General features: G+C 37.4%; 1 protein-coding gene across 2 annotated transcripts; it reads right to left on the bottom strand.

The window, feature by feature from the left end:
- Positions 1 to 34,592: 34,592 nt before the first annotated feature.
- Positions 34,593 to 133,524, bottom strand: LOC145282558 (uncharacterized). 2 transcript variants are annotated; one of them, XM_080134483.1, is made up of 13 exons: positions 133,481 to 133,522; positions 124,863 to 124,929; positions 109,993 to 110,071; positions 100,497 to 100,985; positions 85,681 to 85,940; positions 83,032 to 83,125; positions 77,410 to 77,487; positions 71,946 to 72,029; positions 69,297 to 69,428; positions 50,976 to 51,139; positions 50,251 to 50,302; positions 47,056 to 47,136; positions 34,593 to 36,546 (listed from the first exon to the last, which is right to left on the bottom strand). In XM_080134483.1, exons 2-13 carry the CDS (start codon positions 124,913 to 124,915, stop codon positions 36,418 to 36,420), a joined length of 1,695 nt encoding a protein of 564 aa, XP_079990609.1. In that variant the 5' UTR covers positions 124,916 to 124,929; positions 133,481 to 133,522; the 3' UTR covers positions 34,593 to 36,417. The 2 variants fall into 2 exon arrangements, with proteins under 2 accessions (XP_079990609.1, XP_079995020.1); XM_080138894.1 differs by lacking the exon at positions 109,993 to 110,071 and having other exon boundaries at positions 133,481 to 133,524.
- Between the last annotated feature and the right edge of the window lie 10,655 nt (positions 133,525 to 144,179).

Genomic DNA, 144,179 nt, shown 5'->3' with positions numbered 1-144,179 from the left:
CACTGGGCAAAAGCTACCAGAAAACAATGTTTTTTTTTTACACTTAATACTAGCCGTGTTTTTCCCAAATTTTGAATGCATACTATTCACAATGAATTGTAGATAACATTTATCATGGTTAAAATAATATGAGCAAGTTTGTGCAGTGGCAGAAAGGGTACCTCCCACTGATGAAGGAAAGGTGGCTAGTAAGGATAAACAGGGCACCAGCAACCTCATTAGCTTGCCAGGAAGGTGTCCCTCACAAGCCCAGAGACATTTAGGTTTTAGGCACCTGTTTTGCCTCTTGGCGGCTTGTTTAGGAAACCACTACTGAAACTAATATTAATAGCCAAATCCAATTGGATACCTGGAGTATACAACCGTTAACAAACATGAGGATAATCTGGGTAAGGATCCAGAGTACACAGATCATGCTTGGGGTGAAAAATTGTGTTTTATTGTCTGTAAACAACAGCCAACCCATTCAACAAAACAGTTGCTCATACCACTGGGCAAAAGCTACCAGAAAACAATGTTTTTTTTTTACACTTAATACTAGCCGTGTTTTTCCCAAATTTTGAATGCATACTATTCACAATGAATTGTAGATAACATTTATCATGGTTAAAATAATATGAGCAAGTTTGTGCAGTGGCAGAAAGGGTACCTCCCACTGATGAAGGAAAGGTGGCTAGTAAGGATAAACAGGGCACCAGCAACCTCATTAGCTTGCCAGGAAGGTGTCCCTCACAAGCCCAGAGACATTTTGGTTTTAGGCACCTGTTTTGCCTCTTGGCGGCTTGTTTAGGAAACCACTACTGAAACTAATATTAATAGCCAAATCCAATTGGATACCTGGAGTATACAACCGTTAATAAACATGAGGATAATCTGGGTAAGGATCCAGATACACAGATCATGCTTGGGGTGAAAAATTGTGTTTTATTGTCTGTAAACAACAGACAACCCAATCAACAAAACAGTTGCTCATGCCACTGGGCAAAAGCTACCAGAAAACAATTTTTTTTTTTTACACTTAATACTAGCCGTGTTTTTCCCAAATTTTGAATGCATACTATTCACAATGAATTGTAGATAACATTTATCATGGTTAAAATAATATGAGCAAGTTTGTGCAGTGGCAGAAAGGGTACCTCCCACTGATGAAGGACAGGTGGCTAGTAAGGATAAACGGGGCACCAGCAACCTCATTAGCTTGCCAGGAAGGTGTCACTCACAAGCCCAAAGACATTTGGGTTTTAGGCACCTGTTTTGCGTCTTGGCGGCTTGTTTAGGAAACCACTACTGAAACTAATATTAATAGCCAAATCCACTTGGATACCTGGAGTATACAACCGTTAACAAACATGAGGATAATCTGGGTAAGGATCCAGAGTACACAGATCATGCTTGGGGTGAAAAATTGTGTTTTATTGTCTGTAAACAACAGACAACCCATTCAACAAAACAGTTGCTCATACCACTGGGCAAAAGCTACCAGAAAACAATGTTTTTTTTTTACACTTAATACTAGCCGTGTTTTTCCCAAATTTTGAATGCATACTATTCACAATGAATTGTAGATAACACTTATCATGGTTAAAATAATATGAGCAAGTTTGTGCAGTGGCAGAAAGGGTACCTCCCACTGATTAAGGACAGGTGGCTAGTAAGGATAAACGGGGCACCAGAAACCTCATTAGCTTGCCAGGTAGGTGTCCCTCACAAGCCCAGAGACATTATGGTTTTAGGCACCTGTTTTGCCTCTTGGCGGCTTGTTTAGGAAACCACTACAGAAACTAATATTAATAGCCAAATCCAATTGGATACCTGGAGTATACAACCGTTAATAAACATGAGGATAATCTGGGTAAGGATCCAGAGTACACAGATCATGCTTGGGGTGAAAAATTGTGTTTTATTGTCTGTAAACAACAGACAACCCATTCAAGAAAACAGTTGCTCATACCACTGGGCAAAAGCTACCAGAAAACAATGTTTTTTTTTCACACTTAATACTAGCCGTGTTTTTCCCAAATTTTGAATGCATACTATTCACAATGAATTGTAGATAACATTTATCATGGTTAAAATAATATGAGCAAGTTTGTGCAGTGGCAGAAAGGGTACCTCCCACTGATTAAGGACAGGTGGCTAGTAAGGATAAACGGGGCACCAGCAACCTCATTAGCTTGCCAGGAAGGTGTCCCTCACAAGCCCAGAGACATTATGGTTTTAGGCACCTGTTTTGCCTCTTGGCGGCTTGTTTAGGAAACCACTACTGAAACTAATATTAATAGCCAAATCCAATTGGATACCTGGAGTATACAACTGTTAATAAACATGAGGATAATTTGGGTAAGGATCCAGAGTACACAGATCATGCTTGGGGTGAAAAATTGTGTTTTATTGTCTGTAAACAACAGACAACCCATTCAACAAAACAGTTGCTCATTCCACTGGGCAAAAGCTACCAGAAAACAATGTTTTTTTTATTCTTAATACTAGCCGTGTTTACCCAAATTTTGAATGCATACTATTCACAATGAATTGTAGATAACATTTATCATGGTTAAAATAATATGAGCAAGTTTGTGCAGTGGCAGAAAGGGTACCTCCCACTGATTAAGGACAGGTGGCTAGTAAGGATAAACGGGGCACCAGCAACCTCATTAGCTTGCCAGGAAGGTGTCCCTCACAAGCCCAGAGACATTATGGTTTTAGGCACCTGTTTTGCCTCTTGGCGGCTTGTTTAGGAAACCACTACTGAAACTAATATTAATAGCCAAATCCAATTGGATACCTGGAGTATACAACCGTTAATAAACATGAGGATAATCTGGGTAAGGATCCAGAGTACACAGATCATGCTTGGGGTGAAAAATTGTGTTTTATTGTCTGTAAACAACAGACAACCCATTCAACAAAACAGTTGCTCATACCACTGGGCAAAAGCTACCAGAAAACAATGTTTTTTTTTTTACACTTAATACTAGCCGTGTTTTTCCCAAATTTTGAATGCATACTATTCACAATGAATTGTAGATAACATTTATCATGGTTAAAATAATATGAGCAAGTTTGTGCAGTGGCAGAAAGGGTACCTCCCACTGATTAAGGACAGGTGGCTAGTAAGGATAAATGGGGCACCAGCAACCTCTTTAGCTTGCCAGGAAGGTGTCCCTCACAAGCCCAGAGACATTATGGTTTTAGGCACCTGTTTTGCCTCTTGGCGGCTTGTTTAGGAAACCACTACTGAAACTAATATTAATAGCCAAATCCAATTGGATACCTGGAGTATACAACCGTTAATAAACATGAGGATAATCTGGGTAAGGATCCAGAGTACACAGATCATGCTTGGGGTGAAAAATTGTGTTTTATTGTCTGTAAACAACAGACAACCCATTCAACAAAACAGTTGCTCATTCCACTGGGCAAAAGCTACCAGAAAACAATGTTTTTTTTTACACTTAATACTAGCCGTGTTTTTCCCAAATTTTGAATGCATACTATTCACAATGAATTGTAGATAACATTTATCATGGTTAAAATAATATGAGCAAGTTTGTGCAGTGGCAGAAAGGGTACCTCCCACTGATTAAGGACAGGTGGCTAGTAAGGATAAACAGGGCACCAGCAACCTCATTAGCTTGCCAGGAAGGTGTCACTCACAAGCCCAAAGATATTTGGGTTTTAGGCACCTGTTTTGCCTCTTGGCGGCTTGTTTAGGAAACCACTACTGAAACTAATATTAATAGCCAAATCCAATTGGATACCTGGAGTATACAACCGTTAATAAACATGAGGATAATCTGGGTAAGGATCCAGAGTACACAGATCATGCTTGGGGTGAAAAATTGTGTTTTATTGTCTGTAAACAACAGACAACCCATTCAACAAAACAGTTGCTCATTCCACTGGGCAAAAGCTACCAGAAAACAATGTTTTTTTTATTCTTAATACTAGCCGTGTTTACCCAAATTTTGAATGCATACTATTCACAATGAATTGTAGATAACATTTATCATGGTTAAAATAATATGAGCAAGTTTGTGCAGTGGCAGAAAGGGTACCTCCCACTGATTAAGGACAGGTGGCTAGTAAGGATAAACAGGGCACCAGCAACCTCATTAGCTTGCCAGGAAGGTGTCACTCACAAGCCCAAAGATATTTGGGTTTTAGGCACCTGTTTTGCCTCTTGGCGACTTGTTTAGGAAACCACTACTGAAACTAATATTAATAGCCAAATCCAATTGGATACCTGGAGTATACAACCGTTAATAAACATGAGGATAATCTGGGTAAGGATCCAGAGTACACAGATCATGCTTGGGGTGAAAAATTGTGTTTTATTGTCTGTAAACAACAGACAACCCATTCAACAAAACAGTTGCTCATACCACTGGGCAAAAGCTACCAGAAAACAATGTTTTTTTTTACACTTAATACTAGCCGTGTTTTTCCCAAATTTTGAATGCATACTATTCACAATGAATTGTAGATAACATTTATCATGGTTAAAATAATATGAGCAAGTTTGTGCAGTGGCAGAAAGGGTACCTCCCACTGATTAAGGACAGGTGGCTAGTAAGGATAAACGGGGCACCAGCAACCTCATTAGCTTGCCAGGAAGGTGTCCCTCACAAGCCCAGAGACATTATGGTTTTAGGCACCTGTTTTGCCTCTTGGCGGCTTGTTTAGGAAACCACTACTGAAACTAATATTAATAGCCAAATCCAATTGGATACCTGGAGTATACAACCGTTAATAAACATGAGGATAATCTGGGTAAGGATCCAGAGTACACAGATCATGCTTGGGGTGAAAAATTGTGTTTTATTGTCTGTAAACAACAGACAACCCATTCAACAAAACAGTTGCTCATACCACTGGGCAAAAGCTACCAGAAAACAATGTTTTTTTTTTACACTTAATACTAGCCGTGTTTTTCCCAAATTTTGAATGCATACTATTCACAATGAATTGTAGATAACATTTATCATGGTTAAAATAATATGAGCAAGTTTGTGCAGTGGCAGAAAGGGTACCTCCCACTGATTAAGGACAGGTGGCTAGTAAGGATAAATGGGGCACCAGCAACCTCTTTAGCTTGCCAGGAAGGTGTCCCTCACAAGCCCAGAGACATTATGGTTTTAGGCACCTGTTTTGCCTCTTGGCGGCTTGTTTAGGAAACCACTACTGAAACTAATATTAATAGCCAAATCCAATTGGATACCTGGAGTATACAACCGTTAATAAACATGAGGATAATCTGGGTAAGGATCCAGAGTACACAGATCATGCTTGGGGTGAAAAATTGTGTTTTATTGTCTGTAAACAACAGACAACCCATTCAAGAAAACAGTTGCTCATTCCACTGGGCAAAAGCTACCAAAAAACAATGTTTTTTTTATTCTTAATACTAGCCGTGTTTACCCAAATTTTGAATGCATACTATTCACAATGAATTGTAGATAACATTTATCATGGTTAAAATAATATGAGCAAGTTTGTGCAGTGGCAGAAAGGGTACCTCCCACTGAAGAAGGAAAGGTGGCTAGTAAGGATAAACAGGGCACCAGCAACCTCATTAGCTTGCCAGGAAGGTGTCCCTCACAAGCCCAGAGACATTATGGTTTTAGGCACCTGTTTTGCCTCTTGGCGGCTTGTTTAGGAAACCACTACTGAAACTAATATTAATAGCCAAATCCAATTGGATACCTGGAGTATACAACCGTTAATAAACATGAGGATAATCTGGGTAAGGATCCAGAGTACACAGATCATGCTTGGGGTGAAAAATTGTGTTTTATTGTCTGTAAACAACAGACAACCCATTCAAGAAAACAGTTGCTCATTCCACTGGGCAAAAGCTACCAAAAAACAATGTTTTTTTTATTCTTAATACTAGCCGTGTTTACCCAAATTTTGAATGCATACTATTCACAATGAATTGTAGATAACATTTATCATGGTTAAAATAATATGAGCAAGTTTGTGCAGTGGCAGAAAGGGTACCTCCCACTGATGAAGGAAAGGTGGCTAGTAAGGATAAACAGGGCACCAGCAACCTCATTAGCTTGCCAGGAAGGTGTCCCTCACAAGCCCAGAGACATTTAGGTTTTAGGCACCTGTTTTGCCTCTTGGCGGCTTGTTTAGGAAACCACTACTGAAACTAATATTAATAGCCAAATCCAATTGGATACCTGGAGTATACAACCTTTAACAAACATGAGGATAATCTGGGTAAGGATCCAGAGTACACAGATCATGCTTGGGGTGAAAAATTGTGTTTTATTGTCTGTAAACAACAGACAACCCATTCAACAAAACAGTTGCTCATTCCACTGGGCAAAAGCTACCAGAAAACAATGTTTTTTTTATTCTTAATACTAGCCGTGTTTACCCAAATTTTGAATGCATACTATTCACAATGAATTGTAGATAACATTTATCATGGTTAAAATAATATGAGCAAGTTTGTGCAGTGGCAGAAAGGGTACCTCCCACTGATGAAGGAAAGGTGGCTAGTAAGGATAAACAGGGCACCAGCAACCTCATTAGCTTGCCAGGAAGGTGTCCCTCACAAGCCCAGAGACATTATGGTTTTAGGCACCTGTTTTGCCTCTTGGCGGCTTGTTTAGGAAACCACTACTGAAACTAATATTAATAGCCAAATCCAATTGGATACCTGGAGTATACAACCGTTAATAAACATGAGGATAATCTGGGTAAGGATCCAGAGTACACAGATCATGCTTGGGGTGAAAAATTGTGTTTTATTGTCTGTAAACAACAGACAACCCATTCAACAAAACAGTTGCTCATTCCACTGGGCAAAAGCTACCAAAAAACAATGTTTTTTTTATTCTTAATACTAGCCGTGTTTACCCAAATTTTGAATGCATACTATTCACAATGAATTGTAGATAACATTTATCATGGTTAAAATAATATGAGCAAGTTTGTGCAGTGGCAGAAAGGGTACCTCCCACTGATGAAGGAAAGGTGGCTAGTAAGGATAAACAGGGCACCAGCAACCTCATTAGCTTGCCAGGAAGGTGTCCCTCACAAGCCCAGAGACATTTAGGTTTTAGGCACCTGTTTTGCCTCTTGGCGGCTTGTTTAGGAAACCACTACTGAAACTAATATTAATAGCCAAATCCAATTGGATACCTGGAGTATACAACCTTTAACAAACATGAGGATAATCTGGGTAAGGATCCAGAGTACACAGATCATGCTTGGGGTGAAAAATTGTGTTTTATTGTCTGTAAACAACAGACAACCCATTCAACAAAACAGTTGCTCATTCCACTGGGCAAAAGCTACCAGAAAACAATGTTTTTTTTATTCTTAATACTAGCCGTGTTTACCCAAATTTTGAATGCATACTATTCACAATGAATTGTAGATAACATTTATCATGGTTAAAATAATATGAGCAAGTTTGTGCAGTGGCAGAAAGGGTACCTCCCACTGATGAAGGAAAGGTGGCTAGTAAGGATAAACAGGGCACCAGCAACCTCATTAGCTTGCCAGGAAGGTGTCCCTCACAAGCCCAGAGACATTTAGGTTTTAGGCACCTGTTTTGCCTCTTGGCGGCTTGTTTAGGAAACCACTACTGAAACTAATATTAATAGCCAAATCCAATTGGATACCTGGAGTATACAACCGTTAATAAACATGAGGATAATCTGGGTAAGGATCCAGAGTACACAGATCATGCTTGGGGTGAAAAATTGTGTTTTATTGTCTGTAAACAACAGACAACCCATTCAACAAAACAGTTGCTCATACCACTGGGCAAAAGCTACCAGAAAACAATGTTTTTTTTTTACACTTAATACTAGCCGTGTTTTTCCCAAATTTTGAATGCATACTATTCACAATGAATTGTAGATAACATTTATCATGGTTAAAATAATATGAGCAAGTTTGTGCAGTGGCAGAAAGGGTACCTCCCACTGATTAAGGACAGGTGGCTAGTAAGGATAAACGGGGCACCAGCAACCTCATTAGCTTGCCAGGAAGGTGTCCCTCACAAGCCCAGAGACATTATGGTTTTAGGCACCTGTTTTGCCTCTTGGCGGCTTGTTTAGGAAACCACTACTGAAACTAATATTAATAGCCAAATCCAATTGGATACCTGGAGTATACAACCGTTAATAAACATGAGGATAATCTGGGTAAGGATCCAGAGTACACAGATCATGCTTGGGGTGAAAAATTGTGTTTTATTGTCTGTAAACAACAGACAACCCATTCAACAAAACAGTTGCTCATACCACTGGGCAAAAGCTACCAGAAAACAATGTTTTTTTTTACACTTAATACTAGCCGTGTTTTTCCCAAATTTTGAATGCATACTATTCACAATGAATTGTAGATAACATTTATCATGGTTAAAATAATATGAGCAAGTTTGTGCAGTGGCAGAAAGGGTACCTCCCACTGATTAAGGACAGGTGGCTAGTAAGGATAAATGGGGCACCAGCAACCTCTTTAGCTTGCCAGGAAGGTGTCCCTCACAAGCCCAGAGACATTATGGTTTTAGGCACCTGTTTTGCCTCTTGGCGGCTTGTTTAGGAAACCACTACTGAAACTAATATTAATAGCCAAATCCAATTGGATACCTGGAGTATACAACCGTTAATAAACATGAGGATAATCTGGGTAAGGATCCAGAGTACACAGATCATGCTTGGGGTGAAAAATTGTGTTTTATTGTCTGTAAACAACAGACAACCCATTCAACAAAACAGTTGCTCATTCCACTGGGCAAAAGCTACCAGAAAACAATGTTTTTTTTTTACACTTAATACTAGCCGTGTTTTTCCCAAATTTTGAATGCATACTATTCACAATGAATTGTAGATAACATTTATCATGGTTAAAATAATATGAGCAAGTTTGTGCAGTGGCAGAAAGGGTACCTCCCACTGATTAAGGACAGGTGGCTAGTAAGGATAAACAGGGCACCAGCAACCTCATTAGCTTGCCAGGAAGGTGTCACTCACAAGCCCAAAGATATTTGGGTTTTAGGCACCTGTTTTGCCTCTTGGCGGCTTGTTTAGGAAACCACTACTGAAACTAATATTAATAGCCAAATCCAATTGGATACCTGGAGTATACAACCGTTAATAAACATGAGGATAATCTGGGTAAGGATCCAGAGTACACAGATCATGCTTGGGGTGAAAAATTGTGTTTTATTGTCTGTAAACAACAGACAACCCATTCAACAAAACAGTTGCTCATTCCACTGGGCAAAAGCTACCAGAAAACAATGTTTTTTTTATTCTTAATACTAGCCGTGTTTACCCAAATTTTGAATGCATACTATTCACAATGAATTGTAGATAACATTTATCATGGTTAAAATAATATGAGCAAGTTTGTGCAGTGGCAGAAAGGGTACCTCCCACTGATTAAGGACAGGTGGCTAGTAAGGATAAATGGGGCACCAGCAACCTCTTTAGCTTGCCAGGAAGGTGTCCCTCACAAGCCCAGAGACATTATGGTTTTAGGCACCTGTTTTGCCTCTTGGCGGCTTGTTTAGGAAACCACTACTGAAACTAATATTAATAGCCAAATCCAATTGGATACCTGGAGTATACAACCGTTAATAAACATGAGGATAATCTGGGTAAGGATCCAGAGTACACAGATCATGCTTGGGGTGAAAAATTGTGTTTTATTGTCTGTAAACAACAGACAACCCATTCAAGAAAACAGTTGCTCATTCCACTGGGCAAAAGCTACCAAAAAACAATGTTTTTTTTATTCTTAATACTAGCCGTGTTTACCCAAATTTTGAATGCATACTATTCACAATGAATTGTAGATAACATTTATCATGGTTAAAATAATATGAGCAAGTTTGTGCAGTGGCAGAAAGGGTACCTCCCACTGATGAAGGAAAGGTGGCTAGTAAGGATAAACAGGGCACCAGCAACCTCATTAGCTTGCCAGGAAGGTGTCCCTCACAAGCCCAGAGACATTTAGGTTTTAGGCACCTGTTTTGCCTCTTGGCGGCTTGTTTAGGAAACCACTACTGAAACTAATATTAATAGCCAAATCCAATTGGATACCTGGAGTATACAACCGTTAACAAACATGAGGATAATCTGGGTAAGGATCCAGAGTACACAGATCATGCTTGGGGTGAAAAATTGTGTTTTATTGTCTGTAAACAACAGACAACCCATTCAACAAAACAGTTGCTCATACCACTGGGCAAAAGCTACCAGAAAACAATGTTTTTTTTTTTACACTTAATACTAGCCGTGTTTTTCCCAAATTTTGAATGCATACTATTCACAATGAATTGTAGATAACATTTATCATGGTTAAAATAATATGAGCAAGTTTGTGCAGTGGCAGAAAGGGTACCTCCCACTGATGAAGGAAAGGTGGCTAGTAAGGATAAACAGGGCACCAGCAACCTCATTAGCTTGCCAGGAAGGTGTCCCTCACAAGCCCAGAGACATTTAGGTTTTAGGCACCTGTTTTGCCTCTTGGCGGCTTGTTTAGGAAACCACTACTGAAACTAATATTAATAGCCAAATCCAATTGGATACCTGGAGTATACAACCGTTAATAAACATGAGGATAATCTGGGTAAGGATCCAGAGTACACAGATCATGCTTGGGGTGAAAAATTGTGTTTTATTGTCTGTAAACAACAGACAACCCATTCAACAAAACAGTTGCTCATACCACTGGGCAAAAGCTACCAGAAAACAATGTTTTTTTTTTACACTTAATACTAGCCGTGTTTTTCCCAAATTTTGAATGCATACTATTCACAATGAATTGTAGATAACATTTATCATGGTTAAAATAATATGAGCAAGTTTGTGCAGTGGCAGAAAGGGTACCTCCCACTGATTAAGGACAGGTGGCTAGTAAGGATAAACAGGGCACCAGCAACCTCTTTAGCTTGCCAGGAAGGTGTCCCTCACAAGCCCAGAGACATTTAGATTTTAGGCACCTGTTTTGCCTCTTGGCGGCTTGTTTAGGAAACCACTACTGAAACTAATATTAATAGCCAAATCCAATTGGATACCTGGAGTATACAACCGTTAACAAACATGAGGATAATCTGGGTAAGGATCCAGAGTACACAGATCATGCTTGGGGTGAAAAATTGTGTTTTATTGTCTGTAAACAACAGCCAACCCATTCAACAAAACAGTTGCTCATACCACTGGGCAAAAGCTTCCAGAAAACAATGTTTTTTTTTTACACTTAATACTAGCCGTGTTTTTCCCAAATTTTGAATGCATACTATTCACAATGAATTGTAGATAACATTTATCATGGTTAAAATAATATGAGCAAGTTTGTGCAGTGGCAGAAAGGGTACCTCCCACTGATGAAGGAAAGGTGGCTAGTAAGGATAAACAGGGCACCAGCAACCTCATTAGCTTGCCAGGAAGGTGTCCCTCACAAGCCCAGAGACATTTTGGTTTTAGGCACCTGTTTTGCCTCTTGGCGGCTTGTTTAGGAAACCACTACTGAAACTAATATTAATAGCCAAATCCAATTGGATACCTGGAGTATACAACCGTTAATAAACATGAGGATAATCTGGGTAAGAATCCAAATACACAGATCATGCTTGGGGTGAAAAATTGTGTTTTATTGTCTGTAAACAACAGACAACCCAATCAACAAAACAGTTGCTCATGCCACTGGGCAAAAGCTACCAGAAAACAATGTTTTTTTTTTTACACTTAATACTAGCCGTGTTTTTCCCAAATTTTGAATGCATACTATTCACAATGAATTGTAGATAACATTTATCATGGTTAAAATAATATGAGCAAGTTTGTGCAGTGGCAGAAAGGGTACCTCCCACTGATGAAGGAAAGGTGGCTAGTAAGGATAAACGGGGCACCAGCAACCTCATTAGCTTGCCAGGAAGGTGTCACTCACAAGCCCAAAGACATTTGGGTTTTAGGCACCTGTTTTGCCTCTTGGCGGCTTGTTTAGGAAACCACTACTGAAACTAATATTAATAGCCAAATCCAATTGGATACCTGGAGTATACAACCGTTAATAAACATGAGGATAATCTGGGTAAGGATCCAGAGTACACAGATCATGCTTGGGGTGAAAAATTGTGTTTTATTGTCTGTAAACAACAGACAACCCATTCAACAAAACAGTTGCTCATACCACTGGGCAAAAGCTACCAGAAAACAATGTTTTTTTTTTACACTTAATACTAGCCGTGTTTTTCCCAAATTTTGAATGCATACTATTCACAATGAATTGTAGATAACATTTATCATGGTTAAAATAATATGAGCAAGTTTGTGCAGTGGCAGAAAGGGTACCTCCCACTGATTAAGGACAGGTGGCTAGTAAGGATAAACGGGGCACCAGCAACCTCATTAGCTTGCCAGGAAGGTGTCCCTCACAAGCCCAGAGACATTATGGTTTTAGGCACCTGTTTTGCCTCTTGGCGGCTTGTTTAGGAAACCACTACTGAAACTAATATTAATAGCCAAATCCAATTGGATACCTGGAGTATACAACCGTTAACAAACATGAGGATAATCTGGGTAAGGATCCAGAGTACACAGATCATGCTTGGGGTGAAAAATTGTGTTTTATTGTCTGTAAACAACAGCCAACCCATTCAACAAAACAGTTGCTCATACCACTGGGCAAAAGCTTCCAGAAAACAATGTTTTTTTTTTACACTTAATACTAGCCGTGTTTTTCCCAAATTTTGAATGCATACTATTCACAATGAATTGTAGATAACATTTATCATGGTTAAAATAATATGAGCAAGTTTGTGCAGTGGCAGAAAGGGTACCTCCCACTGATGAAGGAAAGGTGGCTAGTAAGGATAAACAGGGCACCAGCAACCTCATTAGCTTGCCAGGAAGGTGTCCCTCACAAGCCCAGAGACATTATGGTTTTAGGCACCTGTTTTGCCTCTTGGCGGCTTGTTTAGGAAACCACTACTGAAACTAATATTAATAGCCAAATCCAATTGGATACCTGGAGTATACAACCGTTAACAAACATGAGGATAATCTGGGTAAGGATCCAGAGTACACAGATCATGCTTGGGGTGAAAAATTGTGTTTTATTGTCTGTAAACAACAGCCAACCCATTCAACAAAACAGTTGCTCATACCACTGGGCAAAAGCTTCCAGAAAACAATGTTTTTTTTTTACACTTAATACTAGCCGTGTTTTTCCCAAATTTTGAATGCATACTATTCACAATGAATTGTAGATAACATTTATCATGGTTAAAATAATATGAGCAAGTTTGTGCAGTGGCAGAAAGGGTACCTCCCACTGATGAAGGAAAGGTGGCTAGTAAGGATAAACAGGGCACCAGCAACCTCATTAGCTTGCCAGGAAGGTGTCCCTCACAAGCCCAGAGACATTTTGGTTTTAGGCACCTGTTTTGCCTCTTGGCGGCTTGTTTAGGAAACCACTACTGAAACTAATATTAATAGCCAAATCCAATTGGATACCTGGAGTATACAACCGTTAATAAACATGAGGATAATCTGGGTAAGGATCCAGATACACAGATCATGCTTGGGGTGAAAAATTGTGTTTTATTGTCTGTAAACAACAGACAACCCAATCAACAAAACAGTTGCTCATGCCACTGGGCAAAAGCTACCAGAAAACAATGTTTTTTTTTTTACACTTAATACTAGCCGTGTTTTTCCCAAATTTTGAATGCATACTATTCACAATGAATTGTAGATAACATTTATCATGGTTAAAATAATATGAGCAAGTTTGTGCAGTGGCAGAAAGGGTACCTCCCACTGATGAAGGAAAGGTGGCTAGTAAGGATAAACGGGGCACCAGCAACCTCATTAGCTTGCCAGGAAGGTGTCACTCACAAGCCCAAAGACATTTGGGTTTTAGGCACCTGTTTTGCCTCTTGGCGGCTTGTTTAGGAAACCACTACTGAAACTAATATTAATAGCCAAATCCAATTGGATACCTGGAGTATACAACCGTTAATAAACATGAGGATAATCTGGGTAAGGATCCAGAGTACACAGATCATGCTTGGGGTGAAAAATTGTGTTTTATTGTCTGTAAACAACAGACAACCCATTCAACAAAACAGTTGCTCATACCACTGGGCAAAAGCTACCAGAAAACAATGTTTTTTTTTTACACTTAATACTAGCCGTGTTTTTCCCAAATTTTGAATGCATACTATTCACAATGAATTGTAGATAACATTTATCATGGTTAAAATAATATGAGCAAGTTTGTGCAGTGGCAGAAAGGGTACCTCCCACTGATTAAGGACAGGTGGCTAGTAAGGATAAACGGGGCACCAGCAACCTCATTAGCTTGCCAGGAAGGTGTCCCTCACAAGCCCAGAGACATTATGGTTTTAGGCACCTGTTTTGCCTCTTGGCGGCTTGTTTAGGAAACCACTACTGAAACTAATATTAATAGCCAAATCCAATTGGATACCTGGAGTATACAACCGTTAATAAACATGAGGATAATCTGGGTAAGGATCCAGAGTACACAGATCATGCTTGGGGTGAAAAATTGTGTTTTATTGTCTGTAAACAACAGACAACCCATTCAAGAAAACAGTTGCTCATTCCACTGGGCAAAAGCTACCAAAAAACAATGTTTTTTTTATTCTTAATACTAGCCGTGTTTACCCAAATTTTGAATGCATACTATTCACAATGAATTGTAGATAACATTTATCATGGTTAAAATAATATGAGCAAGTTTGTGCAGTGGCAGAAAGGGTACCTCCCACTGATGAAGGAAAGGTGGCTAGTAAGGATAAACAGGGCACCAGCAACCTCATTAGCTTGCCAGGAAGGTGTCCCTCACAAGCCCAGAGACATTTAGGTTTTAGGCACCTGTTTTGCCTCTTGGCGGCTTGTTTAGGAAACCACTACTGAAACTAATATTAATAGCCAAATCCAATTGGATACCTGGAGTATACAACCGTTAACAAACATGAGGATAATCTGGGTAAGGATCCAGAGTACACAGATCATGCTTGGGGTGAAAAATTGTGTTTTATTGTCTGTAAACAACAGACAACCCATTCAACAAAACAGTTGCTCATACCACTGGGCAAAAGCTACCAGAAAACAATGTTTTTTTTTTACACTTAATACTAGCCGTGTTTTTCCCAAATTTTGAATGCATACTATTCACAATGAATTGTAGATAACATTTATCATGGTTAAAATAATATGAGCAAGTTTGTGCAGTGGCAGAAAGGGTACCTCCCACTGATGAAGGAAAGGTGGCTAGTAAGGATAAACAGGGCACCAGCAACCTCATTAGCTTGCCAGGAAGGTGTCCCTCACAAGCCCAGAGACATTTAGGTTTTAGGCACCTGTTTTGCCTCTTGGCGGCTTGTTTAGGAAACCACTACTGAAACTAATATTAATAGCCAAATCCAATTGGATACCTGGAGTATACAACCGTTAATAAACATGAGGATAATCTGGGTAAGGATCCAGAGTACACAGATCATGCTTGGGGTGAAAAATTGTGTTTTATTGTCTGTAAACAACAGACAACCCATTCAACAAAACAGTTGCTCATACCACTGGGCAAAAGCTACCAGAAAACAATGTTTTTTTTTTACACTTAATACTAGCCGTGTTTTTCCCAAATTTTGAATGCATACTATTCACAATGAATTGTAGATAACATTTATCATGGTTAAAATAATATGAGCAAGTTTGTGCAGTGGCAGAAAGGGTACCTCCCACTGATTAAGGACAGGTGGCTAGTAAGGATAAACGGGGCACCAGCAACCTCTTTAGCTTGCCAGGAAGGTGTCCCTCACAAGCCCAGAGACATTATGGTTTTAGGCACCTGTTTTGCCTCTTGGCGGCTTGTTTAGGAAACCACTACTGAAACTAATATTAATAGCCAAATCCAATTGGATACCTGGAGTATACAACCGTTAATAAACATGAGGATAATCTGGGTAAGGATCCAGAGTACACAGATCATGCTTGGGGTGAAAAATTGTGTTTTATTGTCTGTAAACAACAGACAACCCATTCAAGAAAACAGTTGCTCATTCCACTGGGCAAAAGCTACCAAAAAACAATGTTTTTTTTATTCTTAATACTAGCCGTGTTTACCCAAATTTTGAATGCATACTATTCACAATGAATTGTAGATAACATTTATCATGGTTAAAATAATATGAGCAAGTTTGTGCAGTGGCAGAAAGGGTACCTCCCACTGATTAAGGACAGGTGGCTAGTAAGGATAAACGGGGCACCAGCAACCTCATTAGCTTGCCAGGAAGGTGTCCCTCACAAGCCCAGAGACATTATGGTTTTAGGCACCTGTTTTGCCTCTTGGCGGCTTGTTTAGGAAACCACTACTGAAACTAATATTAATAGCCAAATCCAATTGGATACCTGGAGTATACAACCGTTAATAAACATGAGGATAATCTGGGTAAGGATCCAGAGTACACAGATCATGCTTGGGGTGAAAAATTGTGTTTTATTGTCTGTAAACAACAGACAACCCATTCAAGAAAACAGTTGCTCATTCCACTGGGCAAAAGCTACCAAAAAACAATGTTTTTTTTATTCTTAATACTAGCCGTGTTTACCCAAATTTTGAATGCATACTATTCACAATGAATTGTAGATAACATTTATCATGGTTAAAATAATATGAGCAAGTTTGTGCAGTGGCAGAAAGGGTACCTCCCACTGATGAAGGAAAGGTGGCTAGTAAGGATAAACAGGGCACCAGCAACCTCATTAGCTTGCCAGGAAGGTGTCCCTCACAAGCCCAGAGACATTTAGGTTTTAGGCACCTGTTTTGCCTCTTGGCGGCTTGTTTAGGAAACCACTACTGAAACTAATATTAATAGCCAAATCCAATTGGATACCTGGAGTATACAACCGTTAACAAACATGAGGATAATCTGGGTAAGGATCCAGAGTACACAGATCATGCTTGGGGTGAAAAATTGTGTTTTATTGTCTGTAAACAACAGACAACCCATTCAACAAAACAGTTGCTCATACCACTGGGCAAAAGCTACCAGAAAACAATGTTTTTTTTTTTACACTTAATACTAGCCGTGTTTTTCCCAAATTTTGAATGCATACTATTCACAATGAATTGTAGATAACATTTATCATGGTTAAAATAATATGAGCAAGTTTGTGTAGTGGCAGAAAGGGTACCTCCCACTGATGAAGGAAAGGTGGCTAGTAAGGATAAACAGGGCACGAGCAACCTCATTAGCTTGCCAGGAAGGTGTCCCTCACAAGCCCAGAGACATTTAGATTTTAGGCACCTGTTTTGCCTCTTGGCGGCTTGTTTAGGAAACCACTACTGAAACTAATATTAATAGCCAAATCCAATTGGATACCTGGAGTATACAACCGTTAACAAACATGAGGATAATCTGGGTAAGGATCCAGAGTACACAGATCATGCTTGGGGTGAAAAATTGTGTTTTATTGTCTGTAAACAACAGACAACCCATTCAACAAAACAGTTGCTCATTCCACTGGGCAAAAGCTACCAGAAAACAATGTTTTTTTTATTCTTAATACTAGCCGTGTTTTTCCCAAATTTTGAATGCATACTATTCACAATGAATTGTAGATAACATTTATCATGGTTAAAATAATATGAGCAAGTTTGTGCAGTGGCAGAAAGGGTACCTCCCACTGATGAAGGAAAGGTGGCTAGTAAGGATAAACAGGGCACCAGCAACCTCATTAGCTTGCCAGGAAGGTGTCACTCACAAGCCCAAAGACATTTGGGTTTTAGGCACCTGTTTTGCCTCTTGGCGGCTTGTTTAGGAAACCACTACTGAAACTAATATTAATAGCCAAATCCAATTGGATACCTGGAGTATACAACCGTTAATAAACATGAGGATAATCTGGGTAAGGATCCAGAGTACACAGATCATGCTTGGGGTGAAAAATTGTGTTTTATTGTCTGTAAACAACAGACAACCCATTCAACAAAACAGTTGCTCATACCACTGGGCAAAAGCTACCAGAAAACAATGTTTTTTTTTTACACTTAATACTAGCCGTGTTTTTCCCAAATTTTGAATGCATACTATTCACAATGAATTGTAGATAACATTCATCATGGTTAAAATAATATGAGCAAGTTTGTGCAGTGGCAGAAAGGGTACCTCCCACTGATTAAGGACAGGTGGCTAGTAAGGATAAACGGGGCACCAGCAACCTCATTAGCTTGCCAGGAAGGTGTCCCTCACAAGCCCAGAGACATTATGGTTTTAGGCACCTGTTTTGCCTCTTGGCGGCTTGTTTAGGAAACCACTACTGAAACTAATATTAATAGCCAAATCCAATTGGATACCTGGAGTATACAACCGTTAATAAACATGAGGATAATCTGGGTAAGGATCCAGAGTACACAGATCATGCTTGGGGTGAAAAATTGTGTTTTATTGTCTGTAAACAACAGACAACCCATTCAACAAAACAGTTGCTCATACCACTGGGCAAAAGCTACCAGAAAACAATGTTTTTTTTTTTACACTTAATACTAGCCGTGTTTTTCCCAAATTTTGAATGCATACTATTCACAATGAATTGTAGATAACATTTATCATGGTTAAAATAATATGAGCAAGTTTGTGCAGTGGCAGAAAGGGTACCTCCCACTGATGAAGGACAGGTAGCTAGTAAGGATAAACGGGGCACCAGCAACCTCATTAGCTTGCCAGGAAGGTGTCCCTCACAAGCCCAGAGACATTTAGGTTTTGGGCACCTGTTTTGCCTCTTGGCGGCTTGTTTAGGAAACCACTACTGAAACTAATATTAATAGCCAAATCCAATTGGATACCTGGAGTATACAACCATTAATAAACATGAGGATAATCTGGGTAAGGATCCAGAGTCCAGAGATCATGCTTGGGGTGAAAAATTGTGTTTTATTGTCTGTAAACAACAGACAACCCATTCAAGAAAACAGTTGATCATTCCACTGGGCAAAAGCAACCAGAAAACAATGTTTTTTTTTTACACTTAATACTAGCCGTGTTTTTCCCAAATTCTGAATGCATACTATTCACAATGAATTGTAGATAACATTTATCATGGTTTAAATAATATGAGCAAGTTTGTGCAGTGGCAGAAAGGGCACCTCCTACTGATGAAGGACGGGTGGCTAGTATGGATAAACGGGGCACCAGCAACCTCATTAGCTTGCCAGGCATGTGTCCCTCACAAGCCCAGAGACATTCAGGTTTTGGGCACCTGTTTTGCCTCTTGGTGGCTTGTTTAGGAAACCACTACTGAAACTAATATTAATAGCCAAATCCAATTGGATACCTGGAGTATACAACTGTTAATAAACATGAGGATAATCTGGGTAAGGATCCAGAGTACACAGATCATGCTTGGGGTGAAAAATTGTGTTTTATTGTCTGTAAACAACAGACAACCCATTCAACAAAACAGTTGCTCATTCCACTGGGCAAAAGCTACCAGAAAACAATGTTTTTTTGTTACACTTAATACTAGCCGTGTTTTTCCCAAATTTTGAATGCATACTATTTACAATAAATTGTAGATAACATTTATCATGGTTATAATAACATGAGCAAGTTAATTCAGTGGCAGAAAGGGTACCTCCCACTGATTAAGGACAGGTGGCTAGTAAGGATAAACGGGGCACAAGCAACCTCATAAGCTTGCCAGGAAGGTGTCTCTTACAAGCCCAGAGACATTTGGGTTTTAGGCACCTGTTTTGCCTCTTGATGGCTTGTTTAGGAAACCACTACTGAAACTAATATTAATAGCCAAATCCAATTGGATACCTGGAGTATACAACCGTTAATAAACATGAGGATAATCTGGGTAAGGATCCAGAGTACACAGATCATGCTTGGGGTGAAAAATTGTGTTTTATTGTCTAAACAACAGCCAACCCATTCAACAAAACAGTTGCTCATACCACTGGGCAAAAGCTACCAGAAAACAATGTTTTTTTTTTACACTTAATACTAGCCGTGTTTTTCCCAAATTTTGAATGCATACTATTCACAATGAATTGTAGATAACATTTATCATGGTTAAAATAATATGAGCAAGTTTGTGCAGTGGCAGAAAGGGTACCTCCCACTGATGAAGGAAAGGTGGCTAGTAAGGATAAACAGGGCACCAGCAACCTCATTAGCTTGCCAGGAAGGTGTCCCTCACAAGCCCAGAGACATTTTGGTTTAAGGCACCTGTTTTGCCTCTTGGCGGCTTGTTTAGGAAACCACTACTGAAACTAATATTAATAGCCAAATCCAATTGGATACCTGGAGTATACAACCGTTAATAAACATGAGGATAATCTGGGTAAGGATCCAGATACACAGATCATGCTTGGGGTGAAAAATTGTGTTTTATTTTCTGTAAACAACAGACAACCCAATCAACAAAACAGTTGCTCATGCCACTGGGCAAAAGCTACCAGAAAACAATGTTTTTTTTTTTACACTTAATACTAGCCGTGTTTTTCCCAAATTTTGAATGCATACTATTCACAATGAATTGTAGATAACATTTATCATGGTTAAAATAATATGAGCAAGTTTGTGCAGTGGCAGAAAGGGTACCTCCCACTGATGAAGGAAAGGTGGCTAGTAAGGATAAACGGGGCACCAGCAACCTCATTAGCTTGCCAGGAAGGTGTCACTCACAAGCCCAAAGACATTTGGGTTTTAGGCACCTGTTTTGCCTCTTGGCGGCTTGTTTAGGAAACCACTACTGAAACTAATATTAATAGCCAAATCCAATTGGATACCTGGAGTATACAACCGTTAATAAACATGAGGATAATCTGGGTAAGGATCCAGAGTACACAGATCATGCTTGGGGTGAAAAATTGTGTTTTATTGTCTGTAAACAACAGACAACCCATTCAACAAAACAGTTGCTCATACCACTGGGCAAAAGCTACCAGAAAACAATGTTTTTTTTTACACTTAATACTAGCCGTGTTTTTCCCAAATTTTGAATGCATACTATTCACAATGAATTGTAGATAACATTTATCATGGTTAAAATAATATGAGCAAGTTTGTGCAGTGGCAGAAAGGGTACCTCCCACTGATTAAGGACAGGTGGCTAGTAAGGATAAACGGGGCACCAGCAACCTCATTAGCATGCCAGGAAGGTGTCCCTCACAAGCCCAGAGACATTATGGTTTTAGGCACCTGTTTTGCCTCTTGGCGGCTTGTTTAGGAAACCACTACTGAAACTAATATTAATAGCCAAATCCAATTGGATACCTGGAGTATACAACCGTTAATAAACATGAGGATAATCTGGGTAAGGATCCAGAGTACACAGATCATGCTTGGGGTGAAAAATTGTGTTTTATTGTCTGTAAACAACAGACAACCCATTCAACAAAACAGTTGCTCATACCACTGGGCAAAAGCTACCAGAAAACAATGTTTTTTTTTTACACTTAATACTAGCCGTGTTTTTCCCAAATTTTGAATGCATACTATTCACAATGAATTGTAGATAACATTTATCATGGTTAAAATAATATGAGCAAGTTTGTGCAGTGGCAGAAAGGGTACCTCCCACTGATTAAGGACAGGTGGCTAGTAAGGATAAATGGGGCACCAGCAACCTCTTTAGCTTGCCAGGAAGGTGTCCCTCACAAGCCCAGAGACATTATGGTTTTAGGCACCTGTTTTGCCTCTTGGCGGCTTGTTTAGGAAACCACTACTGAAACTAATATTAATAGCCAAATCCAATTGGATACCTGGAGTATACAACCGTTAATAAACATGAGGATAATCTGGGTAAGGATCCAGAGTACACAGATCATGCTTGGGGTGAAAAATTGTGTTTTATTGTCTGTAAACAACAGACAACCCATTCAAGAAAACAGTTGCTCATTCCACTGGGCAAAAGCTACCAAAAAACAATGTTTTTTTTATTCTTAATACTAGCCGTGTTTACCCAAATTTTGAATGCATACTATTCACAATGAATTGTAGATAACATTTATCATGGTTAAAATAATATGAGCAAGTTTGTGCAGTGGCAGAAAGGGTACCTCCCACTGATGAAGGAAAGGTGGCTAGTAAGGATAAATGGGGCACCAGCAACCTCATTAGCTTGCCAGGAAGGTGTCCCTCACAAGCCCAGAGACATTTAGGTTTTAGGCACCTGTTTTGCCTCTTGGCGGCTTGTTTAGGAAACCACTACTGAAACTAATATTAATAGCCAAATCCAATTGGATACCTGGAGTATACAACCGTTAACAAACATGAGGATAATCTGGGTAAGGATCCAGAGTACACAGATCATGCTTGGGGTGAAAAATTGTGTTTTATTGTCTGTAAACAACAGACAACCCATTCAACAAAACAGTTGCTCATACCACTGGGCAAAAGCTACCAGAAAACAATGTTTTTTTTTTACACTTAATACTAGCCGTGTTTTTCCCAAATTTTGAATGCATACTATTCACAATGAATTGTAGATAACATTTATCATGGTTAAAATAATATGAGCAAGTTTGTGCAGTGGCAGAAAGGGTACCTCCCACTGATGAAGGAAAGGTGGCTAGTAAGGATAAACAGGGCACCAGCAACCTCATTAGCTTGCCAGGAAGGTGTCCCTCACAAGCCCAGAGACATTTAGGTTTTAGGCACCTGTTTTGCCTCTTGGCGGCTTGTTTAGGAAACCACTACTGAAACTAATATTAATAGCCAAATCCAATTGGATACCTGGAGTATACAACCGTTAATAAACATGAGGATAATCTGGGTAAGGATCCAGAGTACACAGATCATGCTTGGGGTGAAAAATTGTGTTTTATTGTCTGTAAACAACAGACAACCCATTCAACAAAACAGTTGCTCATACCACTGGGCAAAAGCTACCAGAAAACAATGTTTTTTTTATTCTTAATAGTAGCCGTGTTTACCCAAATTTTGAATGCATACTATTCACAATGAATTGTAGATAACATTTATTATGGTTAAAATAATATGAGCAAGTTTGTGCAGTGGCAGAAAGGGTACCTCCCACTGATGAAGGAAAGGTGGCTAGTAAGGATAAACAGGGCACCAGCAACCTCATTAGCTTGCTAGGAAGGTGTCCCTCACAAGCCCAGAGACATTTAGGTTTTAGGCACCTGTTTTGCCTCTTGGCGGCTTGTTTAGGAAACCACTACTGAAACTAATATTAATAGCCAAATCCAATTGGATACCTGGAGTATACAACCGTTAACAAACATGAGGATAATCTGGGTAAGGATCCAGAGTACACAGATCATGCTTGGGGTGAAAAATTGTGTTTTATTGTCTGTAAACAACAGCCAACCCATTCAACAAAACAGTTGCTCATACCACTGGGCAAAAGCTACCAGAAAACAATGTTTTTTTTTTACACTTAATACTAGCCGTGTTTTTCCCAAATTTTGAATGCATACTATTCACAATGAATTGTAGATAACATTTATCATGGTTAAAATAATATGAGCAAGTTTGTGCAGTGGCAGAAAGGGTACCTCCCACTGATGAAGGAAAGGTGGCTAGTAAGGATAAACAGGGCACCAGCAACCTCATTAGCTTGCCAGGAAGGTGTCCCTCACAAGCCCAGAGACATTTTGGTTTTAGGCACCTGTTTTGCCTCTTGGCGGCTTGTTTAGGAAACCACTACTGAAACTAATATTAATAGCCAAATCCAATTGGATACCTGGAGTATACAACCGTTAATAAACATGAGGATAATCTGGGTAAGGATCCAGATACACAGATCATGCTTGGGGTGAAAAATTGTGTTTTATTGTCTGTAAACAACAGACAACCCAATCAACAAAACAGTTGCTCATGCCACTGGGCAAAAGCTACCAGAAAACAATGTTTTTTTTTTTACACTTAATACTAGCCGTGTTTTTCCCAAATTTTGAATGCATACTATTCACAATGAATTGTAGATAACATTTATCATGGTTAAAATAATATGAGCAAGTTTGTGCAGTGGCAGAAAGGGTACCTCCCACTGATGAAGGAAAGGTGGCTAGTAAGGATAAACGGGGCACCAGCAACCTCATTAGCTTGCCAGGAAGGTGTCACTCACAAGCCCAAAGACATTTGGGTTTTAGGCACCTGTTTTGCCTCTTGGCGGCTTGTTTAGGAAACCACTACTGAAACTAATATTAATAGCCAAATCCAATTGGATACCTGGAGTATACAACCGTTAATAAACATGAGGATAATCTGGGTAAGGATCCAGAGTACACAGATCATGCTTGGGGTGAAAAATTGTGTTTTATTGTCTGTAAACAACAGACAACCCATTCAACAAAACAGTTGCTCATACCACTGGGCAAAAGCTACCAGAAAACAATGTTTTTTTTTTACACTTAATACTAGCCGTGTTTTTCCCAAATTTTGAATGCATACTATTCACAATGAATTGTAGATAACATTTATCATGGTTAAAATAATATGAGCAAGTTTGTGCAGTGGCAGAAAGGGTACCTCCCACTGATGAAGGAAAGGTGGCTAGTAAGGATAAACAGGGCACCAGCAACCTCATTAGCTTGCCAGGAAGGTGTCCCTCACAAGCCCAGAGACATTTAGGTTTTAGGCACCTGTTTTGCCTCTTGGCGGCTTGTTTAGGAAACCACTACTGAAACTAATATTAATAGCCAAATCCAATTGGATACCTGGAGTATACAACCGTTAATAAACATGAGGATAATCTGGGTAAGGATCCAGAGTACACAGATCATGCTTGGGGTGAAAAATTGTGTTTTATTGTCTGTAAACAACAGCCAACCCATTCAACAAAACAGTTGCTCATACCACTGGGCAAAAGCTACCAGAAAACAATGTTTTTTTTTTACACTTAATACTAGCCGTGTTTTTCCCAAATTTTGAATGCATACTATTCACAATGAATTGTAGATAACATTTATCATGGTTAAAATAATATGAGCAAGTTTGTGCAGTGGCAGAAAGGGTACCTCCCACTGATTAAGGACAGGTGGCTAGTAAGGATAAATGGGGCACCAGCAACCTCTTTAGCTTGCCAGGAAGGTGTCCCTCACAAGCCCAGAGACATTATGGTTTTAGGCACCTGTTTTGCCTCTTGGCGGCTTGTTTAGGAAACCACTACTGAAACTAATATTAATAGCCAAATCCAATTGGATACCTGGAGTATACAACCGTTAATAAACATGAGGATAATCTGGGTAAGGATCCAGAGTACACAGATCATGCTTGGGGTGAAAAATTGTGTTTTATTGTCTGTAAACAACAGACAACCTATTCAAGAAAACAGTTGCTCATTCCACTGGGCAAAAGCTACCAAAAAACAATGTTTTTTTTATTCTTAATACTAGCCGTGTTTACCCAAATTTTGAATGCATACTATTCACAATGAATTGTAGATAACATTTATCATGGTTAAAATAATATGAGCAAGTTTGTGCAGTGGCAGAAAGGGTACCTCCCACTGATGAAGGAAAGGTGGCTAGTAAGGATAAACAGGGTACCAGCAACCTCATTAGCTTGCCAGGAAGGTGTCCCTCACAAGCCCAGAGACATTTAGGTTTTAGGCACCTGTTTTGCCTCTTGGCGGCTTGTTTAGGAAACCACTACTGAAACTAATATTAATAGCCAAATCCAATTGGATACCTGGAGTATACAACCGTTAACAAACATGAGGATAATCTGGGTAAGGATCCAGAGTACACAGATCATGCTTGGGGTGAAAAATTGTGTTTTATTGTCTGTAAACAACAGACAACCCATTCAACAAAACAGTTGCTCATACCACTGGGCAAAAGCTACCAGAAAACAATGTTTTTTTTTTACACTTAATACTAGCCGTGTTTTTCCCAAATTTTGAATGCATACTATTCACAATGAATTGTAGATAACATTTATCATGGTTAAAATAATATGAGCAAGTTTGTGCAGTGGCAGAAAGGGTACCTCCCACTGATTAAGGACAGGTGGCTAGTAAGGATAAACAGGGCACCAGCAACCTCATTAGCTTGTTAGGAAGGTGTCACTCACAAGCCCAAAGATATTTGGGTTTTAGGCACCTGTTTTGCCTCTTGGCGACTTGTTTAGGAAACCACTACTGAAACTAATATTAATAGCCAAATCCAATTGGATACCTGGAGTATACAACCGTTAATAAACATGAGGATAATCTGGGTAAGGATCCAGAGTACACAGATCATGCTTGGGGTGAAAAATTGTGTTTTATTGTCTGTAAACAACAGACAACCCATTCAACAAAACAGTTGCTCATTCCACTGGGCAAAAGCTACCAGAAAACAATGTTTTTTTTATTCTTAATACTAGCCGTGTTTACCCAAATTTTGAATGCATACTATTCACAATGAATTGTAGATAACATTTATCATGGTTAAAATAATATGAGCAAGTTTGTGCAGTGGCAGAAAGGGTACCTCCCACTGATGAAGGAAAGGTGGCTAGTAAGGATAAACAGGGCACCAGCAACCTCATTAGCTTGCCAGGAAGGTGTCCCTCACAAACCCAGAGACATTATGGTTTTAGGCACCTGTTTTGCCTCTTGGCGGCTTGTTTAGGAAACCACTACTGAAACTAATATTAATAGCCAAATCCAATTGGATACCTGGAGTATACAACCGTTAATAAACATGAGGATAATCTGGGTAAGGATCCAGAGTACACAGATCATGCTTGGGGTGAAAAATTGTGTTTTATTGTCTGTAAACAACAGACAACCCATTCAAGAAAACAGTTGCTCATTCCACTGGGCAAAAGCTACCAAAAAACAATGTTTTTTTTATTCTTAATACTAGCCGTGTTTACCCAAATTTTGAATGCATACTATTCACAATGAATTGTAGATAACATTTATCATGGTTAAAATAATATGAGCAAGTTTGTGCAGTGGCAGAAAGGGTACCTCCCACTGATGAAGGAAAGGTGGCTAGTAAGGATAAACAGGGTACCAGCAACCTCATTAGCTTGCCAGGAAGGTGTCCCTCACAAGCCCAGAGACATTTAGGTTTTAGGCACCTGTTTTGCCTCTTGGCGGCTTGTTTAGGAAACCACTACTGAAACTAATATTAATAGCCAAATCCAATTGGATACCTGGAGTATACAACCGTTAACAAACATGAGGATAATCTGGGTAAGGATCCAGAGTACACAGATCATGCTTGGGGTGAAAAATTGTGTTTTATTGTCTGTAAACAACAGACAACCCATTCAACAAAACAGTTGCTCATACCACTGGGCAAAAGCTACCAGAAAACAATGTTTTTTTTTTACACTTAATACTAGCCGTGTTTTTCCCAAATTTTGAATGCATACTATTCACAATGAATTGTAGATAACATTTATCATGGTTAAAATAATATGAGCAAGTTTGTGCAGTGGCAGAAAGGGTACCTCCCACTGATTAAGGACAGGTGGCTAGTAAGGATAAACAGGGCACCAGCAACCTCATTAGCTTGTTAGGAAGGTGTCACTCACAAGCCCAAAGATATTTGGGTTTTAGGCACCTGTTTTGCCTCTTGGCGACTTGTTTAGGAAACCACTACTGAAACTAATATTAATAGCCAAATCCAATTGGATACCTGGAGTATACAACCGTTAATAAACATGAGGATAATCTGGGTAAGGATCCAGAGTACACAGATCATGCTTGGGGTGAAAAATTGTGTTTTATTGTCTGTAAACAACAGACAACCCATTCAACAAAACAGTTGCTCATTCCACTGGGCAAAAGCTACCAGAAAACAATGTTTTTTTTATTCTTAATACTAGCCGTGTTTACCCAAATTTTGAATGCATACTATTCACAATGAATTGTAGATAACATTTATCATGGTTAAAATAATATGAGCAAGTTTGTGCAGTGGCAGAAAGGGTACCTCCCACTGATGAAGGAAAGGTGGCTAGTAAGGATAAACAGGGCACCAGCAACCTCATTAGCTTGCCAGGAAGGTGTCCCTCACAAGCCCAGAGACATTTGGGTTTTAGGCACCTGTTTTGCCTCTTGGCGGCTTGTTTAGGAAACCACTACTGAAACTAATATTAATAGCCACATCCACTTGGATACCTGGAGTATACAACCGTTAATAAACATGAGGATAATCTGGGTAAGGATCCAGAGTACACAGATCATGCTTGGGGTGAAAAATTGTGTTTTATTGTCTGTAAACAACAGACAACCCATTCAACAAAACAGTTGCTCATTCCACTGGGCAAAAGCTACCAGAAAACAATGTTTTTTTTATTCTTAATACTAGCCGTGTTTACCCAAATTTTGAATGCATAAAAAAATATGAGCAAGTTTGTGCAGTGGCAGAAAGGGTACCTCCCACTGATGAAGGAAAGGTGGCTAGTAAGGATAAACAGGGCACCAGCAACCTCATTAGCTTGCCAGGAAGGTGTCCCTCACAAGCCCAGAGACATTTAGGTTTTAGGCACCTGTTTTGCCTCTTGGCGGCTTGTTTAGGAAACCACTACTGAAACTAATATTAATAGCCAAATCCAATTGGATACCTGGAGTATACAACCGTTAATAAACATGAGGATAATCTGGGTAAGGATCCAGAGTACACAGATCATGCTTGGGGTGAAAAATTGTGTTTTATTGTCTGTAAACAACAGACAACCCATTCAACAAAACAGTTGCTCATACCACTGGGCAAAAGCTACCAGAAAACAATGTTTTTTTTTTACACTTAATACTAGCCGTGTTTTTCCCAAATTTTGAATGCATACTATTCACAATGAATTGTAGATAACATTTATCATGGTTAAAATAATATGAGCAAGTTTGTGCAGTGGCAGAAAGGGTACCTCCCACTGATTAAGGACAGGTGGCTAGTAAGGATAAACAGGGCACCAGCAACCTCTTTAGCTTGCCAGGAAGGTGTCCCTCACAAGCCCAGAAACATTTAGATTTTAGGCACCTGTTTTGCCTCTTGGCGGCTTGTTTAGGAAACCACTACTGAAACTAATATTAATAGCCAAATCCAATTGGATACCTGGAGTATACAACCGTTAACAAACATGAGGATAATCTGGGTAAGGATCCAGAGTACACAGATCATGCTTGGGGTGAAAAATTGTGTTTTATTGTCTGTAAACAACAGACAACCCATTCAACAAAACAGTTGCTCATTCCACTGGGCAAAAGCTACCAGAAAACAATGTTTTTTTTATTCTTAATAGTAGCCGTGTTTACCCAAATTTGGAATGCATACTATTCACAATGAATTGTAGATAACATTTATCATGGTTAAAATAATATGAGCAAGTTTGTGCAGTGGCAGAAAGGGTACCTCCCACTGATGAAGGAAAGGTGGCTAGTAAGGATAAACAGGGCACCAGCAACCTCATTAGCTTGCCAGGAAGGTGTCCCTCACAAGCCCAGAGACATTTAGGTTTTAGGCACCTGTTTTGCCTCTTGGCGGCTTGTTTAGGAAACCACTACTGAAACTAATATTAATAGCCAAATCCAATTGGATACCTGGAGTATACAACCGTTAATAAACATGAGGATAATCTGGGTAAGGATCCAGAGTACACAGATCATGCTTGGGGTGAAAAATTGTGTTTTATTGTCTGTAAACAACAGACAACCCATTCAACAAAACAGTTGCTCATTCCACTGGGCAAAAGCTACCAGAAAACAATGTTTTTTTTTTACACTTAATACTAGCCGTGTTTTTCCCAAATTTTGAATGCATACTATTCACAATGAATTGTAGATAACATTTATCATGGTTAAAATAATATGAGCAAGTTTGTGCAGTGGCAGAAAGGGTACCTCCCACTGATTAAGGACAGGTGGCTAGTAAGGATAAACGGGGCACCAGCAACCTCATTAGCTTGTTAGGAAGGTGTCACTCACAAGCCCAAAGATATTTGGGTTTTAGGCACCTGTTTTGCCTCTTGGCGACTTGTTTAGGAAACCACTACTGAAACTAATATTAATAGCCAAATCCAATTGGATACCTGGAGTATACAACCGTTAACAAACATGAGGATAATCTGGGTAAGGATCCAGAGTACACAGATCATGCTTGGGGTGAAAAATTGTGTTTTATTGTCTGTAAACAACAGACAACCCATTCAACAAAACAGTTGCTCATACCACTGGGCAAAAGCTACCAGAAAACAATGTTTTTTTTTTACACTTAATACTAGCCGTGTTTTTCCCAAATTTTGAATGCATACTATTCACAATGAATTGTAGATAACATTTATCATGGTTAAAATAATATGAGCAAGTTTGTGCAGTGGCAGAAAGGGTACCTCCCACTGATTAAGGACAGGTGGCTAGTAAGGATAAACAGGGCACCAGCAACCTCTTTAGCTTGCCAGGAAGGTGTCCCTCACAAGCCCAGAAACATTTAGATTTTAGGCACCTGTTTTGCCTCTTGGCGGCTTGTTTAGGAAACCACTACTGAAACTAATATTAATAGCCAAATCCAATTGGATACCTGGAGTATACAACCGTTAACAAACATGAGGATAATCTGGGTAAGGATCCAGAGTACACAGATCATGCTTGGGGTGAAAAATTGTGTTTTATTGTCTGTAAACAACAGACAACCCATTCAACAAAACAGTTGCTCATTCCACTGGGCAAAAGCTACCAGAAAACAATGTTTTTTTTATTCTTAATAGTAGCCGTGTTTACCCAAATTTGGAATGCATACTATTCACAATGAATTGTAGATAACATTTATCATGGTTAAAATAATATGAGCAAGTTTGTGCAGTGGCAGAAAGGGTACCTCCCACTGATGAAGGAAAGGTGGCTAGTAAGGATAAACAGGGCACCAGCAACCTCATTAGCTTGCCAGGAAGGTGTCCCTCACAAGCCCAGAGACATTTAGGTTTTAGGCACCTGTTTTGCCTCTTGGCGGCTTGTTTAGGAAACCACTACTGAAACTAATATTAATAGCCAAATCCACTTGGATACCTGGAGTATACAACCGTTAATAAACATGAGGATAATCTGGGTAAGGATCCAGAGTACACAGATCATGCTTGGGGTGAAAAATTGTGTTTTATTGTCTGTAAACAACAGACAACCCATTCAACAAAACAGTTGCTCATTCCACTGGGCAAAAGCTACCAGAAAACAATGTTTTTTTTATTCTTAATACTAGCCGTGTTTACCCAAATTTTGAATGCATAAAAAAATATGAGCATGTTTGTGCAGTGGCAGAAAGGGTACCTCCCACTGATGAAGGACAGGTGGCTAGTAAGGATAAACGGGGCACCAGCAACCTCATTAGCTTGCCAGGAAGGTGTCCCTCACAAGCCCAGAGACATTTGGGTTTTAGGCACCTGTTTTGCCTCTTGGCGGCTTGTTTAGGAAACCACTACTGAAACTAATATTAATAGCCAAATCCAATTGGATACCTGGAGTATACAACCGTTAATAAACATGAGGATAATCTGGGTAAGGATCCAGAGTACACATATCATTCTTGGGGTGAAAAATTGTGTTTTATTGTCTGTAAACAACAGACAACCCATTCAACAAAACAGTTGCTCATGCCACTGGGCAAAAGCTACCAGAAAACAATGTTTTTTTTTTATACTTAATACTAGCCGTGTTTTTCCCAAATTTTGAATGCATACTATTCACAATGAATTGTAGATAACATTTATCATGGTTAAAATAATATGAGCAAGTTTGTGCAGTGGCAGAAAGGGTACCTCCCCTGATGAAGGACAGGTGGCTAGTAAGGATAAACGGGGCACCAGCAACTTCATTAGCTTGCCAGGATGGTGTCCCTCACAAGCCAAGAGACATTTAGGTTTTAGGCACCTGTTTTGCCTCTTGGCGGCTTGTTTAGGAAACCACTACTGAAACTAATATTAATAGCCAAATCCAATTGGATACCTGGAGTATACAACTGTTAATAAACATGAGGATAATCTGGGTAAGGATCCAGAGTACACAGATCATGCTTGGGGTGAAAAATTGTGTTTTATTGTCTGTAAACAACAGACAACCCATTCAACAAAACAGTTGCTCATTCCACTGGGCAAAAGCTACCAGAAAACAATGTTTTTTTTTTACACTAAATACTAGCCGTGTTTTTCCCAAATTTTGAATGCATACTATTCACAATGAATTGTAGATAACATTTATCATGGTTAAAATAATATGAGCAAGTTTGTGCAGTGGCAGAAAGGGTACCCCCAACTGATGAAGGACGGGTGGCTAGTAGGGATAAACGGGGCACCAGCAACCTCATTAGCTTGCCAGGAAGGTGTCCCTCACAAGCCCAGAGACATTTAGGTTTTAGGCACCTGTTTTGCCTCTTGGCGGCTTGTTTAGGAAACCACTAGTGAAACTAATATTAATAGCCAAATCCAATTGGATACCTGGAGTATACAACCGTTAATAAACATGAGGATAATCTGGGTAAGGATCCAGAGTACACAGATCATGCTTGGGGTGAAAAATTGTGTTTTATTGTCTGTAAACAACAGACAACCCATTCAACAAAACAGTTGATCATTCCACTGGGCAAAAGCTACCAGAAAACAATGTTTTTTTTATTCTTAATACTAGCCGTGTTTACCCAAATTTTGAATGCATACTATTCACAATGAATTGTAGATAACATTTATCATGGTTAAAATAATATGAGCAAGTTTGTGCAGTGGCAGAAAGGGTACCTCCCACTGATGAAGGACAGGTAGCTAGTAAGGATAAACGGGGCACCAGCAACCTCATTAGCTTGCCAGGAAGGTGTCCCTCACAAGCCCAGAGACATTTAGGTTTTGGGCACCTGTTTTGCCTCTTGGCGGCTTGTTTAGGAAACCACTACTGAAACTAATATTAATAGCCAAATCCAATTGGATACCTGGAGTATACAACCATTAATAAACATGAGGATAATCTGGGTAAGGATCCAGAGTCCAGAGATCATGCTTGGGGTGAAAAATTGTGTTTTATTGTCTGTAAACAACAGACAACCCATTCAAGAAAACAGTTGATCATTCCACTGGGCAAAAGCAACCAGAAAACAATGTTTTTTTTTTACACTTAATACTAGCCGTGTTTTTCCCAAATTCTGAATGCATACTATTCACAATGAATTGTAGATAACATTTATCATGGTTTAAATAATATGAGCAAGTTTGTGCAGTGGCAGAAAGGGCACCTCCTACTGATGAAGGACGGGTGGCTAGTATGGATAAACGGGGCACCAGCAACCTCATTAGCTTGCCAGGCATGTGTCCCTCACAAGCCCAGAGACATTCAGGTTTTGGGCACCTGTTTTGCCTCTTGGTGGCTTGTTTAGGAAACCACTACTGAAACTAATATTAATAGCCAAATCCAATTGGATACCTGGAGTATACAACTGTTAATAAACATGAGGATAATCTGGGTAAGGATCCAGAGTACACAGATCATGCTTGGGGTGAAAAATTGTGTTTTATTGTCTGTAAACAACAGACAACCCATTCAACAAAACAGTTGATCATTCCACTGGGCAAAAGCTACCAGAAAACAATGTTTTTTTGTTACACTTAATACTAGCCGTGTTTTTCCCAAATTTTGAATGCATACTATTTACAATAAATTGTAGATAACATTTATCATGGTTATAATAACATGAGCAAGTTAATTCAGTGGCAGAAAGGGTACCTCCCACTGATTAAGGACAGGTGGCTAGTAAGGATAAACGGGGCACAAGCAACCTCATTAGCTTGCCAGGAAGGTGTCTCTTACAAGCCCAGAGACATTTGGGTTTTAGGCACCTGTTTTGCCTCTTGATGGCTTGTTTAGGAAACTACTACTGAAACTAATATTAATAGCCAAATCTAATTGGATACCTGGAGTATACAACCGTTAATAAACATGAGGATAATCTGGGTAAGGATCCAGAGTACACAGATCATGCTTGGTGTGAACAATTGTGTTTTATTGTCTGTAAACAGACAACCCATTCAACAAAATAGTTGATCATTCCACTGGGCATAAGCTACCATTGTTGTCAGTGATAATGGCCCATGCTTCACCAGATCAGAATTTGCGGAGTTCATGAAACGGAATGGTATCAGACACAAATTTGTCAGTCCACATCAGGCATCAAATGGTCTAGCCGAATGCTCAGTTGGGCTGGTTAAAAATGGTATTAAAAAAAATGTCGGGAGGAACTCTGGAAACAAAGATATCCAGCTTTCTGCTGACATACCGAACAACGCCTCACACAACTACGGGATCTACCCCGGCAGAGTTGTTAATGAAGCGAAGATTGCGCACCAATCTGGATCGTATGAAGCCCGCCACCTCAAGTGTTGTATATAACAACCAAGAATGTCAAAAGCTTCACCATGACAAATCTGCCCAGATGCATTCATTTAATGAAGACAAAGCAGTATTTGCACAGAACTTTGGTTCCGGATCCATGTGGTTGGCTGGTCATATTCTGGAAAGAGTATTCTAGCCAGTATTATGGAACAAGGTGAAGCGATGTTATTGCTTTTCTGTCATATTTGGTAGAACAGGGCTTCAGTACAGCTGCTTTTCTTCTTTCCAAGGAAAGGAACAGCCTTAGAATTACCGAACGTGGGGATCTACATCTTTGTGAGTTCCAACCAGATATCCCTATACCATGTACCTACACCAAGTACACCCATCCTATTAGCAGCAATTGTTTGTGTATTTGGGTAATTAAGTAAAATTGTTCATTAAATTAATTATTTTTGAAAACTATGTATTTAATGCAGTTAAAAAAAAAAAAATAAAAAAAACAAAAAACTGGTCACGTTTGTATGGGGGGGTAATTGAAGAGCAATAACTGTTTTTGAAAAATATATTTTGTGTTTAATATCGTTATTTAAATTTGAAAAAAATATGCTGTTCTGTGTTTATTGAATGTAACTAAACCAAATAAAATGGTTAGAAAAATTGTTTTTGAAAAAAAAATTCTTGTTTAATATTGTTTTAAATCAAAAAAAAAGTTGCATGTTTAAATTAAAGGTAATTGTGAAGATAAGCAAAAAAAATTGTGAAAAGCAAATTTTGTGTTCAATATTTTTCTTCAATTTGAAAAAAAATCTGCATCTAATTATCAAGGGTAATTGTGAAGATCAAATAAAATGTTTACAAAGTCAACGTTGTGTACTATAATATATATTTTCTTTATGCACTTTGAAAAAAAAAAAAAAAAGAAAAAAAAAAGCTTACGTGTTTATGGGGTAGAGAGTGTTAGGAGTCTATTCTAGAAGCCAACAGAAAAAGTTTGGGGAGACCCTGGTCTAGGTTAAAAGTTCCATTCATACTACAGGTGATATTATGGTCACGGCTGACAGAACAAAAACAATCTGAATTAAAGACTTCAGTTCGAAATTCAAAGTCCGAAAAGTTACAGTGTCTGAAATGTTAAAATAATCAAAATGTAAACCAAAGGAGTCAATAACATTAAGAAAATGTAAAGAAAAACCCATCTTAAACCACTACCCCTCTCCTCTTTCAATGTCAAATGTACATTTTTTGCCATAAAATGTTAACATGTCAGTAGATATGTTTAAAATAGGTTTAAGATGAGAATCCAAATACGAAAGTTTTTATAAAGTAGCAATATATACAAGTCAACTTTTCAAGAAAATGTATAAAAAACTTGACTAATAAATAAAAAATCCTGATTAATATTGGAAAACAAATTATTTTACAAAATTCTTTAGTAATGAACGTTTTAATTTAGCTGTAACGACTAAGGATCATTTAATAACAGAAGAGTTGACTTTAATATAAAATAGCAATATACACAAGAGTCAATATTTTTAAAAAATGTAAAAAATCTTAAACCAATACCCCTCTCAAGATCAAATTTACATTCTTTGCTATAAAAAAAAAAAAAAAACGTATACATATTTTTTTATTTGTTTTACATAATAGTTAATGTTATGTAGGCTTATGGACTAAGCTTTTGCATAAGAAATATTGCCTGAAGGGGTCTAGTAACTGGCTGACTGAAACCTGCTCCTGAATGTGTAGTGACATTAATGCCTATGTAAAGCAAATAAAAAGTATATATATCTTGCCCTATTTTGGTATTGAGCAATTATATTAACCTTGTTAAAATTTCATTGGTTCTCTGGAAAACATTAACCTGGAATTATATATGTCAGTAAAATAGGCTTAAGGTGAAAATCCAAATATGAAAAGAGTTTTTATAAAATAGCAATTCAGGAGTCAACTTTTCAAAAAAATGTACAAAAAGTTGACTAATAAAAAATCCATTCTGATTAATATTGGGAAAAAAAGAAATGCTATTTTACAAAAATTCTTTAGTAATGATTGTTTTAATTTAGTTGCAACAACTAAGGATCACGTAGTAACAGGGAAAAAATAATACATGCTGATTGATGAAAATGGCTTAAAACCAAAGTGATGTGGAAGCTGCTTCCAAAACAGTTGATGAAGGGTCCATCTCTCCATCTATCATTTTTAGCAGATTGCATACACCCGGAATATTTTTTATTTTGTGTTCTTGTTGATGTAATACCTATATAAAAAATAAAAAATTATAAGCAGATTTTGATATTTGTGTATTAGATATGAAAACAAAATGTGCTTGTTTATAATAATGAACACTGAAAATCAAGATTGAACTTCAACTAAAAGAAATGGTATCTACTTGTTTATTACTTCGAAATTACTAACATATCCAAAAATCATGAAAAATTTAAAAATTAGTAAAAATTGTGAGTTTTAAACAGATTCCAAACTAAATCTAATCTACATACTCAATATGGAACAGATATCATATTCCAAAACACGTACATTAATTATCTTCGGTGCTTAGTTATATTCTTAAAATCACATACACTGATCAATTGTTATGTAATCGACAATAAACATATGTACATTTTTTGGAATATGACCTGAGTGCCAACTGGGCTAGTTTCTGTTGGGGGAGGGGGGATCCATTTTTTTCCTAGATTTTTAATGTTATCTGGAAAGGACATGGTAATAGTGGGTAAAAAAAAAAAAAAGCATAATCATGTTGCTTTTAAAAGTGCACTGAAGGTCTCCAGGGATAACCAATAACCAACCCTATTTTGAGCAGGGGTGGAGGGAGTTGTGTCTGTTTTACGGTTGCAAATCAACCCCTTAAGATTGATATTCCATAAGTTTGGAATACCTGCAGAATCATCTACTGGAAATGACATTTCATTTGTAGCAAATTTGATATTTTTTGTTAGTTGATAAAAATTATTCTTAGAGTAAAACTTTTATTCAAAGTAATTTATTTTCGTTATTCATGTAAGATTTTTAAATACAATATTAATGTTTCCTTTGTACATCCAGGATATTTTATATATTTAATAACCTAGCTCTCCAACAAGGCAACATAAGGTGTTTGACTATCCTCCATTACACTACATAGCTGTTTTTTCCTCACTATGAATCTAGTTAAGAGGTGGGAGGTATTTTCTTGTATACTGGGAGAATATACATTATGTGTCTAAACTTATGCATAGTCAAGTGGTATAAAAGGTTTTGATGAATGTATATACGTTCAGGTGCGAGTGTGTGTGTGTGTGTGTGTGTGTGTGTGTGTGTGTGTGTGTGTGTGTGTGTGTGTGTGTGTATCAGTCTGATCCCCATCTGGCATCGATTGAAATGAATGGCTCTCGTCTAAGGGAGGCCCCAGGATTTGATAAGTGTAGCAGAAGTAGCAATAACTAAAATGAGGGGAAAAAGAGCTTACCTCGGGTAAGTCTGTTGTGTCACCAGTTGAGGGGAAAAAGAGAATTCCAAGATGGCGTCCGGGGGTTTTTATTAGCATTTACCCCATACAACTCTCGGAAAATCACGTTTCTGTCTCATGTGATTATGCAAATGGATAATTCCCGGCCACTATAAAAGCAGGAGGCTAGAGACGAGTCGGCAGTGTCCTGCAAACTGTGTGTGTGGGTGTTTCTGGCGATTGGAGTGTGTCTTCTTTTACCACGGTTATCACGGACAGGAATTCCCTCTCTTCTGGAGTTGGGCGATATTGACTATTTTGAAGTTGTACTGTTGCTGACAGAAGATTTATTTATTTATTTATTTTTTTGCCTACTACATTTTTGTTTCAATAAGCTCCTGGGTTTGACCTTTACACCTGATCTTAAATGGAACACATACCTCAGGTCTGTGGCCAAGGTCGCTGGGAAAATGGTGGGATCCTTCAGACAGAACATTTATTTATTTATTTTTTTTTTGCCTACTACATTTGTTTCAAGCTATTTCGGCCCGAATATGGCAAAGGTGCGGATAAGCAGTGATATTATCAAGCCGTTCTCTGGCGAGGGAGACGTTGTAGCGTGGCTGAAAAAAGTGAGACTTGTAGCACAACTTCAGCAGGTGGATGACGTAGCGAGTCCGCTACCTTTATACCTGGAAGGCGATGCGCTGGCCCTCTACATGGAAATGGAGGACGATCAAAAGAAAATAGACCAGATTGAGGCTCGATTAAAGGAGGCATTTACTGATGACGCGTTTGCAGCATATAGAAAAATAACTATGGTTAGATGGGCTGGTGAACGTGTGGATGTGTACGCCAACAAGATCAGGCAGTTGGTTGGATTGGCCGGATTCACAGGAGAAAGCTCAGAGAGACTCACAAAATTAATTTTTGTCACTGGATTCCCTGACACCATCTCAATTGCTCTTCAACAGGTGCCGAACATCAAAGCCCTGACCATGGGGGAGCTAATATCGAGAGCGAGAATTTTGACGACTGGCGAACAAAATCAGGATGTGGTTGCAGCCACACGCTCACCCAACAACAGGGCCCAGAATAATCCTGTTAACGTGACCTGTTTCAAATGCAATGTTAATGGCCACCTTGCAAGGGACTGTCGAAAACGTGGAACACGGTGTTACCGTTGCGGTGAGAGTGGACACTGGGGTCGGAACTGCTCGGGAAACGAGCAAGGGGAGGACGCATAAGCGTCAGTCTCCTTCCCAACCAAGATGTGAACACGACGCTCCCGGTGATAAGCATCCATGTTGACGGGACGCGATGTTTGGCGCTTATTGATACAGGATGCTCCAGGACAATTTTACATGCAGACCGGTGCCGGTCTTGGAGAAAAACAAACGTAAATGTCAACACAATTAGTGGAATGTCCCATGCGTGCTGCGGTGTTGGAACGGTCTCTGTATCCACTGATGAAGGTGTGTCTGCCAGAGTCGATGTGTTGGTGGTGCATGGCAAGCCACTGGGATTTGACTTGCTTCTAGGGATCGACGCCATAAAAGCTCTAGGAGGTGTCGTTGTCAAGCCTACAGGATCAGTGCGGCTGGGCGCCAGAAAAAGTATTAAATGCGCAGCCATTTCTATCGATGAACCAGATTTCACTGCTACCTTTGACCATCAAAACCGAACGTGGACCGCATCGTGGAAATGGTCTGTGGACCACCCCCCTAAAAGGCTGCATAATCGAGTGTCAGAGTACCCAGTGCCAGCAGAAATTCGTGAAGAATACACGCAGGAGTTCCACACCTGGATAGATAATGGTTGGCTCGTGCCATACCCAGAGGATAAATTGGGACCCCCCAAAGGTCTAATTCCCCTGATGGCTGTGATACAGCAGAACAAAGCCAAAGTGCGCCCGGTAATGGACTACCGGGAGCTAAATCATTACGTAGACGCATTTACGGCCAACGCAGATGTTTGTGCGGCTAAGCTGCGTGAGTGGAGACAAAAAGGTGCTAACGTGTCTCTACTGGACCTCAGAAGAGCATACCTACAAGTCCGGGTCCATGAGACACTGGCCATACCAGACTGGAAATCGATGGGAAAAAATACTGTCTGACCCGTCTGGGGTTTGGTTTGAATGTGGCTCCCTTGATAATGAGAGCAATTGTCAGCGAAGTACTATCTCAGGAAGAAGTTATAAGCCGCGCAGCATCTGCTTACATTGATGACATTTTTGTCAATGAAGACGTGGTGCCCGCGACCCGTGTGAGAGAACACCTCGCGCAGTTCGGGTTGGAGTGCAAGAACCCGGAGCAGTTGAAGGACGGTGCACGGGTGCTGGGATTGGCAGTCAGGATGGAACGCAATGAACTGCGGTGGAAGCGAGGAAATGCAATTCCGGAGGCTCCCAGTATTGTTACGCGACGAACAATCTTTTCCCTGTGTGGTCGACTTGTCGGGCACTTTCCGGTGTGCGGTTGGCTTCGTGTGGCTTGCGGAATACTCAGAAGGAGAGTAAGTTCGGTAACGAAGGGCTGGGATGATGAAGCAAGGGACGCCGTACTACATCGTATGATGTTCGAAACCTTAAAATCTGCACAGCAGAATGATCCGGCACAGGGAAATTGGTGTGTGGATGGCAAAGAGCTGAATGTATGGGTCGATGCTAGCTCCCTAGCAATTGGGGCAGCCTTGGAGATGTGTAAAACTGTGCTGGAAGATGCATGTTGGCTGCGACCTGAAGATGACTCTCAACATATCAACTTGGCTGAACTGGATGCCGTATTGAAAGGCATCAATTTGGCTCTCCAGTGGCAGAGCAAGGTGCTACACATAAAGACAGATTCTGTTTGCTTATACCATTGGGTCTCGGACACGCTAACTGGAAAGGCGCGAGTACGCACCAAAGCAGCAAGCGAGATGCTTATTAGGAGGCGATTAAGCACTCTTAAAGAGCTCGTGAAAGAGTACGGGCTGACAGTGGATGTGACGCTGGTTCCATCAGCACGAAACATTGCTGACCGACTGACACGAGTGCCACAGCGGTGGTTTGAGGCAATGAAAAAGAAAAACGGTCTTGACCCAGTGATAGGCGCGGTCCACACAGACGAGCTGGATGAGAGTCAAATCATGGCTATTCACAAAGATAGTGGACATCCGGGGGTGCGACGCACTACCTACTTTGTCAGGAGAAGATGTCCAACCACGACAAAAGCAACTGTCAGAACGGTCATACAGAAATGCGAGGAATGTCAGTCCATTGACCCAGCGCCAGTCAGGTGGGAAAAGGGAAAGCTGGAAGTTAACGAGAATTGGCAGAGAATTGGAATGGATATCACGCATTATGGCACCTTCTATTTTTTAACTTTAACAGACTGTGGTCCATCGCGTTTCTCCATTTGGAGGAAATTGGCAAGGCAGGACTCGGCAAGCGTGATTCATCAGTTGGAGGCAGTGTTCCTCGAGCGTGGGGCGCCGCATGAACTCCTTTTAGACAATGACACAGCTTTCTGCAGCAATATGTTCCAAGCATTTGCATGTAAATGGGGAGTTCACTTGCGATTCCGTTGTGCATACGCTCCAGCCTGGAATGGCATAGCGGAGCGATGTCATCATACAGTGAAACGAATAGCGGCTAGAATGTGTTGTCCCATACAGGAGGCTGTCTACTGGTATAACATCACACCAAGAGACGACACATCTCCCTCCACTGCGCCTGCCAACAGGATTTATCAATACGAAGTTCGAGTAAAGGAGACCAATCTCGCAACTGCGTCCCCAGGTCCCAAGAACAGCTTTTACCAGGTTGGAGATCGCGTATGGGTCAGAAGACCGCAAAATCGATGTACCACGAGGTTCGGCAAGGGTGAGGTGACCAAGGTGATCAGCCCTCAGTCGATTTTGGTGGACGGTGTGCCTCGTCACGTGAAGGATTTGCCCCTCGCCATTATGTTGTTACATCGGAGGAAGAGGGAGACTCAGACAGTATGATGTCTTCTGAAAAGACAGAGTATGATGCAGGACGACGAAGAGGATTTTGAGCCATATAATGTACATACTGAAGAAGCGGAGGAAGGACCACCCGTCTTGCCTCTACGAAGGAGTACCCGACAGAAACGAATACTGCCCCCCTGCCCTGATTGTGAAACACCGCCTATGGAGCAGACTGGTGGCAATAATGGCGATGAGGAGGATGGCAGGGAGGAAGTGCTGCCTCCGGTTCTTCGGAGAAGTACCAGACAGAGACGACTGCCCCCCTGCCCCATTTGTGATCATGAGATCAGGAGGGAGTGTAGCAGAAGTAGCAATAACTAAAATGAGGGGAAAAAGAGCTTACCTCGGGTACGTCTGTTGTGTCAACAGTTGGGGGGAAAAAGAGAATTCCAAGATGGCGTCCGGGGGGTTTTATTAGCATTTACCCCATACAACTCTCGGAAAATCACGTTTCTGTCTCATGTGATTATGCAAATGGATAATTCCCGGCCACTATAAAAGCAGGAGGCTAGAGACGAGTCGGCAGTGTCCTGCAAACTGTGTGTGTGGGTGTTTCTGGCGATTGGAGTGTGTCTTCTTTTACCACGGTTATCACGGACAGGAATTCCCTCTCTTCTGGAGTTGGGCGATATTGACTATTTTGAAGTTGTACTGTTGCTGACAGAAGATTTATTTATTTATTTATTTTTTTGCCTACTACATTTTTGTTTCAATAAGCTCCTGGGTTTGACCTTTACACCTGATCTTAAATGGAACACATACCTCAGGTCTGTGGCCAAGGTCGCTGGGAAAATGGTGGGATCCTTCTACCGCTCCAGAAGATATCTCACTAATGATGCAATTCTCTATATAAAAGCCAAGTATGTCCATGGATGGAGTACTGCTGCCATATCTGGGCAGGAGCTGCTAAAAACAGCCTATCCTGCCTTGACGGAGTACAAAATAGATTTTGTGGCTTGGTGGGGGATGCCCTTTTCTCTTCCCTGCAACCTCTCTCTCACAGAAGAGACGTTGCAAGCCTGTCTTTTATCGTTATTTCCATGGCAAGTGCTCATCTGAGCTCCATTCTCTGGTCCCCCTGCCAATCTTTCACAAAAAAAAAAAAAAAAAAAAAAAAAAAAACACCCGACTAGCTGAAACCACTGTCAAAAATTTTCCCCACTCTCTATCCGTGCCTAAATCAAAATGTAGATCCCATGAACAAAGCTTCTTTCTTAGAACTGCACGCCTGTGGAACTCTCTGCCGCTTGCCTGTTTCCCTCCCGACTTCAACTTGGATGTTGTCAAGTCCAACACAAGCAAATTCCTGATGAACCGCCCCCTTAAGTAATGACACTTAATCAAATCTCTAATACTAACTATTACTACGATACTATCCCATTGATTACTGTACACACAATAACCCTTATCCCCAAGTGGCTTCTGGGCCTTGATAAGTGATGACCTCCATGTAAAAAAAAAAAAAGACTGGCATTTGTGTCTAGTTTTTCCATTTATGTTGGATTGATGTGTGTATAACACTTCTAACAGTGTTAATATATTAACAGATACAGTTTAACGCGTAACATTTACAACAGAAAGGGAAAAATAACGATTCTCTGGGATTATAACATTGGTTCAATTGGAGAAACATACCTGATCCATCTTTGATCTGGTTTGACAGATCCTTGGACAAGCTAGAAAGATTCTTCACAATGAATCATCAAATCTAGAGTTGTCTTTTCAGCTACTTTATTTACTGATGTTTCCCCATTGGAAGCTGCAATATTGGTCCGAGACCAATGCATTCTGATCCCTTTTACTGAGAGCAATCACTGTCCATGGCCAATCGTTCTTCCACTCTTACCTCAGATTATCCACTCACTAGGGGTCTATCCTTGGACCTCTATTGTTCCTGATATTCATAAATGACCTCCTGACAAAATTGCCTCTGAGATGGGTATATATGCTGATGACACCACACTATAACAGGCATGACAGGAAGCCGAATGAACACATTTCTAAAGAAATGGCAGAAACACTAGAGGAAGACCTCCAATCTGTATTGGAATGGGGACAAAAATGGTTGGTCATGTTCAATGCCACCAAGACTAAACTAGTTTCATTCAATAATTACAAGAAACCCTCTCTACTACCTATAGCAATGGCCAACGACTATCTGAGAGTACATCTTTCAAACTCCTTGGCCTAACGTTCACAGGAAACATGAGTTGGAACAATTACATTGAAGGCATTGCCAGGGCCGCTGCAAGAAAGGTGGGATCTCTCTACTGTGCTAGACAACTACTAACACTAGAAAGTGTCCTGTACCTCTATAAGGCCACCATTCGCCCATGTATGGAGTATTGCTGTCACATTCGGGCTGGTGCATCTGCTACTAGTCTTTCGCTCCTTGACAAGGTTCAAAAGAGTCGCAAATCTGATAGGCCCTGAACTGGCATCTAAGCTTCAGCCTCTGTCCCATTGACGAAATGTTGCATCCCTCTGCCTGTTTTACAAGTATTTTAATGGTGAATGCTCTGACGAACTGCAAGCACTCGTGCCCCCACAACGTGAGCACACTCGACAAACCCGACAGGCTGCTAAATCCCACCCCCACACAGAGATCCCTAGATGTAAAAGATCTTTCTACTCCAATAGTTTCTTCCCCAGAACCGCTAGACTTTGGAATTCCATTCCAGGTCCCTGCTTCCCCAACAGTACTGACGTGCAGAAGTTCAAGTGTAACATGAACCGACATCTTGCTGCCCAAATCCCTACATAGTGCCCCAGTAGTTGTTGCCCCTGATAGTAGCCCCCTACACCAAAGTGGCAATTTGCCTTATTTGGGGTCAAAATGTAATTAAAAAAAAAAATTAAAATTCTTGACTAATCAAATCATGTCTTTTTCAAACTACCTAAAATCTATGCCATGCTACGTAAGACTAGAGGTCAAACTATTTTTAAATTATTGCAAGTGTTCTAACAGTTTTCTATTAAAACAAATTTTATCTGTAAATATTTTTGTTATAATGTTCTATTTTTACAAATATTAACTATCATAATCGTTGACTAGCACATCTTTCAACATTCACCCATTCTATATATATCAAATAGTGGCTTTCATGTGTGTACAACTCCTATAGCCCACACCACTGGACTGATCATAAAAAATGGCATGATGATGGTCCCCCACTTTCTGTTCTCCTGCACAACAGCCATGAAGGGAATTAGACCTTTTAGTTCATTCTCAGGATTTGGCAGCAGCCAACCATTATCAATCCACATCTGCAGTTCGCGATTATATTCCTCACGAATTGGTGTTGGAGTTGGGTACTCTGCAAGTCTTTCTCCACGTAAGTGGAGGTTGATCACCATCCATTTCCACGATGTGGTCCACTTCCAAGTGTTCTGTTCATACTCTGGAGAAGTCAGGCTTGGTGATGGTGATAGCAGCAAAATTGGTCTAGCTGAAATGATGGGAAGGTCACCTCTTTACTAGACACAGCTACTCCTCAGTCGCTTGATTGCATCTAGCCCAAGCAATAAATCAAATCCCAGTAAGTATCCATCCACAACTAAGACTTTTATGCTAATGCTCTGCATTACACCAAGGTTCACTTGCACCATTCCTATTCCACAGCAGCTAAGTGTGCTTCCATCTGCTGTGAGCACCGGAGTCACTTTCCTCGTCCATTCCTTGCAACATGACTTGTGAAATAATGACTGCATGCAGTGTCCACTAGAGCTGTACGCAGTAGTCCATTGATGTGAACAGTGATAAACGGCAATATACCATTTACACCAGTTTAGGCGGGGGGGGGGGGAGATTGGTGCTGAATTCTTGTCTCCTTGTTCATTTCCTGGACAAAATTGGGCAATGTGCTCTCATTGCTTACCTTAGTAACACAGGATAGGTTGTTGAGGCTTGATACTAACATTTCTTCCTATTGCACTATCCAGTAGGCAATCGCTTGCTCTATGATGGAGTCCATTACATTTGTAACACCGCCGTGAAGTGTTCATCTCCTTAGGTGTAATTTGTGTTGACTGTGCAGCTAATGCAGCTTGCTGTGGAACTTCCGTGCAGTTCTTTAAAAATGGCACAAGCGCGTGCCAGCAGGTGTGAGATCTAGGTTTTTCATCTAGGAGGATGCTAATAACAAGTCTTATGCATGTTCAGGCAATCCAGCAATAAATGCACATTGAAGGCATTGATCCGATATGCTGCCCAACAGGACCGCGACCCTGCATAGTTCTGCCAAAAATATGTTGACTGTTTCATCTAGTTGGAGGTGGTTTGCTGCAAACTGCTTCCATACAGCGAAAGGATCCAAAAGCAAATGCTGTGTACAGTGTTTTCTTTATACACTCAAAATCGGCTTGTTTTTCATCACAATTGCTGGTACACAGCATATATGCCGCCTGATAAGTGCATCGGAATGACGCACTTGATGCACTTCACCCCCTCTCAGCTGACATTAGCTTTCTCCAACCACTCCACTACTGACTGTCTGGGTTTACTGCCATTGAATACAGGTATGAGCTTCAGGTTGAAGGCCGTGATCGCTTGTCCCTACACGAGGAAGAGAATGCCAGAAAAAAAAGAAATGGTTTCACAACTGACGGCACAGTCCTTAAATTTGTCCACACATTTCTGAACACCACTGCCGAACCAACACATCACACCATGAACAAATACCGTTGAATTGACACATTCCCTAACAGGACTGAACCATCTCGCCGAATTGATACACCACAATACAAAAATACACTAACGCGAGACGTTATCAAAGCAGCATGGTTCAAAATCGCCCCAATCACTTATTGGCTTGTTCTTTTCATAGCCATTTGGCGAAACTAAAATCGTCACTTTGGGGTAAGATGGGTATAGTTCATTAGTGGACTTGATTTGTAATCAAAAGGTCCTGGTTCACTCGTCATCGCAGGTAGGCCTGACTTCTACACTTGTGCGCATGCTTGGCACATTTTAGAGTTAGTTAAAAACATTTTTAAGCACTTTAAGTAATAGTTTCTCTTATAACATCTACTTACTGAAAGGGTGCCTGCAAAGGAGGTACCCGAGTGTACAGCAAAGTCCCACATGAAGTGCAGGTATCTTTGCTAGTTTATGATAAATGCAACTTACCACTACAGCAAATTTAGTTTTAAAAGTAATGCTTGGCAGGTAAGGATTAATGTTGAACAGAACTATTGCATGAAAGAGGCCAGTTTCCATTTTGTCAGGAAATACAAATTTCCACAACATTGCCATTCATACGTAGCAGCATAACAAGCAGTGCATGTTTACAAATGAGAAAAATATTTTTTTGAATTAAAATGCTTTACCTCTCGAGTGGCATTAATGAGAGTTCCAAGCAAATCCACAATTTTGTTTTGTTGTAAGATCTTCTCTTTTTGTTCTTGGATCTTAAAATAAAGTTTAATTTCAGATTTTAAAATAAATTGAGACAAAATTACAAGAAAAAGTTTCAAACCTAAGTTTTATAAAACTAGTACATAAAATACAGGTTCTTTGTAGTGAAATTTAAAATATTGTATTTCAAGTGAAACCAATAGTATCTACTGAATTGTCAGGTCTCCCTGAAAATATAAAAAAAAATTACAAAAATAAGGTAGAACATTATGAAAAGTTTGACAATTAGCGAAAATTAAGGTTTGCTAAATTGGCCAAAGATTTCAGTTTTCAGAAAAGATTTATCTCCCTTCTGTTACCAACGTAATAGATGCACTGTGACTAGAGCTGCTTTCAGGACTACCTGCAACCACTGTAAAAGAGTAATAAAAAATGTGAGAGAGCTATATGCTCAGTCTGTTAAATCTAAAGTTGCTGAGCAGCAGCTTGGCAAATAGCAAACAGGATCCTGAACAGAAGCGTGCATTCTATCCCAACCATCATCAATGGACCTGAGGTCATCTCGTCAGCATCAGACAAGGCCAAGAACTTTGCAGCTAATTCTACCCTACATGACGATGGTCATCAACTCCCCATATTTTCTCTTATAACAAACTACACGCTATGCAACATACAAATATCTGTGCATGAGACCGCTAAGCTAATCAAGAACCTTGATTCCAGTAAAGCAACTGGCCCTGACGACATTCCAATTATAGTGCTGAAAAAACTTCAACCAGAACTTGCCCCCATACTTAAAAAAACTAAGCGTTGCCTTAAAGAGAAGTGCTTCCCAACACCCTGGAAAACCTCATCAGTATGCCCAGTATTTAAGAATTCAGGTAATAAGTCGTCCCCCTTTCAGTACAGACCAGTAAGTCTGTGTGTCATAAGTTGCTGGAATCCATATTAAATAGGGAAGTAGTCAACCAACTCAACAGAAATAATCTTAGTGACATACAATATGGTTTCCGTTCTGCATAGGATTAGTGAATCTCTTGACAAAGGCTTCCTCTCTAGGGCAATTGCTCTTGACATATCAAAAGCCTTCAATAAAGTATGGCATAAGGGCCTACTTCTTATGAAGACTTCCAGCTACGGTATAACTGGAAATGTTTTCTTAATCATTAAATCATTTCTCTCTGATAGGCTCATAAGAGTAGTGATTGATGGGCAGAAATCAGAGGCCCTCAGTATTAATGCTGGTGTCCCTCAGGGGGGTCCATCCTAGGGCCAACTCTTTCTGATCTACATCAATGATCTTCCAAAACACATAAATCATTCGTTGACATCTACGCTGATGACAACCATCTATGGCAACACATCAAAGGCCATAAATGGCAAAGTTCTGATTCTCTCTCCTGATCTCAAGCGCATGGTACAGTGGGGGGGGGGGGGAAGAGTTAGCTGGTTACTTTTAATGCATCTAAAACCAAGCTATCTTTACATCATCAACGCTCTGATCCCAATCTGGCATCAATTGAAATGGATGGCTCTCGACTAGAGGAAGCTCCATGCTTTGATAAGCTTCTGGGTTTGACCTTTACTTCTGACCTGAAACGGAACACTTACATCAAGTCTATTGCCAAGGTCGCTGGAAAGATGGTGGGATCCTTCTACCATGGCAGAAGATATCTCACTGCTGATGCAATTTTCTACTTATTGCAAAGCCAAGTATGTCCAAGGATGGAGTACTGTTGCCATATCTGGGAAGGAGCTGCTAAAAACAGCCTATCCTGCCTTGACAGCACAAAATAGGCTTCGTGGCTTAGTGGGGGATGCCCTTTTTTCTTCCCTGCAACCTCTCTCCCACAGGAGAGACGTTGCGAGCCGGTCTTTGTTTTATCGTTACTTCCATGGCAGGTGCTCGTCTGAACTCTAATCCCCGGTCCGCCCTCGCTGATCTTTCATAAAAAACACCCATCTAGCTGAAACCAATATCAAAAATTTTCCCCACTCTTTATCTGTGCCAAGACCAAAATGTAGATTCCATGAACAAAGCTTTCTTAGAAGTGCACACCTGTGGAACTGTTCCATCTGCCTGTTTCCCACCTGACTACAACTTGGATGTCTTCAAATCCAACAAACAAATTCTTGATGAACCACCCCCTGAAGTTGACACCTTATCAAATCTCAACATTAGCATACTGTACACGCAATAGCCCTTATCCCCGAGTGGCTTCAGGGCCTTGATAAGTGGCGACCACCTTGTAAAAAAAAAAATATTGAATTCTTGTTTCTTTTGAAAAACTCAATTTTCGCTAATTGTCTTCGAAAACTTTTCATTAATTTTCTACCTTATTTTTTGGTAATTTTTGGATATGTTCATTACTGTGACAAGGTAGTTCAGTAGATACCATCGGTTTGAAATCACTAATATGTATCAGGTTGAAAATATTCAAAAGATAATCATTGAAGTCCAACAAGTGTCGTTGATAATGCTCAATCAAAGCAAATTTATAATTTTTATTTTATTTTCTTTAAATGTAGTTAAATCTTCCTACAATGTGCAAACCATTTCAATCATTGATTTTATCAGCCAAGAAAAAATTTTAAAAGTTGAAAACGAATTAAGAGAAGGAAATATTTTGCATGTCTAACATGCAGCATGGTTTAAAGATCTTTAAACCATGCAACACGTTAAGTTATAGTCAGCTAACATACTTCCTAATTTCTGGCACTACTGGAAGCGGTGACCAGGCAAATCAGTTCCTTCACTTGTTCTTCAGTATTTCTATCATGAAGTGATAGATTGAAATAAAATAGACATGGAAAAGTATAAAAATTAAAATTATACAGATAAAATTAACACAATTAGTCTTATAAAATCAAAAATTTATTTCATGAACATTTATAAAATTTAAAATAAAAACTTTAAATTTTGTTATCAAAAGTGCAAATAATAATTTGTTACTTTTATCTGTATAATTTTGTAAATTTTTATTGCATACTTTTCAATAATGTCCTATTTTATTTCAATAAATCGCTTTGCAATAGAAATACTGAAGAACACTGAAGGAACTGATTTGCTTTGTCACCACTTCCAGTAGCACTACACCAGAAGTTAAAAAGTATGTTGGCTAACTATAACTAAACCCTAAACTACAAAAAGAAACAATTGCACTTACCTCCATTCTTAATTCCTGGATATCGAAATAGTGACTAGAATTGTTATAGTCTCTGAGAAAAAAAAAAAAAAAATTATCCCTATAAAATTAGCAATTTGGAAATCAAAAAAGAAAAAATTAACATTGATGTTTTTAAAAAGGTCTTAATTTGTTAAATTTTAGAAAAATTTAAAGTGCAATGTTACAATTTGGTTGGACGACACTAGTATTTTCAAAGGCACTTCAGGAAAAAAAAACAATTACATACTTATGTTGAAATTAGTATAAATTCCAAATTTTACAAAATATTGTCCAGTAGAAGACATGCTACAACTAATTTTCAGAAAAAGCATGCAGTATTATCAAGATAAAACAAGATGGCTGATTTGAAAGCCGTTTTCTCCTCCTGATTTCCAACTTCTAAAGGGTTAATTTGAAAAACTTTACTGATAATTATTTTTCTTCTGGACCATTATTGGACAATCAGGTTTTTCTCTGAAATGCATTTTTTTCATTGCAAATTTATACCCAAAACTGTTTTGGACTTTTTTTCCTAAACATTTGTATACAGAGGTATACATATTTGATATTTATTGTTGAATAATAAAATTTAATGTGATGAAATTATTTGATTTTAACCCGATATATTTTTAATTAAAAAATAGTCAAGTCTTCAATATTTCGTATAAATGCTTTCAGCATTATAAATGAAAGCAGTTTTTATTATAATTAAAAAAAGTAAATACCGTGAGTTTTGAGGTTGCAACTTTTGACAAGTGTGAGAGCAAATATCTCGTTCAAAGTGAGCAATTTTGTTGAGAGACCGTCTGAGTTCATTATGCAGTGTTTTATTTGCTAACAACAAATGATTACGGTCAGAATTGATTTCCTTGATTTCATCATAAAGAGTCTGGAAAGAAAACAGTGAAAAAGAAATCTTGTAAAAATTAAAGGTTCTTTGTAAGTATGAAACCGTTTATTATATATGTATGTGTGTTATTTGTTTTTGCGATACATTTTGAATGAATCCAATTATTTACAAAACTGCATTTGTAACTAAATGCAAGTTGGGAATAATTTTCCCTTTAATCAACTTGGTACCCCCCACCCCACACGGGGAGCGGCATAGTTTTTTTTTTTTTAAATATAATTATTCACTGACACGTGTTCTGTGGTCTACGACTCAGAGTTGCTGAATCTTGTGAGATTTGAAATCAGGACCCTGCAGTAATGAGCCTAAACCCTTTATCCACGTGTCCATCTTACTCGACTGTCTGGATGAACCGTGATTTATTTAGATGTTATGTTTTTGCGATACGTTTTAAGTGAATTCAATTTACGAAAGTGCATTTGTACCTAAATGCGAGTTGAGAATAATTTTCCCTTATATATATATATATATGCGTGCATATATTTGTTTAAAAAAATTCCTTTTTTTTTTTTTTTTTACATGGAGTTCACCACTTATCAAGGCCCAATGGCCACTCAGGGATAAGGGTTATTGTGTGTACAGTAATCAAAGGGATAGTGTAGCAATAGTATTGGAGAATTGGTAAGGTGTCATTACTTAAGGGAGGAGCGGTTCATCAGGAATTTGTTTGTGTTGGACTTGAAGACATCCAGGTCGAAGTCGGGAGGGAAACAGGCAAGCGGAACAGAGTTCCACAGGCATGCAGTTCTAAGAAAGAAGCTTTGTTCATGGTATCTACGTTTTGATTTAGGCACAGATAGGGAGTGGGGAAAATTATTGACGGTGGTTTCAACTAGTCTGGTGTTTTTTGAGAAAGATTAGCGAGGGGGGACCAGAGAATGGAGCTCAGACGAGCACCTGCCATGGAAATAACGATAGAACAATAACAGGCTCGCTACGTCTCTTCTGTGGGAAAGAGGTTGTAGGGTAGAGAAAAGGGCATTCCCCACCAAGCCACGGAGTCTATTTTGTACTCCGTCAAGGCAGGATAGGCTGTTTTTTGCAGCCCCCGCCCAGATGTGGCAGCAGTACTCCATCTTTGGACGTACTTGGCTCTTATATAGATAGAGAATTGCATCATTAGTGAGATATCTTCTGGAGCGGTAGAAGGATCCCACCATTTTCCCCAGCGACCTTGGCCACAGACTTGATGTATGTGTTCCATTTAAGATCAGGTGTAAAGGTCAAACCCAGGAGCTTATCAAATCCTGGGGCCTCCCTTAGACGAGAGCCATCCATTTCAATTGATGCCAGATGGGGATCAGAGCGTTTATGATGTAGAGATAGGAGCTTGGTCTTAGATGCATTAAAGGTAACCAGCCACCTCTTTCCCCACTGTACCACGCGCTCAAGATCAGAGGAGAGAGAATCAGAGAGAACATCATTTACGGCCTTTGATGTGTTGCCATAGATCATGTCATCAGCATAGATGTCAACGAAAGATTTTAGTATGTGTTTTGGGAGATCATTGATGTAGATCAAGAAGAGAGCTGGGCCCAGTATGGACCCCTGAGGGACACCAGCATTAATACTGTGGGCCTCTGATTTCTGCCCATCAACAACTACTCTTATGAGCCTATCTGAGAGAAATGACTTAATGATAGAGAAAACATTTCCAGTTATACCATAGCTGGAAATCTTGTGTAGTAGGCCTTTATGCCAAACCTCATCAAAGGCCTTTGATATGTCGAGAGCAATTGCCCTAAAAATGAAGCCTTTGGTGAGAGATTCGCTAATCCTATTGGATATAACCATTAGCATATCTGCTGTAGATCTAGCAGAGCAGAAACCATATTGCGTGTTGCTAAGAAGGTTATTTCTGCTGAGGTGGTTGACTACTTCTCTATTGTGGATTCCTGCAACTTACTCATGACACAGACTTATTGGTTTGTGCTGAGAGGGGGATGAATTATCACCTGAATTCTTAAATACAGGGCATACTGATGAGGTTTTCCAGGGTGTTGGAAAGCACTTCTCCTCAAGGCAACGCTTAAACAGTTTTGTGAGTATGGGGGCAAGTTCTGGTTGTAATATTTTTAACACTATAATTGGAATACCGTCGGGACCAGTTCCTTTACTGGAGTCAAGGTTCTTGATTAGTTTGGCAACCTCACGCACAGATATTTGTATGTTGCATAGCGTGTTGTCTGTTATAGGAGGGAATATGGGGAGTTGATGGCCTTCGTCACACAGCGTAGAATTTGCTGCAAAGTTTTTGGCAAATAGTTTGGCCTTGTCGGATGCTATCAAGATGACCTCTGGTCCATTGATAATGGTTGGGATAGAGCACGCTTCTGTTCAGGATCCTATTTGCTATTTGCCAGAACTGGTGGGAACCAAGCCACTGCTCAGCTACTTTGGACTTAATGGATTGCGCATATAGTTCTCTTGCATTTTTTATTACTCTTTTACAGTGGTTGCTGGCGGTTCTGAAAGCAGCTTTAGTTTCAGTGCATCTATTACATTGGTAGTTATGGAAAAGTGATTTCTGTGTGCGATGGCAGCAGCACATTTGGGGGAGAACCATGGCTGGCTGTTAGGTTTTTGTTGGAATTTTTTGGATGGTATGAATTGGCCTATGCCTACAAGTAACCATTCGGTCAGATCTGATACTATAGGACACATCCTTTTTAAACATGGAATGGAGAGGGAGATCAGATATGAATGTACGGAAGCTATCCCAGTCCGCCATATAGTATCAGTATACAGTACGGTGGAGAGGTACGTCTGTAGATTTATTATATTTCATTTTTATCTTAACTGATACGACGCAGTGGTCAGAGGATCCCAGAGGAGATAGAATAGAACATGAGCATAGCTCAGGGGAAGTGGATAGAAAAAGGTCTAGGAGGCTTGCGAACTGACCGGTACTATCGGGCACACAGGTGGGCTCGCGGACAATCTGAGTGAGGTCATAGGTAATGGCAAAACCATGACAGAACCTCCCCTCCTCAGTCTTATTTGAGTGGGTCAGCCATTCCACATTATGGACATTGAAGTCACCGCAAATGTGAATGTTAGCCGAGGGATGAGCAGACAGGATGTGGTCAATTTTTTCTGATATACTCTTAAAGACAGTAACTCCACTGTTGTGGGGGTGATAGAGGGCAAATATAAATGCGGTGGTGTAAGCAAGTGCAACCCGGAAGCACATAAAGTAGATTGGGGTCTTCTCTGGAGATATCCCTGCCACATGGGAAGCCATCTTTAATGTAGGCACATATTCCATGTGCATGGCGATCTTGGGGGTCAGATTACCAGATTACCAAATTCCTGTCAGTTTTTGGTTTACAGAAATGAAACTTAATATGTAGGGTATTCAAACCCAAGCGAAACTTTATATTTGGGTTTTAGCTAGAGGAGAAAAATCGGTACAAAAGTTTAAAAATAAAAAAAAAAATTTTAAGAAATGGAATTTGCCGAGTCGAACAACAGCATAACAAATATGCATGTGTAACGTAATAAGTATTGGTTCATATTTTAATTTTTAGCCTTGCAGCAAATAGGTCTTCATAGATCAGGCATTAACGTCAGAGGAAAAAGTAAATTGTAAGCTTAACGTTTTGGTTCTTAGTGGTGGTGACCATGTCAGTTTTTATTTTTAATTTTAAACCATGACTATATATTGGGTCCAATATAATACAAAATCTGCATTAACCAAAATATACTTGAGCATATTTTATGACCAGGCAATGCTGAGTGGTCTGCTAGTAAGATATATCTATCTATATATATATATATAACTACTTAATTTACTCATAAAATTAATATACCAAAGTATAGATTTATGTGTAAACTTTAAGTATTTACTTCAAAAGTGCTCAATACGTAGGTAGAGCTAGTTAGTAATTTATAAAATTACTACGTCGATTAAGCTACACTGAATATTCCACGTTTCATCCACTCTAGCTTAATCGCCATAGTAATTTTATAAATTACTATATATATATATATATATATATATATATGCATTATTTTTGGTGTAGTTTTAAATGACTTATTTCATCTCAGATGTTAACTCTTTATGGCTTCTAATTACTAACCAAAATAGCTGCCGTTGATTGTAAGATTGACTATTATGAGCAAATCTACAACAGTGTAGTAAATAATGAGCAATCAACAATCCTCCCACTATCCAACAATCAGGAGGTTGTTTGCTTAGCAACCGAGAAGGCTAATGATATAACAATGATATAAATGTGGGAGTGCCTCAGAGGTCTATCTTTGGCCCTCTATTATTCCTAATATTCATAAATAACCACCCTGACAAAATTGTCAGTGAGATGGGTATATATGCTGATGACACCACGCTCTATAACAGACATGATAGGAAAAGGCTGACTGGGAAGCCATCAGGGATCTCAGACGCCCCATGGCGAAATATCTTCACTTCCTGCTGAACAGTGTGAAAATGAGACCACTGAATGGTTCAAAGCAGCAATTTAAGCACATGTTCCCACGTGGAAGTTTTATAGCAAGCTCCACTCTCCTCAATGGTTTACTTCTACTTGCACAGCTGCCATCGTGCAAAGACTGCATGCGTACTGAAGATTTAATCGACATAAGTCCAGTTCAAACAGACAGAAGTATATAGAAGCTAGAAATAACTAAGAAAGAAATAGCGACAGCTAAGAGAGAATTTACTGAAACTACTAAAAAACGCATTGAAGCACAGAAATTAGGAACTCGTGACTTCTGGAAAATCTACAACAGCATAGTAAATAATGGGCAATCAACAATTCTTCCACTATCCAACAATCATGAGGTTGTTTGCTCAGCAACTGAGAAGGCTAACATGCTTGCCAGTCGGTTTGCCTCCAACTCCACACTGGACCCTCTCAACCACCCCTTACTTGACTTTCCTATGCGGACAGATGCCACGCTAGACGATCTGAAAATCACCCCTTCTCAGGTGCATGCTATCATAAAAAACGAGATATTATAAAAAGGCTGACTGAGAAGCCATCAGGGATCTCAGACACCCCATGGCGAAATAACTTTTCACTTCCTGCTGAACAGTGAAAATGAGACCACTGAATGGTTCAAAACAGCAATTGAAGCACATGTTCCCATGCAGAAACATCAAGCCTGTTGCGGTGCAAAATAGGAAAAATGAATTGAACTGAGAGAAAAAAAACGAACAATGCATTAAATTGAATTAAACGAACAGGAATTTATTTTGTGAAGAAACAAATGAAAGAAAAGGGTACAGCATGTGTTTAGTTTAGCGTGCGTCTCTCACTGTTAGCTGGTGAGAGGGAAAGTCTATTGTAGAGAGAGTAAAAAAGAGTGAGAAAGTCAATCCAGGCCATGGAGATAGAAAGCGTGCAAGGTGTACGTACTGTCTGTTGACTCTTGCCCCACACAGTAGGTGGCGTGAGGCATGCGCGCCCCGAAAAGGAGGCGGCTGGTCCGTCGACAGCTTAGATCGGAAGGCGACTCGAAAAAAGGCAAGAAACAGCTTGTCTCTTGCTTTTATAGGTGTTTCTGGTGGTCTTTTGTGCATGTGTGGATTTCCTTCAAAGGGGAAGTGACGTTGCCCACATGTGTGTACATATGCGCATATGTGTGCGTACATGATCATGTGTGTATGCACATGAATGTGGGTGTATGTACGTGAATATATCTACGTGTGTATGTGCGCATGTATGTTTGTGCGTGTGTATGTGTATGACAAGGAAAATGGCTTGAGATGTGAACGCGTGTTTTTGTGCGAGACTAGAAAGGCTCGTACAAGCCCCACTCTCCCCAATGGTTTACTTCCACATGTGCAGCTGCCATCGTGCAAAGGCAGCACGCGTATCACAGATTTAACCGACATAAATCCAGTTCAAACAGACAGAAGTATATAGAAACCAGAAAATATATAAGAAATAGCGACAGCTAAGAGAGAATTTACTGAAACCACCCAAACACACATCAAAGCTCAGAAATTAGGAACCCGTGACTTCTGGAAAATCTACACAGTGTAGTAAATAATGGGCAATCAACAATTCCCCCACTATCCAACAATCATGAAGTTGTTTGCTCAGCAACCGCGAAGGCTAACATGCTTGCCAGTCGGTTTTCCTCCAACTCCACACTAGACCCTGCTAACCACCCTCTCCCAGACTTTCCTTTGCAGACAGATGCCACACTTGAAGATCTGAAAATCACCCCTTCTCAGGTGCATGCCATTATAAAAAAAATCTTGACACTGCAAAAGCATGTGGACCCGATCTCATCCCGGCTGTGCTATTAAAAAAAGTGCTCCGCCGAAGTAGCTCCAATCCTCTCCAAACTTTACAACAAATGCCTTAATGAATCTTTCTTTCCTGCCTGCTGGAAAACTGCTTCTGTGGTACCAGTTTTCAAGAATTCTGGCGAAAGAACTGACCCAGCCAATTACCGCCCCATTAGCCTCCTCCCACTTTTTGCCAAAATATTTGAGTCCATAATTAACCAAGCTCTAATCCAACTTACAGATGCTAAACTTCTGACCGACCAACAATATGGATTTAGACAAGCCCGTTCCACAGCAGACATTCTAACTGTAATCTCCGAGCGTATATACCATTCACTTGACAAAGGAGGGTAAAGCGGTAGTTCTAGATATATCTAAGGCTTTTGACAGGGTATGGCACGAAGATCTTCTCAGGAAAATCAGATCATACGGTATCACTGGAAGAATACTTAACATAATTAAATCCTTAGAAAAATCTAGGTTGTCCTCGATTGCCGTACATTTATACAATACGATATAAATGCGGGAGTGCCTCAGGGGTCTATCCTTGGGCCTCTATTCCTAATATTCATTAATGACCTCCCTGACAAAATTGTCTATGGAGATGGGTATATATGCTGATGACACCACGCTCTGTAACAGACAACAGGAAAACAAATGAGCACATATCCAAAGAAATGGCAGAAACACTAGAGAATGACCTCCAATCTGTAGTGGAATGGGAACAAAAAGTGGATGGTCACATTCAATGCTGCCAAGACTAAACTTGTTTCCTTCAATAACTACAAGAAACCATCTCTACTACCAATAGCAATGGCCAAAGACTATCTGAAAGCACATTTTTTAAACTCCTCGGCCTAACGTTCACAGGAAACAGGAGTTTCCACAATTACATTGAGAGCATTACCAGGATCGCTGCAAAAAAGGTAGGTTTTCTCTATCGTGCTAGAAAGCTACTAACGTCCGAAAGTATCCTGTACCTCTAAAAAGCCACCATTCGCCCATGTATGGAGTATTGTCATATTTGGGCTGGTGCATCTGCTACTAGTCCCACTCCGAGACAAGGTTCAAAAGAGTCGCCAACCTAATAGGTCCTGAACCGTCATCTAAGCTTCAACCTGTCCCATCGATGAAATGTAGCATCCGTCTGCCTGTTCTACAAGTACTTTAATGGTGAATGCTCCGACGAACTGCAAGCACTTGCACCTCCTCAACATAAATACCCCCGACAAACCCAACAAGCAGCAAAATCCCACCCCTTCAGTTGAGAACCCTAAATCTCAAGAGCCTTCTACTCCAGTAGTTTCTTCCTCGGAATTCCCTTCTGGGTTCCTGCTTCCAACTGTACTGACATGCAGAAGTTAAAGTGTAACGTAAACCAACATCTTGCTGTCCAACTCCTCACATAGTACCCCCATAGCTTATGTCCCTGATAGTAGCCCTTACATCAAAGTGGCAATGTGCCTTGTTTGGAGTGAAAATGTAATTTAAAAATTAAAAAAAATGGAAAATATGAGTATAAAAAAAAAGTCCTTACATGTTTATTTTGAGCTACTTTTTTTTTTTTTAATAGAGCTATTTGGTTATCAGAATATATAATTAAAGGAATCCCAACCAGTCTGGCATTATCAACTTGGTTCAACTTGCAATTTGATATTTTTGGTCTTTTTTTTTTTTTAAATTAAAAAACAATTTTTTAAAAAGTTTTTTTTAAGGTTTAAAAAAGAAAATAAGCTTTCTAAATGTATAATTTGTGTGCATTTGTTAAATTCGCCATTAAAAATAGTTTTGCTTTGAATAACCGAAAATGTGAAATATGATTCATTTTGGTTCATGTGTATGAGCAGTATCTCCCTATTTTTATTTTTGTCTTTTTACAATGTTTTCAGCAGATTATTATCGAATGAAAACTGATCTACCAAATTATCAAATAAAAGCGTAAAATCAATATGTTCAGTTTCTAGTGAAGTTAAGAAATAAAAACGTCTTAAACTGGAAAGTTTAATGAAATGTTTCAATGTAGAAAAAAAAGGCATGAAATGTAGTTGAAAATAAAAATCAAATATTTTCAAAATTTGTGAACAACGTCAGTTTTAGCAAAAGTATTTTGATATTTAAATAGGTGGGCAAAAAATACTTGATACTTTTCCGAAGGTCACGTTTTCTGTTAGTGACATCACTTGTTTTAAATAAAGTTTTAGTGTAATTCTTGTAAAGTTTCACATCCTTCATTTACATAAGTTTATATATTTAAAAATGTTATGCCTTAGATTTTGAACATCAAATTACTTTTAAGAGCCAACAATTATGAACCACTAACTGTAAATATGTGTCAAACGCTTTCAAAAAACCTCCCTGAATCCTAGGTAAGAGTACCAATCCTCTGCCTAAGACCTTTATGTAACGTAAAATCAGGGACAAATAGGAAAGGAACAGGTTGGCCTGGCACTGCCTATTTCTGAAAGAGAGACTCATCTCCAAGACAGGTTGCTGAAAACAATTTAATTTCAACACACATTGAGTTCTGAACAGTTCAATGGAACCACTTTGTTAGATATGAATAGTTTCAGTTCTTGGTAAGGACAGTTTCCGGTGAAGACAACACCTCAAAGTCTGGGTTTCCGTAAAGAAAAACGAAGGACAAAAATTTACTCAAATTTGTTAGTTTGTAACAGAAATAATCGCCTCAGAACTCCACTGATCTTTGCACTCAATAACACCACCTGGTAGTTTGCTACACACCATATGCCAAGTGGTCTCCTGTCACCTTTATGCCAGCAAATGCCAACCGATTTGCATACGGTCAAATTCACCTTTCACCAATACTTGCAGCTATGAGATCGTGCTTCCCATAAGACAGACTCACCATAATGGCAGTGTTTCTTCCTTTGGATCAATTACTGCCCTGCACGCCAAACACAAATGAGCCCTCTTACGTAGAGAGCCAACGTTCAAAATTTGTCTTACTTTCATGTCCACACTTTAGACTTAACAACGCTATGTCCAAGTGGTAAACTCCCACTAGACAAAATTCCTCAGTGAGCTACAGATAAGCATAAAAAATAAACCCTCAATGAAAAATGCACAGGATTTATCTACCATAAAAAATAAATTGGTCAACTATCCTAAAACACTAGAATCATCTTGAAATGGTGAATTATTTTACATTAAATTATGCAAAACCAACCCCCCAACCTAAATTCGAAAAGTGTTTCTGTTTCTATTAATTCTTAAGGATGTTCACATAATTTCCCTTAGCCTTCTCATCAATGCAAAGTCAGAGTGGCAACCACCCCATAAGTGCACAGACTTAAAACTACAATCATCTTTCGAGGGGGGGGGGAAATGCACAGGATTTCTCTTCCATAGAAAAAGTTAACTGCCCTAAAATGCTAGAATGGCTCAAAATAGGCAGTCATTTTATATTCAATTGTAAAGTAATTTTTGTTTATCTTTATCAAAGCTTTTCAAGGCGTTCACACGGAATTGCTTACATAGAGTTACATATTTTGGAGAACTGATCAGATGGAAGAGGGGAGGGAGGATAACAGAGGATATTAATCCGCAATACTAAAGAAATATTGCATAAAGTTCATCTTTGAACAGTCATAGATTTAGATTTCAGTTTTTGTACATAAAATGTATTACAATTCAACTGAGTTTTAACTTCTTTTAATTGATATATGCCATTTTTAAGGAATTGTCACATTCATATGCACATTTACCGCAGATTATTTGAAAACCATTAATTTCTGGAGATTTTCAATAGCATATTCTGATTCCTTGCACAAAAATACACTTATATAGCAAATTTCATTGCTTTATCTTTTGTTTTAACAGATAACATTTTTACTGAAAATGTAATGTAAAAAATGTTAAATGTATATGGTCTTAAAGGGAAAGTATCCAAACGTGTGAGGCACAAAAATAGTCATAAGTTCCTTACTCTTAATCGGATTTAAAAAATTTAAACATTCTTGGCTCATCAGACTATGTATGCCATTATTGAAATATCTTAAGCCATTCAAATTTTTTCATGTGTATTGCTATTATTATTACAGGTTAGATGTTCATACGGTTTTACTAAATATGTACGACCAAATTATTCCCGATCATTGTATGACTGATTGCTCCTACTGTTTGTCATAGAAACGCATAAAGTTGCTTAATCAGCCACAGCCGAATTAGACAATTTAGTTGTTCTAAATTTTGATCGTACATAAGGGGTTTACTAAAATTGTATGACTAAATTGTATGATTATTTGCTCCTGCTGCTGTTAAAGCAACTCTTACAGATGAGCTACTGTATTTGTTTGCGCAAAATATTGTAAAAATCTGTTTTATTAATAAAATAAAATTACTCAAATTTCAATCAAGGTTATTTTTGGCAAATATATTTAGATTCATATAATCGTATTTCCAATTTTTTTTTTCAATATTACGGTGATTTAATATTAATATTACGGGTGGTGGTTGTTACTATTATTGATGTTTAGCAATAATTAACTATTAAATATATACAAAATAGTTTCATTTTGGCAAAACCTCAAAAGATGTCAAAAATAAACTCAAATTTTTATGAACTTGAAAGAAAAAACAAAAACCAAAAAACCCTTGTTATAAAAAAATAACATTTACTATTTAAATTTAAAAAGTAATCAAATATTTTTCTTTTAACTTAGGGGAATTTTAAATGCAAGTAAAAAAAAAAAAAAAAAACTAGCAGTAGTCGATAATATAACTAAGAAATGTTTGAGAAAACTTTAATAAATGATTTTTTTTGGTTTGTTCAACCTGCAAAAGGTGTTTATTCCGAAAGCTGTTCTTAACATAGGGAGGTTGGGGGGGGGGGCAATAATTTCGAAAGGCATTTTCTTATTTTCAACCTCCCCATGACTTTCGGAATAAACATCCTTTGCAGATTGGACAATGGTGCATATTGAATTTTTTTTTTTTGAGAAATAAATCTGAGTCGCATTATAAAACTGAACTTTACGCAAGTGTCTGTATCTGTGTGTCTGTATGTGTACATTTCCCTACACAATAACTTTGTCAATTTTAAGTCTACAGACTCGAAATTTGATATACAGGGTACTGAGATTTGGGAAAATATTTGATCAGTTTTCGGTCAGAAATTTGGCTGTTAAGGGGTCAAAGTTTAACAATTTGACTTGAGAACTATTAAACTCCTCCGACAATTTTGGGTCTAAACACTTTATATATAGGTTCTTTGAACATGGATCTAACTTAATAACTTGATTTGAGCCCCAAACAAACATTAAGGGGGTCATAATAGGGGTGAAAGTTAAAAAAATTTTGACCTCTGCAGTCTACCAAATTACTCAGACAATTTCTGGTCTAAACATTTGAAATTTTACATAAAGGGTATTCATAGATAGGGCAAGCTTTTTAATTGTTTTGGGTCGAAAATTTGAGCTACCAATATATAAATGTATGTATGTTTGCATGTCTGCCTAAAACTTTCGACAGAGGCGATGGATTTTCACAAGATCAGTATTGTTTTGAAACTCGAACTGTTCTGATGACAAATACTGAAAAATTGGCTAAAAACATTAATTTCTTCGCTCAACTGGGCACTTTTCTACAGGAAGGGGTCGTTTTTTTCACCGATATTTTCGAAAGTCATCCCCTCTTTTCGATTGTCTAGCTTTAATTTAAAGCTACATCACTTCCGGTTTGACAGTGGTCGTAACAGCAAGACGTCAGGTTTTTTCCAGTTCTTTTCCTCCTTCACGGTACGGGTTAGAGCCTGCCTTCCTACTACCACTTTTTTTTTTCTTTTGCTCAACATACACCTCCAAACACCCGGGCAACACCGGGCTGAAATGCTCATTTTTAAAAAAATAGTTATTTACTTGCCACCTCATGAGAGCAGTTAGACACTGATATTTTAAATGTGGGGAAAACTAGTTCCTCCAAAAGGGGCACATGGGATTTGGAGACATTGTTTCAGTCTTCAGAGATTCTACTTGTTACATTGCTATTGTGTTGCAAAATTCAAATTTTTAAAAAGGTCACTTTGTAAAATTTAATTTCAGAAGGAAAAAAAAAAAAAAAAAAAAAAAAAAAAAAAACTTGGTTGAAAGTTGTGACCGACTAAATTTGTTTGGTTTTTATTTCAATCAATAATAAAGAAATAAAATTGTTTATTTTACAAAGATTAAAAAAAAAGTGGATTACTGGGTAGAAAAAGTTTCAATCTAAGAAATTGCCAAAAATAATCGAGACTGTGACGAAGTCGTATTATTGTCTATTTTAATAACATTTTTGCACTGACGGACTTCGATCACTCATATAAGAGAATATACTTAATCAAAATTGTGAGTTTTAGTAAATATCTTTTTAGGTATGGGCTTGAAGATATTTGCCACAAATAACCTTTTGAAACTTCTGAATTAGTTTTGTTTATTACAAGATTGTTTTATGATATTTTATGCTAACTGACCTAGTCGATTGTCATGTTAGAGTTTCTTTAATCAGCAGCAGTGGCAATTTAGTCGTACAATGATCGTACAACATTTTTTAGTCATACATATTTAGTAAAACCTGACATTTATAAGTTATGAAAGAACATTATGATTATTGGTATGAAAATTAGATTATGTTACAAGGACAAATATTTATAAGTTTTTGAATGTAGAATACATAAACAGATATTGAAACCTAGATATAAACAATAAATTTGGCCAGAAGTTATCCGTTAGGTCTTTGTGTAGTCGAATGACGTAAGCACAAAGGATTAGTTTTGATTTACAAACAAGTTAGTTGGAAAGAGGGGAGTTCCAGAGGAGACAGTCCAAATGGTACGTAAAAGTTAGAAGAGTTAGTCTTGTATGATGCTAGGAAGCAGTGTATTCCAAGATAGCCAAAATGTGAACAGAATGTTAAATTTTTTAATTTTAAATTTTTAGGTTTTAAAATTTTAAATTCATTTTGACTTTAATATTAAAGGCACTTAATTATTAATTGAAATTAGATTTTTAATTTAATATAATTTAATTTTGAAGTTAAAATCATCACCATCCGATAAAGGGGTTGGGGGGGGGGGTCGCAAAATGAGAGTTTTGCGTGAACTCGTGATGTATATATTTCCACTTCCGGTTATAAAATAGATGATATTGGCTGAAGAGAACTTGACATGTGTATCTAAAACGGTCCTAATCTAATCTTGTCTCATCTAAACTTTCAGTAACAAAGAAATTATATATATATATATATATATATATACACACACACACACACACACACCACAAAGTGCCTTCAATAAGTTTCCAAACTTTTTATATGGGCATTTTTATTGACAGTACACCTGGCACTAGTCCCCGTCAAAGCAATCTCCTCTGGCTACAAAGCACTTGTACCGTTCCAACAACTTCTGGAAAGCCCCATGAAAGTCCTCTTGTGCAAGCGTGTCAATGACTCATCACTGCCTCTTTCATCTCAATTGTCTCATAACAGCTTCTAAGATTTTCCTTGAGCTTAGGAAATAACCAAAAGTCAAAGAGCAAGGTCTGGACTATAAAGGTGAGGAACTTTCTGGATGCCTGTGCCTTTCTGATCTTCTGAGCACCCTTGGGACAAACTACAAATCAGCATGTTAGTTCCTTGTGAATAATAGTGTACAGATCTCACACTGACATCAAACTACACTTATTGTCTATAGACACACGATCCTGATCCATGAAATTATTTGGCCAATCAACTCTGTGACGACTTCCCACACCTTTCATCCTTCAGACTCCCTATCTTTCTTGAAGAATGCTTAGGAATTTATGCAAGATCGTCCAAAAGCAGTCTGAAGCATTCCATACGTTTCTGTGATATTGTGAGAAATTTTCCATGTACAACCGCTATATTGTTTTTGGCTGCCTACATGCTTTGTAAGCCGGTCTGTCATTGGTTTAATTTGAATGCACCAAATCTTGTCTTGGCGCCAATTTGTATTCATGTATTATTTTTTACAGTCTGAGAATGAACACAGGAACCAGCAGACTCACAACAGCGGCGCTCTGTCTAGAGTGCCAGGATTTTACCTTCTTGGACACCAAACAGTGGGTGAACAAAGGACATTTCTCTAAATACAGAGACAACTTAATGCTGAACTTATTCAACCCAATGAGAATATTCTGTGTTCGGTATGATATTTGATTATAGGAATTTATTCCGATTTCTTCCAGAGACCACGAGGTCCCAAAATATGACATTAGGTGCCAACATTCACACCGTGTTCACCATGTACAACATGGATCATTCTAAAAGGAAACCTGAACTAACATTTGTGGGAGTTGAAAACTCTCGCCCTTTAACTCAGAAGAGCGACCTAGCTACGTCACTTCCTGTTTCTCATATTTCACCCTCTTTTCCGCTGAACGCTCGACCAGTCAAGATGTGACAAACACCGCTCCAGTGGAGCCATGAGCCACCACCGCGTTCCTGACTAGCCAGTCAACCGCAAGTAACGTTACTCATCTTCCTATCACTCTTTCCTGTATATTTATGCAATAAAATTGCATTTGTTTCGTTGATATATAACGGCGTATTTTCGTCTTCATTATGCGACCTTTTGTCTTTTCAATTCCTCTACCATTAAATACATCCACCATTTCACAACATGGGGACGGGATCGTCTAACACTGCAGACGGTCCTGTCCCGAACAGATTGGTGACCCTGACGTGATCTTTTTCAAAATGGCGACTTAACGAACATTCTCATAAAAGCTTAACAATCAACGTTCCGAAAACATTTTAAACACGCTCTGTCGTAAATGTAATATGCCGTTATATTGTTAAATAATCAGCGAAATATACTCAAAAAAGAAAGAAAAATCAAAACAAAAAAAAACACAAAAAACTTTTTCGTTGCATTTTCAATTTTATGTCTAAACACACGTGCGTCAATTATCTATCGTCCGCCATCTTTTTTTCTTACTACTCGTGGACAGATAAATCTAAACAAATCACCTTTAAAAAATAAATCTTTTTTCGTCGCAGCCTAAATAATAATAAAAAGAACGATAAGTTTTATCTACATTCACGCACTTAAAAAAATAGACATTATTTTCTTCATTTTTTATAACGAAGCGTATTTTTGAACAACGAGGTCTTAAAATTTCGACGATACCAACGGACTACTATTTTCACGAACATTTCGATTTTTCTTGCAAACGATGCACATTTCTGTTATAATCCGATCGAGAAAATAATTTTAATGACGTCCTGAATATAACGCGCTCCCTGAAATATTCTTAGACGTTCTTTTCGCGTCATTTAACTCAAACTTTTTTATTCTGTTCTCCGTCATAATCGAAGCAAAATATGACCTCGAGAACCTGAAAGGTCAAATTTTCCTTTTGCCTTCATTCTTAATAATCAGTTTGTTCAACAAAACTTTTCCGAGGACCAGTTCTTGTTTACCTCAGCCGAGAAACACTTTGCACAAAGAGACACGATTACGCACATGTAACGAGCACCTGAAACGAACGAACGTCACATAGCACAGACGTAACTCCAGCAACATGCATCCACTTCTACAACGAACGAAAATTACTTCCTTATTTGAACGAGGTTCCTAACAACTTCATTAGCAATTTCAACGTGTTTTCCACGTATTTTCAACGCCAGATTTTATATATGAATTTTGCTGTGGACGACGAAGTCTCAAAACATTCCGTCACACGCGTTTTACCTACGTATCAACACTTTAAACCTTCACTTGATCGAAATATTTTTTTTGCCATGTGCTAATATAAAAAAAATATTTCAGCTTTCAATTTCATCATGGAGAATGTGTGGCAACAAGCTCACTGCAAAACTCAAATAGCAATTCTCACGCTATTTCAACTCCAGTTTTCCACAATTATGGAAAGGAAAAAGCGACAAGCCTCTCCAGCGTCATGTTACGCGCATCAAGCCTCTCCACGGCATATCAACCCTTTCCAGCAACACCTCACAGGATATCAACCTTTTTTAGCAACAAACGCGACAACCAACACAAAAATGTTCAAACACTGTACACTCTTGGATTTCACAACGATTCACCTCACCTCACCGAAGTTCTCCAGCTAACATGAGCAAGTTGCATCATGCACACTGATACACTCATCCTGGACGTTCAGACCATACCGACCCACTGAGTATACCCGAGTACCTGAACAACGTTGACACCACTCTCTACAGATGGACAAATTTCCTCGCAGACCCACTTGTGACCAACGCGAACCAACTTCAACCCATCGTGCTGACCCTTGCGCACGCTTCATAGACTGTGGCAATACAGTCTATGACCGCAACACTTGCACTCAAACTCATAACGTCATTCCTGTGACCATTCCACAGTTATACAAGTTTGCACACGTTTTTTCCTGATATCCTTTAACATCGCAACTATCTTTACATCCTTCTACTTAATAAATAAAAAAATCTCGTTCTCTATACAGTGGACACACACGCAAACATATATGCATGCTTTTTCTCCAATTTTCTTTTCTCTGGCTTCCAGCTAACAAGGAAGGGAGTATTGTGGGAGTTGAAAACTCTCGCCCTTTAACTCAGAAGAGCGACCTAGCTATGTCACTTCCTGTTTCTCATATTTCACCCTCTTTTCCGCTGAATGCTCGACCAGTCAAGATGTGACAAACACTGCTCCGGTGGAGCCATGAGCCACCACCGCGTTCCTGACTAGCCAGTCAACCGCAAGTAACGTTACTCATCTTCCTATCACTCTTTCCTGTATATTTATGCAATAAAATTGCATTTGTTTCGTTGATATATAACGGCATATTTTCGTCTTCATTATGCGACCTTCTGTCTTTTCAATTCCTCTACCATTAAATACATCCACCATTACACAACATGGGGACGGGATCGTCTAACACTGCAGACCGTCCTATCCCCAACATTCCCACAGGAATCAAACTAAAGGCTCCATGCATATGGATAGCAAATTCAGCCACTGTTTTGCAAAGGACTTACCGTGACCAAAGAATGTTCATTTCATATACATTGTGAATAAAATTTGTTTTAAAGGTATGGCTTTGTTTGTGGAATTTCATTTGCTATCTGCAGGGAGGAAATTGGGCATGTGGGAAAAATTTCTTACAATATTTTTCCAAGTTTAAAAACAATTTTATTGGATATTGTTTTTAAAGTGTCATGTCTAGATGTCATGAATGAATTTAAAAAATACAATCAGGCTTTAGTAGAGTAGTCCAATTCCTGCTGTAGCTGTCCTTTTTGACTCCAAAACAAATTGGTCAGTCATCTCATACGAAATAACAATAACACTATTTTTTTTTTTAAGAGTCTACAATTTTAAATGCCTATAGGAAAAATATCTAGAAACTTATTGAAGGCATCTAGTAATTGTTTTTATTTTCACACATCTTTAAACAAGTATATTTTTGAATTCAACTCACGATCTGTCAAAAGAACACATTAATTCAAAAATACACATTAAGAATCACCTAATCTAAGCCGATATATCAGATCACTTTTATAAGAGAAAAAAAAAACAACAAAAAAAAACAGCTTATTATTACAAAAGTTACTAGGATTTTTAGCCCATAAAAAAGAGGAAGTTATACCTCAGTGCTTCATACCAAATTGATTAACTATGGTTAATTTGTGTTTATTTTTGCATTAATACTAATCCTGTATTGAATGATACTATAATACTTAGTTCATTGCACCTTATAAAGGTGCATAAAATTTTAACCAGATCAGTCCAATAGTTTTGAAAAAAAAAAAAAAAAAAAAAAAAAAAATGGAACAGATGCACAAACCAAGAAAAAGCAGGTTACTTCCTCTTCCACAGCTAATTTAGATAGATTAGCAGAACGTCAAAAACATTAATACCTCAGTAATTCTATTTGAACAAAAGGATTTCCAATGCAGATGGTTGTATTTATCTTCCAATTCTCTGGCTTGTTTTTTGATCATTTGCATCACAGATCTGTTTTCTCGAAAAAGAGAAACTATGTTCTTTTCCTGAAAAGAGAAAATCAAGAGCATTATACAAATAGGAAATTCAATTGGAAATATTAGAATTTATGTTTAATAATTACAAACTATGGAGAAAAAAAATACACAATACTGCTTGATTTTAAAAAAATTGTGCTTGTTCCGATGGCATTCATAGCGATAAACGAAAAGTTTATATTGTACCTACTTGTTACGGAATAAAGATTTTATTAGTGATGGAACGATTCCAATATTATCCCAGATTCCAATACAATTAACGATTCTGTACTAAATTCCAGATTCCTTATCTTTACAGATCAAATATTTAACTAAAGTTATCCTCCCTCTCGCCGATTACTGTAAAAACCCATGTCAAGTGTGTAGATATTTTCTCAAACGTAAAAACATACCTGTAGGGGTGGGTGAGCTATAGATTTTAATTTTACTGGTAATTTAAAGAAATATTTCATTACTACTAGCAGTGAAATCTTTTACACAAAATCGAATAAAAAGTATTTTGGCATTAGAAAATAGGCAAACTTTCTGATATCCCGAAAAACTACCAATTTTTTTAAATTACCAATAGTCCCAACAATAAATTTTATATTTCAAAACTCAAATAGATTCAGTGGATTATTTTTATTTACGAAAAACAAAGTTGCAGTATTTTACTGATAAGTGACAAACGAAGCCAGGTTTTTCTAGAGAACATAAGGAGACGTAATCAATGATTGAGTTTTCACATGCATCTAAGCTGTCTGTTCTTGTCCACCAATTTATCAGATGATTTATCAAATCCCAAGAGCAATAGGAGCCTTCTATCATGTCTGAAAGTGACAACATTCAATGAGAGAGATCAGAGATGCACTGCTGTACAAATGCTCTACCAATCCAAGTTATGACAACAGGACCATTGTCAGCACCCTCAAAATGCAAGTCAGGACAGTTCAACGCTTGAGGGCACAGCTCAATGAAATTTTTGGCCATAGTTATGGTCTTTCGTATGGGTTCAAGTGAAGGCCACATCATGCCACTTCACAGCTTTGAAGTCGGTTTGAAAGTCAACACCAAAGTGTACTGGATTTGCTGAAGAGTGTAGTGATCCCCTGGTGAAACCATGTGGCTGCTGGTAGACCCTGGGTGTAGCAGCAGGACAGTGCCAGCCCACAAGTCCGGAGATCCAGGCTTGGCTTCAGAAGGAGTGCTATGACTTTAAACCTATCTCACTGACCCCACTCCCTGAACCTGCTGGACTACTTCGTTTGGTCATACAGCGAGAACGTCAACATGACCCCCTACAACACCAAATCCAGCCTGATTGTTGCCATCCGAGTATTTGTCGAGCTTTCGCTGGCACTTGTGGAAAAGGCATGTTCTCAGTTCTGGACCTGTATAGAGGTGGTGATTGAGGCTGAGGGCGGCTGCATTGATTAGATGTCAGCTCTACTACAGAATAAATTTACCTGAATTTCTTTTCAATAAGTTTTAAAATAAAGCTGTAGTGTTGCTTTCTTTATGCTGACAATTTTATCCTTCTATCCTGTACATATTCAATTTATAATTGAAAGTAGTTAATGCAGGAATATTATATGCTTGTATATTTTCTATATTTCAAAATTATCACTGGCAACTCATAACTAAAGGCTGAACATAGCAATTTAGAAATAGAACCATTTTTAAAGTTACTTGATCTTCCATTTACACAGTTCAAAGAGTTTAAGTCAAGATGGGAAGGTATCGTCATTATCTAAAGAGACATCCCAGGCACTGATAGCATTAGAACACCTACATTAATTTAGTTAACACTTGCTAGAAATTTTTGATGATCAATAAAGTAGACTGAAAAAAAGCCAGAAGGAACAATTTGAAATATTGCCCAATACAAGTCTTGTGACATGTAAAGATAATTTTTATGCCAGAAAAAGCTGAGCATGTAGGATTTCCCTACACAAGCGAAAAATTTACTGATTTCTAATGTTTGTGCAAAATTTAAAATCCAAGGCATAGTTATTGAGAAAAGTGCAAACAAACGAACGGGAGTGAATTACTAGGTCCAATCTCCTTTGTCAGGGAACCAAAAATAATGAAGGAAATGCTGTTAATTTCCTCATTTTGTGAGCCAATTAACAGGAAAATTTCATGACTACTTGAACCCTAACATTTCGCCTCCTAGCTATCTAGAACTCAAGCTTTTGGGCTATATACAAATCATGAAGAAAAAGTTTCATGACCATCACAATAGTGAATAATCCCTAAAAATCTCCATGGCAAGATTCAATATGAACAAGGACCACTTTGTCTTAACATGTAGGTGATCCATACTTTACATAAGTTGTAACTAAAAGATTTTAGTGAAAACAAGCCAAGCATGCAGGGTCCTCCCCCACAGGTGAAAAATTTACCTTCCCATGACTAATGTTTGTGCAAAATTTCAAAAATTAAAGCGGTTACTGAGAAAAGTGCAAACAATTTCAGCAATTTTACCCCTAGAAGCATCAATGAAAGTTATGTTTTAGAAATTAAAATGACAAAAAGCATAATTACAGAGTCTTTCTTGGAGGAAAGAAGGTTTTTTAAATCTTCAAAAACTTCTTTTACTTTTGAAACTGTACAAACTTCATTGTGGTCCTGAAAGAGAAGTCAGAATTTTGCCACAAAAACTTCAACATTAAATGTAATGAAGTTACATCAGCAAATGAAAAATATGACAATCAAAAACCAAATAACATGATACAAATTTTTTTTTAAATAAATGAAACATTTAAATCCAAAATTGACTTAAGCCTTCAGTGTAGTATACTGACAATCATGGCCTAATATATATAGCCAAACATGTCACTAGCATTACAAGTTGATTTCTTTAGATTAATTGTTATTTTATCAACGTGCATGAAAAGAGTTATGTAAAAGATGGTTAAACCCATTTGAATTATGCAAATACCATCAGTACTTCAAAAGTTATGAAAATTTTAAGTGCCAAAATTTAGGCTTTTTTGGACATTTTTCTTTAGAAAAAGTAGACTAAATTACGGACCTCAACATTTCAAGAAATTCGGTAATTTCGTCACCATTTATTTACTTTTCAAGCTATTCTCATGAAACTTGGTACTCTTATGTAAAATTATGTGCTTTCTGATTATGCAGTCAAATCTGATGCATCTTACCATGAGCCATGAATTATAAATTTCAATTTTTTTTAAAACGGGCGTATCATACAGTAGGTGTCTAGTCATGAACAAAACTAAGTACTATAGTGGTATTTAAATATAGCTTTGAGAATAGGCATTTTCCTGCCTCCTCGCCAAAGGAGAACTTAATCTTGAGTAGCCATTGAATGCATAAAGATCATTCATGGCCAGTATTTACTACTACTACTAAAAAAAAAAAAAAAATGGAGTAGATATGAATTAATCTCAGAAATAAATCTAAGAATCTCTACATTAATCCTCGGTATAACTTTCACAGTACCAGGAATACTGATAAGCAACAATTATATATTCACCAGTTGATGGCAATTTTTGTCATTTCTATCCTCTTTTACTGAAGAGTCAATGTAAATAAAGAAATAAAATGGTAAATTTCTACCTTGTTTCCACCTTAACATTTGAAATTACTTTTATGCTACGGGTATGCTAAAAATGAATATCGCATTTAAATTTTCTGCAAATAAGTAGTTTTCCAGATATTAAGCAATGTTATTTCTTATGTTATCGCTGGTGGCCACCTAGGTATGCGTGAACACGCAAATGCAACCCCGAGAAACTATGCGCAAACGTGTGTACCAAGATGGCCACCAGCAGTAACGCAAGAAATGACATTGCTTAATATCCGGAAAACTACTTGTGGAAAATTAAAACGCGATATTCATCTTCATTTCCCGAAAACCTTAAAATGTAGTCATTTTAAAGAAAAATGTTAAGGTGGAAATAAGGTAAAAATTTACAAAATGCATCACAATGAAATTCTTTAACGAACTGCCTAATTATTATATTATTTAGATATCCTCAGTTAAAAATAAGACCGGTTTGTTTTACAGATTCGAAGTAAGAAAAAAAAAAAAAAAAAAAAAAAATTGAAACTTTGGAATTTATTTTTTAATAAATTCAAGTTTCAATTTTTTTTTTGTTTTTGTTTTTTAGGTTAAGCTGAGATAAGTAGGTCCTGCAGATGAGCCTCGTTCTGACATTCGGAAAATTTAGGTTAGTCTGTGAAGCTTCCGAAAAGCAACCCTTTTGAATGAAGATGGATATAAATATTTTTAAAATTAATTTCTTAATTTTACTTAAAAAAAAAAAAAAAAAAAAAAAAAATTTCAGAAAATAATTTCTGAATTTTAAATAAAAATTGATTGTAAAAAAATTTTTTTTTTTTCTTTAATAATTATTGAAAAATATTGCAAAGTGTTTACATAGCTGGTTCTTTGAGATAATAGGGGTGCCTGAAACCTCCCTTCCAAAACGAAAAAAGCTTTAGTGTTTTTACTATTTTAAAGCGCTTTTTTTTCTTTAAAGCTTGAAACAAATAGTGACTAGTTAACTTGCGACAACAAGGGCGCATGCCGGAAATTCTTCAGAGTTTAAATGTAATGCTTTTATGGTGGTCGAAACACGTTTTTCAGCTGTCATTACTTCCCTCCTCACGAAGGCAGAGTTAGACAAGGTCGGGTTTTAATGCAGAGAAGCGAAACGAAAAACGAAATGGTGAAATATAAAAGCAAGTTAAGCTAAAAGTAAAAAATTTTTAATTCAAAGAATTAAAGGAAAAAATTCAAAGAAATTTCGAAACTTAAGATAAAGATTACCTTTAAGGTAGCTAATAAAATTTTTGTACATCATGAAAAGTTCTATACCGTTTTTATAAAAAAAAAAAAAAAAAATTTAATTCTTTATAATCGATTTTTATTTAAAAAATTTTCTAAAATGTTTTGTTTATATATATACATAAAAACAATATATATATATATATATATATATATATATATATAAGTAAAAACAAAAAAATAATTTTAAAAATATTGTTTATATCCATCTTCATTCAAAAGGGTTACTTTTCGGTAACTTCCCCAGTTAACTAAAATAAATTCTGCACTATTTTTAATTATTTTAAAGTTTTATGATACCCTTTTCTTATTGATTTTGTATTCTTGTTATTTTTATTTTTTCTTGGCTAGATTTAACAAACAAAATGAAAGCAAAACAAAATTATGTGTTAATGCACTGTTATTTTTTTTTTTTAATGGTTTAAGTGCCTCGCCCAATGTTTGAAGAGTTTCTAATTGTTTTTTAAAGGAAAATTGGTGAAAGTCAAAATTAGCACTTGTGGCGATAAACAAAAATGAACAAAAAGCTTTAGCATGTACGTACCTCTCATGGAATGTCGTAGATCGAAACAGTGAAATGTTATTTGGTGCTAGTGCGCTATTGATCCATGCTATTTTTAAATAGTACTTTCAAGTTTCATTAAAGTTTTACGATACCTGTTTTTATTAAATTGTTACGTGAAAGTACAGAATAGGTACACTACACCCTCCCGTCCCTATGTTAAGAATGGCTTTCTAAATGTCATTCCAGCATGGTTCAATAAGTGCATAAGTACCTTTTCTTGAATAAAATAAATACTCGAGAACAATTGTTCAAAATCTGCCCCCCTCCCAGCTTATTGGGATTTTTTTTTTTTTTTTTTTTTTAATTACCATATTTTTCATGAATTTATTTGAGGTTTCATTCAAAAATCAAATTTTTGTTTAGTTTTGTTGTTTAAGTGCATATGTTTTCTCTATCATTAAGTCATTTCTCTCAGATAGGCTCATAAGAGTAGTGGTTGATGGGCAGAAATCAGAGGCCCACAGTATTAATGCTGGAGTCCCTCAGGGGTCCATACTGGGCCTAACTCTTTTCCTGATCTACATCAATGATCTCCCAAAACACATACTAAAATCTTTCGTTGACATCTATGCTGATGATATGACCATCTATGGCAACACATCAAAGGCCGTAAATGATGTTCTCTGATTCACTCTCCTCTGATCTTGAGCGCGTGGTACAGTGGGGAAAGAGGTGGCTGGTTACCTTTAATGCATCTAAGACCAAGCTCCTATCTCTACATCATAAACGCTCTGATCCCCATCTGGCATCAATTGAAATGGATGGCTCTCGTCTAAGGGAGGCCCCAGGTTTTGATAAGCTCCTGGGTTTGACCTTTACACCTGATCTTAAATGGAAGACATACATCAAGTTTGTAGCCAAGGTTGCTGGGAAAATGGTGGGATCCTTCTACCGCTCCAGAAGATATCTCACTAATGATGCAATTCTCTATCTATATAAGAGCCAAGTACGTCCAAAGATGGAGTACTGCTGCCACATCTGGGCGGGGGCTGCTAAAAACAGCCTATCTTGCCTTGACAGAGTACAAAATAGACTCCGTGGCTTGGTGGGGAATGCCCTTTTCTCTACCCTGCAACCTCTTTCCCACAGAAAAGACGTAGCGAGCCTGTCATTGTTCTATCGTTATTTCCATGGCAGGTGCTCGTCTGAGCTCCATTCTAATGGTCCCCCCCCTCGCCAATCTTTTTCAAAAAACACCCGACTAGCTGAAACCACCGTCAATAATTTTCCCCACTCCCTATCTGTGCCTAAATCAAAACGTAGATACCATGAACAAAGCTTCTTTCTTAGAACTGCACGCCTGTGGAACTGTTCCGCTTACCTGTTTCCCTCCCGACTTCAACCTGGATGTCTTCAAGTCCAACACAAACAAATTCCTGATGACCCCCCCCCAAGTAATGACACCTCACAATTTCTCCACTACTATTGCTACACTATCCCTTTGATTACTGTACACACAATAACCCTTATCCCTGAGTGGCCATTGATAAGTGAACTCCATGTAAAAAAAAAAAAATTATATATATATATATATATATATATATATATCAATACCTTGATAACTCTTCAGGAAAAAGATATAGAATTTTTTCATTTGTTTCATGGGGGGGGGATACGTCCATTATCTGCATGCATAGATTAAACAGTGTATTGTCTATTGAACCAGTATAATCAAAGATATAACTACATTTTTAATGTAGTCTGTGCCTAAATCTAAACAGATTCCATGAACAAAGCTTTCTCATAACTGCCTGTCTAAGGAACACTGTTCTGCTGGCCTCCTTCCCAGTTAAATACAAAATGGTAGCCTTCAAATTTAATGTACACAAGTTCTTGTTGGGCCGTCCTCAAATCGAATTCTACCCAATTTATACCATTAATAATTACTACATTACCACTTTACATTCATTGACCTGTAACTGGAGTGGTCTTCAAGCCTTGATAAGTAGTGATTCAAGTAAAGTGGACTGTTGGTTATTGACCAAGGCGAAAAATTATTCATGGACTTTACAATTGTACACGCTTAGTAATCACGGACAGTTTATTTGCCCCCTTAAAAAGTTTCACCATTATTTACTTACTGGCAACTAACCAAACTAGTTTCACTCATCTTAGTTATCTCGTTAGTCTTTTAGTGATTTACATAGGTTTTAAAGAAATTTAAAAAATTGTATTTACAAAATCTGTAGCATTTGTTTTTTATTGCATATTGTTAATGTAAAAAAGACTTTCCTTCAAAGTTTTAATGAAAATTAGAATATTTGGTGGACCTGATGAATTTTGTCCCCCCTACCCCACCGTCTTTTTCACGTATTTAACCTTTTTAAATTTTGTTTTTTTAAAACATTCCAAAAAGGTCAAACTACTTTAAGGCTAAATTTGCAAAATTTGGCATAAAAATATCAAGTGGTTCTAAAATGGGCAATTGATTTTAGAAAAGATGCATTGGAAACAGCACCCCCTATAAATATTTAAATCGACATTTTTTTCATGATAATCTGGTATACTAGTGCACATTAAATAAGCCACTGAAAAAAATTAAAAACAAACAAAAATGGAGCAGGGAGAAGGGGGAAACAGTTTCTTCAGGTCTGCTGAATATTCAATACTGGTCAAATACTTACATAAGAGACGTTTAAATCTGGGCATGAAAGACTCAGTTGGTCCAAGATCCATTGTGTAGTTACTGTTCCCTCAGAAGTCTGATGGAGGGGAAAAAAAAGAAATTAAAAAACAATGTTTGATATTTGTATCAATATGAAAATTTCATTCTCTTAAATGGTTCAAGAAATAAGTATAAAAATTATGGATTTACAATATGTAAAGGAATTATTTTGGCTCTTATTTCCATCATTTTCAGCTACCCTTTATATAATAGATGGAACTAAAACAGTTTCAGAATCTAGATTTTTACGATTTGTTTCACCAGATATGGCAAGGCAAGTTATGTTATCAGCTGTAGAAAGGATGGAATCTTCAATCTGCAAGTCACTTTAGAACCAATTGTTAACACCTTTGTCGCGCAAGATGTCAAAGTAATATACTAAATTAGTACAGGTCAAATTCCTAATGTGTAAAGTGGCAGAAGGCTGAACTAATTTGACTAAAAGAATTCTAAACAAATGTGGCAAATTATAAAGGAGAAAAAGGTAAAAGATTTTGTTAGCATGCGTTATATTGTTGGTTCCCAGAAAACACAGGAATGTAATCATGAACGATTATGGTTTCAAAGTTTAGATGTTTTTTTTCAACTTAAAAGTATTGGGAATTTTAACTTGGAATTTTAGCTAATGATTCCACAATTCTTTTGAGTCATAAATGGAATTTTATATCATGAAGAGACTAGTTTGGAATGTCGGGATCAGCAATAAGATTGACCTCTGTCGTCAGAGTTAAAGTTTGATTCATATGCACATAGAGTTAGTGAGAAGAGTGAACAGATGAGCTAGTCATGGAGTTGGACTGTCTCTGAACTCCCAGGGTAAGCTGTCAGGCCAAAGTATATAGAATTTAGAAACATTTGGGAATATGTCTTGTTATTTCAAATTTAATCAAATAAAAATATGAAAAGGTTTGAAAATCTTCAAATTTATTAGAACTTTAAATTTAGTAATCGAGAAAAAAAAAAAAAAAAAAAAAAAAAAAAAACTCGATTTAAAATTTGAAGTAAAAAAAAAAAAGGTTTTAATTTAATTTTACTGTGCATAATTTATATCTGTTTAAAATAGGTTAAACTCACATTGTTAATGACAATTGGTACAAAAAAATTGATGGCGGTTCACTTATGAATTTGGAATAGGGGCAGGTGAGTGAGGAAAAACAAAAACAAGTAAAGACAGAGATACAAAAAGTACATAAGAACCAAGAAGAAAAAAAAAAAAAAAAAAAAAAAAAAAAAAAAAAAAGCGCTGCCTACATTAAATAATTTAATATATTTCTTAAATGCTCTCTTCAAACAAACGCCTCGAACAATCGCAGAGAACAAACGCCTCGAACAATCGCAGAGAACAAACGCCTCGAACAATCGCAGAGAACAAACGCCTCGAACAATCGCAGAGAACAAACGCCTCGAACAATCGCAGAGAACAAACGCCTCGAACAATCGCAGAGAACAAACGCCTCGAACAATCGCAGAGAACAAACGCCTCGAACAATCGCAGAGAACAAACGCCTCGAACAATCGCAGAGAACAAACGCCTCGAACAATCGCAGAGAATGATGTGCAAGCAGTTATGATCCGCACATGAAAGCATGAGCTAGTAATAATACCAAGTTGAAGTTTTAATAGTAAATAGACTGGAAAGATCTTGATCCAAATATTAAGTATTTGTTCATACATACGAGGTGCCTTAAATATGTGTCCAGACTTTTTGTACAATATTAGAAATTGTTGTAGACTCTTGAAAGAGATGTTATTGCTATACATACACCAAGATGACTGACCAATTTTTATGATTTCAGGTTCAAATGAACAGCTACATCAGAAATTGGAATATACTCTACAATAAAATTGTTTTAAACTTGAAAAGAATGGCATAGAAACATATGGAATGCTTCAGACTGCTTTTTGATCATATATGAATTGAACATCAGTGTTTGAGTGGCATAACAGATTCAAGGAAGGCGGGTAGTCTGACAGGAAGTATGAGAACTATGACCAGGTTGGTTTAAATTTTTTTTTTTGGCAGCAAATAGACTGGAAAGATCTTGATCTAAATATTAAGCATTTGTTCAAGATAAATGCATAACTAGCGGGGGTGCTTTCTTGGCGTTCCTGGCACAAAAGCCGGGAACAACTGCCTTCACTTCAGCTTTTTCGTATAAAAGTGAAACTAATCTGAACATGCACAAGGGAGCCGAATAGCAAGAATTTTATAAAAGTTGATGTAAATAAATCTAGACACAACGCGCGTTCGCAAATCCTAGATATTACAAAGATAGAGTATATAAAAAGTTCTAAAAAGTAACCCCACAGAAAACTGCCCCCCCCAAAAGCCTTTGCCGGACATACAAAATGTGAACACATGACATGTGACTTCAACATCAATAACGTGGAATGGCTGACCCATTCAAATAAGACAGACGATGAGGGGAGGTTTTGTCATGATTTTGCCATTGCTTATGACCTCACTCAGATTGTTCGCGAACCCACCCGTGTGCCCGATACTACCGGTCAATATGCAAGCCTCCTAGACCTTTTTCTCTTAACTTCCCCTGAGCTATGTTCATGTTCCATTCATTCTCCTCTAACCACTCCGTCGTATCAGTTAAGATAAAAATGAAATGTAATAAGTCCTCAGACGTACACCTTCACCGTACTGTATACCGATACTCTATGGCTGACTGGGATAGCTTCCGTACATTCATATCTATCTACCTCTGCATTCCATATTTAAAAAGGATGTGTCCTCTATAGTATCAGATCCGACCGAATGGTTAATTGTAGGCATAGACCAATTCATACCATATAAAATTCCAACAAAAACCTAATAGCCAGCCATGGTTCTCCCCAGAATGTGCTGCTGCTATCGCGCACAGCAATCACTTTTTCCATAACTACCAACGTAATAGATGCACTGAGATTAAAGCTGCTTTCAGGACTGCTAGCAACCACTGTAAAAGAGTAATAAAAAAAATGCAAAGAGCTACATGCCCAGTCTGTTAAATCCAAAGTAGCTGATCAGTGGCTTGGTTCCCACAAGTTCTGGCAAACAAATAGGATCCTGAACAGAAGTGTGCGTTCTAACCCAACCATTATCAATGGATCAGAGGTCATCTTAGCATCAGACAAGGCCAAACTATTTGCAAAGAAATTTGCAGCTAATTCTACCCTATGCGACGAAGGCCATCAACTCCCCATATTTCCTCCTATAACACAGAACACACTAGGTAACATACAAATATCTGCATGAAATCGCCGAGCTAATCAAGAACCTTGATTCCAGTAAAGCAACTGGCCCTGATGGCATCCAATTATAGTGTTAAAAAAGTTACAACCAGAACTTGCTCCCATACTTACGAAACTGTTCAAGCGTTGCCTTAAGGAGAAGTGCTTTCCAACTCCCTGGAAAACCTTATCAGTATGCCCTGTATTTAAGAATACAGGTGATAAGTCATCTCCCTCAGTACAGACCAATAAGTCTCCTGTGTGTTATGAGCAAGTTGCTGGAATTCATATTAAATAGAGAAATAGTCAATCACCTCAACAGAAATAACCTTAGGGACACACAATATGGTTTCCGTTCTGCAAGATCTACCGTAGATGTGCTAACGGTTATATCTCATAGGATTAATGAATCTCTTTACAAAGGCTTCCTTTCTAGGGCAATTGCTCTTGACATATTAAAGGCCTTCAACATATGTATGGCACAAGACTTCCAGCTACGATATAACTGGAAATGTTTTCTCAATCATTAAATCATTTCTCTCCGATATAGTGGTTGATGGACAAAAATCAGAGGCCTGCAGTATTAATGCTGGAGTCCCTCAAGGGTCAATCCTGGGCCCAACTCTCTTCCTGATCTACATTAATGATCTCCCTAAACACAGAAATCATTTGTTGACATCTATAGCAACACATCAAAGGCTGTAAATGACAAAGTTCTGATTCTCTCTCCTCTGATCTCTAGCGCGTGGTTCAGGTGGGGAAGACATGGCTGGTTACCTTTAATGCATTTAAAACCAAACTCCTATCTTTACATCATCAACGCTCTGATCCTCATCTGGCATCAATTAAAATGGATGGCTCTCGTCTAGGAGAAGCCCCATGTTTTGACAAGCTCCTGGGTTTGTCCTTTACTCCTGATCTGAAATGGAACACGTACATCAAGTCTGTTGCCAAGGTTGCAAGAAGATATCTCACTACTGATGCAATTCTCTATATAAGAGCCAAGTATGTCCAAGGATGGAATACTGTTGCCATATCTGGACAGGAGCTGCTAAAAACAGCCTATCCTGCCATGACAGAGTACAAAATAGACTTCGTGGCTTAGTGGGTGATGCCGTTTTCTCTTCCCTGCAACCTATCTCCCAAAGAAGAGACGTTGCGAGCCTATCTTTTTTTATCATTATTTCCATGGCAGGTGATCGTCTGAACTCCAATCTTTCATGAAAAACACCCATCTAGCCGAATCCACTGTCAAAAATTTTCCCCACTCTTTATCTGTGTGTAAATCAAAACGTACATTCCATGAACAAAGCTTCTTTCTTAGAACTGCACGCCTGTGGAACTGTTCTGTCTGCCTGCTTCCCACCTGACTACAACCTGGATGTCTTGAAGTCCAACATAAACAAATTCCTAATGAACCGCCCTCTTAAGTAAACACTTCATTAAATCCCCACACTAACGTACTGTACTTGCAATAACTCTTATCCCTGAGTGACTTCCGGGCCTTGATAAGTGGTGACGACCACACACACACACACACACACACACACACACACACACACACTGTGTGTGGGTGCCTGGTGTTGCCCGGGTGTGTGTGTGGATATACCTCCCATGTTAAAATTTTAAAAAAATCGGAAAATAAATTTTGGTAGGTAGGATCGAACCCAAAACATTGAGGCGAAAAACTTGATAACTTACTGCTCCCCCACAAAAGGAAAGTAACTGAAAAGAATTTCATTTTAACGTTTATAAACACCCAAGCAGCAGGTGCGCTGCTATTTTAATTAGGTCAAAGGAAATTAAATTCTGCACTTAATTTTAACTGCGGGGGTAGGTTTTTTTTTTTTTTTTTTTTTTTTTTTTTTTACACACTCAACTGTCTGGTTTTGTTTCCCCAGCGTGTTGGGGAAAACCAGCTCTTTATTAGGGAAGTGTCCAAATGAGAGCAATTGTCCGATATGACGATTTTGACCAACATTGACTAAATGCTCATTGCCTTCTGGGCGCTCCCAGCCCATAGAGAACCGCACCTTAGTTTCACATCAGTTTTGCTTTTATACGAAAAAGCTGAATGAACATGAGGGGCCAAAATAGCAAGAATTGTGTAAAAGTCAATGTAAATCACTCTAGATGCGACGTGCATTCGCAAATCCTAGATATTATCTAGGGGGTATATAAACAGTTCTAAGACCTAGTACCCCCCCTTCCGAAAAAGCCCTTGGACATGCAAAATCTTGCGCGTCCATTTTGCCTTATAAATAAAACTGGTTGATCAGAAAATAATCAAATATGGAAAAAAAGTTATTTAATGAAAGTGAAAGTTTCCAATGAGATTATACCCAGAAGACTTGCTTACCTTTGGAAATTGTTGGTAAAAATCAGACGAGTTTTCCTTCGTAGGCGTCATTTCTAGAGGAGAGGAAGCCTTTGGAGACCCAGATTGGCTAAAACTGAAAACATTTCAGGGTAAAAATTGTGTTGCAGAGAATGAGAATTGAAATGCAACATTTTGTTCAGGGGGCGGGGGAGAAAAAAAAATTTGAATCAAAAGTGCATGTGCTTCCTGATTCAGAAAATTTGTGGTCAAGATTGGATTGCATTTTTCAGCTTATGGGAATTACTAAAATTCTTTTAGTATCAAAAGTTAATGTCAGGAATAAAGACTAAGCAAAGATTTATGGATTTGACAAGCAAATTCCCTTAGGTCTTTAGGATTCAGTGTGCACAAAAACAAGTCAACTTTGAATTAAAAGAAAATGAAAATTAAGTTAGAAAAATAGGCATAATTTTAATTCAATGACTAATTGGGCATCTCCAATTGTATACATAAAAGAAAATTAAATCAGTATGTGCTGATTTTTTAATGAGATTAAATGACTGAAAAACAATACATATCCTCTCATCTGCAGAGGAAATAGTCAATTTTTTGTTTTTTAAATTTTTTATTACCTTTATTTTGCAACTTGGATATAACTAGCCACTATTTGGGACCATGTCTGTAAGAGACTTTAATTGGCACAAATGGACCAAGGGTGGTCGTCTGGACAAAAAGTCAGATGCAAGTTGATCACATAGCAGTAGCAACTACAAATGGCAACAAGCCACCATTAAGATTTGACGCTTCATTATTAGGGCGAAATTCAAAAACTGAAATATTGAATTTCAAATTAAACCAATGGTATCTACTTTTGTGTCCTAATTAGCATATTTAAAATTTACAAAACAATTAGGTAGAAAATTAACGAAAACGGTTTTTAGAGAAATTACCAAAAATTAATTTTTCTAAATTAGCTCAAGATTACCTGATGATTCGAACATTCCAAAAGTAATGCCTCCTATTTTATTCCACCTGAATGGATCAAAGGGGATTCCAAATTGCATTGGCAGTATCTTGTATCTTTCAAAGCTACCATTTGCCCATGCATGGAGTATTCTTGCTATATTTGGGCTGATATATCTATCACTAGCCTCTCTTTGAAAGCATCCAAAAATAAGTCACAAATCTTATAGGTCTTGCACTATTAGTCACAATGTTGCATCCCTGTACCTGTTTTACAAGTACCTTAATGGCATGTGCTTTGAACTTCTAGCACTTGCCTCTCCCAACGTACACACTTCCAACTAAACTGACAGGTAGTTGTAATCTTATCTTCACTGTAGATGCCAGAATGCCTTCTAATAGTTTCTTATCTTTGATTTATTGTACGTTTTGTTATACACAATGTATTCTTTGTGATTTTCTTTAATACTTCTTGAGGTAGATTGCTGAAAGGTTGCATTATTTAATGATTATATTTCTTTAATTCCATTGGATGAACTTTTTTTTTTTTTGTTACATTTTCATCAGGTTGGTTAATTATAGACTCAAATATTTTGGCAAAAAGTGGGAGGCTAATGGGGCGGTAATTTGCTGGGTCAATTCTTTCGCCAGAATTCTTGAAAACTGGTACCATAGCAGTTTTCCAGCAGGCAGGAAAACAAGATTCATTAAAGCATTTGTTTAAAGTTTGGAGAGGATTGAAGCTACTTAAGCAGAGCACTTTTTTTTTTTTTTTTTTTTTCAATTGCACAGCCGGGATGAGATCAGGTCCACATGCTTTTGCAGTGTCAAGATTTTTATAATAGCATGCACCTGAGCAGGGGTGATTTTTAGATCAAGTGTGGCGTCTGTCCGCAAAGGAAAGTCAGGGAGAGGGTGGTTAGCAGGGTCTAGTGTGGAGTTGGAGGCAAACCGACTGGCAAGCATGTTAGCCTTCTCGGTTACTGAGCAAACAACTTCATGATTGTTAGATAGTGGGGGAATTGTTGATTGCCCATTATTTACTACACTGTTGTAGATTTTCCAGAAGTCACGGGTTCCTAATTTCTGAGCATCGATGTGTTTTTGGGTGGTTTCAGTAAAGTCTCTCTTAGCTATTGCTATTTCTTTCTTACAGTTACTTCTGGCTTCTTTATACTTCTGTCTGAACTGGATTTATGTCGGTTAAATCTGTGGTACGCATGCTTCCTTTGCGCAATGGCAGCTGCACATGTGGAAGTAAACCATTGGAGAGAGTGGGGCTTGCTATAAAATTTCATGCCAAACTTAGGGGTCAGATTTAAATGTTAAGTTGGAGTATCATTTAATTATACAATGTTGTAGATTTTCCAAAAATCATGGGTTCCTAATTTCTGTGCTTCAATGCTTTCCTGGTGGGTTCAGTGTAATCTGTGTTAGCTGTCGCTATTACTCTCTTACAATTATTTCTGGCTTCTATATACTTCTGTCTGTCTGAACTAGACTTATGTCGGTTAAATCTGCGGTACACATGCTGCCTTTGCTTTGTTGAAATGTGTTTAACCAGAAATCAGTCAGTAGTAAAAGATGGATTCAATAAGTTGAGTCACCTTTTAACTACATTTGGGTTAGGTAAAGAGTAAAGTTTAAAAAGCGGACTATTTCTATCAAACCAGGTGTTAATCAAAATAGAACTAGAAAAAAAAAAAAAAAAAAAAAAAAACTTACTGGTCAAGATCGGAGATGGCTGATCTCATATCAGTTTGCAGGGAGTGATTCAGCTGGTAAAGATTTGTTTCAGGGTCATCAAGTTTGTGATATTGGTTTTCATTTTTAGGAAGAATCCAAGTATTATTAGTATGATCTGAAAAATTACAGCCAGAGTCGAGGGATATCCGGCCATTGAGATTTGCCGTAGAGTTTTCGGATACTTCAATCCGGCAGATCCCATTCAAAGAATTGTCAGTACTTTGAGTATCATTTGCATGCTAGAAAATAAGCATTGAAAAATTATATTAATAACCATCATTACATCATGTTTAAATCTAACAAATGTAAACAAGCAATATTCTAATTAAAACAACCATTTCTTTTTTATTACAAACTAGCATTTAAGCCAGGCGTTGCCTGGGTGTTTGGATGTGCATGTTGAGAAAAAAAAAAAAAAAAAAAAAAAAGAAAGTGGTAGTAAGAAGGCAGTCTCGAACCCGTACCATTAAAGAGGAAAAGAACGAGGGAAAAAAACCTGACATCTTTGCGGTTACGACCACCACCAAACCTGAACTGACTTATGTTTAAATTAAGTCTAGACAATCGAAAGGAGAAAATTTTAAATATCGGCAAAAAAAAGCGACCCCCCCCTGTAGAAAAGTGCCTAGTTGAAGGTGAAGATAATGTTTTTAGCCAATTTTTCGATATTTGTCGTATAAAAAGTCGAACTTTAAATACTGACCTTGGTAAAATCAGTCACCTCTGTCGAAAGTTTTAGGCTGTGCAAGCCTGTTCTAGTCTCACACAAAACACGTGTTCACATTTCAGACCACTTTTGTCATACATACACGTGCACACAAACATACGTACATATATCGATGTTCACACACTCATGTGCATACACACACACACGCTAACGTATACACATGTGCGTACACATGGACAACGTCACTTCTCTTTAAAGGAAGTCCACACATGTGCAAAGACCACCGGAAACAACTACAAAAGCGAGAGACTCGAGCTGTTTTCTTCTTTCCGATTCGGCTCCCGACCTAAGAGGTTGACGGACCAACCGCTTCCTTTCGGGGTGTGCACCTGCGCACCTCACGTGCCCTGCTACTATGTGTGGGGCAAGAGTCAACAGACAATAGGTACACCTTACACGTTTTCTCTCTCTCTATGGCCTGGATTGACCTTCTCTCTCTCTACAACAATAGACTTTCTCTTCCACCAGCTAACAGCGAGAGATGCATGCCAAACTAAATGTGCTGTATCCTTTCTTTTATTTGTTTCATGAAATAAATTCTAGTTCGTTTACTTCAATAAATGCGTTGTTTGTTTCTCAATTCAATTTATTTTTCCTATTATGTACGACTAGGGGATATATATAATATATCCACAAGTCTGCTACAAGGCAGACATGCAAACATACATACATTTATATATTGGTAACTAAAAATTTGACCCAAACCGATGAAAAAGCTTGCCCTATCTCTGAATACCCTTTATGTAAAATTGTAAATATTTAGACCAGAAATTGTCTGAGTAATTTGGAAGAGACCGCAGAGGTCAATTTTTTTTTTTTTTTTAACTTTGACCCCTTTTTGACCCCTTAACATTTGTTTTGGGCTCAAATCAAGTTTAAGTTAGATCCATGTCCAAGGAACCTATATCTAAAATTTCAAATGTGTAGACCCAAAATTGTCGGAGGAGTTTGACAGAGTTCTCAAAGGTCAAATCATTTAACTTTGACCCCTTAATCACCAAATTTCTGGACAAAAACCGATCACATCGATTTTCTCAAATCTCAGTACCCTGTATATCAAATTTCGAGTCTGGACTAAAAATTGACAGTTATTGCGTAGGGAAATATACACACACTGTCACAGATATAGATTAAGGTAGGTTTCAATTCCTTTAAATTTTACAATATTGACTTTCTAACATTTTGGTCTATTGTAGAACTTGAGTGCGACGACCATTTTGATGGGGGGTTGGGGGTGAAGTTTACTAAAACTCTTTTGGTGGCTAATTAAGCTATATTTTGTACAGGCGAGATATTTTGTTATAAAAGTTCAAATAAATACTGAATAAAACTGTTTAAAAGGACTAAAAAGATTGGATAAAAATCGTAGAAACCTACTCAAATTCTTGGGTGGGTTTCTGCCTCCATTTTGATTTATTTTGAAGTGATTATCAAGTTTTTAAAAACATCGTGGCCATCTTGTTCTCTGGCAACATTCAATATTGGCTTTCTAAATAACATTTATTTCAGCACGGTTCAAGAAGTGCACAAGTACCCCCCCCCCAACAAAAACAATCAGATTCGTTTGCATATTTTAAAACTGGTAAACTTTGGCCAAGATTAGTGTAGTATCTGTTCTGACACTACACTTCACCTTTCTAACCTTGATCAGTGAAGGAAAAATCCTAGACTGAGGCAATTTTTATCTTTGTTCCTATCCAGAGTTCCCTTTTAGGGAACTGAATTTCCCTTACAATAAAAACCGACCTTGTGTGAACTCTGCTCTTGTAGAGAGGCACGTCACCTGCAAAACTTTAAATTCACTTCGCTTTCTCTGAAAACGGAAAAAATCCATTAAAACTTATCTTTCACTTGTAAAATTAAAACCGTGACTTTTCTGGATAAGTTTTTTTTTTCTTAGTCACAACTTATCAAAAGTTAAGTGCGCCTTTTGTAGATAAGTTTTAGTTGTTTTTGTTTTAATTGAAAAAATGGAAAATCGGTCGAGTGGAATTTTTTTTAACGGCAAAATAAGTGATAAGTGATTTTAATTTATTTTTTTTTTTATTACATTTTAACCCCAAACAAGGCACATTGCCACTTTAATGTAAGGGGCTACAATTAAGGACAGGCTACAGGGGTACTAGGTGGGGAGTTGGGCAGCAAGATGTCGGTTCACGTTACACTTGAACTTTTGCATGTTAGTACAGTTGGGGAAGCAGGAACCTGGCAGGGAGTTCCAAAGTCTAGCAGTTCTTGGCAATAAACTACTGAAGTAGAAGGCTCTTACATTTCGGGATCTCTACTGAAGGGGTGGGATTGTACTGCTTGTCAAGGGTATTTACGTAGAGGGGGTACAAGTGCTTGCAGCTCGTCGGAACATTCACCGTTAAAGTACTTCTAGAACAGGCAGAGGGATGCTACATTGCGTTGATGGGACAGAGGCTGAAGCTTGGATGATAGTTCAGGACCTATTAGGTTAGCGCCTCTTTTGAACCTTGTCTAGGAGTGAGATTGGTAGCAGATGCACCAGCCACAATATGACAATACTCCATACATGGGTGAATGGTGACCTTATAGATACTTTCAAGCATCAGTAGCTTTCTAGCAGAGTAGAGAAAACTTACCTTTTACCGTATGATCTGATTTTCCTGAGAAGATCTTCGTGCCATACCCTGTCAAAAGCCTTAAATATATCTAGAACTACCGCTCTACCCTCTTTTGTCAAGTGAATGGTATATACACTCAGAGATTAGTTAGAATGTCTGCTGTGGAACGGGCTTGCCTAAATCCATATTGTTGGTCAGTCAGAAGTTTAGCATCTGTAAGTTGATGGACTAGAGCTTGGTTAATTATGGACTCAAATATTTTGGCAAAAAGTGGGAGGAGGCTAATGGGGCAGTAATTTGCTGGGTCAGTTCTTTCGCCAGAATTCTTGAAAACTGGTACCACAGAAGCAGTTTTCCAGCAGGCAGGAAAGCAAGATTCATTAAAGCATTTGTTGTAAAGTTTGGAGAGGATTGAAGCTACTTCGGCAGAGCACTTTAAATAGCACAGCCAAGATAAGATCAGGTCCACATGCTTTTGCTGTGTCAAGATTTTTATAATAGCATGCACTTGAGTAGGGGTGATTTTCAGATCGTCAAGTGTGGCGTCTGTCCAAAGGAAAGTTAGGGAGAGGGTGGTTAGCAGGGTCTAGTATGGAGTTAGAGGCAAACCGACTGGCAAGCATGTTAGCCTTCTCGGTTGCTGAGCAAACAACTTTATGATTGTTAGATAGTGGGGGAATTGTTGATTGCCCATTATTTACTACACTGTTGTAGATTTTCCAGAAGTCACGGGTTCCTAATTTCTGAGCATCGATGTGTTTTTGGGTGGTTTCCGTAAAGTCTCTCTTAGCTATTGTTATTTCTTTCTTACAGTTACTTCTGGCTTCTATATACTTCTGTCTGAACTGGATTTATGTCGGTTAAATCTGTGGTACGCATGCTTCCTTTGCGCAATGGCAGCTGCACATGTGGAAGTAAACCATTGGAGAGAGTGGGGCTTGCTATAAAATTTCCGTGTGTGGACATGTGCTTCAATTGCTGTTTTGAACCATTCAGTGGTCTCATTTGTGCACTGTTCAGCAGGAAGTGAAAAGCTTTCGCCATGGGGCATCTCTAATGAGATCCCTGATGGCTTCCCAGTTGGCCTTTTCATAATATCTCGTTTTGAGCATTGGCTCTTCTATTTTAACTTTAGAATTTAGGCTGATTTCAACTATTATCACTACATGACCAGCATTCCCAAGTGGGCTGTGGGCGTTTGTAACACAATCAGGAACTGTGGTCAGAAACAGATTTAAAAGTGATGCGTGTTCTTGAAGGTCAGGGAAACAGGTTGAAAACGTAACCGTCTGTGATAGGCAATGAGCTATAGAGAAGCTATGTGTTGTGATACCAGCTGCGTCTAATTAGAGAATCCAAGCCACTTACTGTGGTGGACATTGAAGTCACCAAATACATGAACTTGTGTGCTAGTGTAGAGGGAAAGTGCTGTATCTATGCTGTCAGACTTTATTAGGGTACAGTCCTGAGAAGTAATAGAAAAATCAAAGTTGTCCTCGACGGACGTACATCCAAACAATATGACATAAATGCGGGAGTGCCTCAGGGGTCTATCCTTGGACCTCTATTGTTCCTGATATTCATAAACGACCTCCCTGATAATATTGTTTCGGAGATGGGTATATTTGCCGATGACACCACTCTCTATAACAGATATGAGGGGAAAACAAATGAACACATATCCAAGAAAATGGCAGAAACACTAGAGGATGACCTCCAATCCGTAGTGGAATGGGGACAAAAATGGTTGGTCTCATTCAATGCTGCTAAGACTAAGCTTGTTTCCTTCAATATCTACAAGAAACCTTCTCTACCACCAATAGCAATGGCCAAGAACACATTGCCTGAAAGTACTTCTTTTAAACTCCTCGGCCTAACGTTTACAGGGAATATGAACTGGAATAGATACATTGAGAGCATTGCCAAGGCTGCTGCAAGGAAGGTTGGCTCCCTCTACCGTGCTAGAAAACTACTTACGCCTGCCAGTATCCTATACCTCTATAAGGCAACCATTCGCCCATGTATGGAGTACTGTTGTCACATCTGGGCTGGTGCATCTGCTGCTTGTCTCTCGCTCCTCGACAGGGTTCAAAAAAGAGTCGCAAACCTGATAGGTCCTGAACTGTCATCTGGGCTTTAACCTCTGTCCCATCGACGAGATGTTGCATCCCTCTGCCTGTTCTACAAATACTTTAATGGTGAATGCTCTGACGAACTGCAAACACTTGTACCTCCCCGACGTAACTACCCCCGACAAACCCGACAAGCTACTAAGTCTCATCCCTTTACAGTGGAGATCCCTAGGTGCAAGAAAGCCTTTTACTCCAATAGTTTCTTCCCCAGAACTGCGGGTCTTTGGAACTCCCTTCCGGGATTCTGCTTTCCCAACTGCAATGATATGCAGAAGTTCAAGTGTAATGTTAACAAACATCTTTCTACTCTTCTCCCTTCATAATGACCCCGCTAATTAATTCCCTAATAGTAGCCCCCTGCTTCAAAGTGGCACTGTGCCTTGTTTGGGGTGAAAATTGAATAAAAAAAAAAAAAAAAAAAAAAAAAAAAAAAAAAAAAAAAAAAAAAAAAAAAAACTAATATTATGATGCATGTTAAGTCTTAAGCACAAAGGCGTGATCGTCCGATTCTAGTTTTCTTTCCCTGGTCAGAGGAGCGCGTTTCAAATATAGACTCCAAGCCCGGGCATATGTCTGTCAGAGTCCTTACGGCAGAGTGGGAGATATCCGGGCATGTTAAAGTAGTTAGAGGGGATGGAGGAGTGTAGGTTAGTATCACTTAGTGCTAAGATATCCAGGGTGTTTGTTAGGAGAAATGCTTCAACATTTAAATTAGTTCTAAGCCCACGGATGTTAGTAAATGCAAGCCTCAAGAAGGAGGCAATTTGATTTTCTTTGAGTTTTGTCCTGATTTAAGCGTAATTTTAGATTGTACTGTCTTTTTTCAAGTTTCAGTTTAGGTAAGAGGTGCTGAACAAGTGATTATGCAGAATACTAGACATGCAATACAAGTAGACCATCAGCTGACCCTACATCTACTAGGATTGTGGCCTCAGGAAAGCCCACCAGGAATGAGTGCAGAGTCTCTTTCCATGCGCAACATGGCACTACAAACATCCCAATATTATCCAACTGTTGATGGAGCAGCTGCTCTAAACACTACCAAAGAGTTAGAGCTACTGTACTACCAGTCGGAAACAGCAGCCAGGAACTGTCAATCTGGTACCCTCAACCCATCAGACGCTGGTCAACCCAATCTACTTGTCGTGGCATTTAGTGGTGGGATGATTAATCGGAATCAATCGTAAGAATCGTGTATTTTGTGAGGTATCGGAATCACATCGTTAAATAATACCTTTATTTTCCGATTCCTTCATTACGATTCTTTTAGTCTGATGTTGAAAAAAATTTTTTAAAATCCCTGCTATTTCTAACCGCAAGAGAGAAATGTAGCATGTTATAAAAAGAAACCAAAGAAATTCATTATTAACAGGCAATGCTTAGTGCCCAGTGCCCCCTCCCTTACAAGATTCATTCATTCAGATCTATTGTAATTAAAACTACAAAAAAGTTAACTTGAAAAGTATGCAGGGAGTAAAAATAAAATTTAAAAACCGCTCATCTTTTTGGCGACTTTTTTTACTGACAAATCTAATAGTGAATGAAAATGCTTTTTCAACTCATATTTTCTTAAAATAAAACGAGCAAAGTCAAATTATTTAAACAGTAAAAGGTTTAATAGCACAATATACTTTTTTTTTTAAAAGAAGGCTTTTGAAAGAAATATCTCTAAAATGAAATTGATCACGTATTATTTTGCAAAATTTTGACAGTAGTCGGCTTCTTTTGAAGTTTCAAAAAGAATATCATTGGAATAACATTAGAACTACACATGCTAAGTGGTGGTTTGCGGTTAAGGTCTTCAGAAAATGAAAAAAAAAAAATTATTTTGCTATCTCTTAAATACAGCTTTATATTTAATTTAAGCTACTACTGGGTAAGTCAATTTTCAAATATTTTTTTTTGTTTGAATTTACATTCTATTAAAATATTCAGCTCATGAAGCAATTAGATATATTTTTTGGAACTTCTTTGCAGAAAACAAGCAAAAGTATTTTGACATTTGAAAGGGGTGCTAGTTTTTAGTTACGTTATAGCAAACCGATCCCATATTGGAACCACTCGACAAGAATTGGGATTTTACTTTGGTGCTTGTGCAGTGTATGTACCGTGTTATATTTTAGATGGGATTTCCAAGTTGAATTAAATTTTTATGGTGTTTTTTCATTAAATTGTTAGGTGAAAGTGCAGAACAGTTAAATAGCTTTTTCAATAATAACATTATTTCAGCATGGTTCGTATTTCTCGCAGTATCAAAAATGTGGTGCTCTGTAAAAATGGCACGAGTGAATAAGTAGGTAAAAATGGCACCAAAAGGTCCTACTGAAGCGATGGGGTCCCAAATTCTAATCTCATTTTGGGTTTTGTAAAATAAAATAAAGTTTTTTTTTTAAACTTTTTTTGGCGGATGTTGGCTTTCACCATTTTTATATTTAATTAGTATATATTTTCTTTCTCTTCCGTTATTTTATTTTTTTTTTTTAATTCATTAAATCTGTTAATTATGAGGAGCAAAATAATGAATTGTGTTAATTTATTCTCTAATTTTCTTGTTTTTGTTCTGTTATATAAATTCTATTTTCTTTGGGTTTTTTTTCTGTATTCCAATTAAGTAAAATAAATTTTCTCTAACATAAACTTTGCTAATTTTTCCGTTTAGTTTACTATATAATTTTATTTAAACCAAAACACCACGGTGTAGACATAAAATATCTCTTCCAAAGTTAGGGAACATATTTGGGAACTACCAGACCATAAGTATAAAACTACCTGGTATATTTCAAAACAATAATTCCCTAGGAATCGTACTTGGTATCGGAATCGTTAATCAATATTTTCCTGGAATCGGAATCGTATAAAAATTAGGAATCGTCCCAACACTAATTATGTTCAAGCACTTCCAACTGCCCAATTTAGAGGGGGATGGGATGTGTCGGGAGAGGGGGGAAATTGGCGTTCATTGCCTTAGTCAGGAAACAAGATCGACCACCGAGTGTTTCTGTCGGAAGATCCAAGAGGCGACAGAACAGAAACTGAACATAGTTTTTACGCTCTTTCATTACAAAAAATATGGCGGCCAAAAACATGATTCCATAAAAGAGCGTAAAAAGACCAAATTTGGCCTTAAAAAGGCCAAATTTTTAAAAGCAACATGGCGACCTAAAAATAGTTTTTATAATTTTTGTCTGTCAAATAATTTATGACGCTATACTACACATCCACCATATTAATTTCTGACAATACGTGAAACTTACGTGATTTAAGGGTGTACCTCAGGATAACACTTCTAGAGTTATCGAACATATTTGAGACCTTTGAGGCAGACAAGTAGTTTTCTGAGTATTTAGCAATATAAGTCCTTATGTTATCAGTAGGTACGGGCAAAAATGGGTGGATAAAAATAGAGGGATCTAGTTTTGAAAGCTGATTTATCATTTTTTTTTGTAGGTTTCCGATACGTTTTGATTGTATTTGTAAGATTAGAGACTAAAGTTAATTTCTTAAAGGAAAAAAAAATTTGTACACGTGAAAAAAAAATAAATAAAAAAGCTATGAAAAATGTTTTCATGGTAAGCTAACCAATTCAGCTAAATTTTGAAGTTAAATAAATCCCTTAAAAGATTTTTCTGCGTCTATTTTCAATAGTAAAGTTCTAAGATATTGAATTAAATAAAAAAATAAAATACCTTGTTTGTACAAAAATAGCTCAATTAAGCCTCAAAAAGCAAGTAATGGCAGGCACGACAGGAAGACGAATGAACACATTTCTAAAGAAACACTAGAGGAAGACCTCCAATCTGTAGTGGAATGGGAACAAAAGTGGTTGGTCGCGTTCAATGCTGCCAAGACTAAACTAGTTTCATTCAATAATTACAAGAAACCCTCTCTACCACCCATAGCAATGGCCAACGACTCTTTATCTGAGAGTCCATCTTTCAAACTCCTTGGCCTAACGTTCACAGGAAACACGAGTTGGAACAATTACATTGAAGGCATTGCCAGGGCCGCTGCAAGAAAGGTGGGCCCTCTCTACCGTGCTAGAAAACTAACACCCGAAAGTATCCTGTACCTCTATAAGGCCACCATTCGCCCATGTATGGAGTATTGCTGCCACATCTGGGCTGGTGCATCTGCTACTAGTCTCTCGCTCCTTGACAAGGTTCAAAAGAGAGTCGCAAACCTGATAGGCCCTGAACTGGCATCTAAGCTTCAGCCTCTGTCCCATCGACGAAATGTCGCATCCCTCTGCCTTTTCTACAAGTATTTTAGTGGTGAATGCTCTGATGAACTGCAATCACTTGTGCCCCCACGACGTGAGCACCCTCGACAAACCCAACAGGCTGCTAAATCCCACCCCCACACTGTAGAGATCCCTAGATGTAAAAGATCTTTTTACTCCAATAGTTTCTTCCCCAGAACCGCTAGACTCTGGAATTCCATTCCAGGTCCCTGCTTCCCCAACAGTACTGACGTGCAGAAGTTCAAGTGTAACGTGAACCGACACCTTGCTGCCCAAATCCCTACATAGTACCCCAGTAGTTGTTGCCCCTGATAGTAGCCCCCTACACCAAAGTGGCAATTTGCCTCGTTTGGGGTGAAAATGTAATAAAAAAAAAAAAAAAAAAAAAAAAAAAGTAATTCTGCTGTTCGCCAAAAAGAAACAAATAAGGTTTGTTAAACACGATTATATGGAAACCCAAAATTACAGCCAATCAAAACGCTGTTTCAAAATGAAGTCATGATAGTAAAAGGAGGTAGGGGGTGTCAGACCCCCCCCCCCCGACGTGCATCCATACATTCCTAATCTGAAAGTTTGTATCAATTTTTATCATTTTTTTAAATTTATTTTTCATGATGAGCACCCACTTTCTGGACATCTAGTAATTTCTTCATATCATAAAACAAATTTAACTGATATTCGTTTTCAGCACCCTCGAAAATTGGCGCTGTTTTTTTTACTAAGATTTGTTTACATTTAATTTGTGTTTACTTTTTCTTTCCGAACAGTTCGCCTTTTTTCTTTTTTAAATCGAGACATTCAACAATTTCTTTTTCTCTTGCTGCCCAACTTTCCACATAGTTCCCCTGAGATTATGTCCCTGATAGTAGCCCCCTACATCAAAATGGCAATGTCCTTGTTTGGGGTGAAAATATAAAAAATTTTTTAAATTAATACTGTTTTCATACTTTTGTTTTCACGGCATATCTTTTTTTGAATTTGTACTTTGTCCCGTGTGTGGGTGTATGTTTTTGTTTACATTTAAGAGATTTTGTTTACATTAGGGGAGGCGCCACCACAACACCCCTGATCCTCCACCGCCTCCCCTAATGTAAACAAAATTTTTGTGAAATATTAAACTGCAGAAGCACCTGTTAAAAACTATACAAGTTCTATAATGAAAAAAAAAAATGAAAAAAAAGAATGAAAAACGAAAGCATGGTGTTTTTGTAAACCGTTTGTGTAAGCTTACTAACAATTTTATTAGCGTCCAAAATTAAGGTGAAAAATAAACGAATCTCAGACAAAAACAGCGCTAGTTTTCGGGGATGCTGAAAACTAACATCAGTTAAATTTGCTTTATGATATGAAGAAATTACTAGGTGACTAGAAAGTGGGTGCTCATTTTACGTCAAATTTATATAGGAAAGTGATTCCCCACTTTTTGAAAAATTTCATATCATGAAAACTACTTATCTGCCCCAAATTTAAAGGTGATTCGTTTTTAGCACCACCGAACCCCTATTAAAAGGTTGTCATTTTAATGTTTTGAGAAGTTGGAAAGAAACTAGACACTGATAAAAAAAAAAAAAACACAACCAAACTTGTTTGTTCTTTTTTGAGGGTGGGGATATTTTATAGGACTTGTGTAGTTTAACAGGTGCTTCTGCAGTTTAATTAACCGTTTTTCCATAAGTAACGCACCGATATTTACCACTTCACAAAAATTGTTTACATTGGGGAGGGGACGGTAGTGGTGCTGTGATAAGACTTCACTACGCCCGTTCACACACGAACGTATCATGCAAGAAAAACGAGGCACAAAATAGTCCCAAGATCTAGGGATTCATACCATGCAAACGGTAAATTTGCAGGGGGGGGGGGGTTGATTATCAGCAACCTCGAATACCTTAAAAAAAAAAAAAAAAAAAAAAAAAAATTAGAGTGGTCAGTGTTCTGTTGTAGCGTAAGGTAACATTTATATTTCTTTATTGCATATTTTAATTTTTTAATTTTTGACCACTTTTCCAAATCTGTACAGTAATACAAACCCATTTTTTTTCTTTTAATTATTGTTTGAGACTATATAAAAATTATGTTATAAGTTATAAGTAGTGGCCATTGTATACGTAAACTCGCACATATATTTGGCACAAAAATATGTGCTCACAACAATGGCCACCAATAATAACATAAGGAGTTGCATCGCTAGGTGTATCAGAATTTGTGGGGAATTTGACACCCCTAACACGAAACTGCGAATAAAATATAAAAACTTGTAATTTCTTTTAAAAGTGGGTTTATTTTCTTTATGGAATATACTTCCAAAATAAACTATTAAAGTTGTTTAAAAAATATTTCTTATTTTTAAAAAACAGTATTTACAAAGTGCCGGCGCGCCTTCATGCAGCCATTTTTTTTTTATATAATGAAGTCAATTGAATTTTACAAGTTAAGTTTTTTTTCAATTTTTAAACTTTAAGAATCTATCAATTTTTCTATTGGTTAAATTTTTATATTTTCAGAGTCAATGTGAAATTTTATGCTCTTTCCAATAAACTGAATATAATATTTTAGACAAACGCTTATTTTAAATTCACAAATTGAAGATAAAAGATCAATATAGTGTAAATTAAAAAAAAACTTGCGTGTAATTATATTCATGCAGATATTCTACATGATTTATACTTGCATAATATTTGCGTAAAAAGTTTACAGTAAACACAAAATTGTTTCCATATATTCATGCATACGTATATATTTTTATTTAATCTATAAAAGTGAATTTGTCTGTACATTTTCCTATGCAATAACTCAATTTTAGGATTACAGAATCGAAATTCGATATACAGGGTATTGAGATTTGGGAAAATCTTTGTAATCTGTGTTCGGCCAGAAATTTGGCTGTTAAGGGGTCAAAGTCCAACGATTTGACCTTTGAGAACTACCAAACACCGACAATTTTGGGTCTACACACTTGAAATTTTAGATATAGGTTTCTTGGACATGGATCAAACTCAAGTTGATTTGAGCCCAAAACATTAAATATTAAGGGATCATAATAGGGGTCAGTTAAATTGACCGCTTTTTTATGCTCAACATACACATCCAAACATCCAGGTCATGCCGGGCTGTGCGAGTGAGAGAAATTCAATCTAATAAAACCAGTCACAAATTTACTGTTTGTATGGTATTAACCCCTGAACCCAGGGACTATTTTCCACCATTTTACAGCTTCCGTTCACGCTACGCACATGGTAGCATAAACGACGGCTGTTAAATGTGCCTTCGTGTAGCAAACTTCCTCACATAGCGTACAAATCTTCCACAGACAATATAAAATTATGAATCTGCAGCTGTCTCATCTCTCGGGTAAGTTGTGTATGTCGTAGTAGCAGCATCTAGCAGTAGCGTCTTCAATGGATTTGTTGATCCTTAGTCTAGGGATTTGACCAGTAGTCTGGTGTGGAAGTCAGTAGTAGCCAGTGGTAGACCAGTGAAGTTGTGGTACTTATCTTGGTTTAGGTAGAGATCTGTGGGCAAACTGGCCAGGATTAAAGTTGGTTGCTCTCCTTGGGTTTGAAGTTGGGTTCTCAACCGACAGGGATTCGTGTGGCGTGCGTCGGGTTCTTTTGAGCCAGTCTCCTTGGATCAGCTGAGCTCTTTTCTATTTAAGTGTAATCATAGCAGGTGACCAGCTCACATGGCATATCGTTTCTAATTGGTCAAAGTTGGATTTTGACAGCCAATCAAATTGTGGGAAATTAACCAATCAGAGTTCAGTATTTTGGTCTTTTACAAAGATTTGTAAATATTGTTTTTAGCTGCTGCTGCTATTATGTCATGGTTGGAACTGTCCCTTCTAATTCCAGTATGTATTTGCTGCTCCTGCTAATTTGTTTTCTTTGCGAGAAAGCTTTTTAAATTGAAATGAGATCTCGCACTCAACTTCGTAACACTGATGCAGACAGTCAAAAGAAACTGCTGTCAAAAATGAGGTGCAAGAATTGTAAACACAAAGATAAGTGTGTTAAGGATGGTTTCTCCTGGAGATGCACAAATGGGCAGTGCAGGCAAGGGATCTCCTTGCGCACAGGATAGTTTTTTTTTTGCATGATCCAAGCACACAGTCCGGAAATTTAATTAAGGTCCATTGTACCAGCCTTGAAATATGCAGACTATATTGTACATTAGGTACTGCTTTCAATAGAAACGTGTATTTGTAGCAAGAGGTTTTATAGATGGCGTTCAGTTGTATACAAGGACAACTAGTTTAAAACTAAGGAAAGTGTGTACATTTGACAGCCGAGAGATTGTACAAACCGAGATTTGTGTTCAATGCAGGGCTGCTGAAAAGTTTTAATTTCTTTAAGAGATTACAGAAAGTCTTCAATTCTAATTTGAAAATCGAATTAAAATGACTTTGAAAACAGTGTTTGAATAAATTGAATATAGAAAGCCAGGAAAATTCAGGATTTAAAATAAACATTCGTTTATCTAGAAAAGTGGGTGTGTGAGGACACTTCAACCTATATACTTAACGGATTTTTGATCTACAGACTTGAAACTTGGTATATAGGGTATTCGGACATGTGGGGAAACCAATTGGTTTTCAGCTGCTAAGGGGTCAAAATTGGAAAATTTGTATGGAGAGGGGGGGGCAGATTTCACGACACATGCATGGTCATAAAATATGACAGCTTCGTTATGTGAATAAGTAGGTTTGAAAACACTTAAAAACATTTTGTCAAGCTGGTCTTACAATTATTGTACTTGACTCACTGTCTTTAGGTATTGGTTTCGACCTTGGCTCCAGTTGTTTTCACTTCTAAGAAATGAACTGTTTAGAAAAATACTCTCATGTGCATGTCTGGTTCTTTGCATTGTTTTACATTTCTTTTTGGAAAGGAATTTAATGTTATGTTTAATAACTATGGTATTTCTGTTTATAAGAAATAAGAATTCTGCATTAATTAAAATATATTTATGTGTATTTTACGACACGACAATACTTGGGGGTGGGGAGGGGCTTGCATATAAACAAATGTTTATTTTAAAAAATCCCATGTACTGGGTTTCTAAATTATAGAATCGTTTCATGAATTTACTTTGATTAAAAAAATATTTACCTTAGAAGTTGCGAATGGTTTCTCTCGAGGCATCAAATCTTGAAGGTTATGTCCAGAAAGACTTGAGAAAGTATCTTTTTCAGGAGTTCTTGTACGATCACATTTTACCCAGCAATTTTTTTCACTTGACAATGAACCACATTGAAGATCATGATTAAAAGGAAGTAGATCATCTTGTGAGTTTCGCATGTGGAAAGTCTTTCTGGAGATGTTGCGTTGAAAAGATGAATCTGGCATTTCAGTGACCATTCCATTGTTTATGGATTCACTCATAAGCAAAGGGCAAGAATCAGAATAAGTAGTGCTTGAAACAGCATGGAAAGTGGATTTTAAGTGGGAAGGTCGCTTCGAACAAGAACAGGGGTTCTCATCTTTTAGACAAGATTCAAATTGTTGAACGATTCGTTTTACTTTCACATCTGGAGTTTCCACAGGATCTAATGTCTTTGCTGGAAGATGTAATCGAGACATCCTTGGTCTGAGCGCCATCTTGGAAATACAAGATTAAAGACATTGAGAACAAAATTGTTAAGTGGCTTCAGGAAAAGATAATCGATACTTTTTATCAAATTAATGGAATAAATAAATACAGCCTCTTGGCTTTTGTTAGAGTCACACTTTGTTTACAAAACTTTGTTGGAAGGGACAGACAAATTTTGAAGTACAGCTGACCAACACCATAATGTAGCTTTTTTTAAGCAAATATAAATAGAAGTTTTATTCAAACACTCTTTATTTGAACTTTTATAAACAAAATTATAAAATGTTTATGCACTATTGAAAAGTATAACTTCTAAAAAAAATTCAGAAATTGTTTAATATTTATAGACCATTTTTAGTTTGATTAAAAAAGTTCATATTTTTTTTTTATAACACTATATGTTTGAGATAAAAAAGTGCATAAACATTTTTATCAAATGTTATAATTTTGTTAGTCCAAATAAAGAGTTTTTATAAAACTATTTTTATATTTGCTTAGAAAAAAAATAAAATGAAATAAAAATTAAAAGCTGCATTATATACAGTGTTGTCATCTGTACCTTAAAATTCTGATGTCACTTCTGCCGCAGTGCTTTGTAAAAGTGCGACTCTTCATGGAAGCCTATATTTTGACTTCTCATTTCTAGCATTATTTTCACATGGAGTAAACAAATACAGCCTTTTTGGTTTTTGTTAAGAGTCACCTTTTTTTTTTACAAAGCCATTCGGCGGAAGTGACAGACAAATTAAGATATGGATCATGCTTGTTACATCCAGGAAAGGACTCCCAACAAACCTAGCAGAACTCGATGCCATCATTAAAGGATGGAACTTTGCAATCTTCTGGAAGATGACGACCTTACACTTATATACCGATTCCACATGTGTGGATAAATGAGTCTTGAATACCCTTACCAGCAGAGCCAGGGTACGGACTAAAGCTACGAGTGAGATGCTCATTCAACGGCATCTTGACACAATGAAGGTGGTGAAGGAATATGCACTGTTGATGGATGTAGTCTTGGTCAAATCTAGCCAAAACAAGGCAGATCAATTAACGAGAGTGCCTCAGTGGTGGCTTGATGCGATTAAGAGGAACAAACCTGTGCAACCTGTCTGCACTGCATCTGAACTGGTCAAAGGGGACTTTAAATGTTAAACATGGATAGTGATGGATATCACTCATTACGATGGAGCAAATGGAGATGGAGAATCAGACTTCAGTTTCATTGTGCATATGTTCCCTCCGGTAACGGTATCTAGCGATGTCAGAAAGGCAAAAGGATGGTAGCCAGGAAACACGGTACCATACTGGAGGCAGTATATGGATACGTTATGCCGAAGGAGGACTTGTCCTCTGATACAGCATCGCCCAACATGGTCCATCGGTACTGCATATGACTTGAATTGATGAAATAATGACACTGATAAACAATCAACAGCAAACTGTCTACAAAACGGGTTACCGTGTGTTGGTAAAGGCTCCACACAGACTATGTACTACAAAGTATGGAGTGGGATATGCAACTGGGAATACCAGTACGCAAAATATATTAGTCAATGGAATGCCAAGCCATGTGAGACCTGTGATCTATAGTAGGATTGGGAACACCAATGGCCTGCTCAAACGCGTGAAAGCGAGATTTGTGACTATCAAGGAGACACTGAGTGAGTGGACAGTGTGGGTGAAGATGATCTTAGTCAATGACATTCCAGAGGAAGGCACAGTGAGTGTTGGAACTATTCCTGATGAACAATGATTGTGCTGCCATGAAGAAGCACATTTTTCAGCTCACAGGCCTTAATGACAAGTTCATGTTTTGATTAGTAACTTTTTTATTTGGTTAGTAAACGAAAATATTTAGTTGTCAAAAAAATAATGTCCAGTTGTAAAATTCTGTTAAGTAGGTTGGAAGTTTAATCCTCAGTGTAGGCGCACTCAAAATACAATTACAAATTACTTAGGACTTCTCAGTTATGGTTGATGGAACAAGAACATGCTACTCTTGTGAATTAGAGGGCTCTGCTCAAAATTACATGCAAATTCAACAGAAGCCACCCCCACCTCTAAGTTCAACACTATACACCTAGAGAGATTAGATTGACCTAAACATGATGAAAATGACTCCAGATGAGAACAGTAGTTCAAAGTGTACAAATAATCCTCATCTCAAAAAATTAAGAAACAAGATGGCTATCTGCTATATTAATCTTTTGTGAAAAATTGTACATTAGAAGTATCAGAAAAAAAAAAAAAAAATTTTTTTTAGACAATTTTTTTTTTTTTTTTAAAAATTACATTTTCACCCCAAACAAGGCACATTGCCACTTTGGTGTAGGGGGCTACTATCAAGGGCAGCAACTACTGGGGAACTATGTTGGGATTTGGGCAGCAAGATGTCGGTTCACGTTGCACTTGAACTTATGCATGTCAGTACAGTTAGGGAAGCAGGAACCTGGAATGGAATTCCAGAGTCTAGCCGTTCTGGGGAAGAAACTAGTGGAGTAGAAAGATCTTTTACATCTAGGGATCTCTACTGTGTGGGGGTGGGATTTAGCTGCCTGTCGGGTTTGTCAAGGGCATCTACATCATGGGTGCACAAGTGTCTGCAATTCTTCAGAGCATTCACCATTAAAATACTTAAAATAATGGGGCGATAATTTGATGGGTCAGTCATTTCGCCAGAATTCTTGAATATTGGTACCACAGAAGCAGTTTTCCAAAAGCTCGGAAAGCATGATTCATTAAGGCATTTGTTGTAGAGTTTGGAGAGAACTGGAGCTACTTCGGCTGAGCACTTTTTAATAGCACAGCTCGGATGAGATCAGGTCCACATGCTTTTGAAGTGTCAAGGTTTTTTATGATAGCGTCTACCTGAGCAGGGGTGATTTTTAGATCGTCTAGCGTGGCGTTTGTCCGCAAAGGAAAGTCAGCCAGGGGGTGGTTTGTAGGGTCCAGTGTGGAGTTTGAGGCAAACCAGCTGCCAAGCATATTAGCCTTTTCAGTTGCTGAGCAAACAACCTCGTGATTGTTGGTTAGCGGTGGAATTGTTGATTGGCCATTATTTACTACACTGTTGTAGATTTTCCAGAAGTCACAAGTTCCTAGTTTTTGTGCTTCGATGCATTTTTTAGTGGTTTCAGTAAATTCTCTCTTAGCTGTCGCTATTTCTTTCTTAACATTACTTCTAGCTTCTATATACTATTATTTATTTGAACTGGACATGCTGCATAATCATTGACACCAGTTCTCATTAAATGTAATGAACCAACATCTTGTTAATCTTTCCTAGGCATGGTCCCAAATAGTAGCCTCTTATGTCCAAGTAGCAATATGCCTTGTTAGGGGTGAAGACAAGAAAATATTAAGTGGATAGATAATGGAATGCTTTGCTTTTTTTTTTTACATCACGAAAATGAAGGAACTTACAAAGTCTACAATTAAAGTGTATTTCACTGAATGTCAGAAAAAGATTGTCATTAAAAATTTTCAGCATCACTTTCATAATTTCCATTTTAGTACTCAAAATAGCCCTAATTAGGCATGCTGCCACTGAAGCATAAATTTATGAGGGGGTGGGGAACAGCCAGATGCTCTTTCACATTACATTCAATTTCAGTTGATACAGTTAAGAGCTGAGAATTCCAAGAAAAATCTTCCAATATTTAAAAGCCTCTACAGAAGGAGATTTGACTTTGCTGCTAATTGAATGGGTCAGATATTTACACTGGGGATACAAGTGCTCATTGGAGCAAGTTCTGTGGAAATACTTTTAACACGAGTACAAAGATGCAACATTGCAGTGATGTAACAAGGGCTGGAGTATAGAAGACAGTGTGGGATTTATTAGGTTAAAAATTCATGATTAATATACCAACCAAGATGAGACAATACTACATGCACTGGTGAATTGTGACCAGCTGAACAGTTACCTTTTAAACTGGTAATTAAATCAGGATTTAACCTATATATGTGCATAACTAAAGCATTTATTGGCGCTTACATATTATACAAACAAAAAAATATTGAATTTCAAGTAAAACAAATGGTAATTGTTAGGTCTTAAATAGTAACATCCAAAAATTATGAAAAACGATACAGTAGAAAAATTAATGCAAATTTGTGAAAGGAAGTAAAATCACTATATTCTGCTTACTAAAGGATAAGTTGACAGGGGAGATAATTAAGTTCTGTTGCTTACGTCATGTGATGAACGTAATTTAAAATATCTCATTCCTTGATAGTAACATTCCCGACCAGTCTTCCAGATTGTCAGGACCAGCAAGCCTCACCTCTAGACCTTTTTCTGACCACAGCTCCTGAGGATTGTGTAACAAATGCCCATTGCCCTCTCAAGAATGGCGATCAAGCTGTGAATGATCGCTATCACCCTAAACTTTCGACCCAAACTTGAAGAGCCATTGCTTAAAATGACAAGGTACTGCAATAAAGCTGACTGGGATGCCATCAGGGATGACACGAGATGCTTCATGGGGAAATATCTTCTCTTCCTGTGGAACAGTATTAAAATGAGACCACTGAATGGGTTAAAGTAGCAGTTTAAGCACATGTTCCCATACGGGAGTTCTATAGTAAACGCCACTCTCCCCAATGGTTTACTTCTACTTGCACAGCTGCCATTGTTCAAAGGCAGTATGCATACCACAGACTTATCCAACATAAGATATATACGTCTATAGAAGCAATAAGTAATTGTAAGAGTGAAATTATCCACAGCTAAGATACCAAAACCATCAGAAAATGCATTGAAGTCCAGAAATTAGAAACTCGTGATTTCTGGAAAATTTAGGTGCTAATGCAGAGTGATCCACGCTATTTTTTTAAAATCGTATTTCCAAGTTTAGAGTTTGATATGTTTTTTTATTCAATTGTAAGGTTAAAGTACAGAATAGGTACAAAACACCCTCCCCATGTTAAGAATGGCTTTTTAAATAACATTTCAGCACAGATCACTCTCTGCATGAGTACGAAGATTCATAACAGTAATAAATAATGGGCAATCAATTCTGTCACTATCCAACAATCATGAAGTTAGCACAACAGAAGGCTAATCTGCTTGCCTGTCAGTTTGCCTCCAATTCTACTTTGGACCCAGCAAACCACTCCCTTCCAGACAGACCATACTATATCTGAAAATCACCCCTTCAAGGACAGGATATAAAAATCTAGACACCTCAAAAGCATGTCGACTTCATCTCATCCCAGCTGTACTATTAAAAAACACGCTTTGCTGAGGTTGCCCCAGTTCGCCAAACTTTTCAAGAAATGCCTCAATAAATCTTGCTTTCCTGATTGCTGAAAAACTGCTTCTGTGGAACCAGTTTACAAGAATTCTGGCGAAAGAACTGCCCCATTAAATTATCACCCCATTAGCCTCCTCCCTCTTTTTGCCAAAATATTTGAATCCATAATCAATCAACCTCTAATCCACTTCACAGCTGCTAAATTTCCATCTGACCAACAGTATGGATTTAGGTAAGCCCATTCTACTGCAGATATCCTAACTAATCTGAGCGTATATACCATGCACCGAATAAGGTAGGGGAGGCTAGGGCAGAATCCCTAGATAGATCTAAAGCCTTTGAAAGAGCATGGCACAATAGTCATGAAAATCAAACATGGTATTACTGGACGATTACTTAATTAAATCCTCAAAAGAATCCAGGTTGTCCTCTATGGTAGTATGTTAAAACAGGAGTGTAGATCAAGGGGGGGGGGTCGATCCTTGGACCTTTGTTCCTGATATTCATAAATGACCTCCCTGATAAAGTTATCTCTAAGATGGGTATATTTGCTGGTGGTACCACGCTCTAACAGATGAGGGGTAAACGAATGAACATATACCCAAGACAATGGCAGAAACCCTAGAGGAAAATGATCAGTTTGTGGTGGGATGAGGACAAAATTGGATAGTAACATTCAATGCTGCTAAATCTTTGACTAAAAAACCTTCAACCACTAATAGGTCATGGCTAATGATAAATTAGCTGAAAGTACTTTGTTCAAACTCCTCAGCTTAATATCCGGAGAACACAAATTAGAACAAATGCATTGAGGGCATTGCCAAGTTTGCTACAAAGAAGGTGGGCTCTACTGTGCTAGAAAGTTGAGTATCCTGTACCTATACAAGACTTATTTGCCCATGTATGGAGTATTGTTGCCACATCTGGACTGGTGCATCTGCTGCTACTCACTCTTAGAGTTCAAAGAGTTGCCAACCTAATAGGTCCCAAACTGTCATCTAGGCTTGAACCTCTGCCCCATCAACGAAATGGGGCATCCCCCTGCTTGTTTTACAAGTATTTTAATGGTAGGGGGTTCTAACACACTACAAGCCGTAACATAAATATCCGACAAACGGCAAAATCCCACCTCTACAGATCCCCAGATCCTTCTACTCTAATAGTTTCTTCCCTAGACCTGCTACACCTTGGAATTACCTTCCAGGTTCCTGCTTCCCTGACGACTGTACTGGCATGCAGAAGTTCAAGTGTAATGCAAACACATCTTGCTGCTCAACTCCCTACATAGTATTCCTGCAATTTATGTCCAATCAAAATGGCATTGTATTTGGAGTGAAAATGCAATTAAAAATATTTCTTACATAAAGATTGCCAGATAAATGAAACGTGCCTCTTTGCAACAACTTGACTGGCACAACAAGCAGAGGATCACAGATGGTACAATGAACATTCAGTTGCACATTCACACATGAAGAGGCAGTGAAGGGATAGAAGGTGTAATGTTAAATACTATTTCAAATCCAAGCATGAAAGACCAACAAAAATGCTATTTAAAATCAGAGCACACATGAAAATATTTCAAACCAAAATCTGACTGACCAAAGAGCCGATGAAGAGGTGATGCCATTTTCTCTTCCCTGCATCCTTTTCCCACAAAAGAGATGTTGCAAGCCTGTCTGCTCTATTAACTGACAATTTATTCCCCTCAAACTTTAACAAAAAGTTTTTCATTATTTTCTACCTTAGTTTTGCATAATTTTTGGATATGGAACTATTTGCAAAAAAAAAAAAAAAAAAAAAAAAAAAAAAAAACACAAATGACAAATACATAGGTACTGTTTATTTCTGGAAATTCTATATTTTCGTTTGTATAATATAGAAGCGCCTATTTACTAATTATTTATACCCCCCAATGCAGACAGACCCATTGGTTGAATGTAGATAGGTATTCTTAACATTATATAATATGCATAGATTTGTAGATAGGGTTTTTTTATTATTAGCCTTGTTATTGTTTCTTCAGAGATTGCAGTACATGTTAAAATCACCTATGATTATAAAAGGTTAATCAGCGTTTCTATTTCACTTTTCTGTAGTTGTTGGTTTGGTGGATACATATGAGCACGTTATTTTATGATATAAGGTAGCTGTTAATACTATTGCTTGAAGTGTGGTATTTAGTTAGTTTTTTTTGTTTTTTTTTTAACTTGGGAGTCACCACTTATCAAGGCCCAAAGGCCACTCGAGGATAAGGGTTAATGAACTTAGGGTGGTAGTGTAGTAATTGTTAATGATGTAAATGAAATAGAATTCAATTTATGGGGATGGCTCAACAAGAACTTGTTTACATTGGATTTGAAGGTTACCAAATATTTTAATAGTATTTATTTGATTTAATATTCTGAAATTTTTTTTACTGATTATAAATATAATTGAGGCCTTTTCAAGACATTTTCCATATTTTCAAGGCCTTTAATATCAGGTTGACAAGTTCTTGGTTTTAAATTTCAGATGAACCTATCCCAGCTCAAATTTATTGATGGGAATAAGCACTGTCAGAATCAACACTTTTGCCAACTCAAAACAAGTGCCTTAATGCCAACAATATAAAAATCTTGCGTTCCAGTGGCGATGAAGTCGCTGAAGGCATTTTTGATATCGCTTAGGTTTTCTAAGCATTTCTCATGCAGAAAGTTGTTGATGCTTGAAATTGGTAGTCAGTAGGTCGAGAGGTCTAGGGAGTATGGTTGATGAGGCAGAGTTTCTTAGCTTAATTCGTTCTGGGTCGGTTTAACATGCAGTCTGGGCCTCTTCTGTTGATTAATGCTGGTGGTGTTAAAGTTCCTGATGCATTTCAGCTGTTAACAGTACTTCTCAGTAATGGTTTCACCTACGTCATAAAGCAAACAGTCAGCATAACCTTTTGGTGCAACTCCAGCTTTGGTGTCTAACTAGAAGACAAGGTCACCAGTTGTAAAGAACCCACAACTTAAAACAAAAAAAAAAAAAAAAAAAAAACAAAAAACATTTTTGTTGCATAAAAGGAAAGATGACACTTCATAACAGCGCTTTTGGTTCTCGTTCAATTCAGGAGGCATCTATTTATCAAGTTTTTGTCTTTCAAATCTCATGGTTTGAAATCGTATACATCTAATTCAGACGCAAGTTCTCACACTTGTGCATGGATTGACTGACTAAGGTTCATAATTGATCATTGTTAACATCTGATCACTATACTCATCTACAAGACTTCACCGCCACAAAATTTCTTAAACCACCATTATATTGTGCATTCAGTAGTGGTTCCTGGGCCAAACTGATATCGCACAGTGTTTCAACAGCTTTTCGGCCCAACTGGAATCAAAATAAATTGTGAAAATTTGTTTTTTCCTCCCACTTCGTATTCAAGATTCTGAAAAGAATTGTTTTAAAACGATTGTAATTCAAACAATTAAATAGAGCAGAAAACACTAAGATTATATAAAGTAAAGATAACGAATTAACTCTGCATGAACTTTTTCAACCTAATAGTATTTATTTCGATTTTATTAATATTCTGACAACTTTTACTGAATATAAATACTCTTCAAGACATTTCCTTGATTTTCAAAGCCATTTCAAGGTAATAGAACTAAAACCTTTAAGGAAAGGTTAAAATTCAAGGCTTTTTCAAGTGTGAATATTTAAGAAAAATCAAATATTAATTCAAACATTCTTGGTAAAAGAATTATGCTTTAAACTAAGATATTACCATTTCTCTTAAACGAATCATTTCTTTAACAGAAGGAATGCTGTTGACTTTATTTGGTTCAATTCCATCACCGTCTTGTCTGAAAGGTAAAATGCAAGTAATTTAAGAAAAGAAATCTTTGCCATTTTTACAGAATTCAGCGTTGCACAAAATTATAAATCACCTAGTCTAGGGCGACTCAAAGGCCCCCTTTTCATTGGTTACTAGAAATGTAGGGAAAAGCACATTTTGGATTGCTATATATCTCAATGCATAATGTTTAACAAGGCATTTATCCATGTTTTATTTGAAAGTCTCATACAACTACGATTATCTAATTATCTCCCCTGTCAACTTTTAGCAAGAAAAAAATTTTTCGCTTCATTTTACAAATTTCTTTTCATTAATTATTTTCTACCTTATCTGTTTAGTTACTGTGGAAACAAAATCAATACTATAAAAAATGACTTTCTTCCATAAATAGTGTCATTTTACAGAATTCAACATTATACAAGTCATAATAGAATGCATAGATCACCTAGTCTAGGAGGAATCAAAAGTTTCCTTTTCATTGGCTACTACAGAGACGTAGGAAAAAAAAGCACCACTTTTGGATTGCTATGTATCAATGCATAAGGATTAGCAAGTAGGCATTAATACTAATGGGACAATTTCAATATTTTCCCAATTCTGATACAATTACCGATTCTGTACTAAATTCCAGATTCAGATTCTTTATAAATCTTTAAATATTTAACTATAAAATCGTTATCTTGTCCCGATTACCATAAAAACAAACATTAAATGTGCATAGATTTTCTCAAATGTAAAAATACTTGTGGTAGGATGATCTATAGATTTTAGTTTTACTGGATTGGTTGGTTGGTTGGTTGTTTTATGGCATATCAACATTTTAAGTTATTTAATGCTGAATCTAGTTATTTTGAGGAACGATTTTTAATGGAGTATATATATATATATATATATTTTTTTTAAAGTCAGATTCTATTCAACCCATAGTTAGAACCCTAACAGGTACTACCACTCTGGGTCAGAGTGGACCTGGGAGCAATGGCAATTAAAGGGTGGCTCCACACTCCCTAAGGCCTGCAAGGTGGGGCCTCACCAGATATAGTTTTAGGTCATATGCAGGACCAGTTTTACTGGAAGTTTAAAACTCAATAAACCTTGTATTACTATTAGTGGAAAGCTTAAAAACAATCAAATAAAAGAAAAAGGAAGTTTTTGGCATTGGAATACAAAAAAATTTTTCTGATACTGATACCCCAAAAAGTTCCGATCATATGATTCCAATTAATCGTCCCAACACCGTTTTATTTGAAAGTCTGATATAACTCTACAAAGGATTGAATCAGTCTCCTGAACCATTAACACTTTAGCCATTATACCATATGGGCTGATTAAATTACTTCCTGGCTTTACTCCAGCCCAAAAACCTAGTGATTTTATTTTAAAATAACGAAAAATATTGAATTTCATGAAACCAATGTAGGTAATTATGTTGCAAATAGTAGCATATCCAAAAATTACAGAAAATAAGGTAAAATTATTAAATGAACAATTTTCTATGACGTTTAGATGAGGAATAAAATTTATCCAACATTTTGAATTATGTTCATGTGACATAAGCAACCAAATTTAATTATGTCAAGTTATCTTTTTTAGTAAGCATAAAAGTTATTTCGCTTCATTTTACAAATTTCTCAATTTTTAGACCTTATTTTTTCATAATTTTTGGATACATTATTTGAGACCTGATAATTATGTAAATACCATTTGTTTCACTTGAAATATTTTTCATTATGATATAGAAGCGCCAGATAATTAACCCAAAAGATTTCCACATCTAAAAATAACTAGTTATCTGCCTCTGTGTAAGTTATGAAGACGGGTTACCATGTTAATGGCAGTATTTTATTTCAGTAATAAAAGTACTAGTGAAATCCTAAATTTCAGTAATTTCAATATATTTGATTTTAACAGTTACTTAAGAATCAATACTATAAAAAAGACTTCCATAAATTGTTTACAGATAATTATCTAAATGAATGTTAGTCTTCAATCTATCCTATCTTATCAAAACATTACTTATTTGTGATACAGTTGGAAAACTTATAACCTGCAAACACTAATTAAGGTATTCTTTTCAAGTGTTTTTCAAAGCCTTTCAACGAAACAAGTTTTCAAAACAATTTGATAAAGAATTCTATAATAAACCAAAAAACTACATCTGTAAAGTATATGGATAATATCAGGTTTCGTGATAAAGGGGCGTAACTTCTCGCTAATACCGGAAATAATGCCATCTCAGAATAGTCTATAAAAGGAAAATCATTTCTGTATGTCTGCTAAAAACTTCAACTGCATTCGACTGGATTGAAACTGGTGCCATCTGAAAGCAATACCTCAGATGCGAAAAGGAGAAAATTAGAAAGATTAATTCTATGGCAGTCAACTGGACCACTTTTTGGAAGTGGGTCCTTTTTCGGAGCTCTTTTCGTAAATCACACGCATATCAAACTAAAAGCCTTATTTTGCAACGTCAGGTCATAAGTGCTCATGACCATGTGGTCAAACACATTTGCCCATAACTTTTTTGCCTTCCTCCTTTTGCGTTTGAGCCTGGTCGCAGTGGCTCTTTTTTTAAGGTCACATGGGCAATGGGCATTCCCTACTATTTTGGTTGAAAGAATAGTTTTTATTTATTTGGAGAGGAGAGGGGGGGGGGAATTTTTTCAGTGCATAGGAAACAAAAAGTGCTCAATATCGGGGGAATAACTTCTTTGTATCACTTCCGTAATATCTAGTGGGGAGGTTGTCATGTACTTTTTTGGGGTAATTACATTTGTGCGTGCTTTTATCCGTTCTTTTAAAATTGCTGTGGGGGTAACAAGGGAGTGGACATAAAAAAACTGCTCAGTATCCTTAGTATAGCAGGCATGACCAAATGGAACTTAATGTGAATCCAGACAACGCCAGTTATCCATGCTAGTAATAAAAATTGTTTTCAGATAATTATCTAAATAAATATTGAAGTCTCCTGTAACAGTCAACTGATCTTTCTTTTTGTTTTTATTTTTATTACATTTTCACCCCAAACAAGGCACAGTGCCACTTCGGTGTAGGGGGCTACTATCAGGGGCAACAAGAACTACGGTACTATGTAGAGATTTGGGCAGCAAGATGTCTGTTCACGTTGCACTTGAACTTCTACATGTCAGTAGAGTTGGGGAAGCAGGGACCTGGAATGGAATTCCAAAGTCTAGCAGTTCTGGGGAAGAAACTACTGGAGTAGAAAGATCTTTTACATCTAGGGACCTCTACAGTGTGGGGGTGGGATCTAGTAGCCTGTCGGGTTTGTCGAGGGTGCTCGCGTCGTGGGGGCACAAGTGCTTGCAGTTTGCTACAGCATTCACCATTAAAAGACTTGTAAAACAGGCAGAGGGATACATTTCGATGGGACAGAGGCTGAAGCTTAGATGCCAGTTCAGGGCCTATCAGATTGGCGACTCTTGAACCTTGTCTAGAAGCAAGAGACTAGCCGATGCAGCAGCCCAAATATGACAGCAATACTCCATACATGGGCGAATGGTTGCCTTATACAGGTACAGGATAATTTCTGGTGTTAGTAGTTTTCTAGCACGGTAGAGAGAGCCCACCTTCCTTGCAGCAGCCCTGGCAATGCTTTCAATTGTGCTTGTTTCAACTCATGTTTCCTGTGAACATTAGGCCAAGAAGTTTGAAAGATGTACTCTCAGATATAGAGTCGTTGGCCATTGCTATGGGTGGTAGAGAAGGTTTCCTGTAATTATTGAATGAAACTAGTTTAGTCTTGACAGCATTGAACGTGACCATCCATTTTTGTTCCCATTCCACTACAGATTGGAACTCATCCTCTAGTGTTTCTGCCATTTCTTTAGATATGTGTTCATTTATTTTCCTGTCAGAGTGTGGTGTCATCAGCATATATACCCATCTCAGAGGCAGTTTTGTCGGGCAGGTCATTTATGAATATCAGGAACAGTAGAGGTCCAAGGATAGACCCCTGGGGTACTCCTGCATTTATATCATTGTTTAGATGTACGACCGTTGAGGACAACCTGGATTTTTCTCTTATCTAAGAAGGATTTAATTATGTTAAGTATTCTACCAGTGATACCGTATGATCTAATTTTCCTGAGGAGACCCTCATGCCATACCCTGTCAAAAGCCTTAGATATATCTAGAGCTACCGCTCAGCCAGCCGCTGCTTTGTCCAGTGAATGGCATATACATTCAGAGATTACAGTAAGGATGTCTGGAACAGGCTTGTCTAAATCCATATTGTTGGTCAGTCAGAAGTTTAGCATCTGTAAGGTGATGAACTAGAGCATGGTTAATTAAGGTCTCAAATATTTTGGCAAAAAGTGGGAGGAGACTAATGGGGCGATAATTTAATGGGTCAGTTATTTCGTCAGAATTCTTGAATACTGGTACCACAGAAGCGGTTTTCCACAGCCTGGAAAGCAATATTCATGAAGGCATTTGTTGTAGAGTTTGGAGAGAACTGGAGCTACTTCGGCTGAGCACTTTTTAATAGCACAGCTGGGATGAGATTGGGTCCACATGCTTTTGAAGTGTCAAGGTTTTTATGATAGCATGCACCTGAACAGGGGTGATTTTCAGATCGTCTAGCGTGGGGTCCGTCCGCATAGGAAATTCAGGTAGGGGGGTGGTTGGAAGGGTCCAGTGTGGAGCTTGAGGCAAACCGACTGGAAAGCATGTTAGCCTTTTCGGTTGCTGAGCAAACAATCTCGTGATTGTTGGTTGCCCATTATTTACTACACTGTTGTAGATTTTCCAGAAGTCACGAGTTCCTAGTTTTTGTACTTCGATGCATTTTTTGGTGATTTTCGTAAATTCTATTAGCTGTTGCTATTTCCTTAATGTTACTTCTAGCTTCTGTGTATTTCTGTGTTTGTCGATTAAATTTGCGGTATGCATGCTGCCTTTGAGCAATGGCAGTTGCACAAGTTGAAGTAAACCATTGGGAGAGTGGGGCTTGCTATAAAATTTCCGCATGGGAACATGTGCTTCAATCGCAGTTTTGAACCATTCAGTGGTCTCATTTGCGCACCGTTAATTTTTTTAATTTTTTTTTTTTTTTTTTTTTTTTTTTTTTTTTTTTTACAGTGATCACCACTAATCAAGGCCCGGAAGCCACTCAGGGATAAGGGTTATTGCAAGTACATTAATTTAGTGAGGAGATTTGCTGAAGTGTTTACTTAAGGGGGCGGTTCATTAGGAATTTGTTAACATTGGACTTGAAGACATCCAAGTTGTAGTCCGGAGGGAAGCAGGCAGATGGAACAGAGTTCCACAGACGTGCAGTTCTAGGAAAGAAGCTTTGTTCATGGAATCCGCGTTTTGATTTAGGCACAGATAAAGAGTGGGGGAAATTTTTCACAGTGGATTCAGCTAGACGGGTGTTTTTTGTGAAAGATTGGTGAGGGGGGGGGACCAGAGACTGGAGTTCAGACGAGCATCTGCCATGGAAATAACGATAAAACAAGGACAGGCTCGCAACGTCTCTTCTGTAGGAGAGAGGTTGCAGGGTAGAGAAAAGGGCATCCCCCACTAAGCCACGAAGTCTATTTTGTACTCTGTCAAGGCAGGATAGGCTGTTTTTAGCAGCTCCTGCCCAGATATGGCAACAGTATTCCATCCTTGGACGTACTTGGCTTTTATATAGATAGAGAATTGCATCAGTAGTGAGATATCTTCTGGAGCGGTAGAAGGATCCCACCATCTTTCCAGCGACCTTGGCAACAGACTTGATGTACGTGTTCCATTTCAGATCAGGAGTAAAGGTCAAACCCAGAAGCTTGTCAAAACACGGAGCCTCACCCAGACGAGAGCCATCCATCACAATTGATGCCAGCTGGGGATCAAAGCATTGATGATGTAAGGATAGGAGTTTGGTTTTGGAGGCATTAAAGGTAACCAGCCACATCTTCCCCCACTGAACCACGCGCTCGAGATCAGAGGATAGAGAATCAGAGAGAACTTTGTCATTTACAGCGTTTGATGTGTTGCCGTAGATGGTCGTGTCATCAGCATAGATGTCAACGAATGATTTAAGTATGTGTTTAGGGAGGTCATTGATGTAGATCAGGAAGAGAGTTGGGCCCAGGATTGACCCCTGGGGGACTCCAGCATTTATATTGCAGGCCTCTGATTTTTGTCTATCGACCACTACTCTCATGACCCTATCGGAGAGAAATGATTTAATGATTGAGAAAACATTTCCCGTTATACCGTAGCTGGAAATCTTGTGAAGTAGACCCTTATGCCATACCTTGTCAAAGGCCTTTGATATGTCAAGAGCAATTGCCCTAGAAAGGAAGCCTTTGTCAAGAGATTTACTTATCCTGTGGGATATAACCGTCAGCACATCTGCGGTAGATCTTGCAGAGCGGAAACCATATTGAGTGTCACTAAGAAGGTTATTCCTGCTGAGGTGGTTTACTATTTCTCTATTTAATATGGATTCCAGCAACTTACTCATAACACAGAGGAGACTTATAGGTCTGTATTGAGAGGGAGATGACTTATCACCTGAATTCTTAAATATAGGGCAAACTGAAGAGGTCTTCCAGGGAGTCGGAAAGTACTTAAGGCAGCGCTTAAATAGTTTCGTAAGTATGGGAGCAAGTTCTGGTTGAAGCTTTTTTAACACTATAATTGGGATGCCATCAGGGCCAGTTGCTTTACTGGAATCTAGGTTCTTTATTAGTTTGGCGACCTCCTGCACGGATATTTGTATGTTACCTAGCTTGTTCTGTGTTATAGGAGGAAATATGGGGAGTTGATGGCCTTTGTCGCATAGGGTAGAATTAGCTGCAAAGTTCTTTGCAAATAGTTTGGCCTTGTCCGACGCTGACGAGATGACGTCTCGTCCATTGATAATGGTTGGTATAGAACGCACACTTCTGTTCAGGATTTTATTTGTTATTTGCCAAAACTGGTGGGATCCAAGTCGCTGATCAGCTACCTTGGATTTAACAGACTGGGCATATTGCTCTCTTGCATTTTTGATTACTCTTTTACAGTGGTTGCTGGCAAACCTGAAAGCAGCTTTAGTTTCAGTGCATCTATTACGTTGGTAGCTATGGAAAAAGTGATTTCTGTGCGCGATAGCAACAGCACATTCTGGGGAGAACCATGGCTGGCTGTTAGGTTTTTGTTGAAATTTTTTAGATGGTATGAATTGGTCTATGCCTACAATTAACCATTCGGTCAGTTCTGATACTATAGAGGACACATCCTTTTTAAACATGGAGTGCAGAGGTAAATCAGATATGAATGTACGGAAGCTATCCCAGTCAGCCATAGAGTATCGGTATACAGTACGGTGGAGGGGTACGTCAGGGGGCTTCTTACATTTTGTTTTTATCTTAACTGATACGACGGAGTGGTCGGAGGATCCTAGAGGAGAATGAACGGAACATGAACATAGCTCAGGGGAAGTTGAGAGAAAAAGGTCTAAGAGGCTTGCATATTGACCGGGTGTATCGGGCACACGGGTGGGTTCGCGAACAATCTGAGTGAGGTCATAAGCAATGGCAAAATCATGACAAAACCTTCCCTCGTCATCTGTCTTATTTGAATGGGTCAGCCATTCCACGTTATATACGTTGAAATCACCACATATGTGGATGTTAGCCGAGGGATGTGAAGACAGTATGTGGTCTATTTTCTCAGATATGCTCTTAAAGATAGTAACTCCGCTGTTGTGGGGCCTATAGAGGGCAAATATAAATGCAGTGGTGTTAGCAAGTGCAACCCTGAAGCACATATAGGGTAAATTAGGATCTTCTCTAGAGATATCCCTGCCACACGGGAAGCCATCCTTAATGTAGGCACATATTCCATGCCCATAGCGATCTTGGGGGTCAGATTTAGCTGTTAAATTTGAGTATCCGTTAATTATGAACTCGTCTAGGGTAGTGGTCGGTCCTATTCCAGTTTCACTTAGAAATAATGTCAGGTTTCGTCTCCTGTAATTGGGTTTCAACCTCTGGAAGGTTGGAACGTAGACCCCTGATGTTGGAGAAGGAGACCTGGTAGTAGGGGTCTACGTTGAAAGATGGGGTTCTAGGTTTAATCAAGTTTTTATTCTGGATATATTTCATGTTGAGGTTTGGGGATTTGTGGAATAGGTCGGCATACTTGGTTAGAGCAGTAGAGAGAGGGAAAGTAAGAGAGAAAAAGACGGGAAAAATTTTTTTTTTTTTGTAGCACACGTAAAGGTAAAGCCGTAACAATTACCCACTAGTATGGCATCGAGAGGCCCCACCAGAGACTACTGCATGGTCCAGATCCACTCACCAAATGGCAATACAGCAGTCCCAGTACTTTGCGTCTGCTGATAGGACAGCCTCCTTAGTGGTTAATCCAAGGTTCGGGTCCCTGACTATCAGGCGGATAACGTCAGCCCAGACAAACGTTTACCTCCAGCACCCTTACTAGTGACATGGCCACAAGGACAGACAGACAGAAAAATTTCCGACATCTCGGACTACTGGTCACCAAGTACTACCGACCTTTAAGCAGCTTTTTCTTCACCCTTTGTCAGAAAAATCACTCATTGAATGAGGACTGAATGACAAAATAGGAGAAGCGAGAGTTACTGGAGCTGCTGATAACACATCCACTGTATTATCTACTCTGTTCCGCAGGAAGAGAAAAAATATTTCCCCATGGGGCATCTGATAAGATCTGATGGTTTCCCAGTCAGCCTTTTTATATCTTGTTTTGAGCACTGGCTCTTCAGTTTTGGCTCTAGAGTTTAGGGGGATTTCAACCATTATCACTGCATGATCAGCGTTCCCAAGTGGGCTGTCGGCATTAGTTATACTATCATGAGGAACTGGTCAAAAACAGATCTAAAAGTGATGCGTATTCTTCCTGGTCAGGGAAACGGGTTGGAAATGTAACAATTTGTGATAGGGAGTGAGAGATAAAGCTATGAGTTGTGCTGCCCGCTGCATCTGTAAGTAAAGAATCCAAGCCAGTTTTTGTAGTGGACATCAAAGTCATCAAATACATGTACTTGTGCGCTAGTGTCGAGGGAGAGTGCTGCGTCTATGTTCTCAGAGACTGGTTATTATGGTGCAGTCCTGGGTCGAGGGAAAGCGGTAGAGAAAGTAAAAGTAGCTAATATTGTGTTGCATGGTTAGTCTAAAGCACAAAGGCTTGATCATCCGATTCTAGGTTTGTTTCTCTAGTCAAGGGAAGGGTATTACGAATGTAAACTCCAAGTCCGTGCATGTGTCTGTCAGAGTCCTTACGGTAGAGTGAGAGATATCCAGGCATGTTAAAGTAGTTAGAGGGGATGGAAGAGTGTAGGTTAGTCTCACTTAGTGCTTAGATATCCGGCGTATTTGTTAGGAGAAATGCTTCAACATCAGCTAAATTAGTTCTAAGCCCACGGATATTTGTGAATGCAAGCCTCAAGGGAGGAGGCAAGTTGGTTTTGTTTGACCTTAAACCTGGTTTAAACTTGTTTTTAGATTGTACATACATATACATTTAGTTTACATTGTCAGTTTTTACATATACACACTGTAGCAAGCATCCACTACAAATGAACACAACTTATAAAAAAAAAAAAAAATGGCAGAAATACTAGATGACCTCCAATCTGTAGTGGAATGGGTGCAAAAATGTCACATTCAATGCTGCCAAGACTAAACTGGTTTCATTCAATAATTACAAGAAACCTTTGCCACCAATAGCAATGGCCAGTGACTTCCTATCTGAGAGTACATCTTTTAAACTGCTTGGCCTAACGTTCACAGGAAATATGAGTTGGAACAATTACATCGAAAACATTGCCAGGGCCGCTGAGAAGAAGGTAGGCTCTGTCGTGCTAGAAAACTACCGACACCTGAAAGTATCCTGTACCTCTATAAGGCCACCATTCGCCCATGTATGGAGTATTGCTGTCATATTTGGGCTGGTGAATCTGCTGCTAGTCTCTTGCTCCTAGACAAGGTTCAAAAGAGTCGCCAATCTGATTGGTCCTGAACTGGCATCTAAGCTTCAGCCTCTGTCCCATCAACGAAACGTTGCATCCCTCTGCCTGTTGTACAAGTATTTTAATGGTGAATGCTCTGACAAACTGCAGACACTTGTGCCCCCACGACAGACACCCTCGACAAACCTGATAGGCAGCTAAATCCCACCCCCACGCAGTAGAGATCCCTAGATGTAGAAGATCTTTCTACTCCACTAGTTTCTTCCCCAGAACCGCTAGACTCTGGAATTCCATTCCAGGTCCCTGCTTCCAACTGACATGCAGAAGTTCAAGTGTAACGTGAACAGACATCTTGCTGCCCAATTCCTTACATAATGCCCCAGTAGTTGCTGCCCCTGATAGTAGTCCCCTACACCAAAGTGGCAATGTTTGGGGGGGTGAAAATTTAAAAAAAAAAAAAAAAAAAAAAAAAAAAAAAAAAAAAAGTCAAAACAAAACGTGTAAAGACAGGGTCATAATTTGCTCATCTGCACACATGCAATAAAAGGAACTATGTTACGTTTTGCGTGCAGCGATACAAATAGTCCAGAACATTCTAGAACTCTTCTATATAAGCTTTTGCACAACAAACCAGTCCAGAATGCAGTTTTAGGAGTAAACTGCATTGTTGCCAAGTGTCCTTGTGTGACGTTAAACCACTAACATGACTGCACATCATGCAGCTAAATTTCCAGCATTGAAAGCATATCGAAGGACGGGGGGGGGGCGGACAGTTTTTTTTTTTTTTAATAAAAAAGCCTGTCGGCAGAGGTGAGAAAGATGCATACTGGAACTTGAGAAAATTGTGAGGAAATAGTGACAAATTCTATTTGCACTTTTTTTTTCACCCCAAAATACCATCCTATTTAACTGCAAGAATGGGATAACTGTTCTGAATTTTTAATTTAAAGTAGTTGTCAATTTTGGAAATGGATTTAAAATTTTTTCTCAAATGATTTTAATAAAAGTACATGTCAATATACAGTTAAGATTACAATAAACAAATATACAAAATTAATGCTAGATTTTTCAGAGTTATTTGTTATGCGAACTTAGTTCCATTAAAACTAGTTCATTTCTTGAATTTAAGAAAATTTGAAATTACTCACCTGAGATTAAAGTACTTCCAGGATTTACTCCAGCCAAAAAGATAACTTGTGCTTTTATATTAAAATAACGAAACGATTAAATTTCAAGTAAAACAAATGGTATCTAGGTAATTGTCATCTTGAATAGTAACATGTCCAAAAGTTTTCAATAAAGTTTATATAAGGAAAAAAAAATTTGCCAGACATTTTGAATTACGTCCATTACATGATGTAGGCATCAGGATGTAATCATCTCCCTTGTCAACTTATCACTTTAAGCATAAGTAATTTTGCTTCATTTCATCTTTTTTCAATTATATTTCTACCAGATAGTTTTCATAATTTTTGGACAGGTTATTTGAGATCTGATAAATATGTAGGTACCATTTTTCTCCCCTTGAAATTTTTTTTTTTTTTTTTTTTTTACATAGGCATCAACCACATTATCAAGGCCAAGAGGCCACTCAAGGATAAGGGTTAAAGAGTGTACAGTAGAAATTGGACAATATAGTAATCATTAGTAATGAAAATTTGGTAAATTTGATAACTTATATGGAACGGCTCATCAAGAACCTATTTATGTTAGACTTGAACACAACCATATTGTAGTCAGCCGGAAAGCAGGAAAACGGAAGACAATTCCACAGGCGTGCAGTTCTAAGAAAGAAGCTTTGTTCATGGAATCTACGTTTAGGTTTAGGCACAGATAAAGAGTGGGGGGAATTATTGATAGGGTTTACAGCTAGATGAGTGTTTCTTGTGAAAGTTTGGTGAGGGGGGGGGACCATAGATTGAAGCTCAGTCGAACACTTTCCATGAAAATAACGATACAGAGACAAACTCGCAACATCTTCTGTGAGAGAGGTTGCAAGGAAGAGAAAAGGATATCTCCTACGAGGCTACGAAGTATATTTTGAACTATCAAGGCAGGAAAAGTCCTTTCTAGCAGCTCCTGCCCAGATGTGGCAACAGTATTCCATCCTTGGACGTACCTGGCTCTTATATAGATAGAGAATAGCATCAGCAGTGAGATATTTACCAGATCGATAGAAAGATCCCACCATTTTTCCATGTTTTCAATATTCTGTTATAATATAGAAGCACCAAATAATTAGCCACAAAAATTTCCACTTCCAAAATAACTAGTTATTTGCCCCTATGTAATTTTATGAAGGCAGGCCACCCCTTCAACAGGGTTAATAGCTGGATTCTATCAGTAAACTCGTTTTCACATACATTAATGTACAGACATAAGAGAACCATCACATATGGTCGATGCGACTGCTTCCTTTCTCTTAAACATGTACACATATCCAAGTGTGTACATGTCAATATACATCAGTTAAAATTTCCCATTGTCTAAATCTAAACGCAGGTTCCATGAACAAAGCTTTCCTTAGAACTGCCCGCCTGTGGAACACTGTTCTGCTGTCCTGTTTCTCAGTTAAATACAACATTGTAACCTTCAAATCCAATGTAAACAAGTTCTTGTTGAGCCATTATCAAATTCTACCCAACTTACACCATTAACGATTACTACACTACCAACGTACATTGATTAACCCTTATCTTCCAGTGGCCTTTGGGTATTGACAAGTAGTGACCAATTAAAAATTGCAATAAAACCAATCTACAAAATTGATGCAAGATTAATAAGAGTTTTGTTTGCATAATGTGAACATAATTTCAAACTTAGGTGAATTTTTAATTACTTGCACATTAGAGTATCCTGTACTGCTACAAGGCCATTGTTCAACCATGCATGAAGTATTATTACCACATCTAGGCTGGTGCATCTGCCACTGGTCACACTCCTAAACAGGGTTATATATATATATATATATATATATATATTTTTTTTTTTTTTACAGTGATCACCACTTATCAAGGCCCGGAAGCCACTCCGGGATAAGGGTTATTGCAAGTACATTACGTTAGTGTGGAGATTTGATGGAGTGTTTACTTAAGGGGGCGGTTCATTAGGAATTTGTTAACATTAGACTTGAAGACATCCAAGTTGTAGTCCGGAGGGAAGCAGGCAGACGGAACAGAGTTCCACAGGCGTGCAGTTCTAAGAAAGAAGCTTTGTTCATGGAATCCGCGTTTTGATTTAGGCACAGATATAGAGTGGGGGAAATTTTTCACAGTGGATTCAGCTAGACGGGTGTTTTTCGTGAAAGATTGGCGAGGGGGGACCAGGGATTGGAGTTCAGACGAGCACCTGCCATGAAAATAACGATAAAACAAGGATAGGCTCGAGAGAGAGATAGTGGGAGAGAGGTTGCAGGGTAGAGAAAAGGGCATCCCCCACTAAGCCACAAAGTCTATTTTGTACTCTGTCAAGGCAGGATAGGCTGTTTTTGGCAGCTCCTGCCCAGATATGGCAACAGTATTCCATCCTTGGACGTACTTGGCTTTTATATAGATAGAGAATTGCATCAGTAGTGAGATATCTTCTGGAGTGGTAGAAGGATCCCACCATCTTTCCAGCGACCTTGGCAACAGACTTGATGTACGTGTTCCATTTGAGATCAGGAGTAAAGGTCAAACCCAGAAGCTTGTCAAAACACGGGGCCTCACCCAGACGAGAGCCATCCATCACAATTGATGCCAGCTGGGGATCAGAGCGTTGATGATGTAAGGAGATATATATATATATATATATATATATAAAAAGCCACCAACCTAATAAGTCCTGAACTATCAACTGAACTCCAACCTGTCCCATCATCAAAACATGGGATCTTTGTGCCTGATTTACAAGTATTTCAATAGCAAGTGCTCTAATGAACTAAGCACTAGTACCCTAGTGACATTCCCTCCCAGACCATTGCTTCCCCGACTACTGGCATGCAGAAATTCAAGTACACTTTAAACAGACATCTCACTGCCAAACTCCTTAAATATCCCCCACAAATTGAATTCCAAATAGCCCTCACAACTAAGTGGTCCTGTGCCTTGTTTAGGGTGAATATAAAAAATTTTAAATTAAGGAAGGGGTTAAAATGCTTTCATATTTTGGGGAATCAGCCATTCATTTTGCATGCATGTAGTTTCTAAACAGTTTAAAAATACAACTTAATGTTAGCCATTTGAATTCATTGTACAAGAAAAAATAATTAGCCCAGCAAACCTACAATTTTAAAATTTATAACATTTGTGTACATATTAAAATCTAACAAAACAAAATAGTAAAGACAGCACTTCCAGTCTTCATATTTAGTGGTTTTGAACATTTGCCAAAATTACAAAAATGTGGATTTTACACTTCAATTTCCTACAAAATATGTATAATTTAGTATTTGAAAATATAAATTTAATATCTTTACAGAAAAAAAAAGATTTTATAAGAAAGGGTACATTAGGTTTTGTGATAGTAAAAAAAAAAAAAAAAAAAAATACTTAAATTTAAAAAATTTGATTTCTTGAATTTATAATTTAAAAAAGTTAAAATGTTTTCACATTTGGGATTGGCCATTCATTTCGCATGTATGTAGTTTCAAAGCAGTAAAAATACAATTGGATGTTAATCATTTGAATTCAGATTTACTGTACAAGACAAATATATTAAGTTATAAATTTAAATATTTACATAAAACAAAATAGTAAAAATGACAGCACTTCCATTCTTTATATTTAGCTGTTTTGACCCAAATATACACAAAATGTGGATTTTATGCTTACGAAAATAAAGTTTCCTACAAAGTATATAATATAATTACCCAAAGTGTCTTTGATCATCCATAACAAATCTTCGAAAGTTTTCATTTGTCATTGAAACAGACAGATCTGGGGGAGGAAAAGACTTCGTTAATATAAAGCATTTCAAATATCAGTGCAGAATATCAAACCCTACAAATCCATATTGCCACAGACTAAAAGTTAATGGAAGTTTTTACCCCCCCCCCTGGAGAATTTATTCCCTTATCAAAGCAAATTCTGGTTTAGACAACGGGCCAGAAGTTAATGCTATGTGGATAACCATTAAATTTAAATGCAAAACTCATCCCCACTAAAAACTAAAATTTAATTTTTCTAGGTTATCTAATTGTTAGAGAAGGGAGGTGTATTCAAGACATTTGTAATTTGAAATTAACCGAGAAATTGTAGGTAAGTGTTAAAAATGCGACGATAATTGCAGAGAAATTTAATATAATTCTATCGCTTCTGGAAACTATGGTTGCATTTTCATTTTTATGCAAAATCGATTGAAAGTGCATTGGTTTCAGCATCCCGTTATCTTAAAACAGTTCTTTCCCTTTAGACATGTAAACTATGAAAGTTTTTATTACTTTCATAAAAATATTTGATTTTTTTTTTTTTTTTTTTTAAATATAAAAGTAGTTTTGGGTTTGTATTACTGGACACAGATTCGAAAAAGTTGTCAAAAAACAAATATATAACAAATAAATGTTATCAAAGGCAAGATAAGTTACTTTTCTGCCAAACTGGATATAATTTTTGTGTTTTTATTCAATGTAACATTTATTCAGCTCGAAAAACAGTGTTTACCGATGTATTCGAAAATTCAAGATGGCGTCTCACACCCTCTTTAACACCGTAAGTTTGGGAAAAGGTGTTATAAATAAGAAACTATACAAAATACTATTAAAAACCCGCCGAATATATGTCAACCTATGTCATGGTAACATATTGAGCGAGTTTCTAACAGTATTTTATCCGTTTTTTTATTTATAACATCTTTTCCCAAACTTACCGTGTTAAAGAGAGAATAAGACGCCATCTTGAATGTTCCAATACATCGGTAAAAACTGTATGGTTTTCGAGCTGAATAAACATGTTACATTGAATAAAAACACGAAAAATATATCCAGTTTGGTAGAAAAGTAACTTATCTTGCCTTTGATAACATTTATTTGTTATATATTTGTTTTTTGACAACTTTTTCGAATCTATGTGTACAGTAATACAAACCCGTGGTTTTAACTGTGCTATCATGAAACAAAACTTTACATTCTAGTCTTGTCTTAACACTTGTGCTATTACAAAACTAATAGCAATTTTTATTTACATTTCTGTAAATATTAAAGAAATTAAAGTTTCTACGAGTTCCTATTTCGCATGACGCTTTTACACGAGTCATCGATGACTCGTGTAAAAGTGTCGCTGTCTGTGGCCAATATACAAATTGATCAATTTGTTAAATACAAAATTTCAAATGTTGGCTTACACGTAGTTCCAGGGATTAATTAAAAATTCAGTGCACAAATTTAAGACGCTGGAAGTGGAGTTAAGCTAAATATGGAACGGATGTCCAAGCATGGAACGAAATATGAACTCAAACGTTTTACATTTAATATTTATAGACATGTAAATAGAAATTTACACTAGTTTTGTAATAGCACAAGTGTTAAGACTAAAATGTAAATGAAAAAACATGATAGAAAAGTAGTTTTAACATTTGTGCTATTTAAAAACAATTCATAGAAACATTTTATTTCAAAAAGTAAAAACTTTCATTTATAAAAATGTAAAGTATTTAAAATATTTACAGAAATTAAATTTTACATTTCTGTAAATAGTTTTAATATATATTTTTAATTTGTAGAATTTTCCAAATTTTATTACAATTGTCATAAATAATGCATCATAAAACAAAGTAGCTACCTTCATTTAATTATGAAACCGAAGTTGATTGTTTAATAAGTGTTAAAATTAAAATTTTTAAAATAATTTCCAGATGGTTTCGTATTTCATGTCATGTTTAGTGACATCGGTTCCATATTTTAGCTAAACAGCATATTTACTGTCTGGTTGCATTAAGTTTTTCGGAAAGGTCATATGCACTCAAATTGTATTAAAGATTATGATATGCTGAATGTATTCGCGTTAAAATCCTAAAGAAAAAATGAAATAGAAACAAGGTGTCACAAGAGTTATAAAAAAAAGTGGGATGGATTTTCTTCAGTAAAATCAGATATTGTATCTAATTGCTTGTGGGGAGAGATTGCTATTTACTCACATCTACCCCCCCCCCTTCCTAGAAGGGGAGGGGCAGCGGCAGCACTATACTGGGACAAATTAAAATTGCCACAATCGATTTCCTTAACTGACAGAGGGCAAAAAAGACAATATAGTTTGAAAAGACACTTTGGGTTTGTTTTACTGTACATAGATTCAAACACGTTGTCACAAAAATATATAACAAATAAATGTTATCAAAGGGAAGATAAATTACTTTTCTGCCTAACTGGATATTTTTTTGGTGTTTTTATTTAATGTAACATGTTTATTCAGCTCGAAAAACAGTGTTTACCGATGTATTGGAAAATTTTAAATGGCAGCCAGCCGACTCTTTAAGGCGGTCAGTTTGGGAAAATGAGTTATAAATAAACAGACAAAATACTGTTAGAAACTCGTTCAATATGTTACCGTGACATAGGCCGACATATGCGGCGAGTTTTTAACAGTATTTTGACTTTTTTTATTTATAACTCCTTTTCCCAAACTTACCGTCTCCGAGAGAGAGAGAGAGAGAGAGTCAGCCGCCATTTTGAATTTTCCAATACGTCGGTAAACACTGTTTTTCGAGCTGAATAAACATGTTACATTAAATATAAACACTAAAAACATATCCAGTTAGGTAGAAAAGTAACTTATCTTTTCTTTGATAACATTTGTTATATATTTGTTTTTTTGACAACTTTTTCGAATCTATGTGTACAGTAATTCAAACCCGTCCCCATTTAGCTAGACTTAAAGGGGTCCTATTATATAAGATTTTTAATAAATCAGATTCTCATCTTGTGCTATTTTTCATTTATACAACTGCCAGGTTTCAGCGAATTATCGGTTGGACACTACTAATCTACCAGAAATTAAAAGCAAAAGTTAATATTTATACATTTGAAAAGGTTGCTCAGTTTTTAATTACAACGTTCTAGTAAGTTGACCCCCTATTGGAAACGTGGGAGGAGCACCAAAAATGGAATTAGGAGGAAAAAAGTGGGGCATATATGACCCCCCCCCTCAAATAGCAAGAAAAAGATGATCCTCTCTAACCTTAAAAAAACCCTGTGATGTATTCTACTTTCCAATATAGGGATAGATTTACTAGAACGTAAATAAAAAAAACTGAGCATCCATTTCAAATGTTGAATGATTTGTTTGATAATCTGGTAAACTAGGTTAAATCGATAATCCACTAAAAAAAAAAAAAAAAAAAAAAAAAAAAAAAAAAAATCACGACGTGACTTCATTGCCAGAAAAAGTGTAGCCATTAAAAATATTTTTCTTTGACATGCGAAATTGGTAAAATGCGTGCATAAAATAGCTACTACTTCAGGAATTACAGTGCTTCTGCTTCATATCCAGAAAACTACTTGTTTGTAGCAAATTTAAATGCAAATAGTAAATCGCCCCATCTATATGTTTGCTATTGGTTTTGAGAAAATCACAGGATTACTGTGTAAGACGAGAAAAACTAACATCTTAAAAAATCGTGAACTGGAAGTGAAATAAAATTTAAATTTCAGATATTCAGTTGCACTATTTTTAATTTGGAATAATTTCATTATATTTTTACACTTGTAAAGTTTTAAGCAAATAAAAGCCTAAGTAAATAAATTCAGTTGTGTATGTAATGATTTTTTCTCTAAATACTTCTTAAATGCGAAATAAAACAATACTTATGCAAAATGTTATTTAGAAAGCCATTTGACGTGGAGGGAATGGGCAATGGCGTTCTGTAACTATTATGTACTTTCAACTAAATTTAAACATATCGTAAATGTTACTATCGGAATGCCCCGGCCAAATCACCGCTAAAAAATCGACTGCATCCAAATTTAAAGACCGAACTGGAAACTGTGAAATGAAAATTTATATGTAGGAATAAACGCTGCACTTATAGTTCAGGTACACATTTACCGGAAAAAAAAAATGTATTTTCCCCTGTTATTTTAGCAAGAATTACTAAAGTGATTTACCACATCGGAGTCTTTAGCAAATATTTTAGATCGATCTTAAATAGTTTTCATAAACGGTTTATGAAAACTTTTTTTTTTGGTTCTTCAATTCTAGAACTTGTGTAGTTTAACAAGTGCTTCTGCAGTTTAACTGTTTTTCTGTAAGTAACAGGTCAACATTTAGCGAGTTTAATACCGTTTAACATTTCACAGAAATTTTGTGTTTACATTTAGGGGGACGGTAGAGGGACGGGGGTGTTGTGGCATGTTACTTATGGAAAAACGGTTAATTAAACTGCAGAAGCACCAGTTAACCTACACAAGTTCTATAATTGAATACCCCCCAACGAAAAACAAGTGTTTTTGTAAACCGATTATGAAAACTTACCGACAGCATTTTTACTATTAAATGAGGTTAAAACTATTTTATGAAAAATATTTGTCATTTAAAATGTCTGCCATGTATTCATGCGCCTTATGAAGTATCAAGTGACTGTGCGTGCATTTCAGTAAGAAATGAATCGCCCGTAGCATAAACGAAAGGTTGAAATGGTGCAAAGTAGTCTCGGGGTCCAGGGGGTTCACCTCATGCAAGCAGTAAATTTGCGACTGGTTTGATTATCACATTCATTGTCAGCAACCTCAAATACCCCTAGAAAACTAAGTTACCATTTTTTTTTTTTTTTTTTTTTTTTTTACAGATTGTATAAAAATATGATGGTCAAAGAAACGTGTTTGTGCCTTATGTGACTACATAAATAATGAACTTACCCTCAAGTGGAATCTGAAAGAGACACCATGAAGATTGAGCTTTTATACCAAACCCGAGTCACATGTTTACAGGTCATGTGATGGGGAAGGGATAAAAACGGTGTGAGAAGTGGAGGAGAGAAGGAAAGAAAAGTCAAGCATTTTGTTTAACCACTATCAGGAAGCAACTGCTGCAAGAACAATGAACAAATTTTTTTGGAAGGAAAAAAAAAAAAAAAAAATCGGCAACTAAATTATTTTAACAAATGTATCAAAATTTAGTAAGATTTTGTACAAATGTATGAAAATATTTTAAAGTATAAAAATGTATCAATTTAATTTGAATTTTTTATGGTGCTTACGTAGTTTTGGTTCCACGCTGAAATAACGTTATTTCAAAAGCCATTCTTAACATGGAGAGGGATTGTTTTTGAATTTCTGCCACTACAAACTCCACTAAGTAGGATTAACCGGGATTCAAAATGTTAAAATTTTTTAACTTTCTAAATATTTAAGCGTGATAACATGCATAAGTAGTCTTATGGTTTCTGAATTTAATTTTCATTTCCAGTTTGTTTTTGGATTGCTACAATAAATGGTTCTTGTAGGACATTAATTTTTCCCCTTACATCGTAATCCCAGGATTATAATTTCTCAACACCAATAGCAGACTGGTAATTCTTTTTGGGATAGCATGCCAAGTCGTCAAAAAGTATGCCAAATTTCATTCCGTCATAACTCCTAAAAACAAGACAAAAACAAACCAAAACTTATATCTAGCGAATAAACATAAGATTCGTTATGAAAAACCACGTTATTTTCTTAAATCCAACAACGGAGCTGAAGTGTTTTCGATTGTAAAATTTTTTTTTTTTTTTTTTTTTTAAATAAACATGTTTTCATGTTTTCATATTTATTTGCTGGATAAGTGTATGAAGATCATAAACATAAATTTTATTCATTTTTATTCTTTCGAAAAAAAGTTCAGCGGTACGCCACAGATTTATTAAAGTTTTGTTTTATAATCGAAAACATCGACTTCAGCTCCGTTGTTTGATTTTAATAAACACGTTTTGTTTCATATATAATTTTGTTTATTCGCTACATACAAGATGTAAAATTTCTATAGAAAGTTTTTATGACGAATGAAATTTGGCACGTGACATACTTTTTGGCATGCTAGCGTCCAAAAAAGAATTACAGACTATATTAATAGAGACACCTACTACACAAGTTCCAACTTAAGGAAGGGGCGAGGTCTGAAAGACCGCACGGATCAAAATAGAGTAGGGTACTTACATTTGCTGTGGCACCCTCGACAGAGTACCATATAATCACTTTTTCCCCAAAGTAAAGATAAGACTCGAATTTCGGACGCTATTGTGTATTTGCACCCGATTCGGATTAGGGGGAAAATAGTTCATATTTTGCAAGAATTGAACAATGAATTAAGAGTCGCACTTCGTTTACAAAGCCATATAATGTAACTTTTTTTCTCAGAAAAGTTACAAGTTTTTAGTCTTTATTTTGAACCTTTATAACAATTACAAAATTAAGTTTAGGCACCGTTTTTTGTGAAATTGCCAACAAATATAAGGGTATTTTACATTAGGTCCACCTCCAATTATGTTTTCGACTATGCTGCATACGAAAATCGGATTTAAATTTTTGCATAAAGTAGTTATCGAGAAGCTGTATTATGCGTTGTATTCTTTGGCAGCCATCTTTTGCGCGCGCCATAAACAAATTTACTTATCTATGACCGACACTACCACCTATCAAACAAGCATTTATCGGTAATCTCCAAAAATACCGTTAGGGCTTACAACATGGCCGCCAGAAGAGTCACGTGATCCGGTAGGTGTATCAGAATTTTAGGCGGAATTTTTGACACCCCCCAACAAAAAACTGCGAATAAAATATATAAAACTCGTAATTTCTGTTTTTAAAGTGGGTTGTCAATTTTCTTTATGAAATATACTTCCAAAATAAACTATTACAGTCGTTTAAAACAATAGAAGTATTATTTTTTTAAAAACAATGTTTAAAAAATGTCTACGAACGTGCGTAGACATTTTGTAAACATTGTTTTTAAAAAATAAAAAATAATACTTCTATTATGTTTTAAACGACTGTAATAGTTTATTTTGGAAGTATATTTCATAAAGAAATTGAAACCCACTTTAAAAACAGAAATTACGAGTTTTATTTATTTTATTCGCAGTTTTTTGTTGGGGGGTGTCAAAAATTCCGCCTAAAATCCTGATACACCTACCGGATCACGTGACTCTTCTGGCGGCCATGTTGTAAGCCCTAACGGTATTTTTGGAGATTACCCATTTATCTTTCCTATAGGAACATGGTTGTGTACACTCAGGACATGTTACACTTTGATAATGCAGTGTATTATTACTAATACAGGTTGTCGGAGGAAATTTCTACTCTTCCTGTAACAAACCCATAAATCGTTAGACAGTACGGTACTTCTACAGCCTATCGCAGAAACTGGAGACGCCATTTTATTTCGCGCACCTGCCATTAAAATCCAAGGGAGAAATCAGTATTTTAAACTATGGTCGAAGCATGAAATAAAGATTAAGCTGGAGAAAGATATGCTTCCGGAAAGAGGCAACCTAAAATTAAATGAAAAACTCGTTTTCATTAAAACAAAACATTTCCAATTAAACAATTATGGAAATTGGTTCTTTCACTTTATTTACTTTTCATAGTTCTTTCCGGAAACTTATCTAGTTTAAACTTTATTTCTAACTTCGCCCATAGTTTAAAATACGGATTTCTCCCTTGGATTTTAATGGCAAGTGCGTGAAATAAAATGGCGTCTCCAGTTTCGGCGATAACGTGCAGAAGCACCGAAAGTACTTATGATAAATTGTGGGGCGGGGGGGGGGGGAAATTGAGATTATAAAAACATGTGAAAAAGTGTTAGTGGTATTCCGAATGAAGTGATATAAACGTTCAGTCGGAAAAATCATTTGGTTGTGAATTTGGGTTACGCGGGACGCGGGCTTGTTTACGTATGCACGCGTATCAGACTTCTTGTGCGCATGCGTTTCTGAAAATCTATAATACAGGTCTTTATATCTCGCAAACTACTTTGTGTGAAATTTAAATGACATTTTCGTCTTCAGCATAGTCGAAAACCGAGAGTGTCACAATTTTAAAGAAATTTATGGATTGTTGGCCGTAGAGAAATAAATTCGCTTTGCTTCAGTATCAGTGGCGCGTGCGCGAATAGAGTGTTCATTTTGAGTCGTTAGTGTGGGATCACGAAACGTTAATGGAAAATGTAGGCATTTCCACCAGTTCCACTGTTGATTAGCAATCTTTCAGCTCGGAAGTTTTCGACAACTTGTTTCAAAAGTAAGACCCAACAAGAAGCCAAAGTATTGAGGTCGAAGTTTCAATTTACCAAAATATTTTGTAGACAATCTCGTTGTGAAAAAGTTTAAACATTAAAAGACCTATAATTTTGTTATGAAAGTTATAAAAACTTTAAATGAAACTTCCATTTTTATATTAAAAACTTACATTATATACAGTGTTGGTCATCCGTACCTCAAAACTTGTCTGACGTCATTTCCGCCGAATGGCTTTGTAAACAAAGTGCGACTCTTAACGAAAACCGAGACGGTAGTACTTACCGGTAATCTTTACTCTCTCTCAAATTTAACAAACGACACGAAATCCGAATTTCGCCGTCGGTTTTATCAACACTGACTATCACGTGATGGAACGATCCAGTATTCGCCAGATTCGGTAGTTTGGAAGAAACCATGCTAAAAATGTACGAGTCTCTTCTTCTTCTTCTTTTTTTAAATTACTTTTTTATTTGGAGTTTTCATTCTAAATAAGATAATCTTTACACGTCTCGTTGTTAAAAAGTTTTGAAGTACAGACAACCAAACGAAAAAGTGGTCGAAAACAAATATAGGACAAATAAGTGTTACCAAAGGCAAGATAAGTTATTCTTCTATTTACTTGTATGTGTGTGTGTGTGTGTGTGTGTGTGTGTGTATATATATATATATATATATATATATATATATGAAAAGGAAAACCTAAAATAGATAAATGGTAATCAACGTTAAAAAATGCTCAGGAAACAGGTTACAGACCACATGCGAGTGAAGAGGAAAGGAACTTTGTTCCTTCTTACTCTGGAAAAGAATTTACAAATGTGCGTGTCCAGAGTTAGAAGGGACATAAAGTTCTTTCCCTCTTCACTCGCATGTGGTCTGCAACCAGTTTTCTCAGCATTTTTTTTTTAAACTCAATCCTGATGATGTTCCCCTGAAATAGGGACGAAACTTTCATTACCGTTTATATATATATATATATATATATATATATATATATATATTACACAGTGATCACCACTTATCAAGGTCCGGAAGCCACTCAGGGATAAGGGTTATTGCAAGTACATTACGTTAGTGTGGAGATTTGATGAAGTGTTTACTTAAGAGGGCGGTTCATTAGGAATTTGTTAACATTGGACTTGAAGACATCCAAGTTGTAGTCAGGTGGGAAGCAGGCAGACGGAACAGAGTTCCACAGGCGTGGAGTTCTAAGAAAGAAGCTTTGTTCATGGAATCCACGTTTTGATTTAGGCACAGATATAGAGTGGGGGAAATTTTTCACAGTGGATTCAGCTAGACGGGTGTTTTTCGTGAAAGATTGGCGAGGGGTGGGAACCAGAGATTGGAGTTCAGACGAGCACCTACCATGGAAATAACGATAAAACAAGGATAGGCTCGCAACGTCTCTTCTGTGGGAGAGAGGTTGCAGGGTAGAGAAAAGGGCATCCCCCACTAAGCCACAAAGTCTATTTTGTACTCTGTCAAGGCAGGATAGGCTGTTTTTAGCAGCTCCTGCCCAGATATGGCAGCAGTATTCCATCCTTGGACATACTTGGCTTTTATATAGATAGAGAATTGCATCAGTAGTGAGATATCTTCTGGAGCGGTAGAAGGATCCCACCATTTTTCCAGCGACTTTGGCAACAGACTTGATGTACATGTTCCATTTCAGATCAGGAGTAAAGGTCAAACCCAGAAGCTTGTCAAAACACGGGGCCTCACCCAGACGAGAGTCATTCATTACAATTGATGCCAGATGGGGATCAGAGCGTTGATGATGTAAGGATAGGAGTTTGGTTTTGGATGCATTAAAGGTAACCAGCCATATCTTCCCCCACTGAAGGGATATTATATATATATATATATATATATATATATATATATATATATATATATATATATATATATGTCTGTCTGTCTGTGTACATTTCCCGACAAAATAACTCAATTTTCAGTCTACAGACTCAAGATTTTACATAAGGTGTATTGAGATTTCTGAAAATCTTTTTAATCGGTTTTTAGTCAGAAATTTGGCTATTAAAAGAACACTGCCAAACTCCTCTGCCAAATTTGTATCTAAACACTTGAAATTTTGGATACATTTTAGGTTACTTGGACATGGATCCAACTTTATAATTTGATTTGACCCCCCCCAATGTTAATGGGTCAAAATTGGGGTCAAAGTTTAAAAAAATAACCTCTGCAGGCGCTACCAAATTACTCAGCCAATTTTTGGTCTAAACATTTGAAATTTTGCATAAAGGGTTTCATATATTAAGACATAGGGCAAGTTTTTTAATCATTTTTTTTTTCTGTAAATTTGGTTTCCAAGGGGTCAAAATTAAAAAGATTTTACCTTTGCTGTCTCTAGCAAACTACTCAGCTAATTTTGGGTCTAAACATTTGAAATTTTACATAAAGGGTATTCAAACATGCAGCAAGCTTTTTAATCAGTTTTTGGGCGAAAATTTGGCTGGCAAGAGATCAAAGTTTACAGAGTTGGTCTCTGCAGACTCTACTAAACTCCTCCGCCAATTTTGAGTCTAAACACTTGAAATTTTAGATGCAGGTTACTTGGACATGGGTCAAACATTTTTATTTAATTTGAGCTCAAAACAATAAATGTTAAGGGGTCAAAATTGGGGGTCAAAGTTTTAAAAAATTTGACCTCTGTTGTCTCTACCAACTTTTCTCTATGGTAGTTAAGGAAGCCTATTATATAGAAAGGCATTACTGTACATATTTACAATTTTTAATATGCATATAAAGTTATGAACAGTACATAGGGCCTGAGCAAAACCGGGCGGAAATGCTAGTGTATATATACATATATATATATAAGTTTAGTGGTTAAATTTTAAATTCTGAAAAAACAACATATAGATACATATATTCGAATTAAGTATTATAGTATCAGATCTGACCGAATGGTTAATTGTAGGCATAGACCAATTCATACCATCTAAAAAATTCCAACAAAAACCTAACAGCCAGCCATGGTTCTCCCCAGAATGTGCTGCTGCTATCCTGCACAGAAATCACTTTTTCCATAACTACCAACGTAATAGATGTACTGAGACTAAAGCTGCTTTCAGGAACACCAGCAACCACTGTAAAAGAGTAATAAAAAATGCAAGAGAGCTATATGCCCAGTCTGTTAAATCCAAGGCAGCTGATCAGCGGCTTGGTTCCCACCAGTTTTGGCAAATAACAAATAGGATCCTGAACAGAAGTGTGCGTTCTATCCCAACCATTATCAATGGACCAGAGGTCATCTCGTCAGCATCAGACAAGGCTAAACTATTTGCAAAGAACTTTGCAGCTAATTCTACCCTATGCGACGAAGGCCATCAACTCCCCATATTTCCTCCTATAACACAGAACACGCTAGGTAACATACAAATATCCGTGCATGAGGTCGCAAAGCTAATCAAGAACCTTGATTCCAGTAAAGCAACTGGCTCTGACGGCATTCCAATTATAGTGTTAAAAAAGCTTCAACCAGAACTTGCTCCCATACTTACGAAACTGTTTAAGCGCTGCCTTAAGGAGAAGTTCTTTCCAACACCCTGGAAAATCTCATCAGTTTGCCCTGTATTTAAGAATTCAGGTGATAAGTCATCTCCCTCTCAGTACAGACCAATAAGTCTCCTGTGTGCTATGAGTAAGTTGCTGGAATCCATATTAAATAGAGAAATAGTCAACCACCTCAGCAGAAACAACCTTCTTAGTGACACACAATATGATTTCCGCTCTGCAAGATCTACCACAGATGTGCTAACGGTTATATCTCACAGTGTTACGTGATAAGGGCTGTCCGCTTTTCATGTAAGTATAAAAATAGAGAGATTTAGTTAAAATGAAAATAAAATGAGAGAAAGCAGAAATCGAACCCTGGAGATAAGTTTTAAAGAACAATAGGTTTAAATGGAATGTCCAGTAAATTGTTGATTCTGATGAAATAAATAATAAATATAATTTTGGCTGGAATCTATCCATTATTAAAAAGAATGTGAATAATAAAATATGGGTTAAATGAATTAGATATGTAGGTTGAATTCCTTTGTGAAAACAACACAGAAAAAAATGGGAAATCAGAATGTTTGGAAACGTGCAGGTCGTGCATTGTGATGGCACATGAATTGTGGTCAGGTTGGTCAGACATGAATGGATTTCTCAATATAGGAAGTGAGAGTTAGTTAGAGGAAGTCAGAAAAGGAGTCAGAAGAAGGGAGGCAGAGAGTCAAAGTCAGACGATAGTCTGGGTCCAGATGGGAGTCGAACGTCTAGAAGCGAGACGGTCACTTTTGAATTAGAATGTGAACCTTTGAATTCCTGAACGCAAAGCCACCAACCGGTCAGTGGAAGAATAAAGGCTCATCATGTGTTTTTATAACTGCCGTCTCCTGTGTCCATCATTACATGAAAAAGGTATTGTCTATTTATGTGTACAAACTATTTGAAATTCATCATCTAAAAAATATATGTGTTAGAAAGTATATGTGTCTATTTATGTTATACAAACACTCCCGTTCATACGAACTGTCAAAGCATAAATGCCAACCTGTCAATCCATCGGCATAAATGCAAACCTCTCAATTATTGGTCTATCCATCTAGATAGCAAACTCCTTCTCAAAATGTATTTATATGCAATCTCTCTCATTTATAAACTCTCACTCTCTCTTTATATATACGTGTTAATGTTTCCATCCCATCTCTTACAATATGAATATCTTACAATATGAACACTTACAACATGAACTCTCCTAAGACTCACATCTCTCCTAAAACTCTTACTTTACTAATAATAATAATAATAGCACAACGTAACAACAGGATTAGTGAATCTCTTGGCAATTGCTCTTGACATATCAAAGGCCTTCGACAAGGTATGGCATAAGGGTCTACTTCACAAGATTTCCAGCTATGGTATAACTTGAAATGTTTTCTCAATCATTAAATCATTTCTCTCCAATAGACTCATAAGAGTAGTGGTCGATGGACAAAAATCAGAGGCCTGCAGTATTAATGCTGGAGTCCCTCAAGGGTCAATCCTGGGCCCAACTCTCTTCCTGATCTACATCAATGACCTCCCTAAACACATACTTAAATCATTCGTTGACATCTATGCTGATGACACGACCATCTACGGCAACACATCAAAGGTTGTAAATGACAAAGTTCTCTCTGATTCTCTCTCCTCTGATCTCGAGCGCGTGGTTCAGTGGGGGAAACGTGGCTGATTACCTTTAATGCATCTAAAACCAAACTCCTATCCTTACATCATCAACGCTCTGATCCCCATCTGGCATTAATTGAAATGGATGGCTCTCGTCTAGGAGAAGTCCAGTGTTATGACAAGCTTCTGGGTTTGACCTTTACTCCTGATCTGAAATGGAACACGTACATCAAGTCTGTTGCCAAGGTCACTGGAAAGATGGTGGGATCCTTCTACCGCTCCAGAAGATATCTCACTACTGATGCAATTCTCTATCTATATAAAAGCCAAGTATGTCCAAGGATGGAATACTGCTGCCACATCTGGAGCTGCTAAAAGCAGCCTATCCTGCCTTGACAGAGTACAAAATAGACTTCGTGGCTTAGTGGGGGATGCCCTTTTCTCTACCCTGCAACCTCTCTCCTACAGAAGAGACGTTGTGAGGCTATCCGTATTTTATCGTTATTTCCATGGTAGGTGCTCGTCTGAACTCAAATCTCTGGTTCCCCCTCGCCAATCTTTCACGAAAAACACCCGTCTAGCTGAATCCACTGTGAAAAATTTCCCCCACTCTATATCTGTGCCTAAATCAAAACGTGGATTCCATGAACAAAGCTTCTTTCTTAGAACTCCACGCCTGTGGAACTCTGTTCCGTCTGCCTGCTTCCCACCTGACTACAACTTGGATGTCTTCAAGTCCAACGTTAACAAATTCCTAATGAACCGCCCCCTTAAGTAAACACTTCATCAAATCTCCACACTAACGTAATGTACTTGCAATAACCCTTATCCCTGAGTGGCTTCCGGGCCTTGATAAGTGGTGACCACCGTGTAAAAAAAACAAAAAGAATTTATTGTTTGACAAAAGGAATATATAGAAGGGGTTATGTTAATTTCCTTAATCCATGGATTTTCAATAATGACTCATATCATCAGAGGAAATGATGATATGAGCCATTATTGAAAATCCCTGGATTAAGGAAATTAACATAACCCCTTCCATATATTCCTTTTGTCAAACAATAATTTCTTAATTCGAATATATGTGTCTATACACTGTTTTTTCAGAATTTATAATTTAACCACTAGACTTATATATTGCTCTATTCTTAAATATTGAGCTTCTCCTTTTTGGCTAGGATCACCCTGAAAGTATTACTTCAAGTAATATCTATCAGGATTTTTCATCTGAATTCTAATCAGTGTCTTATCTCACTTATGTATATCTATCTATCTATCTATCTATCTAACTATCTATCTATCTATCTATCTATCTATCTATCTATCTATCCTTTATTTTAATTCTTTATCTCTTCTTTGTATGGCCGGTTTTTTTTCTCCATTTTCTGTTTTATTCTTTAAACTTTCCTATCTATCTAATATATCACTCTACCCACACTTGCATATCTTGTATGTATATTTACTTAAATTTTACTATATGAATTTACTTTTTTTTATTATTTATTTATTTAATTTTTCCTGAATTTGCAGATACCGGCCATCCTCTCCCCTTAAATAATTTTTATTTTTATATTTGTTTATTTGTTTATTTTTATTCTTATTTTATTTTATATTTTATTTTTTATTTATTTATTCTTTATTTTCTATTTATTTATTATTTATTCATTATTTATTTATTTTTATTTTCCTTTTAGTGTCGTTTAACAACTCTTGCTGATATTTTTTTAAGTGATAACCTGTACATTTCAGTTGACCTATATTATTTTGCCCTATATATTTTTTCGCGCCTTTAACATTACCTGTCTGGGTCATTTTGACTTTTGTTTCCCTTTATTTTATATTTTATATTTAACTTTATCATCATTTTTTTTTCTTCCTTCTCTTCTTTCTCTTCCTAGATCTTTCTTATTTATATTTATGTCTCGGAAGTAGAGTGAAAAGCACATCTTATTTTTCTTTTATTAATATTATTGGAATCTTTTCTTTTTTTTCCTTGTACACATTTTTGTGAATTATTCCATGGATTTCTGCCTTTGGATTATTATGGACAATCTTCCAATTACGGGATTTCCTTGGATTTTACTTGTACAAATGGAAATTCTTTTAACTTTCTTGAAGTTTTACATTTGGATTTTACCATCACTGGATTTTTTATCTTCCACCAGACTATCCATTCGTGTGTAATCACCTTTTTCTTTACCATATTCCCTCTGCTTAACTTTTTTTGTTTTCAAGTAAGATCTTTGATTTACTTGTTGTTTCATCAAATACTTCTGCATGCAAAATCCGATCCCGCATTTTGCTAATTCCTACCCTCTGATGAGAAGGAAAGTATTTCTTCGAAACTCCGCGGATTAAGGACTATCCATTTATCTAGTGTTTCCTTTTCAGATTAAATATGTTTTTAACTCATTTCAAAGTGTTTTTTAACATATTTTATTAATTGTTTTCTGATATTATAAGCTCTATTTCCTATTTGGTTTTATCGAGCTTTTATATCTGGCTGAGATAATGTTATAAATATTAATTCTTTAATGTTTATAATTTACTTTAATTTTACCATCTTGGATCATTTTGGTAAATTGAATTGTAATTTTCATTTTATATATATATATATATATATATATATATATAAAAGTGTCTCTGTGTGTCTGTCTCTCTGTATGTGTGTGTGTCTGTCTGTGTGTCTGTGTACATTTTCCTTCAAAATAACTCTGTCAATTTTCAGTCTACAGACTCGAAATTTGATATGCAGGGTACTGAGATTTGGGGAAATCTATGTGATCGGTTTTCGGCCCAAAATTTGGCTGTTAAGGGGCAAAGTTCAACGATTTGACCTTTGAGAACTCTACCAAACTCCTCCGACAATTTTGGATCTAAACACTTGAAATTTTAGATATAGATTCCTTGGACATGGATCTAACTTTATAACTCGATTTGAGCCCAGAACAATAAATTTTAAGGGGTCATAACAGAGGTCAAAATTAAAAAAATTGACCTTTTTTTTTCTCAGCATACACCTCCAAACACCCGGGCAACGCCGCGCACCCATGCTAGTATATATATATATATATATATATATATATATATCCCCTAAAACCTCTGGCTTTGGTGGAGGAGAGACAAAAACTTGCTGCTATGGTTTAAAATGATCTGAAATAACAGCAAGAAGCAACTTGATTCCAAATATTTCTCATATGTTATATCTCCCTCCTTGCTGTTATTTCATATCATTTGAAACCATAGGGGGAAGTTTTAATCTCCTCTCCATCAAGGCAAAAGGTTTTTGGGAAATGTCAGATATTTTGTAATTCATATGTAAAACTAGGAAAACAAATGACTATGATTGAAATTTTGTTAAAGGTGTAGTATTTTTCCACCCTCCAAAAATCCTTTAAAATTACCACTATTACATATTTTCGAGGGTGTTAAAAACGAAAATAATATTTAAAATTACGGGAAACCAGTAGTTTCCAAGATGTGAAGAAATTATAGTTCTAAAACGTGGGGGATCACTTTTCTATATTGATTTAATGTAAAATGGACACTCACTTTATAGCTAGAGGAGGGGGGGCGTCTGTTATTTTTTTTTAAGGGTGGGTTTTACTTGGTAATTGTGGCCTGGTAGAACATCACAAACCCTCACTTAAAAACTTGCTTTCCATAGATTTTGGATGCGCTGAAAATGAATATTGCATTTAAATTTTCTGCAAATAAGTATTTTTCCGGGTATTAAGCAATGTAATTCTTTATGTAATTGTTGTACACGCAAGCGCACATATTTTTACTTAATACCTGGAAAAATACTTATTGGCAGAAAATTTAAATGCAATATTCGTTTTCCGCACCACTGAAAACATATAGAAAACAAGTTTTTTTAAGGTAGGTTTTGTGTTAGTCTCCCAGGCCATAATAAACATGACCCCTAAATTAATAACAAATTCCTCCAACAAAGGTGGCCATAAAGTGGGTGTTCATTTTATGTTAAATTCATATATAAAAGTAATCACCCACTTATTGAAACTATCATTTCTTCATATTTTGAAAACTACTGGAATTTTAAATGTCATTTTCATTTTCAGCACCCTCAAAAACATATATTAATGATAATTTTAAAGGATTTGTAACAGACAAAAAAATGTTGTCAACATAACGAAAATAAATATCTGGCTTTTGAAAGTCAGATAAAAGACCTTTTTCGTGGAAATCTACGTCCCTGTCTCTATGGTTTACCTAAAACCCATAAGAGTGGGGTTCCTTTAAGATCTATATTATCTATGATAGGTTCCTCTCAACATGAAGTAACCAAATGGCTTACTAATATTTTAGAACCAGTTTTGGAAAAGTATAGTTCTTTCTGTATTAAAGATTCTTTTTCTTTTGCTAAATTTATGCAGAATTACGCTCACACTGACAAATTTATATGTTCTTTCGATATTGAAAGATTTTTACCTGCATTCCACTCTCAAAGACTATTGATATATGTGCCAATGCCCTTTATCACATTAGCTCCCAAGTCCCCCTAATTCTGAGAATATTTTTGTGGAACTTATGGAATTCACCACCATGTGGTCGAATTCAGTTTTAATAACATTATGTACAGGCAGATAGATGGAGTTTCCATGAGTTTTCCCCTGGGACCGACTTTGGCAAATATTTTCGTAGGTTTCCACAGAAAAGGTCTTTTATCTGGCTTTCAAAAACCAGATATTTATTTTTGTTACGTTGACAACACTTTTTGTCTGTTCAACAGTGAAACAGAAGCAGATGTCTTCTTCGCATTCCTTTATAATATTTATCCAGTTCTTAAATTTACCATAGAGAAGGAAAATCATTCTTCCCTTCCTTTTCTAGATGTACTGGTCTGTAAAACATCTTCCGTTTTCTTGACTTTCATCTACCATAAACCTATGTTCACTGGTCTCTAACACGTTGGTAATCTTTTTGCCCCACCAAACAAAAATATAATCTTGTCCACACCCTTATCCATAGAGCTTGCATGATATGTTCAGAGACCAAATTAAATTATGAAGTAAAATTTATTACCAAGGCTCTTTGCAATAATGGTTTTCCATTGCAAATCATAGAATCTACAATAAGAAATAAAATTTCTAATTTCAACAAAATTAAACAGGCATCCATTGACAAATGCCCTATCTACCTACGCCCACCTTGGCTAGGTAATATTAGTTATAGATTTGCCAAGCAAATTTCTTCTGTCGTACAACAATGTTACTTTGCATCAAATACCCATGTTGTTTTTACTTGTAAATCTATTTTATCTTCAATTTGTAAATACTTCCCCTCCACCAACAATTCCATTATTTATTTATGTAGCTGCTGTGTGCGTTACGTCGAGCGAACATCTCAAAATTCATTGTTCCCCCCTTTTTTCTTTTTAAAACGCAATCATTAAGCTCTGTTGAGCGAACTTCAAAACTGGTCAGCTGACGTATTCATTCTTAATTTTTTAATTTCACAATCTAAAATAAAGAATGTTTTCGATCAGGTTTAAAATTGGTCTTTACATAAAATTTTGTACCCTGCAAAAATTATTGTTGGATCGTAAACATGGTCCAACATCCGAAACATATGTAACCAAACAGATAAAACGGTAATGAAAAAATAAAACACACACACACATATATATATATATATATATATATATTCCAGGTAGAAAGATATCCAAAAATTAAGAATAATTGAATTTCAGCAAAGGTCATTGATAATGCTCAATCAAAGAGAGCAAATTATATATTTTTTATTCTTTATGTAATTACAGTCATATCTTTCTATGATG

This window comes from Euprymna scolopes, chromosome 1 (genome assembly GCF_053919585.1).
Source record: "Euprymna scolopes isolate OS-2025 chromosome 1, ASM5391958v1, whole genome shotgun sequence".
NCBI lineage: Eukaryota > Metazoa > Mollusca > Cephalopoda > Sepiida > Sepiolidae > Euprymna > Euprymna scolopes.
This window is presented reverse-complemented; position numbering and strand designations above follow the sequence as displayed.

Excerpts from the sequence above, each read along its gene's own strand:
- LOC145282558 (XM_080134483.1), bottom strand. The coding sequence starts at position 124,915 with ATGACAAATGAAAACTTTCGAAGATTTGTTATGGATGATCAAAGACAC. Across the intron at positions 110,072-124,862 it reads GATGATCAAAGACACTTTGG|ACAAGACGGTGATGGAATTG; the intron begins GTAATTATATTA and ends TTTACCTTTCAG. Across the intron at positions 83,126-85,680 it reads GCCATCTCCGATCTTGACCA|TTTTAGCCAATCTGGGTCTC; the intron begins GTAAGTTTTTTT and ends AAATGTTTTCAG.